Genomic DNA, 144,179 nt, shown 5'->3' on the forward strand with positions numbered 1-144,179 from the left:
CGATCTGTTTAAGTATTACTGAAGTTAACGATATTTTGAACATTGTATCGGTAGTGTGTAATCTGTGCTTATTTGACTTTTCAGAATACCTTGATGTGTCCCTGGCGGAAAGAGACCACAATAGTGAAATTAATAGAGCTTTGAATTTACAAACTCAGTTTGAAATCCAAATGTGGTTCATACGGAGCCCGTTAACTGACATGCTCCATCCTTATTTTAAACGAAATATTATTTCGAAAAAACGAATTATTATTTCGAAAAAACGAAATAAAATATTATTTCGATAAAACGAATTATTATTTTGAAAAAACGAAATAATATTTCGAAAAAACGAATTAACATTTCGAAAAAACGAAATAATGTTTCGTTTAAACGAATTATTATTTCGAAAAAACGAAGTAATATTTCTAATAAACGAATTAATATTTCGTTTAAACGAAATAATATTTCGAAAAAACGAAATAAAATAAGTATGGAGCATGTCAGCTAACGGGCTCCGTAGGTTCAAACCCTCTCTGAGGTGGTTTGTGTTCCTCGTGAAGCTGAAATCGCGAAGCCGTCGTGGTTGTGTCCTTGGGCAAGACACTTTACCTCGATTGCTGTGTATAGCATGCGATGGGCCTCTCACATGGTGTTCAGTGAGAATGTCACCTGATATTACGAAGAGATTGCGTCTTAAATAGATCCCGAATACAAATGGGCGATCAACTGTAGGCGAACAAACATACCATTATCGACTTTTTTGCCATCACTTACCTAATACTTGTCGTACGCCTGTACGTCTAAACTGTGTTTTATATTTGATAGAGCAATACAAGTTACCCTGAAAGTATGTGCAGGTATATATGTACAGCAGCTGTAAAAAATCCATACTTTAAACAATTATCTTCCGCGGTTTACTCAAACCAGCCATGATAATGATAATGTATAAGATACACATCTGTTCTCTTCCCCCTCCTCTCTCCCGTGTATATCTCCCCGTCCCCATCCCCATCATTCTGCGAAAACAAGAGGTTCAAGACTTTACCGTCGTATTTCACAAATTTCCACTGAAGTAGATTTGGCTGACCGCTTTTAATTACACTGTTTATTGTTATTTTCTAAGTTCAATTGTCACAACGCTATAAAAGTGCATCTTCTCATTGTATACTAGATATCGAATTACTGTTCACTATCCCAATCTGTTAAAGAGTAAACTGCAAATGAATGAATGAATGAATAAACAAATAAATAAATAATATGTACTAAATCGAGCTGCAGTTTACACGATATACCTGTAATATGTGTACATGTATGACGTCTTAAAATGTCTTATCCGCGTGCCTTGACATATATAGATACTAAACAATACTCAGATAGAATTTGTTTTTGTATAATATATCTTTATCAGTTTTATAAATACATATTTATTAAATATTTTAATCCGTTTAAACTGATTTCTTATCTTCAGGATCTGACAAAGACAGACTTTATTTTGTTGGTGGACAATTTCGTCCAAATCTACGATGTGTAAGAAATTTGATATTGGACTAAATTGAATGACCTTCACCTCTATGGTAATCTAATAGGTCATATGTCACTAGTTCTGCTCTGGGGATACAAAAAGTCCTGAGGTCAACATTACCCTCCCTCGGGTGGTTATACGGAATATAGGTATGCATTGTTTGGATAACACACATTCTTCTTTGTCTCGGTTAGTTTTGTAAACCGGGTACACTTAAAGGAACACATTCGATGAATTATCAAAATTTAAAACATTGTACTCAGTCATCGTGAGACGAGATATTTGAATGTATTATAGCATAATGATTATAAGTTTGATTTATTTGTTTATTTTCTTATTTCACTTGAAGTAGCAAAACTATAGAGAAAGGAAGACAAAAAAAAAAACAAAACAAAACAAAACAAAACAGAAAAAACACGCCTACATGATAGCAATGTTTTTTTCGTCACGTTCTCTAATATATCTATTCTAAGTCTTTGTCATGACGAAATGTAAATCGTCATCGCAACCATGTTTACCATAGATATGGTTCTTCTACAAATACGAGAGTAGTCTCCCCTTGCTGTAGTCCTTTTTTTCACTTCATCTCCACTCCATCTCTCTTTCGCACGAGATATTTTTCGTTTTACACTTTACCCTTTATACTCGTGTCTTTTTTCTCCGTAAAATGGCTGGAATGACATAATAAATTAATGATTGTAAAATTGTGAGTTTGTATATTAGAATTCAGAATGTGCTTCTTTAAAAGTCGATCATGTTAACTTAGCATATTTATATAAGATGTGATTTTAATCTCATCATATTTCCAATAATGCCTTTATTTTATCTGATAAACTAAAAGATTTCTAATAGAGATACATCCTAAATTACTTCCGAGCCATTGTTATGTAATACACATAGATCGAAGGGGTTGGAAAGTAGGTGGGATCGAAATACACCAAGAGGGTGGACATTATAGTAAAATAAGGACTTGTATATTTTCTCATGTGTGTTCGTCTAAAATTGTTCCAAAGATATAAATATACATATTGGAAATATGATATATTAAGCGTAAAACTTAATGGTCACTGTTTCGCTCTGTTACATTTTATGAAGTGTCCTCGTCAAGTCCTCGCCATAACCTGCCCCACCCCCTCCCTGTCTTCTAGCTTTATGAACTCTGCCATTGATCTGTTACGTGTGGGGTATATTTTGCTCACGTCACTTATCAATTACGTTGCTAATTGATAAGCACGTGATTTAATTACAATATTTAAAACAACCGAGTGCAGTAAGCTGTTTACATAATTCATGATTTATTGGTATCCTTGTATAATAGATATCTACGTATTTCTATTGAATATCAAAGACATTCCAAGGAGGTCTCTCCTACTGCAAAGATTGGATGTCTCTGGCCACATGGAGTTGAGAATTCATATATCAAAATATGTGTGTAGGTTTTTTTTTTTTAATTCATAAGCTATATTCAGACATGCAAGGTAGTACCCTTGTTGATGGGAGATTTGTACACTCCGTTAACACTTACCAAAGACTCCAAATACAAAATGTGAAATATGTCTCTGAGTCTCTGTCTGAAGACAGGCTATATCTTCTTTTTTTCTCAAGATTGACTGCACAATTTATCAAATAGAGGAAATTGTTTGAGAAAACATATAAGTATTGAAGTGCATTTATCGTTGTATGAATGCCAACTGTATAATATGCTTCGTTGAAATTGCTTTACCTTGAATTCATTTTGTCTATGAATACCAAGTGAAAGGAGAACACCGTTCCGTTTTTTAAGATATGAACTCTATTAATTTTTTAACAGTTTATAAACAAGCGAAGTTCCAGCTCATATTAAATAACTTGTGTTGGCCCGATCAGAAGCGCACGAGAGGCCTTACTTTGTGGGGAAATACCGTAATACTAATGTAAAATATATGTGGTCGGGCAGTTGACCGGTCCCATATCTTTTTTCACACCGCTCGAAGGAATCAAACCCTGAAAGTCTTGCGTTGCCAATGTACTACCTAATCATCATCTATGTTTTCCGGGACGTTTCTTTCGGAGGATGGTTAAAGGACACTTGATGTCGAAACTATATTTGACTAAGACATATCACTAAAATAAACTTCATTTATATGAAATTGCCTCTGATCAGGGACCATGGACTTGGATATACGTCCGTTTAGACGTATACTTATAATAAAAGATATAGCTATCCCATGCTATGGTAGACAAAACTAGTCATGCTAGTCGGGGAGATGAGATGTGTTCAATGACTTGAGCGGACGTGTGTTGGATTTATTTGTTTTTATATAAATTAAGATCTAACTCCATAAAAGAACTACAAATCATACCACAACAGATGTATTTGTGATGCTTGGCGATAAATGGTGTTTTTGTAAGCAGGGGCCGTAACTCTGATATACAAAGGGTTTATACTTTGTGTAGAATACAGGTGTGAAGTGTTCTGTATGATTTTGTTGATCACACCGTCTACCTGTCACTCGTTTACGTAATTGACTGTATAGTAACCATCGCGACAGGTATTTGTCCTGCAATTAGTGGCGCGTATGTGATGACGTAATTGATTGCTGTGTTTACGTAACACAACAGGTAAATTACACCTGGAATCTTCGACATTGTGCGATTGATATGTCTGCATATTCAAATATCAGCTTGGTAATACAGCCAGTCACTCATAAATGATCAAGTTTGAAAAGCAATTGTTCTATTAATGATCAGCACATGTACACGGGTAAGCCACCATTTTGTAATAGCCCTCTTAATTAATATAGTTAATATCTATATGGCAGAAAGGAGACACAGCTCCGTGCTGGCGGGTTTTGTTTCCTTTTCTATTTACAGCACCACCGAATACAAACTATTTACTGAAAAATACCAAATCAATAAAAGCACACGACTGGCCTCTCGACTTTGTCCATCTTCCTGGGCTTCGATTTCAAATATTGGGTCATAATTATTCTCTGTCCACATTGACTTGTGGTATAGTATTCTCAGCAGTCAATGTATAAAGTCACATAAAAATTGTAATAATGGTAATCTGTGTCAAGTCCCTGTGCGCCTAGCAAATACTTAAATATCATCTCGAGCATATTTCTGTCAACGATACAAAATGCTCACATTAAAACCTCTCTCGTAAGTCATGATAAGTTACTCGCTACCTGTGGGTCGTTATTACACGTTTGGGTCTAGAGGTGAAACTGACGTGTCTATGTCAAGTAAAAAAAGTATTTCTTTTGATGTCGGTGATTAAAGGTGTAAAATTCAGCTCCGTGAAACTGTCCGTTATTAAAGGTTGAGTGGAGTACGGCTTTTCTTCTGTCAATCACTACCTTGACTTTTATTGCATTTTCAAACCTGGTTTGTATAATGAGAGAGAAAAGTGTTAGTGTATCATAAAAAGACATAAACTATCGAAAACTCGGATACAAAACTGATTCGCAGGTAACATACCGCCGGGTGATGAATCTTTAGCTTTGTTTGTGATTGTTGTTTTGTTTATTTATTTCTGGTATGACTAGTGCTGCCACATAGCGAACAATTGTTACATGTAAGTAGATTTGATTCACAGCAAAGACAGTATATATTAACATTGGAACTGATTGTTTGGTGTTTACCTTTATATCAGAGGACCTGGGTTCGATTGCCCGATCGGACGTGAAAAGGTTGGGTTAACTTTCTTGACCGCTTTAGTTTTGGGCGAAAAATCCAATTTCCCACCGTACTAGTGTCATGTGGACCAACAAAGATCTTTGTGAACAGTTTGGGACATTTTGATGCAGGGTCTCCTTGTATATGTTGGTGGCTACGTCACTGAACAGCATACGGGATCCTCGCCGCATGCTATTCAATGTCATGGGTAGTGTCTAGCCCAAGCGCACCACCAAGGAGTTGGATACGTGACGGAAAGGAAAGAATGTGTCACCGGCCGTGTTAGTTTTCATATGTAACGAGGACGCCTAATACTACAGTGGCTGAAATCTTAATTCAATTCTGTTAATTACGTGGAGTAAAACAATTCTGACGTATTTCAGAGGGCCTCTCACTGTACAGATGCCTTACACACCGACATGGTTTACTCAGTACGAGCGACTCCTGTCATTCCGAGGTCCTTACCTGGCAGACGACAGGAGTGTATATGTCTGTCCCTACCTATATACTGTTGGTGTAAACTTATCAATCCAACTAACTGATAACCTCACATACCTGTACACAATTATACAAAATATGACGAGATGAGGCACACAACACTTTTTAATTAAGATACCAACTCAGACATAACACAAGATAAGATATCCGGATCAGATAGCGGGTCTGGTTCCCACGACAAATATTAGAATCGCCTCCGAAATATATGCTTACTGTTTGATAATTATTAGTATTATGGTAGAGAGGCGTAGCAGTGAAAACAAAGATTGTATTGTTTACATTTGTCAGACAGACCTGTAAATTTCGAGCTTATGTAACAAGAATTTAAGACTCTTTTCTCTCTTAATGATACCAGATGAAAAAGCTAGGCAAGATTTTATCGAAATGGTTTGTCATTACAAATGGAATGTTTGTAATTAAAACGTGCAGCTGAATTTTGACATTTTGAGACGAAATTGACACATCCTTCAATTATGTATGAATTCTTCTAATTGCCACTTGTGTAACTAATTAAGACATACAGCAGACATTATCATTTTCTATGGTAAAATAGTTTTAAATTTGTCGTTGATAGTGTGGAGAAATAATTCATATAATTATTTTAATGTGAGTTCATTTCATCACTTAAAACGGCCGTAAGAACCCGTTTTGTTATTTTGAAAGTATTTGTACCTAAACTGGAACAGAGACTTATTTCTAGGCCTCTGAGTGGAGACATGAAAGAATATGGATCTGTTAAAAGTCGCGGACAAGAAAAAAAGTCCACGATGAAAATATATAAATAAAAATATATTACATAAATTTATATATACATATTTCTTTTAACAAACATTCATCACTGTGACAATGAAAACAATTCTAATCAAAGTAATTGAAATATTATTGAGACATAAGCCTGTTAACGACGAATATTGTATAGCTGTCTAAATTTGCAGCGTCGTTTTTATTTGCTTGAACAGTTTGACGATAGTCCCCCATTCCGACAGAGCACACGGGCGAGCCAGTCCGGATTGGCTCAGAGTTTAGTGTGTACAAACTAAGTTATCTCCCCCACATGGCAATGGACCGTACCACGATTGGCGTGTGTAGTATATGGACAGACTAACGGTATGGGCTATACGGAACAACGACAAATGGATTTACCTAGGTTGTGACGAGAAAAATCGACAAAAAGTTGGAAATACGTCGGCCATAGCATCGTTGTGCATCACAAGAGTTTTCGATTATTTATGTGAAATATATATATACCTGCACAACAAGTGTAGCGGACTGAGGCTTTTCGCTGATCGGATAAGATGTCTCGCCGCTTTTTAGTGTTAAAGGGGTAGTGGTGTGATTGTGAGCGCCGAGTGTTATTGGCAAACCCCTATTTATAGTGTATCAACATATCGGTAACTTACTCATACACGAAGCAGTGGATTAGTACACTCCAATTTAAGTGAATGATTACGATGTAGTGCAATTACAATATCAATATGGATTAATATTTTAGAAAAATACTACATATTTTTGTGATATTTATATTTTTTCGATTTCACAAAAAAGTCACGATGAAACCTAAAGGATATTTAAATTTCAACATGGATATTTCGTTTTGGATGTATTGTGTTTTTATACTTATAAGTTCTATAGAATGTGTGTATGGAGCTTGTCCCGAGAAATGTATTTGTGAAGGGAAAACGGTCAATTGTGCATTTAGAGGATTTAATAATGTTCCACAGGATATGCCAAAACAGACACATAAAATGTAAGTATTTCTCAAAACCGATATAAATATTTCTATATTTTTTAAAGCCTTAATATTCCTTTAATATATCTATGAAAACATATCATCAAATATTGAGCATCTGTATGTATTTAAACAGCCTGATATTTATCCTTCAACCCGTGAAGTTAAATTTGAAATAACAAACGCATTTCAGATCTCATTTATGTGTTTTTATACAGGCGTTATATTAGCACGTATAATATAAACCCATCGATACATTCCTGGCGTGAATCTATGTTCAGGTGAAGTGAAATAAATTCTATTTCTTTGGCAAATTCTATTTGAAAGTGTAGATAAAAAATCCTAATGTTCCAATTAAATTTTACAGGTAAACACCGAGAAAAGATTCTCGGCAAGACTCAATACACCAAGACTAATGACTGAATGTTTTTTGCATCGTCTATCTGGTAGTAATGACTCAAAATATATCACTGTTTTCCCTATTTGTGTATTTCCTGACAATACTGTCTCCGGAGTCAGACGTGTTATGTGTCGTTTTTACAGATTTGATGGCTTTAACTAGTATCCTTCCCGTTATACGTACATTCCACTGTTTTTATCTGGTGTCGTCTTGACACGAAAATGTATTCCGTGAAGTATTGTCAAACTTGTCACAGAAACGAGTAGATTGGTCCTCGTCAGAAACTCGCTCTATCACAAAGGCAATCAATTTCGCAATGTACAAATCAAATTAATATTGTTTACAAGATATCTGCCATAAAAAAAAGATCAATTTAACAACGAGCAGATGAAATAAACATCATAAAGAGTGTACGTGGTTTCTCTCACATAAACAAATCAATTTAACAACAGACATGAAATAAACAATGCGGTTGTTCCCCTCTCAGAATCATAAAAAAATGCAGAAACTGACAAATAAAACAAACATCGTTATAGTGTTGAAATGACACCATGTAGTTTCTTTCACAGAAGTGGCAAAACGGTTGAAAATGAGACTTGGTTATGTTTAAAAGGTTATAAATCATTTGTCAACTTTCTTTCTTTATTTCTTTCCTTTACTTTACATGTATGCAAATGTAATTGTGTGAGAATTTGCATTCGTTTTTTAAAAACAATAATTCTTGTTTGTATAAATTTGAAGAGTATTGTCACAAAACCGAACAAGTTGTCCCGAAATTTTAAATCTCAAATTTCTCCAAGGCAGGTTTATGACATTACTGTTACATAACTGATACTACCATTAAATGTGACTAAAACAGAATGTTGATAGAGACTCTCTATTTGATTTACAATACGTCCCCCGGACGCTGAAAATGACATCACAATATTTTAAACGACTTTTTTTATATACCCCCTCCAGATATAACAAAATGTCGATCAGTTATTGAAATATCTAACAACAGTTCGATCTTATCTACCGATCATCATTATCTGTATCCTACAGGAAAATAAAACCAGAACTATCCTATTCAAACTTTCATTACAAATATATCTTATTTGTAAAGGAGAGGTCCGGTACTTGCTGACATATTGAACAGTACAAAAGAATATTCAAAGGAATTTGAAATGTATTCCACATATATCATTGTCTGAAATTAGATCTATGGAAATTCATCAATGATTTCATTTCAGTTATCATTTATTTTCAAAACAGCTAAAGTGAATCTTTCATTCACAATTATCAATATTATTTCAGCATACCGTTTTCATGAAACGGACACTGTCATTCATTTCATAAAAGTTTGATAAATATATCCGTATATGCGTTTAATAGACCCCAATTAAGTGCCGCTAGTGAATAACACCTATATTTATCACACCTATGATACAGGTAACACAAAGGTAACACTACACCTAGAACTTTTTTATCAGTATATAATTGTATATAATAGATGTTCAGGTAATGAGACCACCTTCACTTTTAAACTACAAATGTATAACTTTTAACCAGGTCAAACGAGCCCACGACATTCTTAAGGTAAGTATTTGAGATATGATTAATTTTATGACAAATTATTTCACAATAACTGCCGAAAGCAGTACGAGTTCACTAAGGACGTACCTAAATCACTGATGCCTTCCGATTATAACCGTACACATAATAAAGTATATAAATTAACTTACCACTTTATCTGATAACTTAGCAATTCCTACGTTACGAATTAAGATATCAAACCAGTTATACTTTGTCAAATACATAAGAGTACAGACGATGCACGTGCAAATCCCAAAATAATGCTTTAAAAGTCAAAAGCCTTCGCGATCATAAAGTGCCTTGTGTTAGAATAGCGTCACACATACATGTACGTATGTCTATATTTCGCTGAAAGTATGTAAATACCCGCAAGATATATGTCACTAAAGTTCTACGTCACCGATAATTAACCCAGCTTTTAAGAAGAGCACAGCACGTGCGACGTTTCAGGGCAGATAAGATGTGAGCCAAGGCGAGACACAAAGTGTTCGTTATCATCCGTCTCCGCAGCCTTTCTCTCACCCGTAGCAAGTTTGTCAAACCTCATGTTTTTATCCTAAAAACCAGCAACAAAATACATTTATTTGTACGGTACAGAAAGTGATGGTAATTTTAAATGCTGGTTGTACTACATATAACACTCAATGAAAGAAAAACTGAATCAGAAGTGAACAATAAGTGTCACTTTCAGTTGAAAATGAAGAAAAATTTAGAGTATGAATATATGTAAAACTTTGAAACAGCTGCCGAAGACTCCTGAATTATAAACCCGTACATCTAGATGTCTATATTGTATACTTGTAGATGTGTTTTTATTATAATAATGTAGATAATGCGGTATACATTAACGTGCTCAGAATCAAATGTGGTATTACAAATGTCTCGACATGCGATATCTACTTGACCATCAATCAAAGCACTTTCAAAACATGGAGTGAAACATTTGGACGTTGAGGGTTCTTAACATAAGGATTGTGTTTTTCTCGCCCCTCCCCTCCCCCTTCCCGAGTACGGTTCGCTACCGGTACAGTCCAATATCACCCCGACCCCAGAAAACTCTCCCTACTACAGATAAGCCCCGCATGGACATCTCATCTCCTGTACACTGTAAACAAAATAGTTTTACAGACAAACTCAGTAGTATAAAACGTATGTGCACGTGCTTGTGCGTATGAATGTGCGCAAAGACGACGAGCTGCCTATCATTTAGCTTCACCCATAGTTAAAAAAAAATATATAGGTAAAAGTATGTCGCACCGTTGATAAAAAAACTCGAGTGGTTTTATTACAAGTTTTGGGGAAATGCACATGCTAAAGAAAATCACGTGACCTCTAAATAATTTGTTTGGGAAGGTATCAAAATGAATACAGATATATACCCGTCCGCGGCTGAAATGATTGGTGATAGTGCCGATAACCAAGAAGCTCTATATTTTTCGTTTCACGTGACGTGCATAAGATACCATAGGTTCTCTCACATATTGTAGGGATTTATTTAGAGTTTGTAGTAATTTATAAAACCACTGGCAGATTCATTATTAAATCACATAGATATCTATACAAAAATGAGGCCGCGTCTTATATTTTGAATTATATGTCTAAAGACGAATGCACGTGAATGCACGTGAGAAACATAAAACAGGAGTTATGATTCAGGGTAGGTCTGTATGTATGTACACTAGGACTGACAGACGGCAGACCTACTCCGACTAATTGTTGATCTGCTTGCAGACATATTAACTACATCTTATTTGTCTGAGCTTACTTTCCTCAGACAAAATTGGCTTTTGTAGCCAGAATAAACGTCATTTGGACTCTTTTGTAGATATGTACAATGACCTATACAAGATTAGATGTAAAAAAGAATAGCTAGGTATTGAGCAAAAACTAGAATAATGAAAGACGATGAGGCTTTGTAGGATATTGCGAGCTGGCGAGGACAACAAGCCCGTCCTTCTTAGAGGCATACAATTAGTTTTTATTATCAAACATTCATTTTCGTGTGTTTGGGTAAAAAGTAGAAATGTAAACATGAAGAAAAGAGAAATTGAAAAAAAAAGAGTCCTTTCCCGAATGCCACTTTCAACTACCTACCACTATGTTGATGTGAAAGTTCGAACACTCACTGTGGGATTGTTTATTGTATTCATGCTTTACATTTTTCGTTTCAGAGATTTACAGGGCAACAATATTACAATCATCAGAAGAAGGGACTTTGAGGGTTATCGGCAACTTCGTAATTTGTAAGTATATCAAGATTCAATATGTTAGAAATATCAAAATATATAAGTTGACTGGGTACCCAAATGTGTAAAAACACACTCATCCGTACTTATGTAATCACTGAAAGACATACATTTCTGTGGTGGAGTAATCACAATGTTTTGACATGAAGTTTTGCCAACCACAGATTAAGCTGTAAATAGGAATTATAAAAAAATAAAAGAAAATAACAACATATATTTTTATCAATATATATATATAAGTGTACTCTTGGTTCTTTGATGTGCTAATTGATCCGTAGTCTTTCTCGAAAGGGACGACATGGGAGGGGGAGACGGATTATTAGAATCCCCGTCTACAACTATAGACGTGAAGCGAGCGACACGCTAAGTAGATTTCACGGTGTTTAAACCTAGTAGTTAACCAACGTAAAAACAGATGTCCTGCATCAGCCTGAAGTAAGTGCTCTGCATACCGAGGGAGCAGAGAGTTCTGTTTTCCACATTCTCTTAGATCGAGGTTCTCATGTGAAAGAGATGCCGTAGCAGACCTCTGTCTGTTAGTGTGTATACAGACAATGTCGTCCTATGTTGTAAAAGTCATCGTAATTGTCGTTAGGACGATGATAACGGCTGCCGGGAATGCACGTGTGTTATAGGTTGAACACGTTTTCTTCTTTTTATTAGTGTTTCAGTGTCTGTGAAGAGCAGAATTAGGTTCTGTGTGGACAAAAAGGTGAAACACAAAAAGACAATCCAATGTGTGATCATTGTTTGTGTTTTTTTGTTGGATTCCACATACAGTGTTTACTATTGGGAAACATATTTTGACACTGAAGAGTGGGTCGATAATCACACAACACATGCTTTGTGGGGAATAGCATGACGCGCCACCTGGTGGTGTATGATCTAGCTAGGTTAAAGTTGAATCGCGCTCAACCAGAAGCTTCGGAAGTTTAAACTACCATTTATGGATATTCCTAACTGATTGACATTAACAATAAGAAAAATAACTATGAATAAATTACCAGACCGTTAACAAAATTTTAATCAAAAATCAAAATCGATAACGCTAAGCCAAAATATGATCAAAGGAAAGATGAGACTTTTGAAAAAGTTACTATAATAAGACTCGGTTGTTCCGCTAGGCAGCAACTGTCTGGCCAATACGTAAAGAGTCCAAGTAGTAGCACATTCTCAAAATGAAAAAAAAACCTGGTAAATCATGTCCACTGATAAACACTGGACATTTGCTAAAGTAAACACGTCTATCTTGACATCGTGCAAGAAAATACATTTTTGTCCATTGAGATCATGATGGCAACCATTGAACCACCCCCTCCCCCCCCCCTACTCAAAAAAAAGACTACATGAAGAACTGCGGCGATATCCAGACCCATGGAGACGTATCTAGTACAGTTTAAACAAACAGATCCCTCGATACAGTACTTATGTTCGATTTAATACAAATCAACATGAGAGTTAGTCTTTCCAATAGCCATTTCGGTGTTCAAACAAAAAACCCTCAACGAAATCCCCTCTATTCAGTATCCGTGGGTTATCTCAGGCAATATCCGTGCTTATTTGACGGTTATAAGTATTTAGCAAACTTTGCATACAATTTAAATCTGTAATATACCCGAGAAATATTGCAATTTCGTTGGCGTTCTTCTCACGTGAACAAAGAGTGTGGCTATCATAAACACCGGAATGGGTAGTCGAAGGCTTAAGTACCCGATAAATGTAATCCTGTCTGCAAATATGAAACAATTCTGCACCCGCTTGTAATACGTTTGGTCATTGTTTCCGCCCGAGTGTAACTTTCAAACGCGAGAAACAATCAGTGGAGTTTAGCCATTATCAGAAATGGTGTCTGACTTTCTTGATTCAAAGTGGTTGGTTAGCTCATTTACCCAGAAGTAATCCAAAACACGACAGTGTTAAACTTTCTTAAAGTGGCACATTCTTAAAACTCACGCGGAAGTTGTATTAAGAAATATATTGATATAATGAATATCTAACAATAAATAGTGTGAGAAGTGATATTTCACCCGAATTTCGCATTTTCTAAAATTCTTTTTTTTTCTTGAACTAACCATACGTCGTATACCTAAAAGTTCCCACCCATATGAAATGTTGACATTTTGTCTTAGACATGGCGATCGATATTCGGCCCAATATTGGTGACGTAATAAATAATTAAAGGCACATGAGTGTTTACTCATAGAGATTTTTGTGTGAATATACCCAAACAAAGACATTCGTGTAGACCCGTGTAAAAACCCCTTCATCGTAAATAAACATCACATTAATCTGCTAGGACATTGCTGTCCTTGAAATTATCGGAATTCATGGCTTACAACACTCACTTCAATCTCAATGGAGAAAGATATTTTTAGATTTTGTTTACATGATAACAGCTTATTTCATGAAATTCACTTTTGTGTATTTTTATATAATTTTCCTCTGCTTTCCAAATAAGAATTGCTCTTATGATCAAGAATCCAATTCCCCTAAATGCCCGTTTTTCATCATGAGGTATGGTTTTCTGTATAACCAAGTTTCCCCTATAGGTTATGATTCAGCATTTTTTTTAAATGCAAGCGCCTTCGTTCGATCTATAACTGTTTCTTTATTGTCAGATTTGATCAAAGCAAATCACAAATATCCTTTATATATTTTAGTATTAAACTGATAAGCAACCGCGCCCAGACCATTTTAAACTTTTTTAAAATCTCATATATCAAGTTCCCGCCCTTACTCTATTCAGATAAATAGAAGTTCGGCTAATTGTTTATAAATTTGATAACTTTAACCCCAATCTTGAGCTGATATCGTTATCAAAGATTTCGATTAAATTAATACCATTAAAACTCGAAATTGAAACTAATTTTTTAAGAATTTCTTTTATGTCGATATTCTCAATTTAGAATTCGAAATTTGGCCGAAAACTTGAATTTCTAACCTTGAACCTTTGTTTGTAATCGTGCAACTAATATATAGTTTGTGATTAATACCTGGCATCAATCAAGGGTACGTGCTTCAGAGTTACCTTTTTAACCTCGCCTAGAGACTCGGCTAATCTCGGTCTGGATTTATAATTCTGGTGCCATTAGTATGAAATTCAAGCTAGATCGACACTAAACAAGCGGAAAATTTCGTAAATCTAATACATGAATTGTATAAAAACGCGATGTAACAACTTGGAGTTCACGCCGTGTAATCTGATCTGCGTAAAAATGGACAATTGTATGGTCTCGTATACATTTCACAATATGAAACTGATACGAAGAGAAGTTGTCAAATGTTTTGTACTTGTGTTCTTCTACATCATATTAACGTCAAATTATATCATGAATTACAATTTTGTGATTGAAGTTTCTTAACAGACGATATGGGTAGTTGAATGACATTTTCCACATGTCTCTCAATCCCTTCTCCTCACCCTTTCCAACTCGGTGTATACCACAATTGTCGGGTTACTCTCATTTTTGTCATGATATAGGGGCAGTATTGATGGTGTATGTGAACCTGGAGTACTCAGAAAAACTAGTTTATAATAAGTTTCTAAGCGATGTAATGCCCTCTCAGATCATATCTACGCATGCCCGCAGGTACGCGACTTTACCTTACTTTTGGCGTCCGCCAACGAAAACCGATATGTCTAGAACAGTTAATTCATGAAATGTTTACTCATGTGTATGAGAAAACAAAAAAAATCCTGATCAAGATTTGCGGAGCCGTTAAAAACAAGGAAAAATGAAATGAAAAACGATAATGTATAAACGTTACGTTCGTTGTTCGGTCGCTTAATTTCAAAATAAGATAATAAAAAATGAGTAACACTCCATTTTCAAGAAACAAAGCGACGAGTGTCACCAAATCTTAATTCAAGATTAATTTTCATTTAATATTTTTGTGTTATGTCCATCAGCGTGCTACAAATCGGAGATATTTTGAATTTCAACTTGTCCTTTCACTTCACTCTTGATTTTCTTCCCATTATTTTAAACGTGTATCATGTTGACAAATATACAATCTATGTAAATTGAGATTATTCATGAATAAGAAGTTCTAGTAAGTATTATAACAATAAACAACATTTCAGTAAGTAAATGAAGATTCCACTGATCACAAAGACAATAGTTACTTACGAGAACTGTAAGACATGAACTTATCTACGAACATCTACACTTAGTTGTAATAATTGTATTGTTCCAATTACAACTACCGCCCTGTAAAACAATCGACGATTGTTTAACTGATAATTCCGATGACGTAATTTTCGGAATGAAGAGGATACCAGGACATGTAACTTATAATTTAAAAACCGGACTGGGACTTAAACAAAACAAAACGAACTTCCGGAAAAGTGATAACGATCGTGTCCGTGAATGCATGTTTTCTGTATCAATGATTTCTTTTCAACTTTGCGTGAAGTTCGTATCGCTAAACCAAGAATCAGGATAAGCGCTTAAATAGCCTTCCAGGTGCAAAACCACTAAGTTATATCCAAACTCAAAGGGTTCACAAATTTGTTTTACAACCAACTTTTTGATTTCGTGAAATTCGAAACGACATGCGTAACAGTATTTGTGTTTTATCTGTTCCTCCACTCTGTTTGTGGGGAAAATCTTTCCAAAATCTAATCAAGCTTTTTAAAAGTATTGTGCAGTAAAATTGTTGCTACCGAATGCTTGGCAAAATTATCAATTCAAAAAGGCATGTAAGAAAAAAGTTGAGTCCCCAGTTTAATTGAGAAAGAAAAATATGTATTATCATTTATTCAATTATTGTTTTGCGTGGAACATTAGTGTACAACATATTAATACATTTATCTTATTTCGGAAATCGTCGCTACGTGAAGCTAACAGGTCTTCTGAATACTCAAACGTGATAAACAGAGTTCATTAGAAATTAGACACGTGTTAAAAAACGTCTTTAGGCGTTGTGAATGGTTTCGTTGAAAAGGGTTGACCCGCCACCCAAGGCGAATATTACCTTGTAATCAGTGACATTCCGAGTGGATCCAATTACCTTCGGATTGTCTCTGTTTATTACCTTAATACTTCATCTATCGTTTTGTCCTCTTTTGTAAGATTGATATCTTTTCAATGTTTAAAGTGTTTGTTTAAACGACAGCAGTTCCTTATATGGTTACGTCCCACTGCAAGCATTAGTTTCTAATTATTGTCCCATAAAGGTTAATATTACCATCCACGGACTTTTAAAGTCTTCGATATTACGCCCAAACGGAATACATGTATACTCTTCACGTAAGAAATAATAATAAAAATCTGTCTTTTATTTTTATCCTTTTCAGCGTGATATATGTATCTATATATTTTGTGTTTACAGATTATTGCTGGAAAATCAAATTCACACAATAGAAAGGGGATCGTTCGAGGATCTTACAGAAATGGAACGATTGTAAGTATAAAATAGTCAGGAAATTGGTTTAAGACCAGCTGTCCTGAATAGGAAGGGCAGAAACTGTACCCTAGTAGCAATCAGGTTTCAACTGCACCTGAAGTATTGCACTTTTATAGTACGCCGGTCTAATTCTACATATCATAACAGCTCTAAGTGTGTAAACGCCCGTCTAACACTACACCTATAAGACGGGCAAAGTGATATATGGTTTTATTCAAGATTATCGCCGATTCGGGATATTTGAAATATGAGTAAAGAAAAATTGCTCCTTGTGTAAAATGTTATATTTTTGGCAAATGCATTCGTCACTTCCTTTCGCTAATGATATGCTTTGCTTTTCGTTGTAAAGTTATAAGTTGAATATATTTAGCGTGTTGTTTGTACCGCGGTATGGTATCAACATAAGAAAGATTCGGTCAAATAGTTTGAACACATCAATGATTATTATTGTTTTGCTGGTCTGGCATTCGAGCACAATATCATGTGACACCATCATGCATCCCAAACCCCACGTCGTCTGAAAAGTATTGTTCAATGACCACAAAACATTAATAGTAATATCAGTAAGTTCTATTTATACAAAAAAGGCAAATCTTTGCGATGAAGCATACTGTGACATTGTGATAGTTTCTCGTGCCATTCCGATAAATAAGCGCGTGACGCAGTAGTGACGAAAGGCTATGACGTAACAACATATCAACCTGTCGGCGTTATCGATAACCAAGATCTTGTTCAAATATAAATCACGTCTGTTCGTAAGGGCTATAATCGACCCCTATTGTTGTTCCGACAAAATAGTTTGTGCTTCATTATCACCAGCCGGGAGAGGTCATAAATTGCCGATAATTGAATCGAACTCGTATCCGGTGCCAAAGAGTCCGATGATAACTTAAATGTTTGTATTGTCGGAGACCAATATCTTGGATTGATTCTTTAAACTTTCATATTATGAGACTAAACACATTGCTTCATGTGTGACAATAGCTTAGGTAACTCTTTTTACATTGTAGTCCGAAATTTATCCGCAGGGCATCGGCTGCACGACCTTGTCAACATATTTGTTAAAACCTGTTCTTGTCCTCCCGAAGTTGACCAGCTGGTCTTTATCTACCATGTTGATCTTTCTGGTGATAATTGATTTGAAAGTTGCGAGATGATTTCATCAAAGATTACAATTACTCTTCTGCCTTTATATTCTTAAATTTGTGATTTTTTAAACACGTACTAGAATAAACAGCTTTTAGATAACAGGTACTTTACCTATAATTGTTTGTATGTGTTATAATAAAACAATTATCATTACGGATGAGGCATCGTTACTTTATGACCGATTCGTCCGGTTCCGTAACTTAGAATGATCTGATACGTAATAGCTTACTTGGACGGGGTGTATTGTTTAAACCTGTTTTGACAGCCCAGAATGACACAGTCCTTTCCCTTTTCTACATGTTGTGCAAAAACATGGCTACAATGATCACTTACTCATCTCAGTAATCAATTGTGCGCAGTAAATCTTGACCATTTGTTGACCCCAGGGGTCAATCTTTTCTTTGTCATATGACTGTTTGATTTCAATGATAATGATTTAGGATAGATACATATCACTGATTTATCTGTAGATCAACAGGCTTAGAGGTAGGCCCCACAGCACAGTTGGTCAGTTTCCGCGGTTACGACACGGACTTTTTAGCGTAGACACTCGGACTCCGGGTGACCGACATGGGAAATCGTGCTTGTGTCGGCATTTATTAATTCAAAAGACCAATGGAAAAACCATGTTTCCCCATTTTGTTCATAGTATTAATTATAGTTTAAAACTGTCATAGAAGGACGTAGAAACCAGACTTTTTAAAGAAGATTGTTGGAGATATTTTACCAAACAATTAAAGTTTGTCAGTCAGTTTTGTCAAATTTATGCTTTAGATTACTTTAATTATTTTGGGGAACTGTATTAATAATTAGCTAAGGAACTGACACGTAACAATTTAATAGTAATATATTTCATACGAGAAGTGCTAAGTCTGTGTCAAATGTGTACACTGTGGCGGCAGCATCATTTAAACGGATTTCTCAGTACGATTCCTGGTTTGGATCAGCATATAGTCCAATGGACTTGGTTTATCTGTCTGTGACCGATGGTCAAGCAATATTCCCTAATGGTCAATTCTTGTTCAGCAGTCAGCACGCTTATTTAAACTAAAACCCGTAATTTTTGCACGATAGCTAACACGCCATACTGGACACGCTCCTGTTATTGACGATGGTTTTTGTTAACATTGGCTTAACGTTGTTGAGCGATGGGCTGAAAAAGCGAATTTCTAAAATGCACAAAACCCGACATTCTGATATCTGGTACGTATTGGAGTGATTACGGAAGGAACTGACCACTAAGGAGCGTGCTGGCAAACGGTTGGGAAACGATGCAGGCTGTATTTCTTTACTTCTAACTGCCGTTGTTTCACCCAGCACTTTTGTCATATTTGATAGGAAATGCGAGAGAATGACAATGTATTCTCATGATTTGTATTATTGACATATTTTGTTGACCTTACACCCTATGTTGGCCAGAAACGGTTGTTTAGCTCTCTGACACTTTCGCGTGGCAGACGGAAGACAGAAGCGACGCGACATCAAACGATAACCTACGGACGTCGGACCACTTGAGATCAATTGGCCAACCTTTCTCGAGAATACTTGTTTTTTGAGTGATCTGTCATTCACCCATATCAGTTCACACGCTTCTCTCAGTGGATTGCAATATGGGAGTTACAACTTAGATGGCACTGTTTATTTTATCAGTTAAGTGTACACCCTTTCACCCCATCTCGAGACCCGCAGAGAAAACACAAAACAGTTCAAGTATCGGGGACTTAATTAAGTAAAATCGATATGACGTGTACATAATATACTCAATTCACTGGCAGGCGACATTTTGTGTCGGTTAGATTAGATGGAGACCGAGCACCGAGAATCTATTACGGACCAGATAAGGCGAGAGAGAATTACCGCGAATATCTCTTGTGCTGTCGCATCGGGCGGTTGTCGCGATGCTGGTCATATGAAATGGGTAAAAGGTGGGAAATAAAATAGGAAACGATTTCTGGATACAAAGCGGCAAATCTATTAACCTGAGTATATCTATCGTAATCATACAACGGGTGTGTTATGTAATGAGAAAGAGCAGGCGAATGTGTTACCATAACTGGCTCGGTGTTTTTGTTATCTCTTAAAATCCGATGACGAATAAGGTTTTTGTTGGATTTGATTGTGATATCTCGGAGTGGCACGAATACCATTTTTTCTAAGTGTGGTGTACAGATTAAATGGCCATGTTATCCTTGATATCTCACTCGCTTCATCACTAATAAAAGGGAATGGGTCCGATTAGAGAAAAAATAATGCATTTTGGTAGAACTCTACCTTGTTATCAATTTGTGTTAGTCCATTGCGGGTATTGGTTACGGTGATTCAATTAGAAAAGCCGAACCCTAACGTAGCCAACAGAGGGACATAGAATAGAAAACCAGACGACAGTGCAAGATTTAGCCGTCAACTTGCTGGTCAAAGTAGTATGGTTTGAAGATTGATTCAGTGTTTAAACTGATCAAAGTATAACAATACCGAATGAAATAATTAATTGATAAAACTTTCGTGTTAAGATAACATCATTGCGGTGGTCAGTTGTCACTCCGGCCACGGATTTAGATCCACTGCTTCCGCCTCATCCTCTAAAACTGACCACCACGACGAAGTCGTTTCTTGGTCAAAGATCGCAGACTGCTATTCTAAATGAGACTATATTTTAATAAATTACTCACACATGCACACACATATATATATATATATCAACTTGTCGATCGTGACGAAGGAACCATTGTACGATAATTCAGTTCACAGCCTTCCACACAAGGAAACCTGTTGAAATGTCTTGATATACTGAAAAAAATATGAAAATGATATAAGTATTGAGTTGCTCATGATAATTAGCAATAGAATTTTATAACAATTTTACAGTGGAAAATAACAATAAATAAAATTTCAATCTAAAATGTCTTGTCAATTTGTCGAAACACGTTGATAGGTTGGTCCAGTGATGTTTGAAGTACGTTCATGTCATTTCATTATTTTACAGGAGACTGGATAGAAATCGACTTTCTGCAATTCCAGGACATTTGTTCAGTACGATGCCCAACCTGCAGAGATTGTAAGTACTAGATATTTCAACACACTACTCAGTTTATCTGGCAATAAGCCCATGTCTGGTAATAAGCCCCCAACAGCTATTGCTGTTAAGTAGAATTAACAATAGATTCTATTTACTTTGTCTTGTAATAAAACCCACCCAGAGAGATAATATTCTGGCCTTCAGGCTTACTGAGGATAAATATAGTTTTAATATCTTTTTTCTTTAATTCAAAGACAATGCAAATGTCCATAGAAAACTTGGAAATGATTTTTGTTTGAATACTTTACAGGCAGATTTTCTATTTTGGCCTTAAACACCTGGCACACCACTTTAGTGTGCCAAAAAAAGAGCACATTTTAACAGTAGTCTAAAGATAAAATATACTTGTGTAAAGTATAGCCCTGTTACATGGCTCTAAGAGTTTCTCACAAGTGGTAGTGTGAGCAGTCGGCTCACAAATAACTTGTGAAGTTTTCATTCACCTTTAATTCTACACACTATCAATTACTGATATATACAGGTGTTAGCCCAAATGTTATATTCACAACCCTATCACCTGCTAATGAATGTTTTCATTCATTAATTTAAATATTTATATACTGCACTGTTTCCATTCACCTGCTGAGCTGATAAAATACTGTGGTATAGTGTACAAGACTGTATGAACAGAGATATCAGCAGGCTGGGACTATAATAAGTTTACACATATTTAGTCAATTATCTACATAAAATTGTATTGCTGATAGTATAAAACGGTTTTAAACAAACTGTACTGTACATTGTAAAATTTGTATGTAAATTCTCATATAAAACGGAACAAGTGTTGATACGTCTTGCATGAATCTGTCACCTGTTGTATATGAAACTGTTATGAACATTGGTGCTTTCAGTGTACAGAAGAGAAAAAATATACCAAAATTTTAGGAAGCTGTGCAGTATCTGTATATAAAGATATATATATGTAGATATTATATCACTGTTTCTACATATTTCAAATAAGAAATTATTTTGACAAATTGAAATATTCCACTGTTTATATGATAGGCCCTATGGTGACTAACAACATTAATGTGTCATAGTTTAGCATAAGCATGAGTGATTCTTTTATTGTTATTGAAACTGCGTTTCTCTGTATCAAAGTTAGGTCTTTAGATGTGGTTAATGTTTCCTCATAGGAAGAATGCATTGGACATACTTTGTATTTACGATATATCATTGTATGTTTTGGTAATATCTACTTAAATCTCCATTGTCATTAAAATCTCATCATCTGATTTCAAATGTACCCAGAAAGTCAAATACTAAATATTGAATCTACACAACACTTGTTGATCGGAATGGACTTTACCTGATGGGAGTGTGATTGTCTTCACTTCAAATACTTGTCAGCTTAAAAACACAATTTTTTATTTATTTTTTTTCAGTATATTTCTGAGTTTGTCACAAGATCTAGATTCATATTGAAACATCTATATATCTAAATTTTTTTTTAGTATTCTTATCCATATTTTCAAGTTAGAAATATATGAAAATTTTATTTTTTCTTCTTCGATGAATGATGAAGCTAACCAGTATATATAGATAGTGATGTCCAGGTGCTCAGATCCGTTTTCAATATTCCCGGTTGACATGAATTGGTTCGCCACAAGCTTGTGTACCAAATCCTACATTTGAGATTGAAGTCATGCCTTTTTTGTGTTATCAATGCGAGGACTCTTTTTAACTGGCGAGCAAACCCGTAAAAGAGTAATTTGAAAATCGTATAGGGCTGATTGTTGTACGTATCTACACAAAAGGGTTAGAAATCTCATCCCGTATTATTTGTAACAGACTAGCACAATTTGAATACTGTACAAGTCACAATTTCCTCGCTGTTGAATTGACAGTCATATTTTTACGGCTGTGATGGGTCGATCTGCTTTGAGAAGCCGCTGTAATGCACGAAAGAGATCTCAGATATAATATAAAAAACGGTTCTGGTATCGATCAATTATATCCGTGACTGAGCATTTGACCCAGGTACTTAATTTTGATGACTTGGTTGAATATTGTGTAACTTCAATTGTTAACATTTCATTTAAGATTCAAATTAAAGGCTAAATTTTGTTTACTGTAACTCAGAAAGCTGAAATTACATGTGTATATACTGTGAAATGGTAGCAAGTCAATGTTTTCGAAAAATGTCTTAAACTTTGATTATTTTACATTACAATGTACAACACACCAGATTTAGCTGTATGTCAAGTACGAATGTTTGAAAATATTTATAGAATATTTTCCATGTGAGGTAATCAAATTACCTATTTCTAACGAGATTGTGTAAGATTACAAAATAAAATTGATAAAACTGGTTTAGATTTCTTGGGAACATTCTATAATGAAATCTGTTTTGAAGTAAAATTTCCACACAAACATCAAACTTCTGATAGGAAGCATTAATAAGTTCCATGTGACTGCGGGAAATATTGCAGCTATATACCAATCAGAGTACATCGCTACAAACACAGGCCAAAAAAACAATTAAGTTTGGTTCTACATTCGTGTCTCTGAAAATGTAACCAGCCAATTATGAAAAGTTTGACAGAACGATTTCACACATATAAAGTAAGGACAGTCTTTCAGTCTTTTACATTTCACATTTTAATAACAATAGCGAAACATTTCGGGTTGTATGGTAGTGAAAATCAAAAAACAAATAATTGTATTTTTTTGGCCTCATATCTTCATCAGTATGAAATCCTTTTCTGTTTGCCCTGTTATGAAGTCAGGATCTGTAACACAATATTGGTTTGTGTAACGGAGTGCCATTGCTAATGACCTTTGAAGATAGCTGAGATGCTGATTGCTTAGGGGTCTGTTTGAATACCCAGTATTATCCTTTTTCTGACTTGACTTCTTATGCAACTGTATACTAGATAAAGGGCATATACAACAATATCAACTGTAGATTTGCCATCAAGCAGATATTGAAGCATAGTGTGCTTAAGCGTAAAATATAAATTATAACTTCCAAGTGAAACACTTTGCGTAAGTCATTTGATTTTTTAAAAGAAGAAATTAAAAAAAAATTTTGTTTAGGTGTTGGTCTAAATTTATTGATGTTGCATCAATAAAATCAACTAAACAATTGATCAACTAAATTTAAAAAGTAAATATCAGTTTATTGTTTCAGGTTGACTAATCTTACCTATATCTGATGCCTTGAATTGGAATTAAATTGTGAAACAGGAGTTTTTCAGGATCAGATTGTGATCATGATCCAAACTTTATTCAGAAAACACATTTCCTATCGTATCTAAATGGTCTGAAATGTTGTTTTAATTGACTTAAGATCTACAAGGGGTTTATATATGTGCACTCAAGCAATCTAGTAATTGAATATAAATTTGGTATGAAATTTCTGAAAATCTATATTTCACAAAATTTTTAATACTATCTACAATCTTACTACTGCTACTGGTTGCTGGCTTTTATAAGCCTTTTTATGTATTTTGCATTTTTAAAAGAAAATATTACAAACAGATACTAGGTAACAGGATTTTGGGTTGAGAATAGAAAAAAAGATTGAAGAAGATATGCATAAAAAATTGTATAATTTAAAGTTAACCCATTGTATGGTTCTTTTGCTGACAAAATTATCTGCTACAGTGATGCATGCAACTTGTGAAAATTGTTATGGTATGAACGTTTCAGAATTTGTGGAATTATTGAAATCACACACCACCTACAGCATGAAATGTAAAACTGAAAAATAGAACTAAAAGATGAAAGATCCTATATTGATTAGAACAATATGTTCTCATATATTTATTTCTCTAAATCGGAATCACATACATTGGAGCTATCAGCATATCACCCAACAGGATATTACACAAACGTCTTTATTTAAAGGCCTAAATGTTTAATATTTATTGAGTTTTAAAAGTTTAACATAGAAAGAATCTTACTGATGCCATGTTGTTGTCCAATAGATTCATTTTCATCATAAATTTTTAGCCTTAAGTAGAATAACTTGTATTCTAGAAAGCAATTATCTTAATTCAACAAAAAAGTAAAAGACTAGTGCAAAGTCATAGATATGAAAACAGTATATTTTTTAAATAAAATTTTAGCGTCAATATGTTATTTACAGTATTTACTCTGCAATAAACCCATTTCTGTTGATGGATCCAAACATCCCTATTGTTGTTCAGTAGGTGTTATTTCATTGTTCTGCATTAAGTCCATCTTCAATCTGAGTGAGGTTTCCATTTTCCCTGGGTTTTTTATTGGAAAACTACGGTAAATGAGCAATACAAGGATAGGATAGTCTCTAGACTCATTGTCCTTTCCTGGTGTTGACTGTTAAACACTATGTACTGATCAGGTGTTGTTGAGTAGGCATAGTTAAGATACCAATACTGTCATAGCCTGTGATGTATGTACCTAATACAAGACACCTCCAACCTATCCCCTGATAGCCATGTAATAATAAAATGGCATTTGGTTTTAGTCAGAGGCTATACCCACTTCAAAGAAAATGAAAGATGATTTATGAAATTAATTCGCATGATTCATTATTAATCAAGTCCAAATCATATAAAGAGTTGACGAACATGTTCCGTGTTGTACTGCGATTATACGTATATTGACATAATCTTTCTGATCCGTACCAACCGGATCGACTATTCATCAATAGCAATTCATGTAAATTTTCAAACCTCTGAGGAGTTACAAACACATCAATGATAATTAAAAATCGTCTACCTGGGAATGTGGTAACGATCGTATGTAAATGACGGAGCGTTGTAACGTCTGTAGCTTGTGTGTGTTTTTTGCAGGTGTGGTTAATGATGCAATTCATTGTATATTTATAATTTTTTATTGATATACATATTCATTTGTGTATGGAACTTTCGTAAAGACTGCACAGAAAATAATCTATTAGTGAATGTTTCTTATAAATTTTGTTGTATTAGCTTCTGTTGATAAAAAAAACTCTCTACATCTGAAATAATGGCATAGTCAGTAGTTCTATTGACAGTATTTGTTATAAGCCCATCTATTTGTTCTATCACTGTTCAGTAGAAATGCATGAAATGCTATATTGTTCATTGTCCTGCAATAAGCCCACCCATGTCTATTGCTGTTAAGTAGAATTACCCATGATTCTTTTCATTATCCTGTAATAGACCCACCCATGTCTATTGATGATCAGTGGGTTTACCTACAATGTTGTCCTTTGTCCTGACCCCTAGCTATCTGCTTATTGGCCCTAAAGTATGAAGCCAACAGAAGGCTTATTACTTCAGGCCTATAGTCCTACACCTAGGGTCAAGGACTTGATCAATTTTGTAAGTCCAAGGTGGTACAGTGCCTCATCCTTAACCAGTATGGTCGTATGATACAAGGTCTTGCTACATCCTATAGGTAGCTGAAGCCAACCTGTATACTGCGGGCTTAGTCAATATGTGGTTGCTAGACCTAGTTTTAACTCAAAGTTGCTTGCTGGATCAGAACTAAGACTCTCCCGCTTCAGTAATGGGAAGGCTAATTAATCTCCTTCCAATTGTTCCTTATCTCGTCAGGGTTGTTATAGGGCAGATATCTTGTTATTATGGCAGAAATCATGATGTTGTTGGCCATTGTAACATTGGTAGAGGAGATTAAGCTTGTAATAAACTCGATGGCTATTAAGTAGGTGTCCGATAGGCCACAGGAAATCACCAGGTGGGCAGACTTACAGAATGTCGTTAGGACAGGTGAAAACGACTGTAATCTACCTGTGTGTTAATATATCTAGAAACTTTCCCTTATTGATTAGAGTAGAGTTTCTTCTTTCAAATTCAATCTCGATCAACAAATTGTTTTTGAGTTTAGCAGAGCCCAGATTATCTGTGTTATTGAAAAGACATTAAAAGATATACCATTCTAAAGCCAGCTATTGAAAGAACAAGACTTATTTCACTATCACTATTAGAATGTAGATCCCTATGTAAGATGAGGGAATACTCTTGGTCTTCTTTTAAAATCATTAAATGCTCAACTTTTCTTACAGGAAGCCGCCCTTATCAGGAAGCTCAGGTTCAGAATAAAAAAGGCTAACCTTATCTTTTAATTAGGTTTTAGGTCTTTCTACTGAATAATTGTCTCAAAATTTGAAATTGATTTCTAGGCGTTTGCTATTTGCTTTATCAGAAAAATTTGCTGGGAAAATGAATTTTACTTTTTTTTTATCATTGGAAAACATCTGAGTCATGCTGTGAAATGATTTAAATTCACATTTTGTTCTTTTGGTTTCTTCAAAAGATCATTTCATGAAAAGAATTTTTCATTTATAGTTTGTTTTTATAATGGTCTAATGATTTTGGTTCAAATATTTCACTTTAACCTTAGGTACAGTAATATTGTGTATGGGAAGTCTAATATAGGTTCATTGTCAATTCAATTTTATGGATGAAAAAAAAATTGGGATTTTCTAGTCTGTATTACAAACATGTCAAAGAGTCATCCATTCTATTTGAAAGCACCTTGACCTTGAAATGACAACATTCATGATTTCCTGTCTGGTTTTCCATGATCATTCGAGTTAAATGACCAACCAAAATGTGGGGATTGCATTTCCTTGTCAGGATTTTAGGGATGAAATTATGCATAATTGGCCAAATGTGCTAGACCCTCATTGGCAGCAAAGTTAAGCTGGAACTTTCAATTTCTGATTCAAGATAGCTAAAAGCAGGCTGTTTTTTTATTATACAAATAGTCTTGATTTTTTTTTTAATTGTCTTGATTTTAAGTCAAAAACTGATGTAATGAACCTTTCGGAGACAATTCAAAGTTGTAAAAATATTTCACCACTTGACATATAAATACATATACCAGTACCTGTGTACAGGTAAATTTATCTTCACAGTTAAGCCTCTCCTACTACCATGCTTGTATAAGTGTAAGATGTATATGGATACATATATCATGGCTTTGGCTCCCTTGGTGGCTGACCCAGTAGACTGACCTCATACCTGGGGATAACTATACATAAATTAACACTTTCACACCTGTGGCTGGCCCGGTGCCCCTACCAAAACCATAAATAACTCTAACCATCCCCATAATATTTAGGTTCTCATTGACTCATTGCCAGGGTCATATCTTGTATTCAGCTAGCTCACAGCAAAGTCTAAACCAAGGCTCTGTTGTCCCTCAAAGTCAGCCAGAAATCTTGTTCCTCACAAAGTCAGCCAGAAATCTTGTTCCTCACAAAGTCAGCCAGAAATCTTGTTCCTCACAAAGTCAGCCAGAAATCTTGTTCCTCACAAAGTCAGCCATGATAGATCTCTTTTTCCCCACAAAGCAAGAAATCTGTTCTTCTCACACTCAGCAAGAGCTCTCTTTTTTCTTACAAAGTCCACTACTTCTTGATCTCTTTTTCTTGCACAAAGTCATCCTGCTTCTCTCTATTTTCCACAAAGTTTACCAGACCTCCCTGTTTCCCCACTAAGTCTGTCTGACCTCTAAGTTTCCTAACAAAGTCTTTGATAGCCCTATATTCTCACAAAGTCCAGCTAGAGCTCTCTATTCTGACATGTGTTGGCTTTATTTTTGCTCAAACATATCGCATGATGATGGATTCTCTTTATAATCTGTTCCGTTTGCTTACATTTCAAGTAGAGTTGCTTATAAAAGTTTTGTTTGAACATTTCAGTCTCTGGTCCAATTGTTTTTCCTTAAATATCCTCGACCCTACCCTTTTCTCAGCAAGGACTAGAACTTCTCCTGTCCTCAAGGATGCTTACAGCCCCTTATCAAACCACTTGTGACTGTTTAAATTTCGCTGTACACATAGTCAATCGGTAGGACCTTGTACAGGTATCACTGAAAAGTGTTTTTGTAATAACTATAGAGGTTTATGGTTTAAATGCATGCCTGTGATTGCATATATGTATCATATTATTGTGATATACTAGAATAGCTTAGTATATATCTGCAGGTGATGGTATATCTTTAATTAATCTTAACAATTTTCTTGGTGTCTGATGTTATATTTGTTTGGAGTATTTCTTTGCTAAAATTTGTCGTATGTCAAGGCTAGGTGTCCTACCTGAGCATCTAGGTGTATATTTGAACTGACCAATCATTTTGCATCATGAAACATAAACCTTATTATGGATTAGGGGTCGTCTTCAGAATAAATTGGTTATGATATCAAGATTAGCTGGTGAAGGCGTTGTGGTTGATTCATGACAAGTCAGAATATTATGATACACTTTACAGAAAAGTTTTACATGCATCATATTTATCTTTGTTCATTGCATGAATTACTAAACATTAAAATTGAAATGAAGTGTCTACTTATTTCTTGTAAGAAAATGAGGAACAAAATTTCAACTCTAGCAAAAAACATGGACAAAATAATTCTCTTTGATTCTAAATTTACAGTGTCGATGATGATATAAATTTTTTGTCAGTCCCACCTCCCCAGCATAGTTCAGTTCTAGTTGAGATCTAGATTAATCTGACTGTATGGAGAGGGATAAAAAGATCAAACACATCTAAACAGGAAGATATGAAGTGATATGAAAAGTACTTAAACAATCAATATCAGAATCAAGTGTCTCAAAGAAATCACTAAATAAATTCAACCTTCAAATCTGAAAGAAAGGGGGAGTGTTTTTTGACGGAAAGAAGTAGATAAGATACTTTTAAATATGATAAGTGCATTGAATTTTTCGTTTATATCTCTCAGTGCTGTACATGCTGGTTCCCCGCCCCCTTTTTCCTTTATCACTGAAACAGGTAGACTTTGTCACAAAATAAAAGGTGACTGACCCTATAAATACCATACCAGACAAAAATTTCCAAGGCGTACCTATGCACAAATCTAAAAGGCGTTGGTATGATATCGTAATTCTCCACCCCAAAACATGAAGTTATCTCAAATAAGGGTAGGCCAGGCTATTCAGGACAAAATAGACATTGTAATTATCTCAACATTGACAAAACAGCCTACAACGTCTGAAACTCTGGAGACGTAGGTATAGAAATGGTTGTTATATAGTAATGGAGAGCTCCTTAACCCAATAGATACCTACACAGGGGCGACAGCGTACCCGACGTGGGGCGACCCAGTAGTTGTTTGACCTAGTGAAGGAGGGTAAACAGGAATCGCTACTAGACATGCTGTAATGTATGTATAAAATCTGTGTGTCAATATTTAACAGGTTAACAGGGTCCAAATCTAACTGAAACAAACACAGGTCGGACAGAGTTGGAAATGGGGGGGGGGACATATTGTGTTAGGTCAAAAGACAAAAATGACGCAAGGGTTTTAAGTATAAGGAAATCATTTAATAAGCCCAGGTGGCCTCACATTAGCTTTGATTTAAAGTCAGAGGGTGAGCATCAAGAAAGTGATAACTTTCGCTGGATTTATTACTTAACAGACTACTAAAATGGATGGGCTTATTACCAAGCATGAACTTTTGAGTTTTATGAAAAAAAAATGGTTATACAAGTGTAACAAACTTTCTCCCCATCTTAAATTTGCCCTCCATTTTTTACCGTGAAGAGGATAAAAAATTAAATAGGTTTGAAAATTTCTTGGTATACAGTAATATATTGGCCTCTGGGCTGTTTATGGAATAAATATGGTAACTATTTCGGGTCCTGTGGAAAAAAAAAACCACTGGTCCTAAATGAGTTTTATTTGTGTGTGGTTGTGTGACAACTATACTTTTAAGTCTCCAGCCTCCACTTTCCATACTACATTCGGCAATTGTTGTGTGGTTTCCAGAAGAACCAATATCCCTAAGGGCTTGCACTCCTAGTATAATGTTACACCATCATACCATTGAAACATTTCCAGCTTTTCCTCTGGAGGAAAACACCAAATTAGGATTGAGAGTAAAGGTAGAAGAATGAAAAGTAGGTCATAACTATTTAATTAATGTTTACATTTGATTGGGCTTTTACCGTAGTATTCCAGTAATAAGCCATGCCTGATGATAAGCCCACCAATTATCTATTGCTGTTTAAGTTTTAATCAGAGGTAATGTTTTCATCCCCTGGGCTTATTTCAGGATAAATATGGTATTCTATCTTCAAACAGCTCAGTAAGGGGGATTAGGGATTCATTGAAAATTCCTCACATGTTGTAAATTTAAGGAAAAGAAAACACAAACTTTCATATGTTTTTGCCTTATCACAGCCATAATATGTAAATACTGGAGTTTATACAAATGATTTAAAAACCTGCTGATTGTAAAATTTCTAGTTTTGTTTCTAATTTGACAGTTAAGGTAATTCTGCATGCTTTTTAGGAAGTTGTTTACATACATGTGTATATGCATAAAATGTGGAAGATTTTACAATTTAAACCTCAGCTATGTGTATGGAGGTTTCTGATAAGATGTACTAGCCTATTTGAAGCTTATGAGCATGACAGTTATACATTCTCATAGATAACCTTACACCAATATCAGAATTGAGCAATATATATCTCAGAGCATACTTGCACATTTGAAAATGGGGTATATTCATTCTATTAAGATTTGCTATGTTGATAAATGCTGTCGGAGAATAAGAAATACATGTGTAAAATCTCAAGTGTGTAAATTTCGACATGTTCTACAACCCTACATTACAAACCAAAACACAGAACAACACTATGTAATCTGCCAAGTTTGAAGGACTGATATTGGAATCCAAGTTTTACCGAGTGTTATTTACCTAAAATGATTGATTGAATCTTGTAAGTTTGAAATTACAGTTTCTTAAATCCATTGATGATTTTCATATGTGGATCATGTAGTGTAACCCGTTTTTCCTTCCCATCCTGTTGCTTTGCTTTCTGTTCTGAACTGGTGTTATATCCTGTGAACCTCTCAACAGATTTAATTCATATGTACTCCATAATATCATAACATCAAGTTCTACACCTCATCATATTTAGGTGGTCACCAGTAAAGGTTAATAGGTCAAAGGCCACATTTGACAACTTCTTAAATTCATCAAACATTATGCTTATAATCAGAGACATATATATGTCTCTGTTATAATGCACATAGAATGGAAGTGATCATGTCTTCCTGACAGTTTCAGATAAATGGGTATTGAAGTGATTTTTTAATATGTTTCATGATACTATTTTTGGAACAAATATGATATTGTATAAGCTGTTTATTTTTGTGGGGATGATCTTTTCGCTATTTTGCGGTACATTGACATGATAGCTAAAATTTCTTCATGAGATGATGAGGCACGTGTGTATTAGATGTCTTTTTACACACAGATCATAAAATTCCAATTTGTTCACATTAAATTTGATCTTTTTAAAAGAAAATTATAAAAGTTTTGACTTGTGAAAATTACCAGCTATAAGATATAGGGTCTAATAGAATTCCTGCCTGCAGGAAGTTGGGATTGGCATCAAAAGGCTTTTGGTAACCTGCAGTTTCTGATATGTGGGTTTCCTCTGTAGAGTTTCTGATTTCAAGGATAATGTAAGACTATTTAGGCAAATATCATCTAGTGAATTATGTCATTTTGAAAAGATATTTTGTAACTGCTAAAACTAAACAACATATTTTACCAAAAAATAAGACAATGATAGAATCTACTGTGGCATTCAATGATCACTGCATATTGTTCATCTACAGTCAAAGGTATAGAAATGTCAGTGACCCATTATTGAGGATATATATATTGGTGCCGAGGACAAAATATCAATCATTTGCTTCATTAGTTTCTGCAGGGCTGTTATGAAAAGCTCTGATATAATATTACTTTTCTGGAATGTGTTTTCATATTAATGACTCTAAATCTGGATATGCTTTGGTCAATGTTGGTGTTTGTAACACACATATGGTCACACACAATGGAATCGGTAAATGTAATTGAACCATTTTCCCGACTAATCATATTACAACAAGCTCATTAGTTTGTGGTGACCTGAATTAATGTAGTTAGTAAGTTAAATATTCCTACAGGTAAAAATGGTACAGGTGGCTGTACCTTTAATATTAGACTTAGTTTAATTGTAAAGAAAAAAAATTGACTTAACCAAAATATCTTTCACAGATGAGCTACAAAAGGCATACTGTATGATCAAATGTAAATATTATAAAATTAAGGATTAATCTACCAGAGGTAATGTAAATTCTAAGATACTGAGTTAAGGAAATATTTGCGAGGAAAGTGATGTAGAGTCTTTCATACCAATTTTGTTTCTCAATGCAGTTTCTACTTCTTTTGATAACTTGTTCTATATGAAATCCTGCATGCTTTAATTCCATATTATTTCAGACATAACAATAAGTTTAACATAAACAGGTTTGGATTTTTACTTTTTTGTAGCTTTGCAGTGAAATAGCCTGAACATTAAGATTACAAAATTGTGGTAAATATTCCAAATACTTGAAATAATTAATTTTTGATGATCACATTTTTAGGCAGAGAAGAAACAAGTAGTTAATGTTGTGTGTAAAATATTGCTGAGGGTGCCCTGAGAACTGTCATGAAATATGTGCTGGTAGCCTTATGATACTGCACAGTCATTCATAACATTCTATGAATTACAAGTATTGTCAATATATCTTTCTGTGGGATCTGTTTTATCATTAGTGACACTCTGTGGACTGAGAACAGTGGAAGATCAATTCTCTGATTGAAATCGAGGAATACATTGAAACTAGAGATTTTCACTTTCTCCCCCCAGTTTAAGTTACATATTTAACAGACATTTAAACTGTACTTATTGACAAACTTCATAAACTTGCAGGGCAATATTGAGGTTTATGGATGAATGTGCTGTGATCATAATGAACTGATGAAAATAAACTCTTGTTCAAAAACTTTGAGCTTTGGAATGCTTTTTAAAAAACGAACCACTTGTGAAATTATATTTTGTTGTTTTGATTTAAAAATTTTTTGTTAGGAATTTTATTTCTTTTGGTTTTTATTCTTGTCCTTTTATTAAATTTGTGAAATATTTTGCTCTTCAGAAATTTTTAATTGTAAAATTAAATGAAAGTCGACAAGACTTTTCTGCCTGCTTTAGTTAATAATACATGGTGCTTGGTGCTTGGTCATCAGTGCTCCTATCTACCCCAATAGGTTGATGACTTATGAAAGGGTTTTAACTGTGACACCTACTTGCGCTTCAAATTGGTCACTTTAGGGGTATCTTGAGTGTCCATAAATTGTTCGCATTTCCCGTAGTATTTACTCGACCATTGTGAACTGAGAGGTAAAGTGTTGTCACTTTCAACAGACGTTGAATACACTAGAAGAAAGGGTGTAGTGTTAATAGTCTTCGATAAACATCTTGATGTTCGATGGAAACGCCAGGGTTCGGTCGCCTGGAAGACGTACCTGTTCACATTTTACCTGTTGATTATAGATACCTGTGTTGTACTACCTGTAAATTTGTTGATAATTAACCCCTTAACCTCAGAAAGACCACAGATTGACCAGATTAATGAACCATTAAGGAACATTTTGGGGACTTTATTTTTATTTTTCCAATAAATAAATTCTTAATATACTTCTACGCATTGTGTCTATTATGTAGAACCTTTAAGAGTTTGCAGTGAACAGAACCAAGACCTCAAAGTAATTAACACCAAGAAAATTTGACATAACACCAGTTGGGCAGGGCCATCACTAATTAGCATGATTCCATTTACATTTAAGGCAGGTTATTTCAGCTGTTACACATATCTTCATAAAAAGTTTTAATTGTATTCAAATTATATACATGTTTAAACATGAGTTCAGTTTTTAGTGTCATAAATTTGTTTTAAGCCAGGTACTGTCATCGTATGAATAATAAAAAAGATATTTTTGATAAGAATCCTGCAGTGTTGTTTCAGCTGTAGTTAATGAAAAGTATAAAGGTGAAAATGTTAATGAAAAATAATCAAATTTCAATTATGCTATGTGGGGAATAATTTGTGACCTTCTTAAGTAATTTAACTTGGAAGTAGTTTGGATCCTATCAAATCTCTATCATATCTCTGAGGAATAGTTTGGGCTCATTTTAGGAGTTAGACAGGGAAATAGCTCTTTCTCTCTCTCTGAGAAATAGTTTAGGTTCTTTACAGGAGTTTAATAGGGAAGTAATTTTGATTCCATCATATATTTATTATTTCATCTGCAAAAAAATGTTTTTTTTGTCCCGTTTTAGGGGTTAGAGATGAAAATAGTTTGGGCCCTTTTCGGGAGTAGTCAGGGTCATCATCTAAGTCCTATGAAATTTTGATGATTCTGTCTTGAGAAATGGTTTTTGTCCCATTTTTTGAGTTAGGGTAATAATGTTGGTCCTCTCGAATCTTGATGATTTTAGGGAGAAATAGACAGGATAATGCAGAGGTTCTGTGTATCTAAGTATAGGTGAATGAAGTGAACCCTGTCGAGCTCTCCAGTTAGTGTCAACATTCTTGGTGAAGATTTCCTGGTAGGGATGACCCCTTATCTCATTCCATCTCCAGGGTCACTGCCAACTAATTGGTCAATTGGAAAATCTAGGTCTATGTATCTTATAGATATAAAGCTGCTTACAGTACATGACTGGAAAAAACCAAACTCCCTCAAGCTGTTTGCATAAAAATGTGAGATTTTCACACAAAGGTAGTGACCCCATAATGTTCATATAAAGATATGTGTGGTGAGGGGCTGCTGCGGTAAATGAGCACAACGTTTGAAAGCATTTCATGCCAGAAATATGGTTTGAAATGAAATTTGATGGGGATCTGTCATTAATTCAAAGTTTTAAAATTGATTTGAAGCTTTAAAAAAAGTCTTTTATATATGCAGTTATAGGGTTCTTAGTATAATTATTAAAGGGCTTCAAAATTCTTTTAAGAGCAAGCTGATGAATTTAATATCCTAGAATACTTCAGGAATATTGATTTTAGATTTTAAAATGAATAAAAACAGAGTACTTAAGTGAAATTTGTATGTGTTATAATCTATGGATATATACCGTAGGTGGTACATTCTTTGATGGGGTCAGACACAGGTTTCAAGTACATACCTGAGTAATGAACCAAAAAAAAGCTAAGATTCAATTCCTTAAATTCTGAAATATCACAAAAGTAAAGGTTGTGTATTCTTACAAGTAAAAGAAATTATAGAATTTTAACATAGCATGATTTCATCAGTTGAACCAAGATATTTGATTCCATTTGCACATAAATTTCCGAAAACCCATTAAAGGGAGATAATTTTTCTAAAGGTGTTTTGAATATCTTCGCATTACATAATTGCCTGTTGATACATTAGCAGAAGCTATAAGAAAGTTGACTTGTATTCCAATCGAAACATTAATCTAGGGAATGTAAAACCCTATGACATTAATAGCTTTCAGTGAAAAAAAAAAAAGTAATGTAATATATTTACAATTCAACCCAATCTAGGCTTTTCAATTAAAATTAAGAGCCTACATTTTTAATTTTTACAAATTCTTGTCGTTAAGTAAATTGAAATAATTTGTACATTTAATTCTTTAAAATAAATGGCATTACAGTTCCTGAGTCTGATCAAGATAATAGAGACATGCAGTTAACCTATTTGAAATATGTTATATATCATAAGTGTTATGAGTTAATTAATGTTTAGTACAAATATAAAGATATCTGTTATCATTAGGAAAATAAAATGGTTTTTGGAAATGTCTATGTGTGTAAATGTATATATGGTTGAACTTTCAATATTCCTGTTGACTACTTCATAGACATTATATAAAAATAAAGGTGCAGTAAAAAGGAAGATGGAGAATCAACATCTCTGGGATTGGTTAGTGTGTTAATGGTTTACAAATTGTGGATATCTAGGCTTGCTGTAATCAAAACAATGATATACAAGCAGAAAATTAATTTCGTTTCTCTTTTTTTTATTTTCCTTCATTTTTTTTAGACAAATAGATGTATAAGAACTGACCCTGACAATCTACTAAGCCCATGTTTGCTAATAAACCTGACAATATCTATAACTATTTAGTTAACTTATCAGTTAATGCTATTTCATTGTCCTGTAATAAGCCTATCCTCATGACTTTGAGTGAGCAGTAATATGTTGGCTCCATTCCTGGGCTTATTGTGTGAGAAATATGGCACCATATGTTGTTAATCATTAATGGTTTCACTGCATCTCATTGTCCTGCAAAAGGTCCATCCCTTGACTTTTAAGTATTAAAAGTAATCTTTATTCCTGGGCTATAAACACGAAAAAAAATGTATTCAGGATTTGAGTGGAGTCTTAGTAAAAAGAATTTTGACCTCTTGCTGACCAGATGTTATACAGTATTGGTACAGGTGAGCAGCTGGACGTTACTAACGTTGGGCACTTGGGATTTTTCATTCTCTGTTGGATACTGACATGTTTGATGAATGTAAAAGTAGATACAAATTTGTTTATGTTCTTCTCCCCACAAGTACAACACATTAGTAGAGCCGCTAATGTCGTAAACTCACGAATGCCCGAGGTGAGAAAAGAGGAAAGTCTTAGTCCTGGGCACTTTTAGCGGATTGTCATTGTTGTAGAGACATTTATTCATTAATCTTTCAAAAATATGGTAAACAATTTTTGTTATTATCTTTGAATTGTTTGATAATGATGAGAGAAATATTTGCAACACAACCATATTTTGGTTTATTTACGAAGGTTATGTAGAAATATGGCAGTTTCTGACAGTCAAGTTTAGTCAGAACTATATGTTGGTATAAGGTTACAAGTCGGCTGAACTGATCACACGAGCGGGTTGTAAATCAAATCTACACCTGTGTGTGGAGGGACAACCATGTATATCTTCATCATAATTCTCTATCTATACTCTGACCACTACTGTACAGGTGAGCTTTGGCTTGACCAGTCCCTATCAACTAAACTGACCATTGCACAGGTGAGTTCGCTTGTTCGCATGAACAAGGAGAAAAATCATCACCATAAGTCAACTGCCCAATAACACTTAACATGATGAACACTTAAAGTGAGATGGCTTGACCGCCACTACAGGTGGGAATTTGACCAGTACGACACTGACCATGGGAAGGTGTCCAAGCATTAACAATAAATGGCAAACATCATTAGCATCAATCATGCTTGTTTGCGTCCAGAAAATGTAAACGGACAATGCACAGTGTTGAATTACTAGGTTTTAGGTGGATTACTAAAATGACAAGATAAAGGATGGGCTACGCTAATACTAGGTGTTTGACGGGTTACTATAATACTAAGTGTTGGACGGGTTACTATAATACTAGGTGTTGGACGGGTTACTATAATACTAGGTGTTGGACGGGTTACTATTATACTAGGTGTTGGACGGGTTACTATTATACTAGGTGTTGGACGGGTTACTATGAAAAAGGTGTTGGACGGGTAACTATAATACTAGGTGTTGGACGGGTTACTATAATACTAGGTGTTGTACGGGTTACTACAATACTAGGTGTTGGACGGGTTACTATAATACTAGGTGTTGGACGGGTTACTGTAATTACTAGTGTTGGATGGATTACTTAAATTAATAGGCATGGGTCTCTAAAGTTACTTGCAAGGTTGTAGTAAATCTATTAACAGTGTAGTCTCTCCCAACACAATCCTATACTAGTCCTGTTTTAAAAGTTATTTTATCATATAAAATTCGAAACCATTTATTTCCATTGGGCTCAATTTTCAAGTTTTTTTTTAAAAAAATGTGCATTTTCCTGGGAACTTGATTTTGAGCATAAATCATGCCCACAAAATCCACTAGTACTTATAAACCATGTCAGTTTTTATCTGTCTTTCATAGACATACAGCTTCTTGGGATAAGATAAACCACAAATTCAACAAAGATAAACCTTGCACAAAAATTAATTATTGTAGAGTATATAACATATGATAATTAAACCTATATATACAACATTAATGAACATTCCTACAGGTACCAGTGTTGTAATCCCAGCCTTAAATCATTCACAACTGATTATTTTATGACCTAATATCTAGTGCCTGTACTTTCTGTGGTCATACATAGTGTTTTGGTATGGAAGACAGGGGATAGTCATGTCCCCTAAATCATCATGCTGTTCCTGGTCACAGTTAGATGTCTAGTGGAGACAGGAAAGACCCTGTCCACTAAATCATATTGCACATTATCAACTTTAGGTTGATGTCTTATGTGGAAGATACAAAAGATTGGTTGAAATCCTCAATTATGACAAATTTGTTCTTTAAGTTGTTTATCTACCTTAATATCGTTGTATACTGCAGCAAGTTGTTAAGGCTTATATGAATAATTTCATAAAATATGTTTGGTGAAATGCAGTTTTTATACAGAATCAAAATAAATATTGTTAGCACAAACCCCAAAACCACAAGTCTCTGAGTCTGTTGCCTACCTGAGTGTATTTCCTCCTTAACTCCCCCACCCCATCCCTACCTCACCAAAAATTGTCTTCTTAATGTACATCTAACAGATGAGACAGGTAATTTTGTCCACTGATGTGTGTACCTATTTAACCTTCCCAGAGATCTTGTATTTCATATAGGAAACAATTCACAGAATTAGTTCTAGATTGCAGCCTCAAGTCGAGATTGGTCGAGATCTGTTGTGATATAAATATTCTTCATTCATAACAACCTTGACTTTACATTACACAAGAAAAACTACTAATGTTTGTACCTCACTCACGAATGTCTTCTTAACCATGACATGTCCCCATATCATATTCTGAACACAACAGGAAAAGGGGACATTACTCTATTGTTCAAGTTGTCATTATAGATCATGCTGTCAGCTATCATATCACCTCACAAAAAGAGATTAAATTCTGTCTATTAAACTTTAGCAGATAGATGGCAAAATTTGAGAAATTAATTAAAGAATGAATTCAATTCTTCCCATTGCAGACATTTCAACTGTCGGAATGAGAATACGGTTTTGAATGTGTTTAATTACGTAAACAGGAATTTGATATATCCTGTGTATTCACAGAAGATGAGTTGTAATATGTTATGTCTTGAGAAAGGTCAATTTTTAGCATGCATGGTCACACAAACTTTGTGAATTTTCATTCATCAGCGTTTTGAATAATCATGTTAAATTTCATGCAAGTATAGGACTTTGTGCATAACTTTATCATGTCCATTGCATATTCTGGCTATAAAAAATGTTACACTTGTGTCCATGTTTCATTAATCATCCTTATGTCATAGCCAAGTAGAAAACATGGTGGAATGATGGTACAACTTTCTGCAGGACAAAACAAATCTCAGTCCGATAATTAGATAGAACAGAACACTGAATGCAGAGGTAATGAGTACTTTGGTACATTTTAGGTTTAGAGACTTGTGTTCTAGAAGAAAGGATGTCAGAATGTCAAGGGTTTTAGGATACTCTAAAAAGTTGCTGTAAGGTAAACTATCTAGTGTAGTTTTATACCTTGAATAAAAAAATGTCAAATAACTTTTGCGGGGAGAAAACCTGCTTGGTGAGACGATTTACTCAGAAAAAAAAATTTGGAACTCTAGATAAAGAAAGACTTAACTTTTACTATAGATATTCCTTATCTACATAAGAAAAAATGCTGCAATGGGCTTTGTGGTACAGGTAATGTTCGACTTTTAGCTGATTTGATAAACGATAAGATGAATGTTTGTAAGAGAAATACAGACAGTAATGAATGTATTCATAGTTGATGTAATAATATATTCTTTGGCTATCATACTTATCAGTTAATAGACTTGTGTCTTTTAATAAGCCCCGACTCTTATAGATCTACTTTAGTTCTGTAAAAAATTTGAATGAATTCTACTTCATTGTTTCAAGAATAATCCCATTCCCCAACTTTGAATACGAGATTATTATATTCATCCCGTGGGCCTATTACAGGATAACCATGATAATACAGTGCTTTAGATCCGAGAGTGAGGATTGTGATCCTAATTCGGACAATTCCTTTCATTATATTGGCACACTTGTTTAACAATATGGCAGTTTTCACAGAGAACTGCAAAGAATCAATATGGCAAATTCTCTTTCATCTTCAACAAACGGTGCTATTTATTAGATCTTTGATAAAAAAATTTCAATTATAGTAACGATGTTAATGATTTAGTAAAGCATTTTGTGCTCAACTTTGTTTATTCCCAAGTTCATTTTGTGAGTTCTGCCAATTTGCCAATATATCAGATAAAAAAAAGTGGAACAGTATTCTCACAGTAACTGTAATTGAAGTGTATACTTTCATTATTCTATTATGAGTTCTTGGTGCACAACTTGTATGTACTTTACGAACCATTGTCTTGATTCCATTAATAAAAAGACATTGCAATGTTTCTGTTGTAGTACAAATCTGACATGAATCTTGCAATAAGTTTTGTAAGATATAGCAATAACTTGTCATTTTGGTTGAGTTTTAATGCTAGCTAATTAACCTGTATTTACAATTATCTAATACCTGTCTGTTATTGGCGGAGAAGTGACACTTGGAAATTAGATGTTTTTTCATTTTCCAGTGAATGGCTTCTCTGGTTCCATTTCTTTGACAAGACATTATTGCCATAAATGATTGGCAATTTCATAGAAAAGAAAAGAATTGCTAAATGATTAAATTTATAGAAAATATATATATATACAATCAAATTAACTGTAATCACTTGATCAGGAACAACAGATTATAACAGTAATAAACAATGATTAGAAAGGTTAGTTTTAATTTCCGGCTGTTGAAAAATGTGATTTAATTTTGTCATAATTAAATATTTAAACATTGGAGAAGGTGGGGGACGGAAATGAAGTAAAAAATTCAGAAGTAAGAGGGTGATGAATGGTTTGGGGTAGATACTAGTTACTTGTGGGTAAACTTCGTAAAACGGTTAAGATATCTAAAAATTGTATAGTAATGAAAGAAAACTGTGAGCGTCTGAATAACAAGAGTCAATAATGTAGCCAGAATCAAAAATCACCTTTAACAAGATAACATCTCCAATATATACACAACTCAACAGGCTGCAATAGACGTCATTTGGCATGCTTCTTTGTGCAGAACGAATTCCTATGCAAATGTGTTAAAATGTGGACACAAGTGAGCGATTTTACTTGTAGTTACTTGGCATTCATTCTTTAAAGTGACATTTTCTTTTCTAAATATCTTGAGTGAGACATCTTTCTGTGAATATGTTAACGAAAATTTTCTTAATGGAGCTGTTATTAGAGACTTAATAATGTCTTTAGATTTGATGACGGATTTTTATAAGCAGAAAATTTAAAAGATGTTTTACATGAATTATGATTTTTTATGAAATAGATGTCGATGTTTTAAAACGGCTTGCGGTTTTCATGTGGATTTTATATTCTTGCGAGTATTTTATAAGATTTATGGCTATATTTTTCATCATAATGCTCTTTTGTTGGAGAGGTGGCTATCTTGAACATCATAACACACGAAGCAATAAAATGCGGCGTTTTATAGCTATAACTGGATACAACATTGGAAATAAAACGTCTACAACATTCATATAAAAATGATATTTTAGTGTATGGCTTTGAGTTCAGGAGAGTTTACGACAAAACTATGGACTTAACCTACTTAGAGAAAAGTCTATTACTTTACATGACTATTTATATATCTATAAATCAGAACAGTTTTACTTACTTTGACTGCTCCCAAATTTTCTTTCTGAAGACAAATTTGTCGTTTCAGCACTAATAAAAAATGATTCATATGCTTACTGTGACTTTAGTTAAAACAGTTTTATGTCAGGTTTTCAGAACTGTATTATAAAATAAGTTAAATTCAGTTTTTTAAGCAGAATTCTTTTTAATTTTTTGAATACCAAATAAATTTGATTCACGATTAACATGAAAATACTGATAATTTAGTTTTTTTCTCAATTGTCCATGTTAGTATTCGTCTGAATTGAATTTTAAACAATTGCAAACTTCAGATGAAGTATTGTATAACACACTAGTAAGGGGATCTGACAAGTGACTTTCTGATCCAAAATCTGAATCAATATCAAGTGTGAACATGAGCAAAATGAGAAAATTTTTTGTTGATCTTTCTTCTTAAGCTGGATGCCAAAATCTTAATGATGTTCTTAAGGGCAGATGATAACAATACCTTTATACACTTCAACTGTTGCTTCAGGTAGAATATTTGAAACAAAAAAGTATTGAAACAAATAAGTATAAAGATTTCTTTATGGTCTAATGATGAAGAATATTGTTTCAGGATTTTGATTAGTAAGAGGTATTTATTTCTTTAAGGAAATGCTAATCTTGATTTCATTAACGATATCTTGAAAGACGACCAGAATCCATTGGACTATGCTTATCTCTGACATTTTCAATCTCCGCTTGAGATACCCATCATATGCTAAATGGACTGGCTTCCGTGATTAGCTGTAAGAAATCAACAAATTCTTAATCCGAAATTCAAAGTTTTGCCACCTATGAAATAGATCTAAGAACTTATCTGATCAAGCTACGAAGAAAATTACTTTACCATAAATCTGATTTAATGATTCTTTTGGGCTTAAAACACCTGTCTGAAATTCTTCCAATACTCCCACCAAGTTTTCCTTTGTAATAAATTCTATTCTTGGTCGTTAAATTTCCGAATTTCCTCAATCATGAAGCGTTTGAAATTAATTAATGTAAAGATTAATTGATTTAAATATTTTAGTTAGATCTGGTTTTGTTTTTAATTTAGTTACATAATTTTCCAAAGACAAAGTTGTGAGTTGTAGATATATATAAAATATTATCTGCTGAGTAAAACTGAATTAGGTTCATGTTCCCATTCTTCTTGAGCTCTGCATGGCCTCTTCAATAATACATGTGGCAATGATTGCTGGTGTCTTTTGAATGCCACAACAGAAAAGGTCATGTCATGAAATCTTTGGAAAAAGTTTGTTGATCATTTTCCTGGAGAAAAAAGATAAATTGTTGAATTGCTGTACAAAACCTGTAATGTTGTATTATGTATCTGGGAAAACTAAATTTAATGATAAATATATTAAGAGATTGCACTATATTCAGATATCTAGTAGAAAGTTACGGTAAGTTCTCTAAATTCTACAGTATTGTCCTTGACCCATTGACCTTTAAAGATTAAACATTCATACCTACTGGAATTCTTGTTTTAATTATATTTCACAGTAGGGGTATCAAGGGTTAGATTAAAAATTTGTGGTTCGAGAAGATTGGTTCTATATAAAGTCTATGAGAGAGAGAGAGACTACAGAGAAGATCGGGGATTTTTGTGGTAAGATATTTGCTAGTAATGATATAGACACATTTTTTATCTTGACCCTCCTCACCTTAGGTGCAGCACACCATCAATGGTCAGATATTTTTTGTATGCTGTGATATATTCTAGGGAGGTCGTTCACATCAGCATTTTTTTTACCTTGTCAGACCAAGTCAGGTAGATATTGTGTCACCTCAAATTGACTGGCCGGGAGGTCATCAGTGTTGATAATATTAATTAAATCTAAATAACATAGAAATTTTGTTATTTCCTTTGAACACAGACTCAGTTTACCATGCTTAGCTGTTAGAAATAAACCTCCTGCTCTAGATCTCCTTACCTGAATCTGTGTCATTACTACGTTTACATCACACCTACTTACACACCTGTACAATTATTACCCACTTAAAGCTGTGTAATTTGAACTCACATGTTTTCTGTCTATAAAGCAAAAGGACTCTCGAAGCAACAAATCATCATCACCATTAATCAAGCTAAATCTAAACAAACATTGTAGGAATCGACTATACCAAGTAGTCAGACTCCCAGGGATATTTCTAGATCAGAGAGAATGACAATTTTCTAGTATCGTGTGTGGCTAGATCAACACAGATCAGGTGGATCATTAATGACGATATTTGCCCTGTCACGCCAGTTTTACGGAACAGTCAGACAATCGCTACAGATATGCTAATTTAGAAGGGAACTTGTGACAGTGCTATGTAATGTTAGAGTGGGTATTTATTCTGATATGTAAAGATTCACAGTGTCGTCTGCCACATACCTAACTTCTTAATTATATTCACTTCATCACAACTTTAAAAAATCAAAAATAGATACAATACAAGGTTATGTAAAAAGAGGTACAGTGGGCCTGTTTTGTGTGTTAGTTGCTTAAAATACACATGAGGGCTCGAGATAGTTACATGAGGGAGCAGGAATCTAATACTGAGATCAGAATTAATCTTTAACGTTTTAACACTAGATTTCATATAATCTTCAAAATGAACTCTGTTTTGTATTTTATTTAAAGTTGTGTGATGTTCAGTTGTTTTGATAATAGTGTCATCCTTGTGTGTTTAAGTCGGAAGAAAGCCTTTGTAAACATCAAATTATTTATTGTGTCCTGAGACATCGACCCTGCCCTGAACCGACCTACTTGGACGGCTGAGAGCAGCTTCCTCTGGTACTTGTGTGGGAGATTCCTATCTGAAGAGGAAACACTTAGATGATATGGTGATAGCATTGCCCGAGTCCATGCTAGACACAGCGCCAATTTACATGTATTTAGTTTAAAAAAAAACTGGTAAAACAATGTAGACCCTTAACTGATACCATCCCTACCAAATTTGTGCATGGAAATCAATCAGTGTCTACGTTCATGCTCCACTATCCCATCCCCATTCTCATCTACGACCTTGGCCTTGTGATGAAAGGTTCTAAAGAATCTTAAGGAGTTCCCCTTCCTGCTTGAACCTTGGTACTAAATCAGCCTTTTAAAATAATTAGTGACTCCGGCATTAGTTTTTTTAAAGTTTGATTCAGTACATGCCAAATTGATTGGAAAGGTTTCCTAGTAATTGACCTTTGTATTTCGTTGCCATGGTGACCTTTCATTTTGGGGACTGCATTTGTTCGGTTCGTATCCATGGTGACCTCAGGTGATTCCCAAATCTTTGTAAGCACTGTACCTATTCACCTTCAAGTTTTTAATGACTTTACCATTTCGAGGTCTATCTTTTGAACCCTTGAAGTTGAAAGATAACATGAGATTAGTGACTTTGTTCTGTTAATCCAGAGAACCTCAGTTCCTTCATCTTAATTAGATAAACCCTTAATCCATGAAATAGTTTAATGTAATTAAGATTCACTATTTAAGTTAATTTAATTTCTAGTTACAATTGGAATAATGCCAATTTAAAATCTCCTCAGCTGGAAAATATTAAATATTTAAGATATGCATTTCCTTCTGATGTAGATTAAAAATTGATTTTATGAACTAGTTTTTTATTCTGAAGTACATTTTTGTTTTGTTTTTGCCTGTCTTTGTTGTGGTGTGTGTCTATGTGTATGAATTTTTTTTCCTTTTCATAAAACAGTTATAATTACAACACTTGTTTATCTGCTGTCATCATAAATTTACATACAACATGGGTGTTCTCATGTCTTTTTTTTCTTCTGTAATTTGGTGGTAAAAATATATAGATTGTACCACTGTGGTGTTTTTTATGATGTTGGTAAAGTTTTTGACTCTGTCAGTTATTGCAAAATTATTCCATTTGTTGACTGCTAAAACAAGAATATAAGAGTTTTGGTAATTAAAAATGTCTGTTGAATTAAGTCTGTCAATTTTTCTGACTGTATGGAACTGGCTGATTTACAGTATGGCATTAAAAGGGTTGTCCTTTAACATTCCAAGCTTTGCAAGCTTTAAACTGTAAAAATTGTATCTTCACAAAGTGACAATACAAAATGACTGGTCTTCAGATGTAAAATAAAAAAAAAATAATTAAAAAATACCAGTATTTGATTTCAAAATTAAATTAAAAGTTTTTATTTTTATTCAATGATATGTTAATAATTTTTGGATGTAATAAGCTAACAAATCAGTGTTAGCTTGAATCTTTGTGAACAATATCACAGCAATGATATAACAATAGTATATATTAGATTTAAAAAAATTACCAGACTTTTAACTGGATAAGTTGATAAAGTTTTATGGCATTAAAGGTGCTTACAGGTTTGTAACTGCCCACTTAGTCTCTGGAATGATTATAGATGTAATTTGACAGCACTGGTCAAGATCTGGTATGGGACTGACCACAGAGTTGACCCCAGGGTAAACTGGCTCATATATGGACATCAGAATGCACACAGCACTCACTGGTACACTTGATGGACCTTTAGTCAAACAAACTATCAGGATATAGGCCCTTGTATCTACTTTATCAAATGAACTATACAACTTAATGACATTAGATGCTCTTCTGATCTTTCTATTGGCCAATTATGACCCTCACTTCATCTCTAAATCATGACTTAACATACTTTTTTCTCTCATGTATAAAAGATTCCCTCAGGGGACATAACTCTTTTTATTGTGTTTGCTGGGACTGTCTGATACACTGTGCACTTCTCATTCATTTTAGTGTTTATTTTTTATGTGAAAGTTATCAGAGAATGGTTCTGTAAATAAAGGCCAATAACTGGAATAGCTGAAATAATGATAGATCAAGCGTGATTCATTGAATAATTGATTCTCTTTGATTAAATAAATAAATGATAAAACTACTACTTCCCTTTATGACAGGATGACTGAATTTTGACTTGTCACAGAATCCATCCATTCCCATGTGTCAGCATTTACATAGTACATATATTTGGTAGCTTATGATAATCCTCTTTATAAAAATAGATGGCTAATAAATTACATATCTAATTTGGAATTTTAAAACAGGGGGTATAATTTACCATTAATGATCCATTTATATTGAGAAGTGCTCAAAAACGAGGGATACAAGTTCAGAATTTTCTTAAATTTTGTGGGGTTTTGTTTCCTCCTTTGGAGGTAATGGGGAACGCTGATTATATTTGGATAAAATTATGAGTACTTACAGTAGTGAACAATCGTGACGAAAAATGGAGGCCATTCTAAATCATTTTGGTGATTATTGACATGACTATAGAAGGAAAGTTGTGTTTATTTGATGTAAGTTTTCACATGCATATTGATTTGTGTTGTTTTCAAGTGGACTTAGCATGGCGTGAATGTCATGATAAAGTGCATTAGCATAATGGCAGCGTTGTCAGGATGCAATCTGAACGAAGCTCCAAAAGGGCAAATGATGTGCATCCTTACATAATCTTCATTTATTTCAGGGCAGAGAAATCAGATTTCTATCAATTCAAAAATGGTGACATTGGAAATCTGAACCTAAGTCTGTCTGATTTTCAATTCATGATAATTTTTTTTACAGAAATGCTGCTGAATGTGATGCACACTTTTACGATAACTTGTTATGCAATTTCTCTGGCAGTCTCAAGAACACTTTAAAAGTGTGTCACCAATGATGAAATCTAGCGATGACAATGACGACCTCGTCTAGAATTTTTTTAGTTTCATTTGATTTTTTGCTTTATCATGCAGCATTGTTCTAATGAGTTCAATGGTATATTCTCAGAGCTATTTGCTTCGTCGCATACGTCATGAGTTTTTAATGGTCTGTTTGGTAATTTTGTAAAACATCACAACATAATAAGTCAAACATCTTTATTCCAAGATGAACACTTTGACAGAACTAATGGTCTCTAAACCCCTTTGAGGGCTCAAATTAGACCCTAATGGTGGAATATGTATTGAAATGAGTATGAAAACAAACAAATGACTACCAGTTAAGATTTGATCTGGCCATGCCTATTTCATAGTTTTGACAATGTGTTTGACAGCTGGTACAAGATAGCGTTGAACCTGATCCGTCATTACAGACTAACTATTGCACTTTGACATGAATCTTTCTTGTGTAATCGATGACAGTGTGTATGTTACATTTGATTTGATCTTTCGTCTACGATCACCCTTACATTATTGAAACACAATGAAGAATCCGAGAACCAAGTCATTCTATTGATGGACACAACTGTATCTAGTTTCATTGCAAAAAAAACAAGACATCTTTTTTTAGGATTCTGATAGGGTTTACTGACGAAGATTGTACAAAGGTTGAAGAAAAATAATATTTCTTTTCCTGTGTTTTCAAGGAGTATTAATTCTCTCTGATAATTTGTGAGCGTGTTGTGGCAGATTTATTTCATATACAACACATTAAGACAAACATTACAACAGATAACGTAAAACATTTGACATATTTAATGAATTAAACCGTATTTTTTATTCGTGTCGTGGAATTTTAACTGAATAACAATGGAAACAGGTAAAGATAGCATTTAACAGGAAACCTCACCTGAAAAGTATACAGTAAAGGTTTGTATGACATGAGATGAGCTTAAAGATAAAGGAAGTGATTATATCCCCTATCTGACGATGGTAGTTGTTATTCTGATTACAGTCCTGATAGACTAAACATTCTGGGACATTGTCAATTCATATATACCAGTCACCTCTCCGTTTTTTTTGGTCTCACCGATTTTAACTTGAATTTATGTACTCGTGAATTCTGTTTAACTCCAAAACATTGCAAGCATGCTGAAGTTATAAGTAAACTTTCCTGTCTAATAACTCAAACTAAGAAATGTTGCATCGTCTTCTAAAATGTTGAAATTATTTCCTAGTTTATCGTGTAATAAGCCCATGGAGCCAATATACAAAATCACACTCATATTTTAAGGGCAGGCATAATGCTAAATAGTGAAAAGCATGACATTGTATCTTTAATGAACAACAATATATATGGCAGGGCTTATTACAAGGCATAGGCTTATCACACGATAAGTATGGTGATTGAATGTTTAAATGATCAATATAAACATGATGATTTTGTCACTTGGAATTTCAGTGGACTGAAGGTCATGACATCTTAAAAGATTATAATGTCATGATATCTTCAAAGTCAAGGTTGTGATCTATATTCCAGATGATTTTTTTAAAAAGTTTGTCATATTTGACGTTAAGTTAAATCAATACTGCTATTTACTTCAGAAGTCGACTAAATTAGCATTTAAATTGTGATGAAAAGTCTTGAAATGTTTTTTTTTTACGTTATCCAGTTTTGAACTATGACAGTCCCGGAATGTTAAGACATTTGTATACACATTATCCATTAAGTTTCAAAGTATCCCTGCTTATAGTGGACTGAGATCTGCAGACACCCAACTTTAGATGAAAATTGGGTAGCAAATTTACCTGTAACGAGTTAACCTGTGAGCCAGGTAGAGTGTACCTTTACAACCCCGTAATTGTTCTTGCGTAGACCAGGTGGAAATATCTATCTGTCAATCTACCCAATTTTATTTCGTCTGGAGGGTGAAATGGGTATTCAACAGTAAAGGAGTTCATGAATGATCGCAGCGCTCTCGAGTACGAGAGGGTGGTCTGTCAGTGACTCCACAGTAATTCAAATTAAACGTCAAGAGGCAAGCTATATAATTAGAATTTCATTGTTCGTAGTATCAGGGCAGCAAATTTTGATTCATTATTGTTATATATTTCACACCTTTAGAGCAAATCCATCCCATTAGCAATTAATGTTGATGACTTTCAATAATGACCCAACCATAGATGTTTGTTATTTTGCTTAGACTTTTCCTTCATTTGTAGACTAGTTCCTGTCATTAGTTCAGAACAAATGGTTATAGAGTTTTAAATAAGTAAGGTGATTATTGCTGATTTTTTTACCATCTCCATGTCTTTAACAGTGAAAGCTCCGATTTTGCAACATCAGGTAAAGTTTCTAGGTGGGTGTTTCGATCCCTGCAGGGGATGGCAAGTGTTTCTTTTAGGAAGCTAAGATCACAGTGTACTTGGCTGTTGTGGATAGCATATGGTGGAATTCTGTCTGTATGGTGTTCAGTGAGTTAAGTCACCAACCATTGAAAGGTGACCCTACCAAAAACTTACTCTATTGAAAATTGGGTGATAAATCCAGCCAATAACCAAATAAATCATCTTCAAACTTTGACACATCTTCTTGCTAGCTTTGTTTTTCATAGTTTCAAAAATTTGCCAAAAGATAGTCATGAAAAGTAATTATTTGTGTATTAAGTTCTTCATAATTTTGCATTGTCAAAAAAGTATTAAGGAAAAAATGACGAAATGTGAAAAATTGCATTATAAGGTCCTACTACTTGTTCACGCAGACACAAAAGAGGCAGAACATGTGTTCTAGAATGAAATGTGTATCTAGTTTATAAAATTATCTCCCTTTATAATAGCCAAACATCCATGTCATACTACAAACTTGACAGCAAAATTTGCACATAAACAGTTTGTAGCAGCTGGAATCACTTGTATTTCAAAAGTTTGGCATAAATCTTCAAAAATACTCAAACAAAATCTCCTACTAAATCTTCACAATCCATATTTTAATCCTTTTAAATCTTTTGTCAATTACTTGTCATGATTAAGTTGGTAAGTTTTCACGAACTGGAAAAACAGAACACTACATACTGGTGACTGTATGTGAGGTTGTGTTTATGTCATGAGGATTTGTCTCTAGCGATATGTTACAGGAAGTTTATCTTACAAACGAGTCCTGAAACGTCTGTTTGTGAAACCATGTGACCAAACTTTCATATTAAAGGTTACTAAATAGTTAAAATTGATACTGTTTTCACTTTTCTGAATTTAACTTAATGTTGTGGTTTTTCCCTGTTATAAGGTAGTGTTTAAAGACAGATTTGTTATGTGTCTGACAAGGAAATTGTGAAAACTGAAGACTTCACTTTTAAGAGAAGACATCAGACTATCAGTCTATATGATGTTTGAAATGTATGTTGCATGGAAAAACTGACATGATGGTTGTTTGAAATGGAGGTTTTTGGAAACAAGACAAACAGTTTGTAGAATTGACAATGTTGTTTTGAGATAAACACTGCAGGAATAAAGAGTGTTTTGAACTTGTCTGTCAGAGCAGTAGTGACCTAGTAACCTCGTGATAAAACCAAGCAGATTATTTCTGGCTTTCCTCACAGTAAAGAGTTTTCGGAGATAATCATTTTTCAATACCTGGGTAGTGCTCCCAAAATTAAGATGTTCTTTCTTTTATTTTCAACCCAGTAATCAATATAACCTCAGATGATTTCTTCACTTAATTTATGTTTACTAGTAACATCTCAAGATACTAATACCAGTTAATAATAGAAGTGAATTTGAAATTTTACGGATTTTTTATTGCTTGAAGTTTCTATGCAGTGACTTGAAATGATATGCACATGCAGTTTTCACTTTGTATGGGAGATTGTACAAAAGACACACAAGTGAAGAGCACCTTTTAATTAACATTTAGAGTTATATACAGTAGAGCCAAACAATGAAATAAATCACATTTTACAGCTTTTTTTGTCCTTCTAAGATACAGCTCTTTTGTCGTTCTAAGACTTGGCTAGTAACCATTGAATTTGAATCACAACTTCTAGGAAAGCTAAATCCATAACAGAATAGTTGTTGAAGTCCTGCAAAGAAGCAAAAAGCAGCAGTATTGTGTCATTTTTTTTAAAATCAGTTTTCGGATTAGTTTTGTTAGACAAACAGAATTACGATATCTGATCCTCAACAACAGATAGAGCACACCTTTCTCGTGTATTTTTGGCGTATGTTTGCGTCTTTAAGAATGTGATCTCTGAAAGGTGCAGCTTCAAGATTGCAGTTAGTTTGATCAACTTAGATACATGAAACCAAAATTACATCTTTTTGGTGATAAGCTTATCTTTTAATAAGTGACTGTGTAATAAATAATCTGTCTGATGTTCTGAACAAGTCCCATAACTCTCTTTCTATTTTACTATGGAAGGTTTTGATAATTTGAATAATATTTAATCAACCTGATATTTGCTAAACACATTTGTTTATGAAATTATTGTTGAAAGAACCTGTATAATGTAACTCAAAATTGAATACAGAGTGGATGTCAGGTTTTTGTAAGACATGTAAAATGTATGTAAAAGCTGATGTTGACTTATACATGTGGCAAAGAGTACAAGCATAGAATTTTCTGTTCTGGAAAATGTTGATTAAAAAGTCCTATAGATTTCTAGAGAGTGGCTTGATTGCAATAGACTTCTAAACTAAGTGCTTTCACATCACACAGCAAATGTAAATATTCTTATATAAGAAAAACAATATATTATCTAAATAGATTCTGATGAATAATTTGTGAAATTTATAGATTTTAGCAACCAATGCAGGTGAAATTTTTAGAGAATTTTTGTTAATCAAGCTGACCAAAACAAGAAGGCAGTGAGGAGGTAAAAATTTGGTGACAGATGGCCCTGGGCCATGAAATGATCCTGTGATTTTGGGTGGAAAATGTGTGTAGGGTATCAAATTCAGTCTACTGCATAGAAATATAGGCCTAATTGTCGAAGGATGTAGTTTAATCGTGGAGTTAATGATGGCATTTAGATGTCAAGGTGTGACAAAGGCCAAGTTCAACTCTGCACATTTAAGGGTATAGATTTTTCATAACCCACACACTCTTCCATCATGAAATCCAGTTTGGTTTATTGTCAGGATGCGAGTCAGAGGGTAAAAAAATGACTGAAAAACATCTGACAATGTGACAAGTCTGTTGTATTATCTAAGAAAGATAATGATGTGATTTTTTTCGTCAGAAATTGGAAAGATTATACCCTTGTGATGTGAGTATGATTGAATGGATACTTTGTGATAATTTTACAAGAGGATGTAATGGTGACATTTGTAATTTAAATTCCTGGGTTTTGTCAGGATTCTGTTTAAGTTGACACGGACACATGTAGATTTAGAAGAAGCTATCTGTTGACAGATGAGGTAACTGAGTTGCTTCATTAGATACTTAATCAAACCGGGAACATTCTTCATGTTCTCTTAAGCTCATGTGACATTGAATGGTGTGCAATTTGGTAACATGACTATAGTTCTATTTCTGATACGCTGCATGCTTTCCTTCCCTACTCTGGGCTACACTGACCCAACAGTAATCTGTCTACAGTTTTGCCATACAGTGTCAAAAAATAGACAAGAAAAAAGTATATTAATTCGAAATGAGCAAGAGGGTTGTGAAGTCCTATGATGAACCTTTTAAAAAGTCATTAGCTGTCTACACTCCTGTAGAATATGAAAAAGTTATGAAACTTGTCTAGCTTGTAGGTTTTCCAGCGTACTGTGTATGCAGCTAGAATGCTTGATGTTTGGTATACATATACAGAAAAGACTGTCACAACCAGCTGTGTACCCTCCCCAATCTAACCTTCATATCCCCTAGGAACTTAAACACAATTGTTCACACCAGGAACTTTTTATGTTGACCTTAATGCTTCAACCTTGAACTCACAGTGACCTTGAGCGCATTCTGGATATTCTTTTTTATTGATTCAAATCATCCCTCTTTCATAGCTCAGGTTCAAGTTTCTTTATGTACCATATAGAAATATGTCCATGTCTGGTAATAAGCCCATCGGTATCTACAAATGATTTAGCAACAAATGTAATTACATTGTCTTGTATAAATTTACCTATCTTAATTGGATATGAACAGCTAGTAAACATTATGGAAAAGGGATGAAAGTTCATGAATCTAATGTTCAATGCTTAACCAGAAATATCATCTGTTTGTAATTTGTTTAGAAATTTTATTGTTGAAAACCTGGAGCTGAATAAATCAGCTATGCTTAACAAGGCATATGAAGAAAGGAAATTCACTGCGCAGAACCATCTTTCCTCATTCAGGCAATTTACGAGGCCCTGTGCTTTTCATTGCTTTTCCAACTGCATGTAGAAATCATTCTTTATTTACCGATACAAACTTAAAGTAGAAAGCCAGAACCCTATATTATCTCATAATTGGCAGTTTTTTTACCCTCCCTAAAGAGATTTATGTTCCAATTCAGTAACCTTGAGCTGCAAGGTAAAATAGTTAAAAATATCCCTTTTTACGAAAAAAAGAGTAAGAATTCAACACTTGTATACAGGCTAAAGCAGATGTTTAAATCCATGTCCTAGTATTTAAGTACAGAACGTTAGATCATTTAAATAAGGATTTGCGGGAAGATTCACTTTAGCCTCATATACATAGTGAAAAAATTCTTCAGAACAAAACTTTCCTTATAAAAAAATTACCTCATGTATTTGTAAATTAAAATTAAACTACAGTGAAATTAGTAATAAGTCAAAACACCAAAAACAGATGAAATTTTGAGCTATAGAAGTATGAAAAGAAAAACTCAACAGATTTGAATGTTTGATTGCCTCTCTGCAATATGTCCAGTGGGAACACATTTCCTCCAAATCTTAAACATAGGGTTGCTGTATTTTTCATCCTTGAGAAAATTTTAGAATTTTATTTTATTTTGGAAAAATAACACATATTTTGTTAAAGGAAAACACATTTTTTTCAGCTCTCAAACAGTGATGAAAATAGCAGTTATTGATAAAATTTGGTACTGCTACTGTAAATACTGATGGGCTTATCACTGGGCATGAGCTTATTTCCCAATACATGGAGTGGTATAATGTTGTCAGTCTTACCAGGATCTTTTCAGCAGACATTCCTCTAGACAACTTTTGTCTTTAGCATTTTGGTTGTATGCATTTTTCTTTTTATCAGAAATATGTTGAACTGGCTACATGGAAGAGGTCGAAAGTTCACAGCATGTATAAATGGTATGATACAGTCCCTCTTTACTACATAGTCATTGATGTTACAAGTGCCATCATTGGGAGGACAGGCAGCTTTTGTGTGGGCAAAGATCCTAATGGTGATATTAACATGTGGTGTTCTGTAGTATAGGGATAATCAAATATGCAGGTGTCGTGTGTTGTAAGGAGGTTAGGGAGTGGAGGAGGAGAGGTACAAGGTTGTGAAAGAGAGGAAAGGCTGGTTCAAAGCTGTTTATAAGGCAATCAGCACACTTGGAAATGTATTTCATGAAATTCCTTGTGGAAGGTGATATTGCAGATATATGTAGATCTGTTGTCAAACCTGCCTGAAAACCCAACTCTGTATAACAACTACCTGTATATAAAGGTCACTTATGTTGATCCGGAATAAGATACAACTCTGAATAACTGAACCTCTGTAAAAAGTCTACCTGCCTATTCAGACCACTTTTATCTTTGCTCTGTTGAGTGGCCATTATAGACAGGTTTGAATGTGTATTCAGAACATGAAGCATTGTCATTCAAAGTCATAATCTTGATTGTGAAGATTGTGTATGTTTTTTTGTATGGTTTCTGTATTTTCAATAAACCATTTTCTTTTTTTTATTAAATTCCATGTGATTTGTTTAAAGTATGGATATGAGTGAAGCAAAAATGGGTGTTGCATATTATATATATATATATAAATAGTTGTGGATGGGGGAGGTATGAGTGTGGTAGTGCTTATCGGACTAGATGAGATGTGTTTTCCCCTCTGAAAACAAAGAAGAGATTAGTATTGAGTTACCTCTACAGCAGTGTGTGTATTCAAGATTAGGGCTACAAGTATTCTCCTGTCTCCACAAACCTCACCAAAAACACAAATCCTCTCACTCGTCTGTATACTCAACTGGGAAGGCATCTATCTGCTTTCATCACCTGCAAAAACATGTTAAAAGCCAGATTGGATCCTGATGAGTTGTCCAGCTGACAGGGCTGATTTCTGGGACATTAATTATACAACTGAAAACCAGACTGGAAAATTTTAAAGAAACAGCCACATGGAGACTAGCTTTCCTTGTAAACCAAGGGTTTGGTCTGATAATGAGAAATTGTACAATTTTGCATGTTTGACCTCTGTACTCATTCATTTGACCTCTGTACTTACTATTCAATCAAATGATTCTGCAGCAGTTTTCTTCCAGTTTTCAGGGAGAAAAAAAGGTTGATTTTTAGAATTATCTGTAACAAAATCTCATATACATAGAGTGTTATGTTTCAGACATGTTTTTAAACACATAAATATTGAATATGATTGATGATTAAAAGTACATTGGTTTAATTACTGGTATGCTCAAATGTAATTTGTCTGAAGCTTTGTGTAGATCCAGTTTCAGATTTCAAAGTGAATCTCAATCATGACTGTTGTTTGGTGTAGTCTGTGTGGCAGACAACATTGGAGAGCTTGTTTATATCACAGAGTAACAAGTATGGTAGCAAAACGACACTCAAAAATAAAGCTGTCCCAAGAGGTGCATACCGTTTTTATATAACGATAAGCCATTGTTTGGTAATAAGCCCAACTATGTATTTTATATCAGAGCTTGTTTGTTCAACTAATAAGCCCTGGACATAGTACAAGATAACTGTGGTACAGTATGTATTGTGATACTGCCAAGGTTATTTAACAGAATCATCTCCCAGGAATATTGAGGTCAATTGTCATCACATTTCGTATTTTTCAAACTTTATTTTATAACAGTTGCCAAACAAGTTTTTGGTTCAGTTATATTACCAGTTATGATTGAATTTTAGTACAAAAAACTCAGCCTCATTTTTAAATATAGTCGAGCTACTGATTTAGACATCACAAAAAATAACCAGGATTACTGGTACAAACAATGACGAGAATCTGCTTACTGTGCTAAACGTTTGCATGATGACTTGCTCTGGAAAATGTCAGGAAATGCCTTGTCATTATCCACTAACAAGACCAAAAAGAAAGCATGTTCCTTTACAAAAAATGAAAATAAAAAAATACTCCCCACGACATAGAGTAGTTGTAATGTTTGGAATAATACATGTAAGTAAGTCGGCCTGAAAGTGTTTACCTTCAATCTGACGGGCAAATGTCAACAAATACTCATTTACCTGCAAAAATTACAGGTAACGAGTCATAGAAAATTACAGGTGTCTGTAGGAATGGGCAGGTAAATGTTTACGTGTCGACAAGTATTATGATAGATCAGTATCTCACACGAAATTCCTGGACAACCCAAGACTTTCTTACAAACCATTGTCCACAACAATACTGACCGGTCCAGCCCAGGGCCTTATACCAGTCGCTTGACTGGACAACAGGTAAATGGTCAAGCTATTAGCACTGTATCATCTTTGTGTGTTGTCCCTGTGTCGACTGTAGCTACACAGAAGACATCAATTTAGTCCTGTTATCATGTGTTGATGGGTTGTCTGCCCCTCCCATTTCTGTCCCAGCCACACAAACAAGAGTCTGTATAAGGACTTACAAGGGGCTGTCTATATCCTGTCCTTTAAATGGGGCTGTCGTTGGTACTTTTATGTAGGTACATGAACTCTGTAATATTAAACCCTGGCTGGAGAAGGTTCTTTTATTAGTTGGTGATGAAGTTAAATTTATTTCCAATAAAGGATGTTAAAAAATCCTCTACATTGGAGTTAATTAACTACAATGAAATTCTAAATTATTTACAATTTTGACATTGGATGACATCGTGGATTTATATCAGATTTACAATCAAACTTCAGGTTTTGATTTTCCCGGTGTTTATGAAGTGCTGTAAGTGTGTATTTATGAAGGATATCTTTAAATCTCTATTAGTAAACTTAATAGTGTTAAAAAAGACACAAAAAAGATTTGCTCAGTGAAATTGGTCATTTCCCTCAATCTAGAATATTTATTCAACAAGATGCCCAGGCTGTCTCGAATCAACGTAGGGGTGGGCTTAATTGATGGGCAGGACAATGAAAAAAACATGCACTACATAAGACTTCACCTCTTTTTCAGGGCATGGGCTTAATGTATAATAAGTATGGTAATTGGGTGAACATTGATTTAAATGAAGAACGCCTTTCTGTATTTATCTTAGTTGCAATGTAGGAGATTTTGAGATTTTTTGTTTGGAATGAAAATTAACTTTATTTAAGATTTTTTATTTTCTTGAAATGATGTTTCTTGAACATGTGGTATTAGCAACAAAAAAACTGGAAAAATAAGCTTGCTTGTATTCATGGCAGACCTGAGGAATAAAGTGGGAGGGAGTTGATGGCTGATTGTTGATGATTAGTTCTGCCTCTTCTTTGGAATATAGATCTTAAGCCAATATTTATCTGCGGTAGACTTTGATAGCATCACAGGTATTACCAACCCCTGATAATATGTTCTACTGTACAAACATAGGACATGTGTTTGTGTTTAAAACACGTGTAGCTGATATTTCTCCAGTGGACCCAGGTGTGCATCAGCAGTTCTGTCTCAATACATCCTATCCAGTCATAATCCGATTTATGAAAAATTGTCAGATTCTCCAAACAAAAATAATTCTAACTCAATGTCCCTTTAAAAATTTTCAGAAAAAAAGTTACTCTTGAAATTATGATTTGATGTTCTATACATCAATGATGTTGCATTCTAATCAACACTGTGGAAAATGGCTTCAGTGTGCATGTATTGACTAATGTAGAACAGACAGCTATATAAATATTTGTCAGTCACAACTTTCAATAGACCACCTGGAGCTATTTTCTAGGCGACACAGCTGATTATTGTGTTAGAAATGTTAAGAGCTATACTAAGTGTTGGGAGGTCAATTGTTAAGGTAGCTCTTGTTAAAGGTAGAGTGGTGAGAATGTACAATTTGCCTATTTTAGCTTGCATGGGGAGTTGGACCACTGTAGACAATTGTACAATTCTTTGTGAAACTTTCTCTAGGGGTAGAATCACTGAAGACACTGGTACATATTGTTAGCTGAGAAGCTTACTCCGGGAATTGGACTGTTGTGGTAAAATTGTGGAAAGAAGGTTGCTTGATGGAAATATCTTTGTTCGGGAATACAGGAACCATTGATTGTGGTACATTTCTTGGAGAAGTTCACTGGGGAAGTCTTGCTCTGGGAATGGGACCATTGATTGTGGTACATTTCTTGGAGAAGTTCACTGGGGAAGTCTTGCTCTGGGAATGGGACCATTGATTGTGGTACATTTCTTGGAGAAGTTCACTGGGGAAGTCTTGCTCTGGGAATGGAACCATTGATTATGGTACATTTCTTGGAGAAGTTCACTGGGGAAGTCTTGCTCTGGGAATGGGACCATTGATTGTGGTACATTTCTTGGAGAAGTTCACTGGGGAAGTCTTGCTCTGGGAATGGGACCATTGATTGTGTTACATTTCTTGGTTTACTGGGGAAAGCTTGCTGTGGGAAATTGGGCCATATAATGTCAACATTTTTTGGAGAATCTTCCTAGGATATTTGGAGGGTGCTGAATTATTCCTGAAACACATTGCCATGACCAGAAGAACATTTGATTAGAAATACATTTGATATCAGATTTTTCTGTGATAAGTTATGTAAACACATCACACAAATGATAAAAAGTCAGGAGAGAATAACACTGTAAACCTTTAGGACTATTCATTTACTAGTTGAACATCGAGCAGGAGGATTTAGCTAACCAGAAACCCAGATATGTAACTTGCCTTAGCCTTAGCCTGAGATGTTTAATTATTGCGCTGGAGATGTTGATCAGACTGATCGAAGGATAGAGTGGAGAGATAATTTAAAATATATAACAGAGGCTTTTTCACTGTTCTGTAATAAGCCCACCCCCTGCTTACCTGAGTTGGAGATTTTGTGTTTACCTCATGAGTTGGTGGACATACAAGAATAAGTTGTTCAGTGTATGTATGCTGCTTGTAGTCAAGGGTGGAGTCAAATATGTGTATAATTATCTGACTGTTTTCAAAAAATTGAAATTATTGCACCATTCTCTGTTATTGCCCGTATGTTTAGTGCAGGTGTATATGCAGGTCTACATAATTGTAGGCTGTTTACAAACTAAGTTATGAGGAGGATTACATGGGCCATAGCTCACAAAGCACAGAGTTTTCCTATCAAATTTGTCATTCTGAAAAATGGGGCTGCATATTAAATAAGAGAAAACACATCTGGAGTTGGGGGAAGTTGAGAAACAGTTGGTATGGATCATCCTATTTTGTAGATTGACTTTTTTGTGATTAGTATATTTGAGCAAAGGGCATTTGAAAGATGGAAATGATAAAAATATTGAGCTTTTCAAATGATATTGGACTGTACTTTTAGAGAAGCAAATGGAAAAGTAAGTTGATCAGGATTAACCTCAATGATTATTTGCAAAGAGTACAAAGGAATAATGCTGTGATATCAACGCATTTCATTTAAAAAATGATATCGTTCTTATGAATAGTGAACATATGTTATAATGCTATATAGTATGAACAGTGACAAATTCTGTCATAATATGAATCTCTTTGATTGAAGTCTCGACTAGATAAATAAAACATTCAACAAAAAATGTTGTATTCTCATTTTTTATTTCCTTAATATTTCACAGTATAAAAGGTGACATATTATTAACTATATTTAACACACGGATGGGTTTAAAGTCATTTTCTTTTTGAAAAGAAAGATATGTTTAGATAGTGCTGTTGACAATTTGGAAGTAATTTCAGAAGCTTTTATTAATGACTTTCAAGCTATAATTTAGAATGTGTGTAAATATTCATGACTTTCTTTGACAAATATTGATGTCATAGAGGTGAATGATATGGGGAGCTTAAGATCCGGCTGTAAAGTCAATATAGTATCAGCTGTTAAAAGGTGAAAAATATAAAGATGTTTCATTGTTTATGTTAAAATCTTAAGTTTGAAAAAGATTTTATTCATTAAAAGAGATATATACATACAGTGATTCCAGAAGTGAAATAGACTAATGTGTAATTTCTGAATTCTGTTTATTTAAAATGTTTGTATATTTGTATTCATTTCTGTGTTTGAGATTTTCTGAAAAGACTAGTACCTCGGTATGGAATTTCTTGATCAAATACTTTACGATACAAACATGTTACTAGTGTAAAGAAATAATGCTAGTTCTATTTGAACTATTTTACTTGGTATTGAGCTAATGTTAAAAATTTGTGAATAGAAATAAAATGTCTCCTATTGTATTTTGCTTTTATTTAACATGTTCGCAGTCAAGCAGTCAATGTCCTGCCGTTCTTAAGTATTTGCTGACAACTGAAAGATTATTGACTATATAGAATTATCCAGCAATAAACCCATGTCTGATGATAAGCCCACCCATGTCTACTTCAGTTCAGCATCAATGTATTTATTGTTCAGTATTGATTAATTAAGTCTGTGCTCTGTTACATTTAGCCAAACATTAGTGGGTTTATACATGAATTAATGCCCTTGACTGTATTGGTCATTCTATGGGAACAGATAATGGTGGTCTTTATGGGCAGGTTGCCTTTATACAAAGGTCCATTGGCTAAAAAAAATGGTCTTCATAGATGGGTATTTGTTATAAAGATGTATCATTTTTAGACAGTATTTGTTGTATAGAGATGATCTTTATAGACAGGGGTCTTGTTATAGAAAGGTGAACTTTATAGGTAGATATCTGTCCATTTGACTTAAAAAATTTGATTTTACTTTTTTTAAAAAAAAAAGTACCAAGATGGGCTATACAGAAGCGTTCAACCATGAACACATCTAAATAATGAATTTAACATTAAATGCCAGTTTGGTGTTTTTGCTTTGATGGTAGGATGACATTAATTCCCAGAAGGCCCTATGATCCACACCCATTCCACCACAATGAAGCCTCTTCTTGATTGTGATTGACAGTAATGAAATCAAAGATCAAAGAAATTATTCAAGTCATTATTCTTATAGAAGATGAACTGTCCAACAAAGGAAGTGTAAAATGTCTGACAGTTCACTGAGGGGAGAACAACCTCAACATTGTCTGATTTAAGCCATCATATAACCTGACTTTGGTGTTACAGTCTGTGTAGTTTTTGCAGGCAGACATTGTTTTTCCTTCTCCTTTTGAAAATTCTTTTGTTACATTCAATTTGATAATTGAATTGTTTTTGTGGTATGATTTTTCCTTTTGAATATGTTATCAAATTTTGGCTTTTTTCTGACTTCAAGTGAAAAATTGAAACATTTTGGAGTGTCCTTTTATGTTAAACAGTATTTGATTGGATGTTTCATTAAAAAAAAATAGTAATATTTAAAAAGATGATGATTCAAGTGTTAAACTTTAATTATCATTTGACTGTAACCAGCATGTAACCTAAATCTTGACTCTACTTTACCTGTATTTATCCCTGAGTGATTATTTGTCTGTATTTTGTGGTTGAAGGACTTTTTGGAGTTTATTCTCCCAGTTAATCCTTGCGGAAGTCATAACATAATAGGGACTTTATTTAAACCAAAATCTCTAAATCAGCTTTAAACAACACTTGTTTCATGACTTTGAACTAAAACTGTATAATCTTTCATTGGTTAGATATTTTTTAACGGATTTGATCATTGGTCATAGTTTTGTTTCTGTGAACCTGTTAGGCTCAATGCCTATCAACAAAGCCTGTCGTTTATATTTAAACGGCTTGATTATTTCTGGTCAAATGGAATTCTTCAGAAGATTCACCCTTGGAGCTCTTAAAGGTCATAGGTCAAACAGTTCCTTCAATTTGCTTAAGATTAGTGTCAAAACAAATGTTGAGATCAATGAAACTGAATGACATTTGGGGAGGAGGGTGTGTTTTAGAATAATTTACCTTTGTAACAATGATCAATTTAAGTAACCCTTATGATCTTTACTAATACATGGATAGATTATCTGTTTTTACCTGTACATGTGTATTCTGTAGCACTATAGAAAATACAGTAAATTATTGCATCTACTTAAGAAGTTTAGATATACGGGCCATAAAAGACATAAACTTCATAGATTGACAGTATCATAACGTTAATCTAATCCGATGCGCTGTCAATAGTTCCAGCGAGGTTTTTATAATCCCGTACTGTGTTATCACGGTGATATGTCATTGTGAGTTGACAATTTTTAAGAGTTTGTAACGTCACAGAAGTCGGCTCATAAGTCGTATTCTGTGTCTGTTATATCTGTGTTCGGGGGTGCGCGACAGCTGGTTGTGTTGAAGATAGGGGTAATGTGGTAGGTGATAGAGACTTAAAGGTACCAAATAGTGCTGTATATTACCTGATATGTATCAAAGGTTTTAATGATGCTGATGATTAATGCAATCAAGACTTGGAATTGTTTTTATGGCCAAGCATTAAATGTATCTGTTAAGTGCTTTTCATAAATTCTATGGAGTTGTTTAAATCAAATCCCTTTGAATTTGATTCTTTTCATTGCACATTGACCCTTGATCAGAGTGTCGTCTGCTATTCATATTTTCTGAAATTAAATTGGGATTAGACTTCTGTGACCTCCTTGAGAGTTTGTCATAGTCTTGTGTTAAGATTGGAATAAGATTTGAAATAAAGTGACAAGAGGAAAATTCAGTTGACTTCAAAAATAAAGTAGAAAGTTTGCCAAAACAAAAAAAATTCAACTTTTTATATTCAGATATCACATGAGCCCTTTTAAGTGGAACTTACAGTGCTTCTGTCTGGAATTTGGGAAGTGCACCGAGTTGCTGTTTCAATTTTCTTGGAGGAACCATGTCTGTCGCCATGAATCAATATATGCAACTGGGTCATGGCATTGCTTTTAAAATGTTGAAAAAAAAACATAATGTCTTTCAAACTGATAAAATTTTTTTATAATGTGTTGCAAATAATACCAGAGAAAAATAAATATTCTTGTGATGGAGTCTAGGCAATGCTGCTATATCAATTTGGACATCATCTGTCAATCTTTATAGACAAGACCTAATAGTTGGTAATGAAAGGGTTTGAGGTAAGGGGAGATAATTTGTCAAATCTCTGAAAGTCCATGGATATCGCTCATATATTTTACCAAGTAAGAAAATTCTCTTGTCTAGTAATATGCAAAATTCATACCATTTATTTGTCACTAAGCCCACCTTGTGCTGCCCCTCTCCCACTATAAGGCTTATTGCTCTATAATAAGCACAGATACACATGTATATATATGTATATTCAAATGTAAAAGGTATTATATGAAAGATGTTGTTTCGCTGTAAAATTGAACTTGATCAATATTTTGTTCTTTTAGTATTTGATAAATCACGTTCATATTACTTCAAATAAATCCAATGGGAAAATTTTTCTGGTAAATATAAAGTAAAAAATGTATGTCCTTGTAGTTGTAAAAATCTATCTGTGAAAGATGTTGTTCTGTGAATACATATAATATGTTGGTCATTAGTCACTCACATTAGTAAACATTGGTCTTATCGTAAGTATGTTAATGAATTAATATGCATACCAATGTTTTGTAAATTCCCTTGATAATTAGCATTTTGCCCTGTTCTATTCAAATGAATGTCTGTTTACATAGTCGTATCTGCCAGGTGTCTTCTTGTACAGTGTAGCTGACACAGGTGAGATGACAAGAATTCAACCTTATTGCCAAGGTCACCTAGATACATGAGTCAACGTTATTATGTAAAATGGTTATGGAATTATGTAGTTTTGTTGCATTTTTATGCCGACTGATTTAGAAAGAGATTTTAAAGTTTATTATATATTAGAATTTAAGTTTAATTAAATCTAATATATCTCCTATCAGCTTAGATCTCACTGACTGTGCCATCTGCAATAGTTAAAAGTTGACAATGCTTGGTGTAGCTATCAAATTTCAATATGACAACCCGGGAAGTATCCAATTTTAAACATTGATTTTTTAACATGTTAGGGAATAGAAAATATACAAGATAGCATGGGTCATTGAATAACAATAAAAACCACACTGAATATTGTCAGGAATATACAATATATTTCAAAACTGAAAGAACAGGGGTCAGTATGTTATAATTGTAGGAGTGTTGTATCGCCACTAGGGGGAGACACTATCTGCAAATTCCATCAATTGTTTCAGTGTTACCTGCTTGACCTGTGTCAGTTTCATAAAATCTTCAATAACAGGGTCATGTTTTAATTATTTGAAAAGAAGATATTGGTCTGTTTTTTTAACTCATTCAACTTTAAGGGGGTATTCAACAAGTGGAGAAATTCCAAGTTTTGAAATTAGTAATGGATAATTAGCAAGCTTGAAAGGCACACAGGTGTAACAGGATGTATTCATTTGAAAATGCATAATGTTTTGGAAAAAAATAATACCTAAGATGTGTTTTGATTTAAAGATATTTTATTGTCTGCAGAAAGTCTAAAATTAAATATTTTAATATAACTATGATGCAATTAAAATTAAAAAAAAAAAAAGTTGAGAAAACTCTGTTAAAGAATTCTTTTGCAAATTTAGATTTATTTTTGCTTAGAGCTGAAAGAAGAACAAGAAAGTAAAACAAAGTGAGATAAAATACTGATATGTGGTCTACCACTTTGGCAAGAACCTGAAACTTACGATTTGAGTGATCGTAATACAACACCTTGACGGCTTCTGTAGTTGTAGTTTGTGTGAGGCAAGGTTTCTTGGTTAGTTTGTAAATGAGCCCTAGTTTTGTTATCCTAAAACAATGAGTTGCCATATGCTTCATTGACTTCTTTAGTTGCAATGAGGAGGTAAACTCGTCCTGGGAGATATCTGCTTTGTGGGTAACAATAACATTCACCAAAGGTGTAGAATAGACATTAAGAAAACGGGAAATTTGAGACCATCAAGGGAGATAAGTTATATGCTCCCTCTTCTAAACACAGACTTAAAAAAATAAGAGATATCTGAATTTTTTGTAAATTGTTCGTAAAATATTTGTGGGAGGCCTGATTTGGACCAATGTCATGGTTGAAAAACTCTTATCATCGTCTGAAGATACAAAAAGGTTGCTTCATGTAAAAATGTGATTTCTGGAGGGAAGTTTATGTAATGTCTATTTTGGAAAGAATTCCATGTCCTGGACAATGTCCAGGGAATGAAATTTTCATCATAAGGACCAGAATATTTTGGCAGACTGTAAAGACAAATATTAACACACAAACATTTCTTGCGTCATAACACCAGGTGGTATGAACTTTTATTTGTTAAATTTTGTAGACCAGTTTTAGCATGACCTTACACACATATTTATATCCTTGTGTCTGTGTTTGACAATAAGCCCACCAGGTTATGCAGTCACCGGGTACATATATCTGTATATATTTAAATATGTACATGCAATGCCAGTAAGTGCAAAGAGACATTTTGTTGGCCAGTTGTTGGTAACAATTTCAAATTTTATATTTTTATAAAACTGATTATCTGTAAATCCTGCATTAACACTGTTCAGCAGAGGAGGGTTGCGGTTAGGGGGAGGCATGTAACATAAGCTGGCTTCAGAGTGTGCTTATTTCAGGACGATTAAGTATCTGTTGTTGGTAATGTTACTGAACAGTTCTAGATAAGTGGACTTATGATGGGATGTGGACTTATAAGATAGATGGTATAGATATAATGATATTGGATGGTGGAAAGATGAACATTCTGTAGCAGAGAAAACAAACCAACTGCAAAGGCCGACAGATACCATAATTACAGTAATAGTTTTACTGTCTAAACCACCTGCTTCAACCTTACTGGTGCTTTTTTCTGTCATCTGGGAAAGAACCATTTTGAGAAGAAAATTGTAAGCTTTGAAGGAAATTAGGTAAACTAGATATTTTGAGAATTTAGCCATGTCATGATATAAACCCATTTGGGAATGGAACCCTTTGTTTGCCCAATAATCACCAGAAAAAAACTGCTTTATATCCATGTTGCTTGATCTACTCTCAACTGTTCTCTTCATTAGACGACAAACAGATTGTGATGACCAGCATGTTTAATGGAATCAGATTGTTGAGTCATTCATTATCCCTTTATAAGCATTTGCAATGTGTAAAAGTTGTTTGCTTTAGTAAAAAAATGCATTGTAATTAAATGATTGGGAATCAGTGATGAATGTGGATCATACATTATTGTATCTAAATATGATAATCTGCCAGAATGTTGATGTCATTCTAGAATCCAAATTCCAATAACCAATATTTTGCAGAATAAAAAAAGTCCTTTGATAAATAATCTGTTGAATCATTCTTGATCATAAACAAATATCTTTTTTGCAATTTTTCTGTCCTATTTCATTACCACTTCTATTGTACAGGTATTGATACGGACAAACAAACTCTGAGATCAAATATCTTCTGTCTGGCAGTCTCAACCTTAAACAATAGTTTTAACATAAGTTTCAGTCTGGTTGTCTACTCATCCATCAAGTACAATGTATCAGATCAATTTAGACTTATAGATTAGGGGAACAAATACAATATATATAGTGAATGCATGCTGATTTTTAGACAATTGTTGATAATATAAGATTTTGTTGTTTACTTCCTTTCATCTTTCTAGAAATATTGTTTACATTTTGTTGTATCAGAATCTCCGAGGTTTCAGACAATTCCAACATGGTATTCATAAAATTTGAACAGCGTTATAAGTAATAGTGTAGGTTCAAAATTGTAGTACAATATTGTCAATCTAATCACATTTAATTGGCTAATAGAATATCAAAATGTTATATACATATGTTAAGATAAACAAACAATGTCACTTTGATGTCATTTAAAAGTTAACAAGGCTTGGCAAGTAGTCAGGACCCATAGAAATAAAGTTTATGCTTGTCCAAGTGCTCTTAGACCGTAATTAACACGTTTTGAATTAGTTTGTATTTAAGACCTACTGCCATTGTACTGCTCTCTAAAGTCTGTCTATCATTCATCCATGTGTGCTGTTAACTTTAACTATAGTCATATTCAATAGATATTTCATTTGAGGAGTTGCCATTCTCAAACATAAAGGTCATCAAAAAATGTGAAAATATGTCTTTGATAGTGTTTTATCAGTAAATCAAATCTGATTTAGTAATTAGCAAACTGTCATAAGTCATTTTAGTTATGACAGGATATGTAACTTGGATAATATGTGTCTAGTTTAGTAGATACAGTTAGTGTTTGTTAAATATTCTAGTTCAGCAGATCATACAGACATAGAACACCAGTGCACAAACTTTGACCAGATCACTCACTCTTTAATCCTGTTTACACCCACAAATTATGGAGTTTAGATTCTAAATATGACTTCTAATTTTATTTGACCTTCTTCTTAATATAACCTTTTTTATGTTTTCTCTCTTCCAAATACTATATCTGAAATGTTATGCAATATACTACTTTCAAATATGAACTCTGACCTCATGTGTATTGACGCTTTTCTGAAATTGACCTCTTTAGATATTGACCTACTTCATTGTTATTTGTGGTAGTAGGTATTGATGCTGGTTTGATAAAATAAAACCAACATTAATCATTTTCAAGTTAATTAATATCATTTAGATGCATAATTAATGTTCCGTTGCCATAGTAACATTGAGACGAGAAAATAATTACTGTGGATTCATTTTCTTTCGTGGGGGTCCAATTTTCGTTGTTTTCGTGGATGAGCAAATCCACGAATTTAAAAACACAACGAAATATGAACTACTTACTAAAGTAATTTTGGAATTTGACCAAGTAATCTTTGCCGACACCGGAAACGTCCACCGGTAATGACAGAAGCCCCGTAATTAGTCGGGAGTCGGGTAGCCCAGGAACGTCAGGCTTTCGCAGATTCAATTTCCCGGATTTTAACCACTGTGTTAACGACATGATGGATAAGATACATAATGATATGTTCATCACTGTGATTTCTTTATACTATCGTCAGTGAGTTGTGTTTTTACTTCATAATTGTTTCTGCAGATCTTGTTTACACACCTGTTTACACACATGGTCCAATCGATACGCGTGGTGTTTTCATATGACTGCGGTACACCGACTGATCAGCACACAATGTTTATCCACTGAAAACAATTGTTTCTGATAATTACCGATTGATTACACGCCTGGATATATACTGATTTGTGGTTTGATATTAATGCGAGACACAGGACGCCATCTTGGAAAAAAAACGTTCTTTTATTCTTGTCATCAGTGTTAATTCCTGTGAACATAGCCTTAATACAAACAGAAAAAATTTCGACTGGAAGCAAAAAGAGAACATTCTAAAGTTTTTATTTTTTTCCCACAGAATCAAAAATCCACGAATTTATGAGTCCACGAAACTGTCTAATTTGTAGAAACAACGAAAATTGAACCCAACGAAAATAAATGAATCCACAGTAATAAAATTCCATGTATTTATGTATAAAACAGTCAGACATAAAAAATTTTTATTTTATTAGAAATACTGCTTGTAATAAAAACAAATCTTAGTTTTATTTAAAATGTTTTTGAATGGCCTTATACACAACTACTTTGTCTTCTGTAGGATATATATCACGCAAATTTATGAGTATCTAAAAACACTGCAATCATAATTCACAATTTTATAGAAATATTATACAGAATTTAGAGAGAGACATATTGACAATCAAACCAGTGAATGACATCAATATGATTAATAGCAATTTTTTTGGACCATATTTTAATAACGTGATCTATAAAAAATGCTTTCCAGTACAATCTTTTGTTGATTTTCACACGTGTCCATTTACTGAATATTGTTAATCCTTGTCAGAGATTCTCCACCACTTGTAACATCTAACAGCCCATCATTTAATGCTTTTTTAATGGCCCATGATTTTAGAAAAATGTTTTGATCCATGGGCTAGACTTTGTCATTAAATCTGTGGGTGCATCTGTGCATCCATGGCAACCTTGTGTACAAGATATCTCATGATCTCATCAACTAAATAGTTCATATTCATATTATAGCATCACTCTACCAAGGTGTGCATTTGATTGGATTTTGGTGGTCATCAGTCTAGGTCAAAGGTCACTCTTTACCACTTTTGGAATAAAAAATTTGTGTGCAAGATATCTCATAAACCTCTGAATAGATTAATCCTGCAATAGATTCAGATGATAAGAACACAATGAATGGCTGGGGATATATCTATTTGAGTCCCTGCTTACTTTGGTTTTTAGGTACACAAATGTTTTGTATTTTATGTTACAACTTGTACTGTGTAAGAAATATGTGTCACATTCAAATATTGTATCCATTTGTATAAAAGGACATCACATAATGGAAAGGACATATATTATCATTATGACTCAAATCATTAGAGATTTACAATTACTGTTTAAGGAAGTTCATGAATATTTTTCATATAAATGACAAAAAATATATGAAATTTGATTTCTCTCTTGCCAAGAAGAGTCACTTATGAAAGTGCTCACGTCGCCAAACTTATCAAAACATATCTGATTTTCATCCCAAGGCTGCATCCCAAATCTCTTTTAGATTTATATATGGGATTAAAAATATCACTGCACTTGACTAGATTACTAGTATTGACCAAAGTGTTTTTCAATGCTCTTGGTTATATCTCTTAGTTCATAGCTGTGTGATTTTGGATTGTGGTTCATAATGTTAAACCCTTGTTGTCCATCGCATCCCATCACATCCTGTTCAAAACAATGTCAATTACTAAGAATGTCTAAACTGATGTGGTCATTACCCCATAGCATCATAACATCAAGAGATGTAATTGAATTCATTAAAAGACATGTCTTAAAGACAGTTTCTCCATTTTTTTAAATATTTCTTTTACAGTAGTTAGATCCTATTTAAACTTGAATACTGATTATCTGCCCTTGTCATTTCAGAGACTTGAGCTATAACAGATTGCGGTTCATTGGCAAAGATACATTAACAGGATCAATGGTTCTGAAAAACCTGTAAGTATGATTTGGTTTCAATTTGAAAGACATTTGAAACTAACTTCCTCAACAAATTAAACAGAGAAGCATTTATCTCTCCCAAAAATTGCAATAATTTCCACCAAAAAATACAAAAATATATGCCAGATCACTCCCCAAGTATAAGTGAAAAAAAAGTTTTTTGACAAAAATAAACTGTATAAATCTTGAAGAATTTTTATTAAATGTTCCATATGGCAAGTGTTAGGTGTTTCCACATTCGGATGATCACACACCATTCAAGATGACATTAATTCCATTCATGGCTGTAACTGTGACAGAAAACTGTTCTTACCCTCAATTCAGGAAGGCAATAATTAAGTTAACATTATGGGAGAGATGTGAAATTTGTATGTGGTTTTATTTGCATTTATATCGTTTTCACTGAAAACATTTCAGATGTGATCTTTAATGTAGCTTTGAATATACTGTTGTCTACACTGACATAGGTGAAATAAGTTTTGTTTAAGATAATTTTTTCTATAGCTAGTCACACTATAAGATTTTGTCAGAATGCAGAATACTCATTTTAAAAAGATATTCAAAACTTTAAACCTTCTCTAAATCTTTTTTTCAAAAGTTTTTCCCCAAATCAGACTTGGGAGAATTTTTTAACTAACTTGGAAAATGATATTGTAGTTTATGGTTTCTGAAAATCCCCACTTCCTTTCTCAAAAGACTTGGCAAACATTCTGAGTTTCCCTGTAGAAATTTTCAAAATCTCAAAATACTACAGAAAAAGCACTGCATGAGTTATAATGTTAAGGGTGTGGAAATTCCCATAAATACAGAAAATGACTACAATGTACAACACGACCTCATGACTGCATTTTTGATGATTCAAACATGCATTGTCAGGACTTCCAGTGCACCAATAAAGTTCACCAAAGTACTTCACAGTTAGATAGAGCTCAAGTTGCTTTGAAAATGTTTAAAAACAAATTGTGACCAGTGCATTATAGGTTTAAACAATAAAACTATTTGATAAGTAATAATACTGGAGGTCCTTAGTACTGCACTTAAATTGAGGTTAACAAACCTCATGGATGTTGTCTCAAATTTCAAAAAAGTCTTTTTTAAGTTCTGAATGATTTTGACTCAGACTAACTTTATTGGTCCTGATATGTCAAATATTAATGTTTAGAAATTTTAAGTCACCACAATTCTTTCCTTTAACCTCCCACAATGAAGTGATGGCAGAAAAGTATATATTGGTCAGATAATTCTCCTGTTTTGTCCTTTCCTACTTTTGTCATCCCTGGACATATTTTGTATAAACCCTCTATCCTCAGATTTGGACAGGTCCATATAAGTCTTTAGGGTTGGAAGGTTTAACATCTGGTTCTGTGCTTGGTATGAAAATGAATGGCAAGTCTTGTCAGGAATACATGTGACCTCAAATACTAAGGTCTGTCTTTAAGGTAAAGGTTATATGAAGTCTGATGCGGGAAATTTTGAGTTCTAAAACTTGGGTACCAAAAGAAGGATATTGGGTCTCTACTCATCATATGTTTACTTTAATTGATTAAATAAAATGTTAATGTTTATGGAAGGATAGTACATTTAGCATAGCTTAAGCAGTGTATAGTTCAACAAATGGACTTGAGAAGTATCTGAGAAATGATGTTGTGTTATGAGATGCTTTACAGAAGCTGACCTCAGATTATGTAAGGTTTAGTACTAAAGTGGTCTGTGATAACCAAAGGCATTATCGTTGGTAAAATAGTTCATGGCCGAAACGGATCCTACAGATGGATTACATGGCCTTTTTACACAGTTTCCGGATTCTCGTGCCAATATTTTGATTACCGAGTCATGTTCAAGGTGGTGGAGTTGAACTAAAACCATTTTGCTACATACCAACAGTGCATTATCCATAAAATGCACACACGTTGGCATATTTTTTTGAGGAGGATTAGAAACAGAAAAAGTGAGAATTTGATAGATTTTGTTTGGTATCTTATCATAATGAGAGCAGTTTTTTTAAGGTCGAAGCATTTTTTCTCAGGTGGAGGTTGTTCCTTGTGTATAAAAGACAAGGCCTTTAATGATTAGTGGAAGATGTGCCAAAAAACATGAATGCTCTCTATTTCATGGCCAATTTTGCAACCATCTGATAAATATACATAATTTTTGAGACAATAAGAAATTTTCTGCCAAAAAAAATTCCAGAATGGTTAGCAAATCTTCCATGTATCATGAGCTCACTTAACAAAGAGGGTTGAGGGTTAGACTTTGTGGTCACTATGATTATGTGACGTTTTTAATGAATTGGGAAAAAAATAGTACAATGAAAATAAAACAGTGGTATTCAATAGTTTTAGTTCTAGTTTAATTAGAAAAAGTTCTATTATGTTCAAAAAAACTTTTAGCCAGTGTGTTCATTAATTACCTCCCTTGAGCAATGCAGAAGAGAAAAGTTTTTTGGAATTTTTTGTGATAAACAAAGAACTTCTGGTAGTAGTTGGTTGACAGTTTTACTATTTTTTGGGGTAATTACACAAAAAGCTGTAGATTGGTTTAGAGTATGTCTGCCCCTAGTTACTGGAGACGGGGAACACTTCACCATCATGTTGTACAAAGGCCTGAAGCTTCAGCTGAGCTTTACTTCATGATAGCTAATCAACATCAAGTCAAACTGTGAAGTGTTTGTTTCTGTATTCAAGTTTTATGATGGCAAACTGAATTTGTGTGCCATTTATAATTACAATTACAACATGAAGCTTAATTCTTACAAATTGCTGGCTATACATTTTGGGGCATGGGGGTTAGCATGGGGTGTTGATAGTAGTGCTTTTGAAAATTTAAAGGAAAACAATCGAGAATTTGGAATGTCAGTGTGTGATTAAAATATTAGAACCTTAAATTATCTTTCTAGTGTAAATGTAGAAGAAACTGTTGTAAAAAATTATATTTTTGAGAGTTCCCCCACTGCATGGCTTTCATAACAAATGCATCCCTTCTGCTTCAAATTTTTTTTATGTAGATGTGAAAACTTGAACCTTCAAAACACAACTTTACAGTAACAAGGTCCTCAAGGGAATTAAATTCAAGATTTGTATCCCATAGAAAAGTAAAAGGTTGAGTATATGTGGTTTACTTTGTGAATGGCCCACCACAGCAATCTCAGGGTCGCCATATCTAGATGATGCATACTTGCGGTGGGTGTATATGAGGCCATGAATGACATCTTTGATCGCGGAATTCTTCTCTTCAAATCAGAAAATTGTTCCTCACGTTTGTACTTCGGGCAGGTGTACGAACTTTACTAGTGATAACAATGTTAAACTCCAACAAAATGACAAGGAATTATGGGTATTGCTGCAGATGATAAGATGCTAAGAATGTTTTTTTTTTTTTACTTGACCCGGCTTCTGGATAAAGCTTTCTCCTCTAGATAGTAACTGTCATGTCCTATATAAGTACGGATGTTGATCCTGCTGTGTATAGACTCTATTATGGAACGTTTTTGTTTACACTTCAAAGTTACGGTAAACACAACAAAGGGTAGTTCTCAGTGAGTTCTGAAACAATTGATTCAATCAGATCTAAGATGTTCCATTGTATCAGACATATAACTGACAATACCTCAAAACAGAATTAAGGATAGCCATTTTAAAAGATGCTCCACATACTGCAATACAACACAACGAAAATAGTAGCTTGATTGTATGAGATTTATTGATGTGATTTATTGAATATTAAATACTTAATGAATTGAAAAAGAGTTTGTCTCATACTCGCAGAAAAAATGTTTTTCTGGATTCATCTGAACTGGTGTTGTTCAAGATTCTAGCTAAACAATTGATTTACTTAAGCCAATTAAGACTCGTTTACCTTATATATTTGACAATAAGTTTGTGTCTGGTAATAAAACCACCCGTATCATTGGCTCTTCAACAGAACCAACAACAAATATTTCATTTCATTGTCATGTAATAAGCCCATCCCCTGACATTGAATTATGGGACCCCTAGGCGCAAATGTTTCAGGTCATGATCATGATAAATATGTTTGAAATACTGGTAATGATAAAAAACGTTAAAATTGTCTCGCTGTAAGATTAACATGGGTAGGGGGTTCTCCTTTTATAATCATGATGTCACATCAATGATGCAAAGAATTGGGAAAACAACACATAAAAATGATCGTTCACCTTCTTGTTAGTCAGATAGGGGATTATCTCAACTCTATGGTCAAGACTATTAAGTTGCACACACTTGGCAAAACTTGGGTTGTGATCCCTCATCTCACCCCAAACATTTTATTAATCTCTACTATATAGGCAGACACTGTAACAAGATTAAACTCCCTCCAGCCAATGCTTGGATAGAAAATTGTATTCTCAATTCTGCACTTGTGCTCAACGATAGAAAACAAAACCACAAGAATTTCTCAAACAAACCACAATATGAGGTAGAAGTCAAGGAAGACAAATGATGATACTATATACATATGCCTCAACACTATTGTTAAATATGTGACTGAGTGGTTCATTTGTCCTGGACGATGCCTATAATATGATTTGAACGGTTGTTGGCACAGTGTAGAAAGTGACTACCTTCCCTCAATCCATGTTAGGCATAAAGATATATAAATATCTGCCAGACCACATTGTCTTTGGATGAACCCCACCACAAGCTATACTTTTACCTTGGCCAACAAAAAGCATAAGTTGATTGAAATATTAAATAAATTTTTACTAAGAATCTACTATACTGTAAAGTTATATATTTTTGTTGATATAAAATTTTGTGTTTTCAGTAAAATTTGTTGTCATTTGGTTTTTCGTGGTTACTCATGATCTCCACTTTTGCCATGAGACTGTTATCTCTTACCAATAAACATTTCACAGACACACAGATTGTGATTACCCATGAAATCAGTGTAAATAAATCCCCTGGAAAACACATGATTTTACAGCATTTAGGGAGAGTTAGTATGGATTCCATGACTATGCAACTGCTCTTAGAATTGAAAGATATTTATTTTAAATCTTAAGTTTTGTTTAAGTGTTTTGCTTTTTCATTTTGCAGATGAAGAAATTAGAAAATGTTTTAAACCTTGTTTCATTTTTGTTTTAGACAACTTGACCACAATGAGCTGACATGTGTATCTGGTCAGGCCATCAAAACACATCGTTACATGGAGATTTTGTAAGTTTTATGAAATATCTTAATTCAAGATATGTTTTAACAGTTCAACACTGTTACAGTACATTTTGGAAATAATCATGAGTGAATAAAAAAATTATTATTGTAAGAAATTAACAGTTTTGTTGATTTATGTCTCATTCGGCAATAAGCCCATCATCAGCCAACAGTATCTTTACCTGGTCAGAAGAATTGAAATAAATTTTTTTCCCCTTTGTCCTATAATAACCCAGTCCCTGACTTTAAGTTAAGAGAATATGTGCTGGTCCATGGGCTTATTACAGGACAAGTATGATACTTTCAGTATGGTCACAACGTTTTATATTACTGTTGATCTTTTTCGATCAAGAAGATTTAATAATCATTAGGATGTTATTCTCGTATCACACTTGTCATCGGTTTACTGATTACCATTGACTTTCGAGATTATATCATGTCATATCCCCCTGAGAACTCAGTTACACGATATCTGATGTAAGCTTTGCTGAGATCACCATTAAGAAAACATTTTCACATTATAATAACAATTTGTGTATATTTGCCCTAAAGAAAGCGTTGGTTCTCAATACAACATTAAGAAAAAAACAAATTATCATTAAGAATACATTTTGATTTTGAGATAATGTTTTCTGTGATTAAAGAATGCTCTGTCTATGTCTAAGATCAAACAGATTGTGTATCCTGCTGGTTTCCTGTTTTGATACTTAGTGCCTCTGTCAACATCTCAGTAGGACCATCGGGAATAATCTGACGAAACACCGCAGACATAACACCTTCAACGAGACCTCGTCAATCTATAGTCATATTATGTCATCTTGGATGTATACATACAGAAAAATGAAGAATTTTATTTTCATTTTCTTTTAGATTTGCAGGTTTAGAAATTTCAACGGGATAAATTTCCCTCAAAATGAAAACACCTGTTATATAAAAGTTTCTTTATTTTACTTATTTTCTTTATTTGATATTTTAATTAAAAGATAGAAAACTTCTTTTGTGTTTTAGCCTAAAAGCTGACAATACTGTCATGGACAAGTCCCAAATGGGATAGAATGACTGAAGCAAAAACGACATTTATTCTTTTGTCATTTGAAACCAGCACAAATGAAAAATGAAACGGACATTTTCATCATGGCTAGCATCATTAAGTGCCAAAAGGGCCTCAGTTATATATTTCTTCTGGCATTTAGGTCAATACTTTGTCTCATTATTGTCTTGTTCTGTCTGACTCAATTCAGATTTGGCATTTCCACAATTTTTGATTGTCCTTCATTAAAGATGACTGCATTGTCTTTCCTCCTCATCATCTGTATCCTCCTCCTCTTTCTCTTCTGTCTCCTCCTCTGTCTCCGTCTCCTCCTCCTCCTCCTCCTCCTCCTCCTCCTCCTTCTAACAACAAAATAAAATAATCAATGTTTATCATTTGTTTTAAATTTCAGGACTTTGAACAACAACAATTTGACGACACTCCCTGACGACATCTTCAATACTATGAGAAAGCTTAGAACACTGTAAGTAATCTAGTGTATCTGCACCCCAACCCAATGTTACATACTATTCAATTTGACCTTTAGGGCTTGTCAGTGTGAATTTTTATTTCCTCTGAATCATCTGGACCTTGGAAGGCAAATTGTAATCACTGACCTTGAGGGAAGGATAGGCTTAAGTTTTAGAGTCAAGTTGATGTTTAGGAGAGAATCTGTAAATGACTTTCAATAGGAGATTGTACAAATGTTGGAAATGGATTTTACATACCTGTCAAAAAAAGAAAAATAGAGATCTCCAGTTTGAACATTGTTGATGACAGATTGTTGGTTATGCTATTAAGTTCAATCATGTTTGTGCTTAAATGTGATATTATAACGTCTTCTCAGTAGATTTCATTTTCGAAACCTCCGTTTTGGGACAAAAACACCTGATTGCTAAATTGATAGATATAAACTGGATGTTCCTACCCAAAATTGGAGGCATGACAAGTTTGACCTCGTTGAGTTTATCTGGTGTTTAAGAAGGTACTATTCCCACTTGTAACACCATGGAACACAACTCTGTTAGTACATAGGACCACTAGGGACAGTCATCAGAAAAGAATATTTCTGTAGAGTTGTTGGAGGATCTTAGACAGATGTATGGAATATATCATCAGTCGTGTTTATAGGAGGGGACCCCTTGTCATGCTGCGATATCTCTGTGATGTGTGTATATCTGCATACGGGCAGTGCAGACTTCCTCTGCATCTGTTCCCTGCGATGTAATCTTGGCGTTCACCTGTGTTGTTTATGCTTCCATTCAAGCCCTGTTTGCCTTCATGTGCTAGTGCTCCAAATTACAAAATTCTACAAAATTTACCTGTTAATCATAGGAATAGAATATAAACAAGGTTATTTGAGTGTTCTAACTGACATAAAATAAAAAACATATTGTTTCTATTTTAATCGAATTTGAACAAATTTTTTAACATGATTTAAACCGAATTGTTACTTTTTTTGATAAAATTTGGACAAAATCATTTCTATTTGAATAGAATTTAAACATTACAAAACTGTTTGTGATTTGCATTTACAATACCTAGATCACCCTGAACATGTGTTTTTTTTTCTTTTAATTTTCAAATCTCTGACTTTGAGTCTGTTGACAACCTTGGGCTTGTCATTTTTGGCACCACATCACCTACATGTGCTGAAATGAGAATAGATAGAGTAATTTAAGAAACGGAACATTTTTGGTACAACCAAAACCCACAAAAAAGAATATCAAATCCTGAAGGCAGATTTTCAGGCAGCCTATTTTACTATCTGCTACATCTGGTTCCTGACATATTTTAGCCTGCTAAGCAGGTTCTTGGAGAATTTTTCTTAAGTTTATGATGAAATATTTGTATGACATTATAAGATCAGTATTCAGCTTTTTTTTCTAACTGAGCTTCACCTGGCACTGTGTGTAAATGTTACACCAGGTACCTTTGGGTTGCCCTGCAATCACTATATCTCCAAACATATCATATCAGATCTGATGTAGTTTACTGGCGGATGTTCATGGTAACATAGTTAGTTCATTCACCATTCTGCTACTATAGGAGGCAATACCATTACAATTTATTGCAGTGAAAAAAGATATCCTGTTTTCAAATCTTCTTAATTTAGATACTGTAATGATTTTATAACTCTTTATTAGTACTTAGATCAAACAAATTCATTCTTTTGGTATAGAATTTTTGACACCAAATATCAATGTCAATTATTAAGACTGGAAATCACTCAAACCAATGTAATAGGGTGCCCCTCATGTATTTTTATACCACTATCTGATTTTTTCCTTAGCAAAGCAACATTATCATGATGATGTCATGTCTAAATAAAGACTAAACCAATGTTGTTGAGGTGGACAATTATTTTTTGTTATCGCCCTTGTTTATTTGCATTTGGTAGAAATCAAAATATTGTTTCTAAGTTTTTTAAATTCCAATTTTTCAATCCTGGTCAAATGGATGTTTAGTTTAGCACCAGTATACAAGTAACTCAGAAAAGAGTCTGAAGAGGAGCCTTGAAGGAACATGGGAGCAAAGTTGGAAGGGGGATCGGAGTGAGGTTGGAAGTTTGGATAGGTTATAGTGGTGAGTTTGGAAGATTGGACGGAGGATGAGAGTAATGTTTGAAGGTTAAGGGAGGCTGGGAGTGAGGTTAGAAGGTTGGATAAAGGAGAGGAGTGAGATTAGAAGGTTTAAAGGAAGATAATAGTGAGGTTGGAAGTTTGGAAGGGGGATGGGAGTGAGGTTGGAGGGAGGCTTGGAGCCAGGTTAGAAGGTTAAATATTGTCTAGTCTTTGGCCAGGTGTTTCTTGTCAGTATATAAACATTTTCCAATCCATTCCAATCAAAACAGAAACATAGACATAAGATACACAAATGTAGTCCTCTCTATAAGTGTGTGGAGTTGACGGGATAGCAGGGTTGGGGAGAACTTAAATGGCCAGTCAGAGGCATTAGCAGGTGTAGAAAAAGTGTTATGGAGGTTTATATCATTGATGGTAGTCTTTTGATCTCCGTGGTATATTTTGTTTAGATAAAGGTCAATATTTATAAAGAACACAAGCATACTTTAAAATTTAATGTAGAGTTCATGTTATTGAATAACATTACATAATCGATAAAACTCAGTTTTAAAGATATGATTTGGAAAATAGATTTTTTTACCAACTTCCTGTTGTCATTTGTGATGGAATAAAAGAGAATGTTTAGAGGAGGATACATGATTTGGTAGACTTATCTGCTCTTTGATGTCATGAAGTGCATCTGTGTCATTATTTACCTTAAGTTTATTGCAACACATTGACGACAAACACCCATCAATGTCTTACATCATATCTGTGGAAGCCACAGCCATTATCTGTGAAAGTAGCGTTTAGTTTCTTGAGTTACTTCAACTGAAATTTAAAACATGTATGTATTAATAAACTTGGGGGGGGGGGGAGGAAAGGGGAGTAAGGAAGGGGGTGCTGAAGATGAGGAAAGGTCATAAAAAAGAGGAGGATATAGAGAGTCAGTAGAAGGTAGGGAAATGGAGGGTGGAAGAAAGAGGCGGATATAGAGGGACAGAGGGGGTAAGGGGATGGAGGGGAGCTGGAAGGTGAATAGAGGAAAGGGTGGAAGAAAGAGGAGAGTGTAGGGGAACAGGTGGTGGGTGGGGGGGGGGGGGAAGGGTTGAAAAGAGAGGAAGGAAGGAAGAAAAAATATAGGATGGTATGGAGGGACAGGGGGAGAAAAATGATGGGAGTGGAAAACGAAAATGGTATAGAGGTACAGAGGGGTGAACAGTGGAGGGTATAGAAGGAAGATAGGATGAAAATAGGAGAGTATAAAGGAAAGGAGAGGGAAAAAGAGGAGGGTATAGAGGGAAGGGGAGGTTAAAAAGAGATATAGATTGGTAGGGTTATGCTTTTAACTCCATGAGGCATGTCTTCGTGGGTGTGTATAAGTAAAGTATCTAAGAGATGTATTTTATTAAGACTTTGTAGAGAGAAGGAATTCACTTCACAGGATCAAAGCTATTACATCATTAGGAATATATAGTTTCTCAATCAGAAATTAACGTTTTTTGAGTTTGCATTGAGAACAGAAAATTAAACGTTCCTTGAGGAGAATATTCAAAACAATATAGTGATTGAAATAGCATTTTATCTGCATATTATGGAGCAGGGTTGTTTTGTGATTATGGATGCCTCATGTGGTGTAATACACTGATGTGTACTAAATTAAACTTTCATGTTTTGTTCAGAAGGAAGAAGTCATATTGTGATGAAAATTTTAAAATTACGTTACCATGGGTATCATCGCTGTTTTGAATCTGATAATCAAACGCTGTTGTAATTAAAAAGATCAAAACATTCACCCATTTCCTTTTTTTTTGCATTTGAAACAATTTTTTTTTTTCATTATATTATTTCTTATTTTGAAGGCTGAATAGGCATGGAAGGATGGGAGGGTTTTTTTTTACTGTTGTTGTTTTTTTTAATTCTTCATGTTGTTAAATTAGTTTACTGTGAAATGTTTGAAAGTCATCAAGTAATGCTCCATCAATGAGAATAGAAAGAAACTAGCCTTGATGCTGTGAACACTAAAATGATATTCAGGATTTTGTCGTTAACTATCTCGAGCTAGGCTCCTATAGGCTATATAATTAGACTTAGTAAGAAAGTAGAGTGTGGCGCCCATGTCAACGCTTCTTGTATAACAAAGTTTAGTTCAAAGATAACACAACCAAATTCCACCCCTCGTTTATAAATTTTGATAAAATAAAAAACATAAACTAATATTTTTAACGATGGGGTGGTAGTAAATTAATTATACTTGTGTGTTGCGTCATGTGGAAATGTTTGAGGATCACACATAATGCTGTAGGGTATTACAGGAGGGTTGTATGAACATACTTTATCTCTACCTAATCCTCTATCACAGAGGTAGGAGGGGGAAAGATAGAGGGGATGCTCCTGCAAAAATTATGTACCATATTTTCTTCTGATAAGCCCAGGGGGCCAAAATGTTGCCTCTGACTGGAATTCATGATGTGGGCTTATTACAGTACGATAATTCAGTATTTGTTGGTAATTCAACAGAACCCTTCAAATATGGTTGAACTTATTACAAGACGACATTGTAGTATTTTTAGCATTAGTGTATAAATGCACCGAATTGCATTCAGTCATTTTGTATAAGACCTATAGCTAAAACTGGAAATTATATACCATATACAGAAAGAAAACCTTTCCAAAACCCACTTATTCCTAACATAATTCATGACGTGTGACAACCAAAGTTGATTTTCAAACAGAGTAGATTAATGGACCTCTGTAAGATGTATTGGAAGTGACATATTATTTTTTTCACTTTGATTTAAGAAAATTGTAATCAGAAAGACATTAGCTTTAGCTTCAAAGAAACCAGAATAAGGAAATGTGTGCTTATAGTTAAAAACCTCTTCTTTACGATCAGGGAGAATACTCAACTCAAAGAAAGTCCTTAACTACTTGCAATAAATAAAAATCAAATTAATGCATTTCTTCATCCAAGGAGATTATGGTTGAATTAGTTGATAAACAGTTTTGTAATATTCATGCACTTTTTCCTAAATATTGACATCAAGTTCAATGATAAGTAAATGTTTTACATTTATCAAGGTAGATTTGATATTTCCGGAACTTTGATGGAAAAGTTGCATTATTTTCATTACATTTTGTACATTTCTAGACAATGTTGTGATAAGTATGACTGTGTTTAACATGACATGGTGCATTAAATACACACAGATTGATTCCTAACCGAAGTGTTAGTGAAGTTTGGTGTACATATCCTCTTTTTCTATGAGAGAAAATGATCAGAAATTTGAATATTAAAATGATTGATGACATTTTGAAATTCAATGCTCTTTATCTGTTACATAATGAAGAACTTTAGAAAACATATTGTACTTGTAATGGAGGCATTTAAGCCCACAGAACAGTGTAAGGATCAGTACGAGTCTAGACAGCAGCCTAATGAAATGTATCACCGTCACAGCAGGGTATCGCCAAACATTTTAATCTCCCTAAGGCAAGGTTTCAATCACATCCTTGTGTTTTGTTTTGCAGTCGTTTGATGAACAATAATTTCAATTGCGATTGCAATCTGAGGTGGCTTGCTCGTTGGCTACGGAACGCAAGGAGACTCGGCCGAGGAACAGAGTGTTCATCTCCGTCAAATCTACAGAGCATTGAGCTGAAAGATTTGGATGAGATGGAATTCAAATGCAATGGTTTGTGTAGTTTTTTTTTTTTTTTTTCCCCAGTAGTGCACCAGATTACTCATTCTTCTAATAAGTTAAATAGGACCTGATGGAGCATCTGGACATGTTTTTTCTTTGTACTCGTTTTCTGCTAAAGAGACTTGGCGGAAAATCGTTGTTAACTTTTAAACTTAGAAGAGCTATTTTAACACTTGATTTGAATTGGCGGAAAATTGATTCTAATTGTATCAGTAACATGGCTAATTAAGAGGTACTCACCAACAGACAGGAAATGCAGTCAGAAGATTGATTTATGTTGAAGGATAATTACAAGTGTTTGAATCGTATTTTATAAAATGCTTTGATTTGAATGGCTACAAGTAAAGATTAAACTCATCTTCTATTATAGTCAGTGAAATAATGTTTTCTTAAACTTGTAAATGTTATTAAGAACTCCTGAGATAAATTTGTTTTAGTGAAAATGTAAGATATGAATAATGAGGCTAAAAATTTTCTGATTCTATGACTGATTAGTCTCTTGTATCAATTGGCTTCATAATACATTTTTGAAAGGTAGGATACTGCAAAAGAGATGCAAATGAAATGAAGGAAAAGGAAATTTGTTGATATTGATGTTGAGAATCCTGAAAACTTCTGATATTTTATAGACCTACAGCACCAAGTTGTGAACCAGTGCTTGGAGGAAGCTATGTGCCCTTCACGTTGTCGCTGTACTGAAGGAGTTGTCGACTGTCGAGATCTCAGACTTACAGCAGTGCCGAAAAACTTCCCAGAGGATGTGGTTGAGATGTAAGTGTTAGGATCTGAACCATGGTTATGCTGTAATTCATGGTCATAAGAATGAATGAATGACAAATCAAGGCCATCACAATGTTTTAACATTTGGTCATGGTCATTGCAGTGTTTGAACATTAAGTCAAAGTCATCATGGTGTTATGATATAATGGATCAAGATCATTAATATATTTGAACATCAGGTCAAGTTCATAACAATCTTTGAATATTAAGTTATGGTCAATAAAATGTTCACATACAATCAAGTTCATCATAATATTTCATACCAATGAGATTTACACGTAGAATGATACTGTTTCTTTACAGAAGTTATATATGATACCATTCCTAGATTTTTTGAGGCGTTTTTTTTTTAACCTTTTTGTTATACAGAAACAACCTTTGTTGTACCATTTCCCAGACATCCAAACATGGCTGGTTTGGAGGCCATACACTAGTAGCTGTCCAGTCTGTTTTATACCTATAAATACTGCTCATCAAAACCAAGTCTATAATTTCTGTGGTAGAAAACACCTAATCTTGCTGCCAGTAATGGCTACTCCTGGGAGAAATGGTCAAAGTAGATGGGTTGTGTTTCTGTCTAACAGATTGTTAGGGAAACGCTATCACTCTTTGTCATTTTGGCAAACACTGAATGTGATGATTATTTGTTAAGTTTAAGGCAGACACAAAATAGTGAAGGTCATCATCCACAGCCAAGGTCATTTGAGGAAAAATGTATTGCTCCATAGTTAATTCTTTTCACACAAAGATCTTTCTTTTTTACTGGGCCAATAAATATACCGTAAGGATAGACATGGCTAACAAATGTCAAGGTCACAGAAAGTTAAAAGCTCTTGAAAGTTTTAAAATAGACTTGTTTATTGATTTTATTTACTCTTTGAAATTATTCATTGTCTATTTCTTGAATGTTTGTATATTAATGTCAAAACATTTTTCAGTCGTTTGGAAGGAAATTCCATTGCTCGGATACCATCGAGAGCGTTTGCCGATCTTGCACGTCTGCGAAGGATGTAAGTGAATGATGTAAACCACTCTATATCTGTTGTATGTCTGATTGTAGAAATCATTTATTTGACAATTTGCTAAAATCTACATTTCAACAGCTTTCTGATCAGTTTCACAATAGACAATGGAGGAAAAGTAGGGTTTTAAATGTTGCATATGTTACACTGGATAACCCTAAATCTTACGAGGATTGACGCAGACAGTGCTACAGGAGGTCTTTGTGTAGATAGTCAGTGTTTTACTTATCAAGGTATCATCCTTTTGGGTTTCATGAATGGTCGAGGAGGGGATGTCATTGGTGTAATTGGAGATTTAAGATGGGAGAGGTGAGGTGGGGAGGGGATTTTCAATTTGGTGAGGGGATCTTTGTGAGGAGAGGGACTTTCAGTAAAATGGGAAGGGGATCTCTGATTGCCCAATGTACAAGAGATAAAGTGATATGAAGTGATGGCCTTTTGGAGGAAGGAATTCAGTAATATGGGGACCAAACTGATGTGGGGAGAGAATAGGTATTGGAGAATGGGAGGGAAAGCATTGGGATTTGGAGGGAATACAGTGACAGGGTGACATGGGAAGTTTGATATTGTTGTTGGGATGAGATACTATGAAAAGAAAAGGGGAACTTTGGTGTTTGCTAAGATGAGATGTTGTGAAAAGAAGATGTTTGGATGGTGTGACTTGGGAGATTTTGTATTTGGGTAGTGCAAGGTGGGACATCTATTTGTGTTGGGATGGTGTGAGGTGGGAATCAGGAGGTACACCAGTATTGATTTGTGTACCTATAGCTGGCAGGTTGTGACATAGGCTAATTCATGTGTTGATGAGCCTGCCTGGGTCACTCTAGTCCTGTATATACTACAGGTACACACTGATGCTGGGCCATGTTTATGCCAGCTGTCATTGACTTTCACTGTCTGTGCAGACTCTGTAAATAACCTCTTTCTGGTAGGCAATTAGGCAGCATCTCCACATATTCAGACGTTTCAATACTTTAATTCAAAAAACTATTTTGCTTAATATCTTTGTTAGATGCTTTTTAATGAAATTATATCATTTTTTTTTCTTTTGTTAAAATTTTATTTGACTGTCATGTACATCGGTAGGATTTTCCTGTCTTAACATATTTTGTTTTGGTCTTTCTTTTCTTTTGGGAAGCTATTTATGTTTTTCTTCGAGAAGAATAGTTTTTCGTGTGAAGTAGGTAAAGTTTTCAGAAAGGAACAACTTACCAGGTATTCACCTTTAAAAAAAAAAGAAGATGAGGACAGGATTTTGATTTCATGAAGTTAATACTATTACTGTGTTATCTGTGAAGGGTGTTAATTACATATCAAAATGTATTTATCTCTCAAATATGAAATTGAAACACATTTATGATTTGCGAGTCAATATCAATGTTAAAAAATCTGACAGGTATAAAAATGTTGGAATGATATCAACACTGATTTTCTGAATACAAAATTGGCTTCATTTCTATAATGTGTGGTGTTGCTGTCACTTCAAAGGAAACTAGTTACCTGATACATTACTTTTCATCGAAAGCAGATAAACAAAATTTTTATTTACCTGGTACATGTACATATGTAGGCCTCTCTGATATGGCCAAGGTCATATCGTAAATTCTGAGAGAAATGAAAATATCTAAATTATACCTCTCAAGGTTGATTACATAATTTTCTAGTCTAACATGACATTTCCGGTTATTCTAAAGTAACAGCAAAATTTTTAAATTTTGGATAATGAAAAAAGAAAAAGAAAATAGTCATGTTTAGGTAATTTTACTGATAGTAATTTTCCTCTCAGTCTCTCCTGTGAAAGTTTGTCAGCACTCTAGCAGTTTTATTGCTTGAGGGATACACACTTATTAAGCATCAAAATAGCATGGACAAGTTCAAGTTTCAGGATTGTAAGGTCAAGGTCATTGTCACTGCTATTATTTTTGTAAAATCATTGTCAGTGCTATAGTGGCTTCATTCCTTCAGGGATTCTCATAAAATTTAACACATTTCTATAGCATCAAATTATCTGAGGCAAGTGTGAGTTTCAGGATTGCTGGGTTAAGGTCAAGGTCATTGTTACTAATTTTAGAAAATCTTATGTATTGTTTGAGAAATATTCTTTAGACTTCTTTTTTATTGATTTTTGATAAATCTTCACAAGAATAATGACATTTATCTTTTGAAATCATTTTAAGTTTCACAGATTTAAATATCCTAATTTGCTAAAACACAATTGAAAATATTTATTTGTGTTAATTTACCAAGTATTATAGTGTATATGAACTGACTTATCCTGTTAAATTTTAATTTAGACATCTCTGATGTTAAACTAATCTTACAAAAAATTATTTCTAGATTTTTTTTATCACTATTTAAGTCAGAATTCCCATATAACTGATGTGCCAGTGTTTTGTATAAAGTGAAAACATATTACTGAGTTATTAATGTGTTTGCTTCATTAAATATCAATCAGAGGTCGTTTGTCAGATCACATGGACCCTGTTACACATATTTCATTACTGCTATGAAGTGGGCTTCAAGATGTAAGATTCTTAACACTTCAGTAGTAACCTCTTAATGGTGGGGCTCAGGCCAGACCGTTTTAGTTTTTAGCTTCTCTTTTAAACGTAGATATTTTGGATTACAAAGGTATAGTTCTTTGGTTCTTCTTTCTTGTAACAAAGTTTGTGTTTAAACAATAGGTTTTTAGGAGTATTTGTTGATTGTGTTGTGAATCATTTCTTTTGAAAATTCAAAATATCCCCCCCTCCTCCCACTAAAAAAATAAAAATTATGAAGCTTTTAAATATACACACATCAAATTGTACATGTAATAAGATCACTTACTAGGTTTCAGGGAACCAGTGGTGAATAAAGTCTTTTATTTTTTAAGTACCTGAGAAAAACGATATTAAAAATATTCATGAAATGAAAAAAAATTTTAAACATCTTTTATGGTAGAGAGCTCATTCATGACTTCTTCAGGGTTCTTATAAATGTATGTTTTATTGTATAGAGCTTCACACTATAATGATAGATAGAGTTTTTTTTCAATAGCATACAAGCAGATTTTAATATAGAAGAGCTTTTGTAACAAACTGGTTATTGCATTTGTTTGAAGAAGTTTGACTTTGTACATGGTAACATCCTTGAGATATCCAGGTTGTGGCACCAGAAAACAACGAACACTTTTTTTGGCCTACTTGAACTTTTTCATGAAACCCCCACGCCTAAATATTATCCCAGATTTCATTAACTTCCTTTAGTAATATTGTTTCAAATTTGTTTTTTTCAGTGATATAAGCAACAACAAGATATCCCACATTGCACCTGATGCGTTTGCTGGGCTTTCATCTCTTAATTCGTTGTAAGTATCTGGAGAGGGGGCCAACTGTGCCTCGCCAGGGGTTCCAGCCAGCCAATCAGATCTATGGAATATTTTCACACTTGTTAAACTTTTGAGCTCAGTAATCATAAAGCTTCAAGCTCAGTTTCTTTTTGCACAGTCAGCTTTGAAAAAAATTGTTTTTTGTTTTTGTTTTTTATTAGTTTCTTAAATCCCTGTTTGAGATGGTTGTTTTCAAAACATCTTTAAAATGAATATACATTTCTATACACAAAATGCTTAGATTTACAGATAAGAAATTTGTTAATTTGAATTTTTTTTTCATTTGATATACATTTAAATTTAAAGTTGCTTGTTTTTAAATGACAATACGTCTTATGGTTGCAATGTAATAGCGGACAGCTGGATGGAGATGGTAGATACCTGGTTTCTGACGTGATCCTGTAGTTTGTGTAAGATCACTGTAAATATCACAGTATCGATATTACTTCTCTTTTAGATTCAAATTCTATGTCATTACCCTTTGGCTGAATTTCAATATCCATCATTCTGTTGATTACACAATCTTTCATGATATTTTCAAGCGTTTTTATAGAGAGATTTTTAGCACAATATCAATTTAAATTCTTACCCGGCCAAATCTTGAGTGCAATCTGGAAAACGTTTACCGTTTTGTTTCCTCGTGCAGTCATACATAAGGAGTCATATTTCACTATAGCAACATTACTTAAGATATCAGTCTTGCTGTTTTGAGATTATAATAAATACTATTTAATGTTAATATAATATCTAGTCACATTCTGTTTGTGATAGCAGTATTATATCAGAGTCCAATACACGTGTGGAGTAGTTCATAACAAAACAATGGTAGAAGTGGATTATTGGCAAGATAAAAGCACCATCTATTAGAATTCCGTCAGCAAATAGCTTTGTGTGACTACAACACCTGATGAGATCTATAAAACATTATCAGATACACAGTGGTGTAAGCTGACTGTAAGCAAATCTGATATCATCAGATGTGTTTACATGGACTGTTCATTCATATTCACAGTTGAAACGCATGCTTAGAAAGGTCATATATTCAAGGTCAAGCAAAAAAGGCTATTCCCGTGTCTTGTGATTGGTAGATCAAACAAATCTCATTAAATTTATAATTTTCTCAATCTTAAGATATTGTTGGATTGGTTGTAATAGAATGACATATTGAATTGTCCAATCAGAGATTCAGTTATGTCAAACACTTTATGGCCAAATTATAAACTAGCTATTGACTGTGACTATCTGATACATTACGTCGTCCGGTCAGAATGTTCCTATTACCCTGAAATCAGTCAAGCAAAATCTTTGTAATATCTGGGTATATTAGATCATACAATCAACACTGGTAATTTTGGCCCTAACAGTTATTGGTATTTTAGCTTAACAGCAATATATATCAGTGATCTTATAAGCAGGAAAATGGAAAAGCTTTATGGACAATTCTACTGAACAGGAAGAGATATGGGTGGGCATATTACAAGACAATGAAAAAAGTATTATGGGTAATTCTAAATAGGACTAGATATGGGTGTTCTTAGTACAGGACAATAAAGTGGGAAATTCTTATGAACATCAAATGATATGGCAAGGATTATCACAGGATAAGGAAATGCATTATGAGTAATTCTAATGAACAGATATAGATATGAGTGGGATTATTACAAAACAATTGAAAAACGCTATGAGTAATTCTACTAAACAGCATACAATAGTGAGAGTGGGGGTAAGGGGCTTATTACAGGATGCTGAAAAAACATTATGGGTATCTCTATTAAACAGGAATAGATATGGATGGACTTATACCAGAAAAAATAGGGTACATAGACAGATTCCTAACATGTCTGTCATATAACTTCAATCAAACAAATTTGATACACTCCCATTCACGTGTCTATGTAACATTAAACACTGACTAAATATGTTATACAAGTTCACAGTGTAAAAGACCTTCTAGCAATGAAAAAATGGAGATTCTAATGTTTGATTTATGTTGAGAGACAAGTATCATTTATACAACTCAGATTTGAAAGTGAAGAGTTTCTTATATAAATGTATATGAGATGATATCAACTGTATTGTTTTTCACCAGGATCAAAATTCTATGTAAATTCAGGAGTCATGTTGGTGTTTGGAATGATGAGTATATCTGCCATGTCATCATGACTCGTCTATGAATGCCGCTTGTTTTTACTTACCGTATTTATTGTAATATGCATACCATGTGCATACAAAAATACAAGATACATGCTTTATAAAGGGGAAATTTTCCATGTTAAATATAGTAGGAAATAAATGAAACTTTGGTAGCAGAAAATATGAATTGGATTTGTAATAGAAATAATGAATTTCAGTCAAATTATTGAGCGGTTGACAAAGGGAAGGTAAAAAAGTAAGTGGATGAATATTATGTTGGTAGCTAAAGTGAAATATATAAATTTTTTATTGACTTTGAAAAGCATATCCATTCTATTTCCTAGAGTAAGTTTGGGTACACTTTAAGGAACTGGTTTGCTTATTAGATAAAATGTATTAAAAGGTGGATGCCCAGTGTTTTAACATATGATACTTAGCTTAAACAAAACACTACTTCAAACCTTCAATACCTGCTACTTTGGATATGTATGTGGTACCACCATGTTCATATAGAAAAGAATAAAATTCCTGACAGGTGTATTTGGATATTCATTTCTTTTATTTTTTTCTTCTTATTTGTGCTTCAAAAGATAAAACGAAATATTCTTTTTGAACTTTGAGAATTTCATGATCTTTGTAGCTGAGAATTTTATACAGGGAATTTTTTTTAACTTTTAAATGCTTTTTTGCTTTGCTTACAGTGAGGTCATTTAGGAAATCTGACTTGAGTGAAGTTTAAAGATTGTTATATAGAAGGTGCCTTCTTAATAACTTCTTAGTTTCCTTAATGTTGATTCCTAATAGAAGTGTTGATTCTAAAGTCGGAGGACGAAATTCCACAGAGGTTATTAAACAGGTGGTTTTTCAGACAAACTCTGCCATTCCAGTTTCGTCTGTGTTGTGTTAAGCATCATACAGACATGTTTATACTTCAACTTTTAGATAGAAACACCCCCAAAAAAATTTGTGGTGCAAGTTGACTGCATTTTTGTTAGATCCAGCTGTTTTGTGTAATTGGGGCGGTATAATTAGAGACCATATCTGCTGGATTCGAGCATGTTCCACATCTTATCTAGATGGTTCGGGTGAGATCTCTAATTTTAGAGGCCACCTTTAGTGTCAGCCAAAGCTTTTATATCCCAAAAATCTATAGCATCAACTGTGTTCCTTACCTTGCTACCAGCGGAGAATACTGCCTTGTTAACCTCCTTTAAACTTGTGTTGTAAAGGACTTACAATCACAACTTTTCTCTTCAAGTTTGTAATTTTAATGTTAAATTCATGTTATCTCTTTTTATGAGTGGAATTTCTTTACTTTGTAAATTATATTTGGATTAAAGCCGTGATTTTGTATTTTTATATTTATTTTTTGAAATGTTTAATATTTTAGTGGAGTTCTTATCATCAACAGAGCTTTTTTTTTTTTTATTGTGAAATACAGAATATTTAAGCCTTTCATGATGATATTCAACTCTGAATATTTGATATTAACATCATAGGAGATAATTTTCACTGTAAAAACAAAAATCATTTTAAAGATTCAAAATAGTTTTCAAATTGTTCTATATACAGAAAGGTTACCTTTTTTTTTTGAAGAAGCTTTTGTTGTTTAGAATATTTGCCATTTTTTACTCTGATTTATTGAGTTAATTAAATTAAAATTCTGTGTGACATCCATTAATGGTTGAGGTGTGGCCATGATAAATGAGGGTTTGTCTGATAAGGAGAGATAAAACTTTCACCTTTTTAATTAAGTTGTATTTTATGTAGTTATCCTGTAGATAATGTAAGTAATTAAAATATCGCCAATCTTAGAAATCCCCCAGTCATTATCACTTTTGAAATAATATGTGGTGTTGATACTGGAACCAGTGTTCTATATATATTTGTATGGCAGAAAAATGTATCAAAACTATGCAATTTTGAAAAAAAAAAAAAAATTTACAAACAGTTTGTATACATTTGATAAGGGCATCTTTATATCATAATTGTATTTGAGGAATTCTTTAAAAAAGATAATTATTAGATAGTCAGTAGTGTGAAAGTATGCCAAGTTGTCCCAAGAATTTTATGTCTTGAGGGGTCTACTTTCTTTCAGAAGCACCATCATCTTCACATCTTCGGCTGTAAATGCTCTTCTGTAGTGGTAATAGAAATGCAGTATCGATAAAGTTACATGCTGTTTATTTGTATTTACAGGGTACTGTATGCCAACAAGATAACAGAGCTACCCTTGGGTGTATTCAGAGACCTCAGCTCTCTACAACTTCTGTAAGTATAAATAGATGAGTATTAGAGGTCAGATCTACTCTAAAATCTAATGGTTCTCAGGTTTTACCTTGTCTGCATACACTGAAATATGTCATTCACAATCATACATTTTACATGTCATGAAATTGTGTCCGTTGACATTTGAATTATAATATTTACAACAATTTGTATCTTGAACATGCAAATTTTATTTTTTTATGGTTTTTACCAAATAACTCCATTAACTGTTGGTATTAACAAAAGTTTCATCACTTTGTTATGCCTTGACACCTGATTATGAAGCTGTACACAATATACTGATCTACCGGGATAATTCTTCTGCAATAAACTCCATAAGACACTACACAGATCATAACTCCAATAAAAAGGGCAGCATATTGCTTGACGACGTATCATTTCTATTATTTCACATGCATGGGCTTATCCAGCAAATACGCTGTAAAATTACAAGCAATGCTGAAGTAAATGTCGTGTAATAGTCCTGGAGACCTGATATATATCACTGTTCTGTAAAATTACAAACAATACTTCAGTTATTGTCCTGTAATAAGCCTATACCTAGTTGTAGAAGTAATGTTTGGACTACTGTGGTGTCTTGCAGACAAAAATGCCATTTATATGAAATTTTTTGTTTATTTTGCTGAAATATCAAAATTGGTTAGATTTATGATTGTATGCTTTGACCTGAGAATATCATACTGTCATATCACTGTAAACAGATGTGTCTACTGTAGGTCGAGAGTTTTCTCCAGGTGTTTGACCGATTACAGTAACACAATTTGATGCCAAAATTTCTTAGTTTAATTTATTAGTTTGCACTGCTGTAGTGGTGTATATCATTTCAATTAAGATGTAAGATTTATGATAAATGTGAAAACATCAGGAGTGTGTTTATCATAGAGCAAACATTTGATAATATGATTCAGTTGGACATAGATATACGAGAATATATACTATAAGGCTTAAATCACATCCTGAAGCTATTTACAAAATGTCATAGCATTAATGATATAGTGATATATGGTGGCCAAGCTTGCTCTGTACTTTACAGCTGTGTTAACAGGAATCAGAGGATGCATCTGTGATAGTTCTTTCTATACTAATGGACAGTGTTGTCTTATCAGTTGGATGTTAGTATATAGGAGTCCATAGACCTGATGCAACTCCCCAGGAGGTTGAAGATAAAATCCCCCACCCCCTGGGAGATAATGCCCCCTCCCCTGGGGGGGTTTTAAGTGTGGCCAGTACTTAGTAGCCTGATTAATAGAGATGTCTTAACTGTACTACTTCATCTCACCATGGGGATATGTTGATAGTGTGTCCCCCTCCTAACCACCCCCTCCCCCACTTCATTTCCCATCTTCCCAATCCTCTGTCCATCACAAAAATATAAATTAACATATCAGAGACATATGCCATGCTTTACAAAGAATGACAGCAGTTTTATTCCTCTCCTACTTCTAAAACACATGTTTTCTATCAAGGGGTCATTGGTTAGGGTTCCATATAGGGTTCCACTGGTCAGGTTGTGGTCAGTCAGGATATTATGATTAATGTTTTCTTTGACCCTGGTCTGGCTACAGGAGGTCACTGATAAGACCCCAAAAAGTGTGTGGCCACATGTGGCAAATGCATTTGGTCATTTGTTGAAGTTATGGTACTTCCAACACCTGGCATAGTTTTTCTGTGAAATTTATGGGTATTTTGAAAGGTTTGTAACAAAACTGTTGGCATAATTAGATTCTGACAGATTTTTATCAGTTCAAGGGAGATAATTCTTGTTTTTTTTTTACCTTAAAAATTATCACATTATGACCAGAATAAAAGATATCTTGGATAATTCTTGTGATTTTGACTCAATACCAACAACACTAATGTTTTCAATTGATCATGACAGTTTAAAATGCTGATTTTGAATATATCTTAATCATTTTGATGTGAAAAATTTCATCGTTGTTTTCAGACTTCTGAACGCCAACAAAATCAAGTGTCTACATGCAGACATTTTCCGGGATCTATACAGTCTGAATCTTTTGTCCCTCTATGACAATAAGATCATGTCTCTAGCCAATGGAACCTTTGACTCACTGCGTAACATTCAGACCCTGTAAGTAACAAATAATTCCGGTTCACTATGTTACGTTGGTATATGTAACAAAACTATGTGGTCTGTAAGAATTGACCTGACCATTTCATTTTTTAGATACAATTGTGCACATGGTTGTACAATAAAGCAGATGTCTTACAGTTTTTGTCAAAGTATTAAAAAAAGCAGAAGAAAGAAGAAAGAAAAAAATTGAGAATGCTAATAGAAATGTTTTTCTTTATTTGAATTACTTTTATTTATTTCTACCTGCAATCTTTCTGTGCCTCAGCCATCTTGGACGGAATCCATTTATCTGTGATTGTAACCTGGCATGGTTGGCTGAGTATCTACAAAGACGACCTGTGGAAACAAGCAGTGTCCGATGTGAAAGTCCACGACGCATGGAACGCAAGAAGATTGCTCGAACACGACCATCCAAGTTTAGGTGTAAAGGTATAAGCACAGTTCAAAAATTGATACTCCATTTCTGTTGAAATAATGATAAATTCATTTTTCATGTGGTGTAATAACAGATATTAGAGTAATAAAATTTTGTGGTTTAAATGGTTATGGTTACATGAATTTTGTCTCTTTTTTTTTTTTTAAAAGACTCCGAAATCCACCGAACCAAAAACGCAGGGACATGTATGGTGGATGTGGAATGTCCTGAAGGGTGTGTGTGTATGGGAACATTGGTAGACTGCTCCAGACGAGAACTGACCACTATGCCATCCAACATTCCCTCATACACTACAGAACTGTAAGTTAATTGTTTTTCTTTACATTTTTCTAGAATTCCTGAATGTACCTATATGTGAACAGCTTATTATATTTATCATCACACTTTAAATTGTTAAACATGCATAAACTGAATTTCAACATTAGTTGTGTTTTTTGTTAATCAAACTTCTGCTGACATCCAGATTGTTTCAAGTATCAATGGCATTTTTGCAGTATTTAAAAAAAATTCAATATACTTGTAGAACAGGAAATGAAACATGATTGTTTCAGTCTAATTTGATAATAATTATTCTCAGATTTAACAAATATTTTGTCACATAACACAGAATTCAATCTTTGTTTCTTATGTTAATTTTTCTGGAACCTTATAAACAAGTCATGTTTGGAACAAATTTTACAGTTGTAGTTTTCCATGCAAACTGAAAGCATTATCAACACCTACTGGAGGTGTGAATGGGTTGAGATTTTTTAAGAACCTGTTTATCAGTAATGCTGATGTTTTGTGTTCCCCTTAGATTACTTCAAGGTAACAGAATTACAAGACTGGAGGCCAACGGACTGTTTGTCCATCTTAGTAACCTACAGACACTGTAAGTACATCGACCCTGGTTATACAATAACTTTTACGGGGCCACAGTAGCTCAGTCTTTAGAGTGTTGGCTTATGTGACCTCAGGTGAAGATCTGAGGTGTATGGTTTGACATTCCCCACCTGTAGTGGTTTGTAATAGAAAAAACTTTCTAGTCTGTGCTAACATTGTTATGTTATTTGGCAAGACACCTCAACCTAAAATTGAGATAATCTGTTGGTGGTTCTTGGTTGGATCCCTAGTGGAGTCCCCCAAAAGAAAATGGAATCTTGTCTTGTAGTAATGTAGTAAGCCTGGAAGGTGTATTAATATGTATAAACAGTCAGAGATTTAGGCTGTCTTATTGAAATAATTTCACATTTATTTATGTATCTTCACTTTAATTTCAGTGACCTAAGCAACAACCTGATAGAGGATATAGCCTACAACACTTTTGAGGGAGCTTCAAAGCTTGTGGATCTGTAAGTAATATATTTGAATATTAAACAGATAATTATGGCTTTCATGGATCATTTTTTTGTAAATTATAGTTAACACATTCTGTAGGTTTAATTCTGGATACCATATTTAACAGCAATAAGCCAATGCCTGTATTAAGCCCACCCCTAAATATTACTGTTCGGTAGAATTGACATCAGAGACTTAGTAATGGTTTTGTATTAAGCCCACATCCACACTCTGAATCAGAAATGATAGTTAGCTCGTATAACCTACTACAGGATACATATAGTCACTGAATATCCCATCTCTTATGATATTGATATTAATTATCTAAAGTTCAATATTGTTCCATGGAAAGTCTAGATTTGACAAAAAATGTAAAATTATGTTTTTTTGTGAGGCTCAGTTTTCATGGTTTATCAAAAAATACTATTTCTTGGACACTTGATTTTGTCAATAAATAAAATTCAATTAATCTATTTAGTATACCAATTTAACAGTTTGTGGATATATGAACAATGGATAGAGAGTACTTATGAATTCCATGAAAACAAATCCCCACAAAAATCAATGCTATAACAGTATATGTTTTTCTGTGTTGATATCATTCAATAGTAGTTCTTCCAAAAGATTTGATTTGGGGAAAAAGTGGTGGGGAATTTTAATTCTCAAAGATTTGTGTGGTGAATTTTACACATGAAAACAACCCTTTTTTCATGTATTTTTGCTTAGGAACCTCTCCAACAACCGAATCAACAGGATTACGAGTAAAAATCTAGCTGGACTGTCGGCAATACAGACCTTGTAAGTTACTACATAAATGTACATACTTCATTTGCCGAAAATAATCTTAAATTTAGTAAAATGGAGTCAATACTAATAAATATGTGTTCATATTAAAAATGTTTGTGGATTATTAAAGTTTCATTTACGAAGAAATTTATTAAGTAATGGTATGACCTAATTTAATTAGCACCCCAGTACTTTTTTATGAATAAGAAATGATGAATGTATTGCAAATATTCCCTGAGAAGTATATCATGATTTTTGTTTTGTCTGTTGGTTAGAATGAATTTGAAAATATGCTGTCATGAACAAATTTCCCAGTTTGCCCGAGTGTTGTAAGCCTAGCATTTGTACTGTGTGTCAAATTTCTAGTATGAAAAGAGGATCTGTTTGGACAGACTCCACTGTATTGATTAATTAATTAATTGATTTATTTATTAACTCGTTCATTTCAGATCTTTGGACAGGAACAGAATCACATGTTTAAGTAACACAACGCTAACTTCATGTCCTAATCTACGTAAAGTGTGAGTTTTACAAAATTTATTTTTCTAGACTTATGAACCAATAAACTTTATTCAGCAGTGACATGAAATATTAGTTTCAATATTTTTACTTTAACCATGCTAGGTATTAGTAATGTGTTCTTCAGGAAGATGATACTAGTAGTTTTTATATGCCCCCTGAAAATTTGGATGCAACTTATTATGGTTTGGCATTGTCTGTCTGTTTGTCCATTGTAAACATTTTTTCCAAGGGTAGGGATAGTGGCCTTTGGTTAGGGGAGGAGAAGGAGCTGTTGTGGCCTTGCCTGGCTTAAGTTATACATGCACTATCTCTCTATATGTTTCAAATGGAGCAAACAAAACATCAGGTGCGCTTAACATTTCCTTGTCAAACCTACCCCTACACCGACCTGGCCACCATTATCAAAATCCTTATCATAGCCATTATTTTCTCTGTTGTAACCCCAAAACATGAAGAAGAGATTAGTTGCATACATCTAATTCCCTCACATACATAATGGATTTTCTATAGAAGCAAAGTACAAACCTCTCCCTGTTCTCCAACACAAATGCCATTTCATCATTGTCTGCTTTATCTGTCGATCAGTGTTTTTATCAATGTTCTGTTTTTTATCTTCTCAGTTTTGGATGTTAACTGTTTTGCACTAGGTGAATTCATGGCTAGAGTTTGGTTATCTATGGATATTTTAGGTTATGCATGATTGTATTTGTTCAAGATATGAAATCTGATTAAATTCTATTTCCTGTAAATAGATTTTTTTTTCACATAAAAGTGTCATGCATAACAAGACTTACTATGAGTATTTTAACTTACTTTAAAAGTACACAATAACCTAACCTATGATAAAAAAGCATCAGAGGTCATAACTGCAAAATTTGAATGAAATAGTTTAGTTTTTATACTCTGTGAAACAAATTTTGGAAGTATAGATTGAAATCAGGCTGTCTGTTGACTTTATCTAGAGTTACCGGTATGATGTTTGTGCTCACATCATATTTTTATGAAACTTGGTGGAAATGGTCTTTACTTAACATAGATTTGTATGTTAATTTTTCATATCAGTTATGCCCCTGTTATGATTTTCTTTTCATAGAAAATGTAAATGGATTGATGCTGCTTGTTTTCCAGTCATTTGTTGTAACTTTATAAACATTGATTACTGTAAAAATTGTTATCTTTTAAGGGGTTTTATTTTTCGCTTTTGGAATATGGAAGAGAGTAGTGAAAAACATACTTCTCTACAATATATTGAAAGAAACAATTATAGGTTGCGTCATGACTTGTGTAAAAAATTTATCAATTTTGCTTCAAAGGATTGGTAACGTTACCAAAATTTGAACCATTTCTATATTTAAAATAGAGATTCTTTTCTGGAGTTATGCCCCTTCTGTTAAGGTAATTTCTTGTTGTGGATGATGGGATGGGTGTTTTTTTTATCCATTTGCTCACTGTTCTTGTTTTTACATATTAATGATTTTTAAGAGAAAATTTGTTTTTGATGTTAATCTAATTGCTTTATTTTCTTTTGATTTATAGGTCACTGTTCAACAATCAGATCAGGTGCATAATGGCTGGAAGCTTTGACAACCTTCGTTACCTCATCACTCTGTGAGTAAACTTAATTCTGCTACTATTTCTGTATTTGTAATGATAAGTCAGAATAGAGGGATGGGGGACTCTTTAATCTCTGATGCTAAGGGAATTTGATACAGGATGATGAAATAATTTGTAAGCATTTAGTCCAGAACTGCACTAGATATAGGATGTTTAGTTGCTTGATAAAGATGGGAAGCAGTTTATATTATAGTCCTTTTGTAAACATCACTTCTCATCTTATTGTGATCTTTCTTTCTTAACATGAATAGAGTTGCAATATATCTTGTATGCACTTTAGTTTTTGTATTGAATTGACAAATGATGTTTAAGAGTTTGTATAAAATACATATGTATCATTTAAAAAAATTGCATTTTGTTTGCAGAAATCTGGAGGCGAATCCATTCACTTGTAACTGTCACCTTGGCTGGTTTTCTGACTGGTTGAGACATGTCAACATCATTACAGGAAGTCCCACGTGTTTCTCCCCTCACAATTTGAAGGATTCCGCGATTCATGACATCCGTACAGCAGACTTTGTGTGTGAAGGTGAGCTCTTTTGATTGGTATAAACTTTTACTAATACAATTAGTACAGTTAAGTATTGAATTAATTGTTTATTACAGTGCACATATTAAAAAAGACAATAGTTTCCTTTCATACCTTTGCAATAATTTTGTATGTTTTAAGTAAAGATTATTTCCAAATAGAAACACTATATATAAGTTTCGAAAGTTGAGGTCTTCAGATAGCAGTTAATTTTTTGAAGATGAGTTATTCAGATCATGATAAATTTTGTAAAGTAGAGTTCTCTAATCCCAATAAATTTCATAAAGGTGGATCATTGCACTTTTTTTTTGACAATAAGGGGAATTCTTTTTATTAAATGATTGTAATCTAATTGTAAAGTATATTTTTAATGATAGCATACATAAAAGCATACATACTAATGTTCATTTACATTTATTTCCCAGCTAACAATGAACTTGGCTGTAACATGGGAGTATCTCCCTGCTGTTCCGATGAAGAAGTTGGTAGGTTTTTTTCAGAAATACTGGACTGATTTTGAATTTAATTTTGATTGAATAAAGTAGAGTTATCGCCCTTGGTTGATTTTTCTCAAAATATTCTAAGATGAATCCTGTTTATTCAAAGGAATTTTTAGATATTGTTATGCAATTTGTTAATATTTATGAATATGAATTTGTTTTCAATTGATTGGCTTTTGAAAAACTTTAATTGCTTTTTTTCATCAGAAATAGAGCAAAAGGGAAAAGATTTCTGTAGTTTATGTAAACTGATCTTGAATATCTTCCCTAGCTCCTGTAGATAGTAGTTGTGACCCCCGAGCCTATTGCCCGCCAATGTGTACCTGTACAGGAACTGTTGTTCGATGTAGTAGGCAGATGTTGACGGAGATCCCACCACACATTCCCCTCGACACTACTGAATTGTAAGTCTTTTGTCTTTATGCTGGAAAAACTGGGGTAGTTCAATATTTTGTTAATATGCTATCTATGTATCTCTCATAGTCAGTGCATTCAATATGAGATTCTGGGCTAGAAGAGACAATCAGGTGACGTGGATGTTTTCGATTGGGTTCCCTATAAAACATCTGATATATGATTATATTGATTTCCCGTGTGGGTTTTCTTGTTTTCCCCTGTGGGTTATCGTGCATCCGAAACAGTATTTTCTCCCGTAGTAACATCTCTTGTAAACGATGCATAATCATTTTATTTCTTCCATTTTCAAAAATGAAATGTAAATGTCACACTTTACAAAGGGATGTAACTCTGTTTGTCTTCTTGCTACAGGTACCTTGATGTGAATAACATCACACATCTGAACATGGACATAAGTCAACTCAGCCAACTCCAGCGTCTGTAAGTGTAATCATCATATTGAAAAATTATGGAAATAGGTTCTGCTTATCAAGTAAAAATTTTTCAACCCATTTTTTAAAATTTGTATTGTCATTTGTCATTTGTAATAAAGAGATTTAAAATACTTTTTAATTAGAATTTATTTGTTTTCAGTTGGCATAAAGTTTTTTTTTATTTAGGAATAAAATCCTTTGGTGAAAGATTTAAAGGGTTATATTGATGTATTACCATGTTGTCATTTATTCATTTATTTCATGCAGGGATTTGAGCAACAATAAAATTGTAACACTACCTGAAAGCATCTTCTCCAACCTGACACAGTTATCGACCTTGTAAGTGTTACCTCCCCTTGTACACTGTTTCTAAAATCAAGAAATTCTAAAAATTAAAAGCAAACTTACCAATAAAGGCCACCAAGGGAGCCAAGTTGCCTTTATGTAAAGTTTTTATTACTGTGAATTTTGCTATATCAGAACCAAAACAAGGTTTAGTGGTCTTTATATATTACATTACACAGGAAATTTTAGACAAGTAATTTTTATATGGAAATGGCTGTTAAAGGAGGTTTAACTGGGCTGATCTGAATAAAAAAAAGACAAATTAAGTAAGAAAATGTTTGAATTTATATGATGATTCCTTGTTACTTGAAATTTCAGAATTTTGAGCTTCAACAAGCTGGAATGTATGGCTGCCTCCAGCTTTTCAGGGCTTCGGAGACTCAGAATATTGTAAGTATTTTTCTATTCAGCATTCCCATGCTTTTTGACAAATTGATATTGTTTGTCTGACTGGGATTTTAATTCTACTTGGTAAACCAGATGTCATAACTCTTCCTTGATAGTCACATTTAAAGAAAAAGACGTTCAATCAAATACCATACCTTGTTTATCCAAAGTCTTTGCCCAGTATATATATAAGTTTTTTGAAGAATTATCATATATACTATTTCATTGTCCTGGAATAAGCTTATTTCCTAATCAAGAGTAATTTAGGCCTATAAGTTTATTTAAAAATAAATACAGCATTCTCTTTAATGTTAACATACCTTTTTCTTTCCTGGTTTAGGTCTCTTCATGGAAACCAACTTTCTACAATTCCATACAGCTCCTTCAATGACCTTGATTCCCTCACACATCTGTAAGTATTTAGTTATGCCTTCATATTGTTTTTCATTAATTCTTGAACGCATTCATGCTGTTATGCAGTGCAATACATTCAAATTGCATGATGGCAATTCCTCTGCTGATCTTTCAGTCTTATGCACAAGTCCTTTTTTTATCTATTAAGTCATGAAATATATTTATAGTGCACTTTCTTAATCCAGTAATGTATATGACTATTAAAGATTGCATTGTCACCAAATCCAACAAGTTTATTCAAGTTATTTAATTTTACATGTTACTGTGTCCAAATTTCTGTTCCCAACATTAAAAAAACAAGTTCGAGATTTGAATGCTGCAGTTTACTCAACAATAGTCAATACTGCACTAACATAATACTGTAGAAGTTGTATCTATGCTCCGTCCAATCTTTTGTATCCATACCATAACTTTGCTCACTGTTAAGCAAGGATCATGAAATATTGTGTATACATTGGTCATACTAAGGGGGTGCGCAGTGTATCAAATTCAGGGCCCTTGACTCCTTAATTACAGAGTTACTGCCCTTCCTTAAAGTTTTGTATCAGTAGCATACACACTTTGATAACAAAACTTGTGTACATTGATCATAGAAAGACGACGAGCAGTGTATCAAATTTCAGGGCAAGCAACACCTTTATCTTTTAATTATTGCTCTTTGAAAAATGTTTGTGTCTAGAACAAAATTTAGATTGCTTGCATTTCAACTAGAATAATGAAAGGTGGTGAATGCATTGATCAGACAAAGAAAATAGGCTGTTAACCAAGTTCAAGGCCATCGACGCCACAATTGCAGAGTTATTGCCTTTTGTAAAAAATATCTTGTCCAAAGCATTACTTAGCTTGCATTTAAGGCAGGATAATGAAACCTGGCGTATGCATTGATCATACAAAGAAAAGATTTAATGTACTAATGTTAGGTCCCCCAACCCCACGATTACAGAGATATTGCCCTTTACTAGGATTTTGTGTCTGGAGCATTGCTTTGCCTACATTTAAACTAGGATATTGAAAGGTGATGTATACATCAGTCATATAGAAGCAAGGTGCAGTGCAGCAAAGTCAGAGTCCATTACCTTGTAGTGCAGAGTTATTGCCCTTTGTTAACATTTTTTGTCATGAGCATAGCTTTGCTGTCATTAAAACTAGGATCATGAAACTTGGTGTATACATTGGTCATATTAAGAGAATGTGTTGAATACCAAATTCAAGGTCTGCAACCCCTTAATTACATGATTATTGCATTTTGGTAAAATTTTGTGACAGTAAAATCATTTTCAGGGAGCATTCATCAGTTTTACTGATTCTTGTTATTGTCGTTCAAATATTTTGGTGAATTTTTGATGGTTTTACCAAAAGCTTGATTCCAAAATGACATATTTTTCATTGATTTTATGAAATGGACTGTTTTTCTACATTAATTTTGTATCTATTTATCAATAATCTATTCTGTTCTCCTTCAGAAAAAAAATCCTCTTGAAAAACAACATTTGTAGTTTCACAGTTTTTCATGACTGCAGGCTGGAAAGTCTGGTTATACCATTTGGTTTGGGAAGATTCTGGAAGATTATACATGCTTTTAAAGTTAAAGCTTTTGAACTTAAAATGTCTAATATAAAATGGTGGATGCTGACAGTTAGCCATACTCCACCATTTAACACTAAACCTCATGCAGCTTTTATTGTTCTGTTTTTGAACTTCAGCACTATATGGAGAAATCAATTTTATATTAAAATAGAAAAAAAAAACATCAAGCCCTTCCTAATATAATTGTGAAAGTGAAAATAACTGTCTGATTTGTCAGTTTTAGTTAAGGTTGCACCTGCTGTGTTGATTCCATGTTGGTTATGAAATATCAGTCCTTTGTTAATTGTACTAGTCCATATTACTATACTGTATGTGGTTTTTTAGGGCCATATTTAAGAAAGCATTTTTATAATCAAAGACTTCTCATACATTGTACTGTTGTAGTAATTATACCCTGTATTGTTTCTGGGCTCTTGATGAAAAATATTTATATCAAGTATGCTAGATTTAAGGGGCCTAGAAAAACTGTAGTAATTATAACATGCACTATTTTCATGGCTTTTGATGAGAAACTTAATTGTGTATTGTTCTTTGTACTTTTCATGACCTCACCGTGTTTTCTTGCAGGGCATGTCTTGAAGTTCCTTTACTAATTCTACTTTATACTTTTTAATGCCCCTGATGATATAAAATTAGAAATATTCTAAAATGATAGATTTAGGCCCTTAGCATCACTGACAAGTCCTAGAAGGACAGCTGTATGGTGCAGTTCATTTAATATTTTGTCTACTGTATATAATTCTAGATTCACTGCAACATATATGTTCTGTTTCAGGGCCCTTGGCATGAATCCGTTGTACTGTGATTGTAACCTGAAATGGCTTGTAGACTATATAAAGAATGATTTCATGGAGCCTGGGATTGCTGGCTGTGCTGGACCTGCATCCATGGTTAACAAGCTCATACTGACCACACCTCCGTCCTCCTTCCAGTGTAGTCAGACTGCAGGTACCATACTTAACCAAATGGCAATAATCTCTTGTCTGGTTAGAAGCCCACCCATATTGAATGCCGTTCCAACTGTGGCATCCGTTTTTCACAGTTTGTGTAAAATTTGTTCAGATGTCTAACCATCTTTATCACTGGCTCTCCACCTCGGGGTGGCGGGTTCAAGGCCTACGTGACAGTCACCAGATATAGTTCGCAGGTCAATGTCTTTTTTTTATGAGAATTCTGGCTTTCCTCCACCATCCAAACCTGTCATATCCTTCAATAAATGTCTATTAATAGGCTGTGCTGCAACATTAAACCAAACTACAAAATCTTATATGTTTGTAGAAACCACCTTTAGTAGATTTTAATGAAATTACATTTTTTGTGGACACTTGATTTAACTCAATAAATCAATTTGTTCTTACATTAGCATTTTATGTATAAAAGAATTTGTAGATGAAGTGTACACTTAAATTCATTGGAACATCCCTCACAAAAAAATGAATTATTTACACCATTTCAAGTAAAATATTATCTTTTATAATAGATGGTCATTCTCAACTTTTTCTCCCTTCTAATAGATCCAGATAGTGTGGCAGTCGCTGCAAAGTGTAATGCTTGTCACCAGAATCCCTGTCTACACAATGGAATTTGTAGAATCAGAGACTTCAAAAACTTCACCTGCGACTGCACACCTGGTTACCATGGGCAAAGATGCGAAAATGAAATCAATGCCTGTTTTGGCAATCCTTGTATGAATGATGGTCACTGTGAGGTCCTCAACCATGGAAGGTTCAAGTGAGTGTTAGCTTTTGTCTCATTACTGTAACTTTTGTACAGAATATCTTTTGACATTGATAAAACTATTATTAACATTTTAACGAACTGTTGTGTTTATGCCTAATGCATATTATATTTCTTATACAAAATAATATACAGAGAAGTAGTTCTTGTAAAACTGATGTTTCAAAGTTTCAGTAACTTGCTTTGTATTTGATAAATATCTCGTTTTGTCTTATTTTGAATTTAATTTTGATTTGTTTTTCATTTAATGATTTATGTATACTTTAGAATTGATAATGTTTATCTTAATTTGTAAAGCTTGCTGTTAATAATAATTTCTTTCTTTGCACATCTTTCTTGCTTGCTTGTATTTTGTGTATAACAAGGTGTTTTTTTCATTTTTTTTTGTTTCTTTTCTTTTTTCTTTCTTCGTTTTGAGGAGAGACTGTCCGACTCGCAGACAGCGCTGTCCACCTTATAAAGATCAGTAGGCCTGTTGTAACAATATTAACATGTGTTTGTCTAACCATTTATTAACCGAATACCAATTTTATTGTAGCACCTCTAATTTCAGCTGCCGGTGTCGGCCAGGTTTTGAAGGTGAGCGATGCTCCATCAACATTAATGACTGTGAGGCCAACTCCTGTCTAAATGGCGCCACCTGTGTTGACCTTGTCCAAGGTTTCTCCTGTCAATGTTCAATGGGCTACAAAGGTAATTACAGAGTTCTGTCCCTTTGGATTTTCTGTGATTTTGCTACTTTCTAATCTTTCATTCTGGCAATTGTTCAATTGGGCTTGCTCATCACCATGTCTTTTAGACAATAAGCCCAAATTTAGAAATAAGCCCATCCACATGTATTACTGTAACAAACATTTATGTGGTGCAGCAATAAGCCTGCTCCATCACTTTTCTAAGGTGTTTTTGCATCCTTGACCTATCAACCTTGGCCTCTGATATCATTGGTTAATGGTGTTTATAGCACTATGTAAATATTGTGAATTAAGTTGAATACTTAATTGGTATTAGGACTTTTATGATGTTTGATGTATTGAATTCATGACACTGTTGTTACTTTTTATAGGCAAGGCTTGTGAGAACAAGATACAGTACTGTACTGGTGAAGAAAACTACTGTCAGAATGGAGCCATGTGTGTTCCACTAGACTCTGATTACAGGTGAGGAGATTTTCTCAGTAATTTGTATTCCAGAAGGGTCTAAAATTTACCTTTGATCCCAGGTTTTTACATGGAATTTCCAAGTAGGTTTCTGAAATAATGATCCCTGACTGTGATCTAATAATCCAAACTTGTTTCACTTTTTAAATTCAAGTATAGCATATTTGACTAGTCTTTAAGAATGTGACGAAGAAGCTATTCGTTTTAATTTTTTTCTGTTTGCTGGTATTGTTGTTTGATCCTATATCACCTTTATTGTCAATGGATGTGAAAAAATATAAATATTTGTTTTGATGTCAATTTAAGATGTGAATGTACAGCTGGCTATACGGGAAAGAACTGTACAGAAGACATTGATGACTGTCAATCACATATCTGTCAAAACGGGGCACAGTGTGTGGATCTGTTGGGCAAGTACACCTGTACCTGTCTCCGTGGCTACACTGGCAAGTACTGCGAGATTCCACCCATCAACATGTATTACAGCAATGATTACTCCACCCCTGGAGCCTGTCGTAACCATGAGTGTCAGAACAATGGAGTTTGCTACAAACCCAAGGGATCCCAGGACTACATGTGTCAATGTGCACCAGGTAAAATGGGTTTTCTACATTGAATGTCAGAATCTACACCGAACTCAGGGCTTAGAATACGATAGGAAAGTTCATCATTTTGTTGGTGTTGTGTCTTTTTGAATAATCCTGTTTTGAGCCTTGAATTTGACATGACAGGCATCCTGCAATAAATGAATCAAGATCAATTGTTCTATGAAGGGCTTCACTGAAATTTGTCTTGACAAGGGTATTAGGTACTAATTCCTTTGGTTTGATATCAGTCTTCAGAACCTTAAATCAATAAAGCTGGGGTTTACCGTCTGTTTTTAAGGTCAAGGTTAAGGTTTCTGAAGTTTATGATGTGAATTAACATGTATATTAAGAGAAAGTTAATGCATTGATGTAATTGTATAAATTGTAAAACTTGCAAAATAATGACAAGTGGTCAATATAAACAATGCAACCTCATCAACACAATAATTCAATAATGGAAATCAGTTTATGAAGAGATGGGTGTAACATTATAAGATTCTGAAAATTGCCATTGTTATCTTCCACTGTCAAAGGGTCACCAATTCTTTACAGATGTTTCTTAATAGAATTATACAAGATTTGAGAAAAAGCATGATGTTCCTATGGTTTCAGGATTCTCAGGGAAGATGTGCGAGAAGTTGACAAGTGTTTCTTTCCTAGACACTGACTCTTACATCCAGTGGCCCAAGTTAGACTTTGAGTCATGGGTCAATATCACAATTGTAATGAAAACGGAGTCTGATTCAGGTCTTATCTTCTACACTGGACAAGAACAACATTTAGCAGTGGAGCTGTTCCGTGGTCGAGTGGGTATCAGCTTCTATGTAGGAAACACACCAACATCTACCATGTTTAGTTACATCTTTAGTTATGTGGAAGTTAATGATGATAGAATTCACTACATAGAGTTGATGCTAAACCGACGTAACTTTACAATGAGAGTGGACGGTGGAGTGTCACGATCTGTCGTCAACCAAGGCAACAGGGATTTCTTGGATATAAATGACGATGTCTACTTTGGGGGCCTACCGTCAGATGTCAGTGCTAGAGCACGAAGTAAATTTCATATTAGGAGTGAATCCAGTTTTAGAGGTAATTCAAATGAACTTTTATTAATAAGCAGTGATCAAGTGAGTTGAATATTCCTGAATCATCACCTGCAGTCTGAAACAGTTTAACTATGGTCATTATCTTGATGGAAACTTTTTCGATGTTTTTAAGTTGCTTCTTACTAATATCTGATGATAGAAGCTTTTATATATAATTATCCTCCCCTCTTTCTACTCAGTTTGTTAGAATTTTTCTTCAGCTCAATTTTTGGAATGGTTTACCTTAGGTGTTTGACCCCTAGTAGAGGCATTTAAAAAAAATAAATTCAATTCTCTCTTTTTTCAAGTTTTATTATGAAGAACCAAGTTTTTGATTTTTGATAAATATACTATTTCATTCCTCTGCCAGGTTGTTACCAGTCTGTGTACGTCAACAACAAATTGATGGACTTCATGTCATCAAAATTAAACCGCAAGATAATGCCCGGCTGTAAAGTAGATCCCTGTCTCAATAACCGGTGTCAGAAAGGTCGCTGTAAACCCCGTAAGAAACGCCAGGGATACAGGTGCAAATGTACCCATGGATACTCGGGTCGCTTCTGTGATGTTGGTAAGTTTACATCAAGAAATCTGAAAATATTGCCTCCATGTTTCAATATCTGTCAAACCTTACATTTTTGCATTTTTAATATTTTGGTATCTTAAAAAGATTGTAGTTAAAGTGCTAAATTGATATAAACATTTTTTTGCCTAAATGTAAGAATTTAGAAAGTTTTGGTAACCAGTTTAGTATGTATTTATTTAATAGTGTATTGTCTGTTAAAACAGGTTTGGTTGTGTCATTAATTTTGTTTTCTTTTCAATTCCAGAGCCTTCCTGTCGTCCTAAAGTTTTCAGAAGTCACTACACACATCCAAAGACAAACTGTAAATCACGTTCACGAATAAAGTTCCGCCAGTGTACAGGATCATGTGGAAACGGTTGCTGTAATCCAAAGAAAATTAAAAATAGAAAAATCCGATTATACTGTCAAGATGGAACCAGCTATATGTACAAAATTCAAATCATTCGCAAATGCGGTTGTAAACAGTGTTCATTTTCAAATTAAATTTACTAAATAAACTGAGATTCTTCAAAAGAGTTAGATATCTTCCACAAATCAGGCCTCTGGATAAGATCTGCTTGATGTTATGGGCAGTTGGAAGATGATTGTGTTAAGACTATTAACAGTTGTTTTAGACTATTTTGCATAGTAGAGTTAAAGAGGTCTTGATCAGTTCCTGGTCACGGCACCAATATCGTTGGAGTTTAATGGCTACTGGTCACAGCACCAAACTCATGTTTAGTGAACTTACAATGGATATTAAATTGTTGCTAACCAACAAGTCAAATACACATGCTCAAAGGGAAGAAAACTTGGATGATGGGACCCGAAAGAAAGTTACATATTTTGCTGCCCTGTTTGTTGTGACTGAGCACTGTTATGTGTACACTGTAACTTAGAACGTTTTAGAAATAGCGGAAGTTACATATAAACTATCGAGTTTTAAATAATTTTGAATCAGTGCTAGTCATGTAGCAAACAGATATGGATGAAAACACACTTTTTATGCAGTGCCCTGGCATATCTGATATAACATGAACCAATGTAGGCGATAGTACAAAAAAACTTTATCACAAAGCAATGTTTTGTAAGTACCAGAATATTGCATGTGACTATTGCATGTATCTGTTCCATGTGAACCAGTACTTTCCACCTACGCATTTCTAGGAGACTTTTGTGTAAAAGGATTTATGATAAAGAGTTTGTGCGGATATGGATATCAGTTTTCATCATGCGATGGTTTAATCACTTTTGCTATGAATAGTAACAGGTAGCCAATTTTACGCCGGTAGTACGTGTTGGCACGACTGAAAGCCTGGCAACAGTATACTGTTATTCAATCATGCTGATTTTTCACCAGTGTAGGTGCATTGAAGGAAAGTAACCAATCAAATTTATGTTGTCATCAAAGAAGTAAAAAAAAAAAAAAACATAAAGGAGGACAGATATTTCAAAACTACAAAATGTGATGACCATGTTTTTGGTAGTCGTTATTAATTTAAGCGAAGCCAGTAAAAATGTTGTGATTATTATGCTGCATATGTATGTTGAACATTTTGTAAATCTGCGTTTAAAGGGACGCTTGAATTAAAGGATATTTCTTGATGTAAGTTTCTGTGTAACATATGTACATACGTTTCTGGTAATATATTTATATCATGGTTATGTGCACCATCTATGGGTTGATTTGTGGTGACTATATATAGATATACCTGGGTCAGTCCAGAAGTGACCACTGATCAGAATGGCGTTGTAATATCATTTACATATACGTACAAAACTGACCTGTTTTGTATATCACTTGGTCATTAAACACCAGGACTATTACTACTGAGGTCAGACACTTTTTCCTCATATCAGTTGTCAAGGATTTGTATCATTGATTTCCAATTAGGATGTCTATTTCACTTTTATTTACCAATTTTTCATTACTTTTCAAAAAATCAGTGTTTTTATCAAACAATTCTATTGTTCAGAAATATTAATGAAACCTTGGCTTTTTCACCATTGGCAGAAGAATGGTAGAGAATCTATTGAAAGCAATGGAATTATTGCATTATAAAACCAGAGTTCAAATTTGATAGGTATCATGTGTTTTATTTGATATATTACAATGATAACAACCAAGGTCTGAAAAGAAAAATGTTTCATTATCGTTTTATATACATATAGTCGTCTGTAATATTTGTTTAGATAATATTTTATAGCTTGATAACATTTCAAACCAGATCAATCTTCGAAAGACTAATGAACATCAACATTATATATATATATATCGTCCAGGGTAAGCAATGTTGATTGTGTCTTAAACTAATGTGTATATTCTGATTAAATAATTCATAGTGTATGTTGCACAGTTGTTTCAACGTATGAACTTGAGGAAACCTACACTTAGAATTCATATTTTGGTTTATTAGGAAGACCATAGAAAAATTTAATGTAGAATTTGAATGTAAATTTGATATTGTTATATTGCATGGTATCAAAGTTTTGTATGTAAGACGCACATATTTTGCATGTTTAAATTGACTAACTACATCAACAATATATTTATAGGTCAATTTCAAATATTTTCACTTTTGGACTCTAAATGTTGACAAAATTAACAGAATGGGTTCAAAAATTATTATTGATGATTTTTAGCGGTGCAGTTGAGTATTCACATGGAAGTAAACAGTTGTCTTATTGATAATTGTGAACATGACGTCAACATGACTTTTTAAACTGATGTACAATCTTGTTACTATAGTGTTTATGTTTGGATACTAACCAGTATCTGGTTAGCCCTGCTGACATCTTTCCAAGTTGTATAACACTGGCACACCATGTATAGAAGATCTGTAAAGACAAAAAGAAAAAGTGAACAGATTAGAATTTCCGAAAATTATAAACCAAAACCGTTTTCAAGTTTAATTGATTCGCCCTGAAATCACAATCATATGTGAAATAATTGATACTTGTGTAGATTTCTTGTTTAACGTGTTCATTGAATCTCTAGGTAATCTTCCCTTATAAAGATATGGATTTACACACACTGGTGGTCTGAGTCACAATACTTGATTCTTGTTTTTATTGAATTATTGTTTTATTCCTTAAACAAAGACCCTTCAATGTTCATTTCTTTTAAAGCAGCTAATATAATTATTGTTTATCGTTATTATGATTATTTCATCCATTTATAACTGACATTTGTTTTCCTGTGAAACTATTTTGCCCAAACTAGTGATTCTAACATAGATCAGGAGGGCAATATTGACAGCTCATACTGGACTTCTTATGACCTTCTCAACTTCCAAAGTAATTGTTGAAATAATAAAGAAAAAGTAGGGTGGGGGTGTTGCAATTCCAAGGCCTGCCAATCCAAAGAAAGCTATTTTGCAGCTCAATTATTACCACAATATTTTGTTGATTTGGTAAAATTAGTGCTACTTCTTTGTTTATGGAAAAGAATTCAAAAGTTTTCATGATAAATTTGTTGAAATTTAATCTTCCAACGTGCTTGGTCGGTATGTGATGTTAACCCATTTTGAATATTCTGCCCCAATATATTGGAAATTTTGTGAGTAAATCCTTGTCAATAATATATAATTTTGTGGGCACATTTACTAAACAGGAGAAATTGCTGTCATGCTCTTCTATTTCTTTATTGGTGAAGTGTTAGTTGTGTAAACAAGGGAAATAACTCCTCTAAATGCTTATTTTTTTCATCGTTTGTTTGATGGTATTAGTCGGTAATAGACAAGAGAACTGATTAACTATTCTCAATACATGTTTTGTATTTCTTGATCTTATGTTGGTGATGATTGTCTGTTCTAGACAAAAGAACTTCAATGTTCTCCATACATACTTTATGTCTTCTGTTGGTAATGTTTTTCAGTACTAGACAAGAGAAATAATGAACTTTCCTCAATACACGTTCTTGATCTTTTTGCGGCGATAGTTCACAGAACTAATAAGTATTCTCTGATTATAGGTGTTTTTTTAATTAATGTTTTTGTAATGTTTGTTGATGATAGACAAGAGAAGTAATCAACAATTCTCGGTACATATATGGCCATTTTTGCTCGTTTTTGTTGGTGAAATTTGTTCGATAATTAAAAAGAGAAGTTAAGTATAATCTCGGTAATCATGTCACTGGTGAATTTTGTTTTGGTAATGTTCTTCGTCACTCAACACTCCAGATAAGAAAATAACATTTTCTTTTGTACTTTTGTTAAAATTCTAAATGTTAACAACTTTTTTTTTTTTTTTTTTTTTGTAAGTCAAATAGTTTTAGTGATTTGTGCCGATACATCGATACTGATGTTAATTGTTGACTAACGCAACCAGTCATTTGGTCAATTACTTGTACACAATGCAGACAAAGAAAAGCCATGTAATTCTAACAAGACAAACTTACACTACCGTCAGCAGGTTGAATGGCTGATAATCTCTGGTATATATGAAATAAATTTTATTTTATAAAGTTTGTGTTTTGTTCCTGTTTTTGTGCAATGCTTATTCAAATGTTTATTTATTCTCGATTTTTACAACTCACCAATCCGGAAGTTTTCTTTCTTCTCATAGACCAGGCATAATTTTAATGTCTTCCAAAGAAATGAAGAAAGTGGGAATAGCATTCCAACACCTCTAAAGTTTTCCAAGTTGATTTCCTGGATGTTTTTTATACATTATTTCATCTGAAATTGGACATTAACTATAAATGAAAATGTCAACAGATTCATGTTCTTGTCATCGACGGTAGCAAATGAGAACTGCTATTTTCATTTATACAAAATACCACAGAATTTGAGTCTCAAGAAAATAAGAGTTTACAGTATATATGATCAAGCGGAGGGGAAATTAATGAACTGGTCACTTGTTCTGATTTCAATTCACAACCAGTCTTAAGAAACGGATATCAGTAGCAAGTTCAATGTCTTTAACAGTCACTTGCTAATTGCTATGTTTACATCATATAGGTGACATTTCGTTTTATGGAGAATGCTGATATTGTGACACAGACTGTAACTGCAATCTTACCGAAACAGGATGCCAAGCAGGTGTTTCATGTAAAGGCGTTAATCTTAATATTTCTTGACTTTCTTCGTCGTCTGTAATCCACGTTCCTAACGCTCACGTGCGTTATCGACAATGTGTATATATCATTGGTCAGAAACAGTTATATAACTTCCATCTTATCGTCCTACGGCTATGACAAACGTTTCATTGTAAGATGGAATCCATATTTCAAACGACTTGATGAATTCGTATCTCTTTGCAGAAACAACATTTACAGTATTCAGAATGGCAATAATATCTAACGATTTAAGTGAGAGAGTAAAATCCATGTAGTTATGTCACGTTCCCAAATGAGAATACAGTAAACAACATGGAACCAGCAAGTATACTATCGAGCTTCAAAGACTCCGTGTATCGCGAAAGGAAAAAGAAATTTCTCAATGATAAAACTATTCCAGATTTTTATATGTATATGTCACTACAACATTTTGTTTACTGTTTACCTGTCAAAAGGTGACAAAAAGACAACAAAAGTATCGTTTGAGTTTCCCTTGATTTTACCTTTTGACAGTTTTAGAGTCCTTATGTGGAAGACAAAATTAAACGGAAGCATCAACTTGGTTTCGGCATTTCCAATTCATGACGCACACCATTGTCCATATTGTGTTATCACAATCGATTTATGACAGGCGTAGCCAATAAAAAACGCCCTTCAGCATATTGCAAATACAGTGACAATATGCAACAACAGGCCAATTATGTGATAAATATCAACATGGCTCTTTCTTGTATTGTAAAATTCCGTCCACATTCATATTTAAAAGAAATAAAGCACTTGGTTGGCATATCCAAGATGAGTTTCTCTAGCTAGCTTTGAATACTTTGCTTCTGTTTGCTGAATAAATGATCCAAATGATACTTAGTTAACTAACTCCTGAACCGAATAGAAAATTCAAAGCAGTGGACGCTTTCGCTTCCAGTGCACATTGTTTTGCTCTCTTTGTACTTACTCAGTGGGTGTCGTGTAAACCTTTTGTTCGGTTTATATTTCACACTCGTTCTATACACTTTGAGCTTCTATTACGGTTTTGTTTTTAACCATTACGGTATTTTCGGGAGAACATATGGTCGCCGCCTTGTCCGTCCTTCCTTTCGTGTCCTGAGCATAACGTTGTCCACAATTAAGAGAGGATCATGAAAGTTTGTGTATGAATTAGGTATGTTAAGCCGATGTGCAGTGTACCAAAGTCAGGGTCCAGAGCATAACTTTGCTTGCATTTAAACTAGGATAATGAAACCTGGTGTATACAATGATCATGCTAAGATGACACCAGTGTACCAAATCCAGGGCCTGTAACCCTTTATGAAAATAATTATTGCCCTTTTTGTTAAAATATTGTGTCCAATATTCTGTTTTTGGGGAACATTCATCTGCTTCACTGATATTCTTGTCTTCGATGATGAAAACGACGGAGACAGCCTCACGAATGTTGAAATGCAGGAAAAACTTGGCCGTTCTTATGAATAGGAAACGATTTATTTGACAAGAGGTATAGCTCCATAGTAAATTTATTGTGCTGAAGATCTTCATATCTTGTCAATGGTGGCAAATGCGGCTCATTTTACAACATGAAGCATAAGATTCCTGACAGTTCATTCACCATTAAACACCATTGAAATAGTAAGTACCTATTAATAGTTGGTGTAAAAATTTTATGTAGGCTCGTTCTGGAAATTTATTGCACATAAAACGTTCTTGTGAATGACACCTTTGCATATGAATTTAATAATAAAATGTTATGCAATATGATTTCAACTAAACGTTCTAGAACTTTTCTGTCATGCTATAGGACATAAATGTTGACAGTGAGAGGGAATATTGAAGAAACGTTATTCAATCTGAAATTGTACAGTTATAGACTGACACACAAACTGATTAATATAATAATATCAAAAGTACATGAATTCTAAATTTTTGTTGCCGAAAAGATTCCACAAGATATCATGAAAAAGTATTGTCTGTTCCCATCCCCGACACTTGTCGGAGAGCTGCTGAAAATGTGTTCTCTACATCATGATATTAAATTAAATCATGACAAGCTATTTATTGTCGTCATTTAAATTATTTAATTACTAGTTTTAAAATACAAACATCATTTTGTTCTACATGTATATGTAAGAAATACGAGATCTCACCATATTTGAAATTTGTCTGTACGATCTTTGTGATAACCGTTGGTACACACTGTTGGACTTTTAGTCTGCGATATTTGTCGTAACCGGTAGGTCACTTTTTAATAAATTCGAATTTAGATTATACTGATGTACTTAAAGAAGTAATCTAATATTGAAAGTTTAAACACATTGAATCTTAGGGTAAAAGTACCTCCCAATCTGGTTTTCCTCAGTTGCCTCCTATGTTTAAAAAATTAAGGCTCGTGGCATCACGCACGATATCTAGAAGGACGAAACAACTGTATAATGTAGTTAGATTCGTTATTTGTTTCTACTATAACTATAAATTGGTATTACAATGTGTTTTTCCCTTGTGTGTCTTTTTGAACCGATCAAGTTGGAAACATGCACTATGGTTGTAATGATTTTCTGTAGATGCAATTTCATGAAGTTAATCTACTACCGCTTTTAATGACTGTTTTGCGGAGCCATGGTAGCTCAGTCGGTCAGAGGGTTGGTCTACGTGACCTCAGATGAAGATCAGAGATGCATGGTTCGACGACGATCCCTACCCGTGACGGGCCTCGTGTATGTTGTTCATTGAGCTATTCAGCAGCGACTACAGACAAACCATGCTTCGAAATGATCCTGATAAACCTAGCAAACGAATAATTGTTCTGGCAAACATGGATTAAGCATTCATGCACGTTATTAACTAGGAGGATTGGCCTTTCAGAGTTATATGTTACAATATCAAAATATGAATGGTTATATTACTTACTGAAATAGATGTTGAATATAGACTAAGATCTTAGTCAATGATCTGACCAATTTTTACTTCTTTGCCTCCTCCTGAGATCAGCATTTAAAAACAATGATGAACAATTAATGAAGATTATAGAAAAGTTTACGGTCGTCATTTCTCAACAAGAAATATCCTATATCTTTGTGCAATATTAAGTTGGACATGTTTGATGTTAATAAGTTTGCTTGCTGGCTCCGTTGATGTTTATTTTTTTTTTATTTGGAACGTGACATGACTAACTTGGATTGACCAAGATTTAAATGGCATGTGTCGTCGGCTAAGAAGAAGCCGCTTTCTCTTACAGAGCACCTAGTCACATCATCCCTGTAATTTTTCATGAATTTCCACAATTTGTTTCCTTTGTTCGTATTTGTCCCTAGTTTAATTGATTTTGTGTTTGAATTAATATTCCGTTTAATTATCAGTATTTGTTTTTCAATGGCACTATACCACACTGTGATTTATCGATTAGCGACAACGTCTCTTGTTCGTATCCTCTCGTGTGCTTTCACTTTATTGCTTCAATAGCAAGCATTTGTTGTGGCTCCGAACAAATTTGGAACTACCGCACCCACCTGAAACCCCCAGGAATCCATTTGTGGATCTGACACTGATATTGACAGCCAGTCTCCGTTTCAGAGAACAGCATACATCCATTTCTGTTTGGCCGGTCAACCGCTGTAGAGTTAGGGACGGTTTTTCTCTGTAATGAGCATAGACTCTGTGAAGGCGGAATACTCCCTCTGATTGACACTCGACAGAATATCCCCGGAAAGTTATTGGTTTTCTCGCGACATGTCAATTTGACTGTAATCAAATAAAGGACAAGAGACCTTTAGGGAGCTCTTGCCACTACAGCTAATAAACTAGGACAGACCAAAATTGATATCTGGTTTACAACTTTAAAGTAGACATATAGGTTTTGTCTCTTTGTATATTCTGTGACTAACTGAACACAATGGCAGTTTCGGCCGCAGTCTTGCACAAACATAGCAAACACTAAAGAACGTTAATGTTCACCATATAATACACATATATGGCTTTGTTCCCCGTCGATCTTATCTAGGCACTGTATTTGTTTGCATGACGACACGTTAATTTATTCCTAGATTTCTGCAAAGTCCCGTAACCGTTAATTTGCGTCTTATATCCCCTTATTGTGTCTAATCATGTTAAATAATCGGTATGTTATACATGGAAAAAGCAACAAGAAAATACCAACATGTCAACACAATCATAATCCAAACTCAGATTCAATAAACTTTGGCAAAATATGAACAAAGAAAAGATTTACACGGAAACTGCTGGACAAGAACAACGAGTAATCGTTTTCTGTTTGATCGACGACACCTACCATGTAAGTCTTGGTCAATTCAAGAAAGTAATGTCAGGTTCTCCAATGAGAACAAGGTATATAAAAACGGCAGAAACAGGCAAACTAACGACTGTCTGCCAAATATAGAGCTCTTTGAAAAGAGAAGAAGTGGAGTTCTTTTTCAGTTTTTCAGATTAGACATAGATCAATGGGAGGAACTACCTTAATTTGTGTGCCAAGGAAACACATGAGGAGTAGTTAGATGACTTGAAAATTGGTATACTTTACGGTGATTCGACGGATGTGTGGAAATGAATTGTTAGTCAAAGCTACGTAAGGCGGCCAGGTAGCGCAGCGGTAACTCATTCCCCTTTCATTTCGGTTCGATTCCTCTACTGGAAGTAAATTAGGTAAAGATATGTCCGACCACTGGTTTTCCAAATTTGCTCCTTCAACAGTAAGACATCTCTCGCATCTAAATGGAGCCTATATAAGCCATATGTATAAATTCATAGCGACATGATGCCATATCGAAGCTCTTGTGTGTAAGCATAAAATACACAAAATATCATGTGGGCGAACTGGTTTCAATTTTCTGACAGACATATGATGAGAACCAAAATATAATTTGATGAATACAATATGTACTTCAGAGAAAATATAAATATCAAATTGCTTGGTTCCTTGTTGTATCAAGCGTCTATTTAACTTGGACAAACTGATGTTGGATGTTGAAGACAAAAGCAAAATTATAAATCATAAAGGGGACATAGAAAATGTAAATCGGCTGAACCGGAAGTAGTACTTGTATATGGAGGAAAATCAGAATATAAACGAATATACTCCAAAGTTTGGTATTTGATAACGTTAAAGCATTCCCAACCACGGTGGATACTGTGTAAAGAGTGTTTGAGCATCTTTTACAGTTTGTTTTGTTTTTGTTTGTTTGGGTTTTTTCGAAAGTGTTCGCAAAAAAAATAAAATAAAATAAATAAATAAAAATATAAAAAAAATGACTTAAACACATATTCCGTTTCATAAAATATCGAACCAAAATATGTCCTTTTGATTCAATCATTTACCATCGAAACAAAACACCTTTGCAGTATTCTGAATCGGTAACACTATGTAAGAGTTAAGATTATGTTATCCTGGCTTGTGACAGTCCTCGGGGGCTAAAAAGGCCACCAGCAATACACCATGTCATTGCGTATGACAATACGTCGGTGAATGCTTGAAGAATCATTTGCCTTAAGCCATTGTCCTACAGAACTGATAATGACTCTTTGCTCTGGGTTAATGTAGATCTGTGTCAATGATCGACAGCTAATTGATACTCTTTGTTTACAGAACAGAATAACGTCAGCGGGCGGTAGAGACCAATATTCTATTACACTCTTCCTCAGCCTAATGAATTTACCAATCCTAGAATGGAAAAATAGCTTCTTGTATGACGAAAGCATTGCTTTATTCACACTTGAAAGTAGTTTTTACCGAAGATATGTACGTATGAATGTTATTGTGGTTTTACAAACAAATATTTTATGTCTAATTTCTCCGTTTGTAGTTTATTGTGCTCGTAAAACATAATTTGTGCAACTTTGTTCACAAATATTTATACACTAACCATAACTCGGAGTTTTGTTTGAACTATGGTATCATTAATTTTGTTTTAACTTTCATTTTGTATCCAGTAAGCAGTAATGTCCGGTGAAGAATACTGACAACAATCGGCTAACATCTTGTTTTATGTCTCTCTTACGACTTTAGTGTAACGTATATTCTCCCCAAGCGTCGTCCTTCCGACCGTGTGGTGGCCAAGTGTGTAATTCCATTGCTATATTTGTTCGGCGTATGGTTTTCTTACAGATACAGGCTTTATCTAGTTAACTATTTACTGAAATACCGATATATTTTGACAACACTTATTTATTTACTTTAGATCTAAATACCCATTTCATAAGTTTTTAAGCTAATGACGATAGTACGCAAATTTCGTCATCAAACCCGATCAGTTTTGATTTGTTAAGAGAGACAGCATTTGCGCTGGTAATGTCAGTTGTAATTTGATGGGATTTACTTTGAACTTTAAAGACAGTTATTTACAAATGAGTTGCGTTTTTGCTTCATTAGCAGAGTGTTTAACTCGCGCCGACTAAACATCGTACTGTACGCTACGCCTCCATACGGGAGTCTTAAACGTCATACATACCATGCATGCTCATAAAATAGATATTTTAGGAGAGAAAGCTTTTATCTTTTTTTTGTAATGACAATGTGTTTTACCGTCTGATCATATTCTCCAGATGAACGAATTGAATGGGGAAAAATAGCTTAACTTGACAAAACTCACTTGATTGAGGCGTAGGCCTGAAAAGTGTTTAAGCAATTAATATCTTATCGCCATTAGTGTAAGGATGTATACAAACATCAACACACACACACAAACAAATAAAAACAACCCAAGTAAATCAGGATGATTTGGAGGTGTCAGGCTTTCTGCACAATAATTGGACCACTGAAGGTTGTTTCCGTCAGGATTGAAAAATAACATAAGTCACTATTATACATATCAATTATTATCAGTGATAAACATTTACATGTATGTCCTCATTATCATCCTAACGACTAAAGTTCTCAGTCATACGGTCGAGCGTTTTCACAAAGGAATGCATCTTTACAAAATCGAGTTTTTAGTTCAAATGCCATCTACTTAAAAAAGAAAAAACAATCAAATATATTATCGACGTTCTGAAGAAAATCAAAATGTAACCACAAAACTCAACAAAAATGAAGGACTATTTGTAGACGTGCAACAGGAACATACTGAGTCATTCAATCTTTGGGTCATTATTGTTCAAGTGTGTGTGGGAGTAACAGAACATCACATATCACTTCCGGTCAGTTAGACGTCCGATTGACGTCAAGAGGTCATTCATCTATTCGGTTTTTGGTCTATTGATAATAACTAATGACTAACAGGGTTATAAACAAAACGTATTATCTGCATATGATTGATTACCAAGATCTCGTCCGATACTTCTGTCTCGCGAGAGTAAACACAACATTGAAACAACATTACGTAATTTCTTTATTCGATACCGACCGTAACCAAGATACTGTAGAATTGTGTTTGTTCCGGTTTTGCTGTTTACCTAGAACTGTTTCCGTCAACGTGTTGGCTTTCTCGGATAATTAAGGAATGACACACTCTCTATCTTTACAGCGCATGTGTTGAGAATTCTATACCGGTCTATTTTAAAGATTTTTTTTCTCAGTGGTACTATTTAGAATGTATTATGGGTTTAATGCGAGCCGATCCTTGCTTTGATTATGACAAATTAGAACACTCCCTTCCAATGAACAATCAGTAGAATCCGTTTCGGAAAATGAAACAATTGACTGTTAGTAAAAGCTAAATAATCACGAATGACGAAAGATTTCTAATATACATGGTAAGGTACAAACCCTGTGTATCAAAGTGTAGGCGAGATTTTCCTAAACAATTAATAATCTTTGACTTGCAAAAGAAGAAAGTCACTCCAGAGCTAATTGATAATCATATCTACATAACAATAAAAGTTTTTTTTACTATATTCTAAAACGAGACGCATTTGATTTTAATTTCAAGTTGTTATTTAATGACAGAAAAACAATGATTAGGAATAGTTAGGAATATTCCTTGAACTGTTGTTATGCATTGCAGAATTTGTCAAATTATAAAAGTATTTTATTATATTGCAGTTCCGTTTTTCCTCTCTTCAAAGTTTTGTAATCTCTACAATCACTCCCCCCCCCTCCCGAATTATCTAGACCTAATATCATGCAGTTTATTTTATCTGGGATGAAGTCTATCTTTTATTTGTGTATAGAAAGATGCTGATAATTTTTAAGTCTTATGAGCAATCTTTTTCGTTTCGGCCTCATTGTGGTTATGTGGTTAGTTAGTGTTTGTTATAACAGGTAAGCGTTATGCCAATATATGATATCATACTTCGTGACAAGTGTTGTTATATATATCTCGCCAGTCCTGTATATCTACTTGCTTCATCATTGTATTGATCCAAGTCTGAAGCACAATCAATAAGATCATATACACGGTATAGTCTAGAGAAGACATAGGTAGGAAAAAGAATATACGGCGATGCTATACATAGAAACTGATGAAACAAGCTTGATCGTTTTAAGCGTTCTCTGATGACGGACTCATGGAGTCCGATTTGTCGCCCTTCAAAGGTCCTCAGCCGGGAGACTCGGGAAGTTCGGAATAATTAACCTGTTTTGTTATCTAATGAGAAGCCCGGGGCGTCCCGAATCATTTCTCTTCAATGTCCTCATTTGTGAGAGTCAGGGAGCTCCGAATGGCTTCTTTTAATGTCCTTAACTAGGTAACACAGGGAGGCTTCAATCATTTCCTTTCAATATTCTCAAATGGAAGACACAAGCAGTCAGAATAGTTCTTATTTCATGTCCTTAGACGCACGGAATTCGTCTAAATGTTCACAGAGAATTTAAAATCATCATGTTCAATGTTTTCTGAAAAAAAGACCTTTAATATTCAACTATGATGGACCCTAGGGGTTCCAAACTATTCTTCAATTTTGTCTCGTTGACTTATGATGATCTTAAAGGGGCTCCTGATACTTTGCCTTTATTGCCTCTTATAATGGACCAAAGAGTTGCTGATTATTCTGTTATTCAGTGTTGTCTAATTAGGTAGCAGTGGCGTTGATCCCAAATCGTTAGCATTCTCATATATCGCAGATGTGGTCGATGAAGCAAAAGACGCTTCCCCTTCAGGAACATATTTTCTAATTCTCCTAGTACATTTTCAGGAACCTCCATGTAAATTTGTCTGTTGCTCATAGACACCAAGAATAAGTAAGTAATATTCCTTAGCAGTTCGTTTACGAAAAAATATAAGCCAAGCCTTTCAAACGTTCAAGATAAACGTGTCTGAAAAAACAATACCTTGGGCTTCCAAATGTCTCTTACAGAAATTATAGGTTGGGACAGAGGTTTGTTAAAACATTCACCTCCAGCTGTCCAGCGATTGGATTTGGATTCCAATCAGATACCCATACGAAGGATGTGTCTTTAAAGATGATCTAATAAAACACGTATTGCTCCCAATTTTTTTAAGAAGTTAAGAGTTTACAAGTTATAGGTAAATATTTATATTTTTTCTTTCATACGAAGTTTGTACAATATTTTTTTCTTATTTTTCAACAGTATTATATTTACATAATGATACACACTCCTTATCACTTTTCATACTCTATTTGTCTTGCAAATAATTTTGATTGTTATAATGAAGCCGGCGCAAATTGAAAATCAAGCCCGGAGATAGGCCTATCCATTGATTCTGCAGCTGGAAATGTGTAGGTTTCCCACCCACGCATCAGCGCAGCTGTTGTTTAGCATCTTTTGGAATTAAAACCTAAATAAAAATATCGATTTGGTCCTTAATTCTTCATCATAATGCTATCGAAGCAAACGTGTCTGTGTTAACGGTTGTTATCATGTTGAAGGAGAGCCGCTCCCATCTTAATCTGCCCAATAACTAAACTCTCATGTTCATCACATCTTGATGTGGTTGGCTGAACCTTATTTTCATTTTATAGTCCATTTCTAGGGATTTCTGCGTCAAATCTCTAGATCAAATACTTATAAGGATCTGACAGATAGAGATGCTTGATGGGAAACTTACCAGGAAATATTTACGTTGTCATTCCCTCAATAAATCGATACTGATCTTGTTCTGTATCAAAAACGAAAGAAAAAGACACAGAGATTTTTTAGTTTTTCTTCTTAATTTCCGTAGATTTAAAGTCGAAAGACTGAACATTTTAGGGAATTATTACGCATCAACTTAAAGGAATGCATTGAAATTTTAATAAGATTTTTTAAAGCAATATTTTGCTTATATGTTCAAATAATTACTTAAGAAAATCACGGTAATGTTTTGAAATAATCCATGTCAATCTCCTGCCTTTTTCAAGAGAAGCGTATGCAGAATTTTGGAAAAGGGGTCCCTAAAACAATTGAGGGAAACAAGGGGAGTTGCATGTTTAAAAATCCATTAAAACGCGAAAAAATAATTCTAGTCAAAATTAGGTCCCCAAACCTTGGCTCTGCCGAAATGATAAATGCACATGTAAATGTATAAATCTAACGGAATCTCAAAGCAGACATGATATTTCTTATTGAAAAATGGTACCCGGAATAACAAGGTATTTTGGTCGGTATTATTACTTCAGCTGGAAGTCGTTCTGTTCTGGTATATGAAGAGGCTGAGTCTGAGTTGAATCTATAGATATTATATTGTGATACCTAATTCCTAAAATAAACTAGAATACTGTAAAATTATGTATTTTGTGGGGCTCAAATTTTGTTGTTTTAGAGAGATGTACTTTTTCGTTGGCACTAGATTTTGCTGATAAATCATGCTCACGAAATCCGTAAGTATTATTATCTATGTTAATTTTTATCATCTCGTGGACATCAATTCGTGGATTCACAATACCCACGAAGAAAGAAAACAAATATCCAAAAAAAAAAAAAAAAAAAAAAGACTGATATGACAGTAATATAGAAAATCAGCATCACGCCACATAAAACAACATTGCAATTTGAACAGGAAATAGCTTATTTTCCCATGACAAATATATTGTAAGTATGATTTAATATCGTCGGTTTGTTAAACAAATACGGTATTAACGAAATACAAGAAAAGAAATACAAAACCGATGGTTGTTATGAATCACAACGAAATCGATAATGAAAATGCATTGGTCTATTTTTTATATTAAAATTTGTTGTGTAACGTATGGTTGCTAGACCAAATGTTACTATTCTTAATATCGATGCTGTGCAAATTCATTCAAAATTGTAAAAAAATACTATATTTGCAATATTAAAAAGTTCTATAAAATGTCACACTTTAGGGTGTCTCAAAACTATATTGTCTGTTATTGAATATTCTAAATTTTCCAATCATCTTACTCGGTGTTTATACTTTACCTTTCATAGTTTAGACAATTATATTCAAGCTTTGTGTCAGATACATTACAGGAAATATCAAATTTCGTCTGTCATTCTTTCTTATCTTTGAGAATTAATAACCATAACACATGCCAATTTGATCAGCTTTTTCCAATAAGAAATTATAATCAGCCTATAGTAATCGGAAATGAACAGCCAGATGGGGTGACTGGTGGCCGCTCCCACGTTGGGACCAGCTGTTGGAGCCAGCAGGGCTTGGGATGGATCACTCACCAGATTCAGCTCGATATGTCCTTTCGTGTCGCACCAAATTAGCTAAATATGTGTTCAGTCATTGATTACACATAAGTCTGCTATTCAAACGCAGGCTAGCCTCACGCAGCGGCTGTGTGAGTGTAATATTTGGTATACACTATTTCTTCGTTAAATGAATTGTTTTCAACATCAATATCAATTCATTTCAACTGGAAAAAATCTTTTGTTATTAATTAATTGATTAGACATGCCTCCAGCAGTATGCAACATCGGGTACGAAGTTCATTGTGTTTTATTTTTATTTATTTTATTTAATCATTTTTTATGATTATTGTTATCCACAAAGTCGATAATGCTCAGTGAAGAAACACCATGCCATAAGTATATCTACTGTAAATTCATATTTAACATTTAGAAAAAAAATCTACATCCGGGTTATTTTGGTGACAGTCTGCTGAAACCGTATGTGAATTTCAATCTGTACATGAAAACCACATCAACGAAAGGGAAAGGCTGTACAGAACGAAATTGAAAACTGATTTTATCACATTTGTATCCCGGAAATCAAAACGCCCTTCGTGATTTGATGTCACCAATCCTGACTTTAGTTTTCCTAGCTTGACGATGTCTTTTACTGTTGTCCATGTTGCCTGGTACCTGTTGGTTTTTGTGGTTGTCAGACCATTTTATTTCGTTGACCCTTTATTTCCTTTCCTTTCGATTTGAGGTAACCATAGTTTGTGTTGGCCTTCCTTCTGCTTTATTGTCCTCCTCGTTCCTACTGTCGCCCTCCATTTCCATTTTCCCAGTCTTAGTTGTTGTATTTCTATCGTTCTGGCATCTACTCTGGATATACAATCCATGAAAACACTACAGATATAAACAAAGGTTCACTAGTCGTGCCATTGAAGATTACATATTTTACAAGAATAATACTAAAATGATTTACATGTACGATAATGAAAATGGAGAGTGAGTAGGTCTCCTAAATCCTATTGTTTTTACAGTACCTTTTATCCTATGTATACGTCACTATGGCAAAGGATAGAAACACGAAAAACATCAGTACGAGTTAAAAAGGAGGTCCTATATTGTGCGGGCTAACTGCAGCTATGGAACCATTAACCGACTGAGAACCTCTGAAATAAAACTAAATCTCTTTGAATTGTTATTTGTCTGTTCTAACAAGCCTTTTGATTTGTTCTCAAATTTATAGAGTGCCCAATTGAAAATATGGTTTTTACATGAATCTTCTTTGATTTTGAAAGACAGAGAAAATATAATGTTGTCGAGTTCATGCTTTGGTGTGGTGTAATGGTTGTTGCTATGGTGTTGTGTAATGGTTGTTTCTATGATGTGGTGTAATGGTTGTTGCTATGATGTGGTGTAATGGTTGTTGCTATGGTGTGGTGTAATGGTTGTTTCTATGGTGTGTTGTAATGGTTGTTGCTATGATGTGGTGTAATGGTTGTTTCTATGGTGTGGTGTAATGGTTGTTTCTATGGTGTGGTGCAATGGTTTTTTCTATGGTGTGGTGTAATGGTTGTTGCTATGATGTGGTGTAATGGTTGTTGCTATGGTGTGGTGTAATGGTTGTTTCTATGGTGTGGTGAAATGGTTGTTGCTATGGTGTTGTGTAATGGTTGTTGCTATGGTGTGGTGTAATGGTTGTTGCTATGTGTGGTGTAATGGTTGTTGCTATGTGTTATGTAATGGTTACTGCTATGTGTGGTGTAATGGTTGCTGCTTTGGTGTGGTGTAATGGTTGTTTCTATGGTGTGGTGTAATGGTTGTTGCTATGGTGTGGTTTAATGGTTGTTTCTATGCTGTGGTGTAGTGGTTGTTGCTAAATATGGTGTAATGGTTGTTTCTATGGTGTTGTGAAATGGTTGCTGCAATGGTGTTGTGTAATGCTTGTTGCTATGGTGTGGTGTAATGGTTGTTTCTATGGTGTGGTGTAATGGTTGTTGCTATGGTGTGGTGTAATGGTTGTTTCTATTGTGTGGTGTAATAATTGTTTCTATGGTGTGGTGTAATGGTTGTTGCTATGGTGTGGTATAATGACTGTTTCTATAGTGTTGTGTAATGGTTGTTGCTATGGTCATGTGTAATGGCTGTTGCTATGGAGTGGTGTAATGGTTGTTATTTTCGGGGGAAAGGGATATTTTTCCTTTTTTTTCAAGAAAGATTGAAACTAATAAACTTCAGCCTTTTTCCTGACCTACATGTAAACAACCTCATTTTGCTTCCTTCAAGCTTTTTAATAGAACAAGAAAATTTAAATCGTTAATTGCTATTATAGGTTGATGATATGAAACATCTTGGTGCTTGTTGTTGAAAGAAAATAAACAAATTATGTTCAAAAATGTAATTTTCCTTTATAAACTTTAGTAACTTTTACCCCTTCCCCATGAAATGGTCATGAATTTTGCAATTTTGTCAATACATCTGAATGCTTTTCCATCCATGAAGAGTACTTAATTTGATCATACCTTGGATTTGAGAAGATTTGGAAGTTTTAACCATTATGACCCTTTTTGACCCCTCCCCTCTGGTCCCTGGGGGTTGGAGATCATTTATTTACAATTTTGATCTGCCATTAGCTATGGAAAGTTTTCATTGAAATTGGTTCAAGAGTTTTCCAGAAGAAGTGGAAAATGTTTAATATATCCGACGCACGACGCAGGGCAAAAGAGGATCGCAGAGACTTTGTCTCAGGTGACCTAAAATCACTTGTCAAGACAATTTCGATAATCAGAACATACTCTAGAAAGAATCTTGATATGATGACTGCACAGGTAGAGTATGTTTTAACGAGATAAGGAAAGCTGCACTGATCGTGAAAAAGCTTCACGTTTCTCGTAGACATTAGTTGTGAAGTGACCATTAGAAGTATACTATAGACAGATGTCATGATAACAAGGCAACAATGAGGGTTTCAAGACCTGAAGGAGTAATAAGATGTCAGATTGTCAATTATCTTATCTTATTTCTGTAACGGCGTTTCTATATATTTAGCTTCACCTCAGCACGCTAAAACACTGACTTGAGATTCCTCTCGAGCCACATCAATGTTTTCTTCGCTTTGCTTCATGTTGATGTTGATTGGTGTAACGTGTGTAAAAAAACCTCTCATTTGCTAGCAATATATATAGTAATATGTTAGTGAGATTCAGACAGAAAAGACTGATCTATGGGAAGTTGTTTATACTGAGAACAGGTGTTATCCAAAGGCGTTTGAATAATTATGAATTTCAACAAAATTCGTCAAGATATTTAAAAGTAACTAATTATTTTCACTTTAAAACGCATGATTTAGCTAAGAACAGATTTCTCTAAAGAATAAAGTTAAATAAAGGTTTCAGAAATCCTTACAACAAGATAGATTACTACTTCATTTTTTATCATTTCACTACTTTATCTTCGCCTTTTTGACAAAAAACCGAAAAGAGCAAAAGTTCACTTGCAGCGGAAATTTTCATTAATACACTCGTCTGAGCTAGAATTGTAGAAAACACACTCAAGTGAATAGCACCTTTCAATAAAAAGAAGTAGATACATACAGTAAATATTGGCTAAATCAGATCCTACAGCTGGTTACTTCTCTCTATGAATGCTCAATGATATAGGGGGCCAAGGGTAACCGACCGACTGAAAGGTAGTAGATATAAAATAGCCCAAAATTGCAATTCCATATGAGTATGAAACGTTACATGTAGTGTTCTAAAAGAAATATTATGAATGGAGTGATAGCGGTATAATGATAAATCAAGGAGCCTTCGATGTGATAGGACTTCCTAATGCATTAGTTGCGATATGGTACGACTTTCAATGAGAGGTCTAACAATGTGGTCAGCTATATGTATGACAGCCTGTGTTGGCTGCTTTCTTGTTTTTGTAATTAGCTGTCTCTAACAATCCTTTCCTATGTGGAGGGTGGACATGTTGTTCTTTGACAAATGTTTTATTGAAATCATCTTTCGTGGCTGGTTCGCTATATTATTCCCTTTACCTAGACATCGCGTCGTTGAAAAGGAAGAATTTTGGACGGATGCCAAAAACGAAACGGAAAGAAAAATCTTTTTTCTATGTAAAGAACAGAAGAAATAACAACATCATTGCGCTGGTAGTTAAGTAAATTCACTCAAATTATGTCAATCTCTCGTTTTTAAGCTACTGTAACAGCATTAATTTTCATGGGTTTCTTAAAATTGATTTCGAGGGTATCGTCAATCCGCGAAACTTCTGTTCATGAAACATTTAACAGTTGAAACTGACAGTCTAGTACTATCTATTCAAGAAATGATTTGCCAACTAAACAGCAAAGTGATTTCAAAAGATATTAACGGCCTCGAACATCTTTGTTTGTAGTATTCTGTGGTCAATCTACAACCAGCCCTTTCTTTTTCTTTACTTGCTTACAGTTAATGTACAAAAACACTTAAGCAAACATCAACTTTCAATACAAACGTAAAATATACTGTTTACCTATGCAATCAGTTTATTTATTTATAATGCCTAAAGTATGACGTGCATTTGAGTGAAAGAGTGGTGGGTAAGAGGAGTCGACTTTTATAATGTTCATATGACCAGAGAGGAGATGAAATAGACATCCATGATGTTCATATGACCAGAGAGGAGATGAAATAGACATCCATGGTGTTCATATGACCAGAGAGGAGATGAAATAGACATCCATGGTGTTCATATGACCAGAGAGGAGATGAAATAGACATCCATGATGTTCATATGACCAGAGAGGAGATGAAATAGACATCCATGATGTTCATATGACCAGAGAGGAGATGAAATAGACATCCATGGTGTTCATATGACCAGAGAGGAGATGAAATAGACATCCATGGTGTTCATATGACCAGAGAGGAGATGAAATAGACATCCACGGTGTTCATATGACCAGAGAGGAGATGAAATAGACATCCACGGTGTTCATATGACCAGAGAGGAAATGAAATAGACAGTCATGATGTTCATATGACCAGAGAGGAGATGAAATAGACAGTCATGATGTTCATATGACCAGAGAGGAGATGAAATAGACATCCATGATGTTCATATGACCAGAGAGGAGATGAAACAGACATCCATGATGTTGATATGACTGGGAAAGACATGATTTTCATATCACTGAGAAAGAGATGGAGTCCACTTCCTTGATGTTCATATGAATGAGTTAGAGACGGAGACGAATGGCATAAAGTTTGTATGTCTGGTGAAGAGATGAAGTAAAATGGTGTACTATTTATGTAACTGGGAAAGAGTTTGTGACATGATGTCCATATGACTGTGCCGAATGAGATGGTGTTCATATGAATATGACATGATATTCATATGAATTTATCTCCTAAATCCAGTCTGATATTTTTAACCTCTCTCGAACTATACCGGCAACCAACCATACAATGACGCGAAGAAAGGAGGATCCGTGTCTTTGGTAGGTCATGACAAAATCTAGAGAGGTCTAGACAAATTTAACCTTACCAATATGCTGACAATCACATGACTACGTTCAGAAAAGTATGAAAATGTGATATTCATTTGTGTGTCATTTGCACAGTCTTTCAGATGATAGCAGACTGTAGACATGGCAGGAGCACATGAAGTACCCGAGGTTTGCCGTAACCTGCTTGTCACGTTTTAATTCATTCGAATAGTGTATTAGAAGGACGAAACAGCTGTATGATACAGTTTGATTTATTGCTTGGCTCTACTCTATCTTACTCTAAATTACGAAAAGGTGCTATTCACTTGAGTGTCTTAATATATATAAGCATTACAAGTAAGACGCACCGTACAGATGATATTTTGTCATTCACTTGTCAGTGCTTAGAATTGCAGACACGCTACTTCTTGTTTTTGGAGTTCTGGCTGTGTTTGACTAACGATATATAAAGAGTTTAAGACAAGAAAAAGAGGCCACAATTTAGACATCATATTATTTGTTTAAACTCGTTAATAATACAGAGGCTCCAGATATTTTTATCCTTCTGATAGCAGATTGTACAAAACACACACAAGTGAATAGCTAGCACGTTGCAATCCAAATTTAGCATTCAATATAGTAAAGTCATATAACGAATTCAATTACAACATACAGCTAGTTTGTCATTCTCGTCAGTTGTACTAAAAGGCATATATCGTTGAAACCTAGAAGGCGACAAGGGAAAGTGGTTCAGATAAATGTCAAAAAGAATAGCGAGGCACCTTATCTCCGAAATTAAATAATTTCACATAAATTGAAGAATATCACAACGAAAACGTGGATATTCTGAACCACGTCACTAGTCAATTCGAATGAATTAAAACGTGTCGATTCTTTATTTTTCGTCCGAGTGGTTATATCTCTTACCTCTAACTTGTAGGATTAGTTAAATGTATGCTATGAGATGGTTATGGAATTCCTCATATGACAGCTTTCAAGTTGTAAGCGTTGAATTTCTTAATATAGCAAGCCCAGTTGCTCAAAGTTTGGTTAGAGTGAACCAGTGTTTATCAGAAAAATTTAATTATCATTGAAAAACAGATAAAATGACATTTAAAAATATCAATCTGTAGCCATGAAATGAAAAAGATATCCCTCTTTTTTATAAACTCATATGTGGACATTTTCAGTGTAGCCAAGCTGGGGCATGCCATAGGCAGAACGCTGTCATATAAGGGATTCCATACATGGAAGAGTAGAGTTACTTAAAATCTTATCTTATCAAAAAATCTTATCAAAGAAAGGCGTGGTATGCTCTGGTACAAAATATTCACTAATCTCGAGATGAAAACATTGCAAAGACTGCAAATGAATTGGATAGTTTTGTCCCAATTTTCCTGAAAAAAATCAATAATCGATGAGGATATTTTTAACGCGGCTGAAAGAATAAGTAGCAAAAATGTCTAAAGAAGTCGATAGAATTTTTTTGCACAGATAAAGTCACCTCCAGGTGTATAATACTTATCTAATGTATCAAAGCAAAGTATACTGCCGTATCAAGTGTAATCATTGTCGGGTTAGGAACGGAAATCGATTGATCTGTTTACATTTCATCGTGTGTATAACATACAATAACATCGTACTTCTCATCACGCGATTTTCTTATTCTAACACCGGCTTCATCAAAAACAGGAAGTATTGACTTCGTAAACACTCAATAGATATTATGATAACCAATCCTCTGTGACGACGACCTTCACATAACATTTACATACAACATACAACAGACGCCTTTCTGTACCAAAACAATTTTTTTGTATGTTTGATCACCAAAACTGTATTTTCCGTTCTATTTACATGTACAATATTGGAAGGATTGACGCCATGGTAGAATGGGATAGTCCTAAGATGTGTGTATGTTATATACCAAAACAAGGACAATAAAATTGGCCGTGCTGAACATAACATTAACTTTAACAGTATACACCCGTAATTCCTTCTATCAATAAATGTAGTTTGAATGTTCTCTGAGCAAAGGAGTGGCATAGCTGCTGTTAATTGGTTTGGTTCGCCTGATTCCTGTGTTGTATACCTAGTTCTCGTTTAGGAAAGTGACATTACTTACTTGGATTGACCAGGATTTACATGATCGACTGTTAGCCTATCAGAACATCCAGTCTTGTTCTCCTAGTACTTGTTCAGGGGTATCTACTGAAAACTTTGATTTGTTCACATTTTTTGTAAGTTAAGATTAAGATTATGTTGACTTGACGATATCCGTGTGATAATTAAGCCAAGTCATTAATAATAAACATTGTTTTACTGTTTCACAGAACACATCTCCGAAGTATGGCATACTCCAACATTCATGTGAATATTTATGTAACAGTTACAAAGTCAAACAACAATCAATTAAAACTTAAAAATTAGTATATATGAACCAAAGAAAGATATACATGGAGACCCTGACAAAATACCAGGAGAATAAAGCCAGGTTTGCAGTATTTTTTCATCATTGCAAGAGTGACTATTTCATTATCTGGTCAAATTTGATAATTTCATATTGTTGTGAATGCTAGCCGTTATTAAGCGGTAAAATAAACTTCAAATGAAACGTTTTATTATAAAAGAAATATTACGGTTCTATTTTTATATTCTATTTCCCATTTTTTATTAAATCTAGTTCATTGTATATTTTGTTATAATTAACTTTCCTGGAAAATGGAGAGGTTATTTCCGAAGATTGCCGTGAATTTCTTCGAGATGTTCCGATAGAAGAATAATACGCAGTAAAGAAGATCAATATGTAGGATCTGTGTGGGGGTGTTTTATATAAACAGCGTTAAACTAGCGATCGATTCGATAAAGGAAAAGTCCGGAAACAAGGAATCGATTTATTTTAATCTATTTTAGTTTGATACGAACCCCGCAACAAAAAGTCCACTGGAATGCGGAAGAAGTGTCCGATGGAATAATATAAACTAGCGGGTCATTTTTCAATAAATTTTGATTTCGTTTCTGAGCAAGTAAACACGTGTTGTGTTTATAGAGCTGTCCCGGCTATCCGTTTCTAAGCAAGTAAACACGTGTTGTGTTTATAGAGCTGTCCCGGCTATCCGTTTCTAAGCAAGTAAACACGTGTTGTGTTTATAGAGCTGTCCCGGCTATTCGTTTCTAAGCAAGTAAACACGTGTTGTGTTTATAGAGCTGTCCCGGCTATCCGTTTCTAAGCAAGTAAACACGTGTTGTGTTTATAGAGCTGTCCCGGCTATTCGTTTCTAAGCAAGTAAACACGTGTTGTGTTTATAGAGCTGTCCCGGCTTTCCGTTTCTAAGCAAGTAAACACGTGTTGTGTTTATAGAGCTGTCCCGGCTATCCGTTTCTAAGCAAGTAAACACGTGTTGTTTTTATAGAGCTGTCCCGGCTATCCGTTTCTAAGCAAGTAAACACGTGTTGTGTTTATAGAGCTGTCCCGGCTATCCGTTTCCTTTTTATTCTGATGATTATTTATTTTTGATAAACTTTTTCTCATGCAGAATAACCCGATCTTCAACGATCCTTGGAGCAGAATGAGATTGACTGACCATGGAATTTTCAGAAAATATTTCATTATATCATTTTTTATCATATCTTTTTGGGATCATTGAAAAGGAAACAACCACGCGATCAATGTGGGATGTGAGTCGACAAGGCGGCGGTGCGTTGGGCTTTACGATGTAAGTTATTTGCAGGGGTGGATATAAAATTATTTGTGTTCAAGACAGAATGCAAATTTTGGCAAGGGAATGTCATTACAGATTTGGGTGACTCTCTTTTTGCTGCTATTTTATCCACTACACGGGATTCGGTGATGTTTGCATGCTAGTTAGTCAATCAGTTGGAACATGTGCGCATTCATTTTCGGGCTTATTCTAATGTTAAAAACGTTTTATCGTTCTTCGTGGATTTCCATTGCTTTCCATTGAGAATTTTTCTTAATTTGTCGTTGTCCATTCAGATGACATGCTTCGTCCATGTTGAAAATGACAAAGCTTCAGTTTCCAAAAGAAGACTTGTAAGGAAAACTGTCTGAAAGACCTTTCTCATGGTGGATTATCGGAGGCAGTATCGGATGCTTTACTGATTCAGCAAAATATGACACTGATTTTTTTTTTTTTTTTTTTGGGGGGGGGGGGGGGGGGGGGGGGGGATGAGAAATTGCTGGAAATGATATTGCTTGGGTATTTTACTTCCTCTAGTCTCGATAGAGATGGATGAATATTTGCATGTTGTGATAGGACTAGCTAGAACAGCAGTTTTGTGACGCATTAACAAACTTGTTGATAATGGACTAAAGAGTATTTCCCGTGTGATACATGTACAAATACATAGTCGTCGACGAAAAGGGACCCAAATATCGATTTTTCAATCATCTTGGTTTTTGCACAGAGGCGACTAAAATCAAGACAGTTACCTGTTCAGTTTGAACTTGATAATTCCATCCTCTATATTTGTGAGCAAGCGAAGAAAGCATCCCTGTCTCACACTGGAGATGTTCTTAAAGGTCTAAGATGCCTCGTCTTCTTACATGCTGTCACGCAAGTAAAGATCTTAGCCATCAACCTTTTGTTGAAGCCAAAACACCCCTCTGTTGACATTATCATCCGCTTTGATCAGGTCAAAGAAAACGCATTCATACTATGTTCTTCACACATTCCTTGCATCTTGAGGACTATGAATATCTTGTTACTTATATTTTTATTCAATATACACTTGGCGCAAGGTAGATTCTTCTCTTAGAGTCTGGCAATAAATTAATTGAAGTTATGGCGCTCCAAAATCCAGCCGACAAGTGATATGCATTGGTAATTGCAAGTAAGATTTTCTCATTTATTCTTCATGTTCTGTAGCAATGGCTTGCAAGGTATCAGGGCATCTGGGCCCTCAGAGTTATATACTTCCACAGAAATCCCTGTCCTTGCCAGGACTTATTTTCTGAGCTAGTTCTAATTGATTGCCAACAAAATCTCTTCATTGCTAGGAGGCTACCTATTTGGTAGATCCGAGATATTTAATTTAGTGCTTCATTGCTGAGCGTAGGGGGTCTTTTGAGTGTGATAAAGTATTCTTTTCATACAGCAGAAGAAAATGTTGATGTAATTCTAGGATGATACCTAGAAAAAGAAAGTAGAGCGTTGTTAATGAGCGCTTGGGAATACTTGTGAAACAGCTATTGAAAAAGTAGCTTTGTTAAAATAAATTGTGTAGCAAGTCCTGTCGGTTACTCGTGGGACCTGTTCTCTCTCTCTCTCTGTATGTTTGTGTGTGTGCATGTATGTGTGTAGAGTGTGCGTGTGTGTGCGTGTTTACATATATGTTGTTGAGCGGAGTGTTTTTTGAGAGGACATAAAACAAGTGACATATAAAGACATGACCAAAAAGCAATGTATTGTCTGAATATAATTTTGAATCGCATACTATGATTGCGTGTGATAATGGATATAAGTATCACGAATACAAATAAAGGATAGCCTATCCTAGTATCAATAAGCGTACTATAGCCTACACGCAAACATCAATAAGATCTATTGCTGTGAAACTCGTTTATCAGGATTCGCCCTTGAATGGAACGAACATTTCATTCATAGCCACCAGGTTTCATTCATAAGGCTGTAATGCTAAATATAGGTCACATCAATATATCCATGAAATGCGGTTGGTACATACACAGCAGTGGAACTCAGATTGTCGAGGGATAATTACGGTCTGTATACATAAAGACCGCGATGTACTGTCCAGCTTTCCGCACAAAACCAGTGATATGTTCCGTTTTATATGCCAATAAATTACAGCTATTCAGCTACACGTGTTCTCATATTTAGATTAATTACAATATTCATCGCCTAAGGTTTCATTTATCAAAATATTATTTATTACAAAATGTAGCATTCTTTATCACCCAAGAACTGGTACTCAATTTGACCCTTTCACACTGGTAGAAACCGTTCGTGGTTCTGATATACAAAATGAATGTTTTATCTTGACCTTATACAATATATAAGTGTACATTTAAATGTAAAATTTAAAAAAAGGGCAAAAAACTGTAGTATATCAGTTCTAAGCACTTATTCAAAATATTAGTCAACACTGCTGACAGCAAATTTTCCAAAGTCTTCTAATTTGTGCTCTTACTTGTTTACAGTGAAATAATCATCTATAACATCAGGCTGCGATTTTTAATGAATTCAAAACTGTTAAAAGCTCTTTGTAAACGATGTCATTAAATGATCAAAAGAATTTACATCAAATGTTCTGTCCGCATTATCATTATCATAATTTTTTATTTATTTTTTTCGTTTCTCTTTTTTTATTGAATGCGTTTTATAGCAAGAATACTGATTAATTCTATTTGTAGCAGTTTGTCATCTGTTGGAATAATGACAATTACATGCATAACCGTTGTAAATAATGTTTTATACAGATGTATATCCGCCTTTTATCATCAGCATTGTAGAACAAAAATAATTTTATCCATGATAGATATTACTGATAACACATTGTCATCTGTCAATTTCACCTTGGTACCATTGTCCTTATGTTTATTGCCAATGTACTGATAGACACAGCCGTTTCGCGATATTGGCAAAGCGACAACCTTGTCTATATTGGTGGGTTTCATAGGCAAGACGGGAAAATAATACAATGCTCTTTAGAATAAATTGAACCAGACTTCTGAATTTTAGTCGGCAAGGTCAACATGTGATAAGTATCACTTTATATATGGTATATATGAATATCTTACTGCACGACCTAACTAGCGTGACAACAACTGTCACTGTATATATGGAAATCGCTAGTGGTAAAGATTCTCATAAAAATGTATTAGTACACCATGTGTCACATACATACACACACGTTAATTTGGCTCTATTGTATCTGATTCTGAATTTGCATTAAATGATATCATTCCATTGCGTGTCTTTTGTATAATATTTGAAATTGCAGGTGATAAACATTGCTGTTGGATTCTTAGTCCCCGAGGTGCATGCAACGTTCCGATTCATACAAATAGTGACACGATTCAGAATACAAGCCTTACGTTCTCCAAGAAATTATCAGATTAAAAATCATTAAGTTAATTGGAGTGTGGGGCTTGTGAACCTCCCGATCTAGGTTTTTAATTTCTGTTTGATCACTGTAGTTTTTTAACCGCTTAAAAATCTAGGCCGTAAGCGAAACAGATAACCGGCGAATTCAATTCATTGCCCGGGAAAAAGTCACGTGATCTTCGAGTGACCCCGGGCCTTTTCGCGTCCGATTGGAAAATCGAAGACACCAACTCGCCACGGTTATGTGGGTATACTGTTTTGTTTAATAAGTTAATATTCCCTGAACAGTCGGGGTCATTTCGTGTCGGAGTCCCTTTGTAAAATCTAGTGGCTACCTCATTGAACATGTTACGCGAGACCCGTCGCATGACATCTACACCGATGACTTACCCAAGGACACAACCACGACAGCACAGACCGTTTCGTTTCTCAGCTTCTGATAAGCACAAAGTACTTCGAGGAGGGAGCGCCGTGCCATGGCATCGTCAAAGCTCTAACGAGTGAGCTTCCAGGTCCATAGTAAGACACATTCTAGTTGTGTCATGTTCTCAAAGGAAAACCGCGGCATACAGCAAAGCATACAGTCTACAAACGAGCATGAAACTACATCTTATCGCACAAAGGGAGCGATGTTTCTCCGTTAGTCTTTAAAACGTTTTTGATGATGCTATTTTTTTCTATCAAGTGTAAACATCTACATCGTTGATTAAGATCTTTCATTCTATTTCCACACTTTATATCATATCAACTAAATAAAAAGTGCTTAAAGACTAAATACCACGTCTTGTCTTATGTCTAGAAATTAAAATTATCATCAAGACAGTCTAGGCTTGAAGAGAAAACTGCAATCCGAAACAAAACAGCAAGCAGACATCGACAAAATTTTAACACAAATGAAATATACAAAGATGCATCTCACAAAGAGAATAAGCCCAGGGGTTTGGAAAGAGTATCAATTTTTTGTTCAACAATTATATCCGTTTTGTAAATTTCGTTAGATATGGTGTAATGTCATGCTCTCAACATAAGAAGCTGGATGGTAGCGACGAAACCACTAGGTATACTGGCAAAGTATACTTCGTCTGAAATGAAGTGAACGATATCTAATATTTCTGAGGTTTTCTCAAGAAAACATCAACATTTCAACAGAATCCAAACTCAAATTCGATAAAAACTAATGCAAACAATGAACAAAAAAAAAAGATTTATAAGGAGACTCCTCAACGCGTACAAGCAGAGTATGATCAGCTGTGTTCCGGAAGAGTAAACGTCTCTGCTTCACCGACGACAACAGCTATTTAAATATTTGCCAATCAAAGCAAGCAATGACACGTTTTCAAGTGAGAAGAAAAGTACACGACAACGGAACAAGCACGATAAAGGATGACTGCATATAATTGCATTTTGATTTTAAAATTGTGCTACATTTATTATAAAGGTTAAATCGTTATAGAGGGGACTTGAGAAGACGTGTGTGAGTACTTCTTTTCATGTTCATAACTTCTGAAATATATGCATTTATTTTTGAAAACCTAGTCTTAAAAATCGAGTTTACCTTTCGAAGAAGATGTTTTATTGTCATTCTAAAATAATGGTTATGTATCGCGTTTTTAATTGGATAATTTTCATGATCTAATCCCCGATATGCTCATTATTTCTGACGTTACTGTAGCCCAAAGATGGCGGCCATCTTTCCAGTTGAGGCAGATGATCGACATCGACATTGGAAAAAAGTATAATTACAACATACTAAAATGTGTCATCAAAATGTGAAGTGGAGAATTCGATAATCTTTGTGACAATATTCCGATTCACTTTTTTCTCCGCTTCAAGTGAGCTTGTCGGTAATTTCAGAATATCGATAAAAGACGATAACCGTTAGAGTAGGTGATATTCTCAATCCAGTGATCAGCTTCAGTTAATAACATTACAGCTAAATGAAACCATATGACATGGTTCTGTCTCCTACCTTTACTGGATAATGGTATTGAGAAAGGTTACACGAATCCCAATATTGGTTTGAAAGAAACACACTGACAGCTTCGGATGAATTTCCCGTTATGATCTCTTGTCGATGCCTCTCCCCTCGATGTCCGTTGTTTTTCCGATCTACTTTAGTGAGCAGATACCTTTACCATTCTGAGATAGACATGAGGTATTTATGGTGTGTATACTGGGAATCAATATAAGCAACAATTTAGAAAGATAATCAAGTGAAACATTTTAAGCCTTTATGAATGTCATGACCTACATCGTGACCCGATTCTATCGAAAGCTTGACTGGAAAGTTGGCGGAGTTTCACGTCATCAATGGTTGAAGGGGGCGTTTTGACTGACTAAGAATATGTAGGATAATGTCAGACAAAATTATGCACATCTTCGTTCTTGTTAAATTTCGTTGATATTACGATAATTACATTATTTTAGACTCAAATTGTTTTTAGAATGATAGTATGTTTGTTTTATGCATAAACTGGGTATCAGATAATGAATTTTGTCGTCATGGCACTCGACTTCGTCAAGTGTTAACGCCAATGTTCGTGGTTTAATCTGCAGTATTCTCATCAATACAGCATACTGTTCCCTATATATCACTCCACAGAATCATTATTATTCAAATACATGAACACATCTTAAAAGTTATGATTTCCTTCCTGTGGTAAAGAAAAATGGAAGTTCACACAGGAAACATTTTGGTTTGTTTCGTTTTCAATGGAAATAATAGTTGTTTTTTTTTGTTTGCAACAAAATACTGAACAAATTGAAACTCATTGGCATTTCTACCTTAAATGCTATGTGTAAAGATAACAACGCCAATTCAATTCAATTCAACATAATGCGTTTCAAAGACTTCTATTCCAGACCAAAGAACTGTGTTTTCAACCTGTGCAAGTAGCAGCGTTGTACGTTATACAGCGTATCAAGTTCGCCCCCGTGAATGGCCTTCAGCAGTATCGACCTGAAAGACGTGTGACGTATCGATTTGTGCTTGGCGGCTGCGAAACCCATTCATAAATCTAGTATGTATACTCAATATGAGCGTTGCCATGGGGACTGGAAGCGTAAGCTACGATTTGGTAGTAACAATGAATGAGAGAGCCATTCCGTGTTCTAAACCGACTTATTCCGTACAGATAATTTGATAGTGGGTACTGAGAGGAGAGGTGATGAAGAACGTTTGTCGGGAACGCAACAAAAGAAAAAATAAACGCTATATACAAATCTACATCCCACTCTATCATCTAACAGTACAAGAGTTCATGTCAAGGGACGTGTTCTTTTATGACAGGTTCCTTTGTAGCATTTGTTGATGTGAATAAAACGTATAGACGTTATTTACCAAATTCAACTTTCTGTGTGATATGTTAGTAAATATCCGTAAGAAAACCAATACTTCAAATTGACTTTTTAACAAACATGTGTCAGTTGAAGTCTGTGCTGTGTTGTTTGAGAACAGTTGTGTTACACTGACATGTTTTTCCCTACAGTGTGGTGTGTTGTAGAGCTGGCGCCATATCCATAAAGCTGTATCGGCGAAGGGTCGATCGATCTTGTGATTTTCCTGAAGGTATCGTATACAAGACGTGGAAAATACTCTTCCATTGATTGAAGGCATAAATTAGTGGGCTGCATTATTAATGGTTCTTTAATGGGTCATGTTGTTTTAAGGAGTTTCACTGGCAAGATACAAATCTGAATATTGCTGACACACGTTGTTTGATCACCTATAAAACATGTTGAAGCACGCAATATGGCCACAACACAAACAGATTGCGGTTAGGGATAGGTAGAGACAGTGAATTTAAACTAATTCATATTCTAAATAAAGTGTCTGGTTGGATATATTTCCTATTTTGAAAGAATACAGCGGAAATAAAAGCAAGTGTGCAGGAAGCGTAACCGTCTGCTATATTCGTGGCAACATAATGTACATCCGGGTTCAACCAAAATGACGTTACGTTCTCAACTAAGAACAGGTATGGAGCAAAACGGAAGGAACTACCAGACATATTTATGAGTGTTGTTTTTAAATAACGGAGCTTTTATGTAAAAAGTTATTATCAACTAAAAAAAAAGAGTTTTATACTGTCAAATTATATTATTGCAAAATATTACTAATGGACTGGGCACAAGTAATTGCAACCTATACTCACCCTTTCCTTGGTTGGTAGGTTACTGATATTCCTGTCCTCGACCCGTCCTATTTCTAGACGTCGTCACACCGACGAACGCCTGTGTTCGGACGACGTGTCACCGCTATCTTGGTTGGTAGGTTACAGGATTTCCTCTCCTTGTCTCGTCCTGTTTTTAGGTGCTGTTTCACCGCCGAACGTCTGTGTTCTGACAACGTGTGTCCCCGCTATGTTGGTTACTAGGTTACAGGTTTTCCTCTCCTCGACTCTTCCTATTTCCAAGCGTCGTCTCAACGACCAGCGCTTGTGTTCTGACGACGTGTGTCCCCGCAGTGTTGGTTAGTAGGTTACAGGTTTTCCTCTCCTCGACTCTTCCTATTTCTAGGCGTTGTTTCACCGACCTACGTCTTCGTTCTGGCGACTTGTCAACATTAATACTTTAACATTCAAATAAAATTCAAATGACAGAAAGTATAATACAAAGGACTTGATGAAATTGTTTACACATGAACACATTTCAGAGTTAGTGTCAAAAAAATTCCTAATTAACAAATAGATGCAAATGTTAGTGACTAGGCTTTTTACTTTAATCTCCCAAACAGGATGTTTCTATCATAACGCCTACATTTAAAGAAAAAAAGAATGATCATTTTATCAAATATGTCTACAAGTACATCCAGGGGTTTTTTTTTGCGCATGGTTCACCCGGGACAAGTCATAGTTACAGAAATTGAAGTGGCGTCTTAGTTTCGCGAT

General features: G+C 34.3%; 1 protein-coding gene across 1 annotated transcript; it reads left to right on the forward strand.

Moving 5' to 3' along the window:
* The first annotated feature begins 7,212 nt into the window (after nucleotides 1-7,212).
* On the forward strand, nucleotides 7,213-114,671 carry LOC132552853 (protein slit-like). The gene is made up of 35 exons (XM_060217043.1): nucleotides 7,213-7,409; nucleotides 11,538-11,609; nucleotides 16,947-17,018; nucleotides 21,154-21,225; nucleotides 71,576-71,647; nucleotides 76,753-76,824; nucleotides 78,261-78,332; nucleotides 83,944-84,107; nucleotides 84,746-84,887; nucleotides 85,835-85,906; nucleotides 89,196-89,267; nucleotides 93,621-93,692; nucleotides 95,656-95,799; nucleotides 96,068-96,231; nucleotides 96,388-96,538; nucleotides 97,035-97,109; nucleotides 97,498-97,569; nucleotides 98,282-98,353; nucleotides 98,791-98,862; nucleotides 100,400-100,471; nucleotides 100,843-101,006; nucleotides 101,432-101,491; nucleotides 101,778-101,910; nucleotides 102,275-102,343; nucleotides 102,604-102,675; nucleotides 103,000-103,071; nucleotides 103,409-103,480; nucleotides 105,845-106,017; nucleotides 106,584-106,800; nucleotides 107,345-107,499; nucleotides 107,870-107,963; nucleotides 108,270-108,556; nucleotides 109,163-109,642; nucleotides 110,009-110,209; nucleotides 110,469-114,671. Exons 1-35 carry the CDS (start codon nucleotides 7,213-7,215, stop codon nucleotides 110,705-110,707), a joined length of 4,461 nt encoding a protein of 1,486 aa, XP_060073026.1. The 3' UTR covers nucleotides 110,708-114,671.
* The last annotated feature ends 29,508 nt before the right edge of the window (nucleotides 114,672-144,179 follow it).

This window comes from Ylistrum balloti, unplaced genomic scaffold (genome assembly GCF_031769215.1).
Source record: "Ylistrum balloti isolate Yb309-2 unplaced genomic scaffold, AGI_CSIRO_Ybal_v1 Utg370282, whole genome shotgun sequence".
Lineage (NCBI taxonomy): Eukaryota > Metazoa > Mollusca > Bivalvia > Pectinida > Pectinidae > Ylistrum > Ylistrum balloti.

Bases quoted from the DNA above. Each gene is read 5' to 3' on its own strand.
- LOC132552853 (XM_060217043.1), top strand. From the start codon at position 7,213: ATGAAACCTAAAGGATATTTAAATTTCAACATGGATATTTCGTTTTGG. The intron at 97,570-98,281 runs GTAAGTAATATA...ATTTTTGCTTAG, and splicing joins GCTTCAAAGCTTGTGGATCT to GAACCTCTCCAACAACCGAA. The intron at 98,354-98,790 runs GTAAGTTACTAC...CGTTCATTTCAG, and splicing joins CTGTCGGCAATACAGACCTT to ATCTTTGGACAGGAACAGAA.